The 102,917-nt window shown below is 41.5% G+C and overlaps 1 protein-coding gene across 5 annotated transcripts; it reads left to right on the top strand.

Moving 5' to 3' along the window:
- The first annotated feature begins 14,495 nt into the window (after window positions 1-14,495).
- FAM171A1 (family with sequence similarity 171 member A1) lies at window positions 14,496-102,379 on the top strand. 5 transcript variants are annotated; one of them, XM_084509969.1, is made up of 8 exons: window positions 14,496-15,029; window positions 65,710-65,937; window positions 71,553-71,645; window positions 76,669-76,827; window positions 81,762-81,938; window positions 95,830-95,946; window positions 98,421-98,535; window positions 99,168-102,379. In XM_084509969.1, exons 1-8 carry the CDS (start codon window positions 14,981-14,983, stop codon window positions 100,867-100,869), a joined length of 2,640 nt encoding a protein of 879 aa, XP_084366095.1. In that variant the 5' UTR covers window positions 14,496-14,980; the 3' UTR covers window positions 100,870-102,379. The 5 variants fall into 5 exon arrangements, with proteins under 5 accessions (XP_084366095.1, XP_084366094.1, XP_084366096.1 ...); XM_084509968.1 differs by lacking the exon at window positions 14,496-15,029 and adding an exon at window positions 15,633-15,886; XM_084509971.1 differs by lacking the exon at window positions 14,496-15,029 and adding an exon at window positions 57,580-57,677.
- The last annotated feature ends 538 nt before the right edge of the window (window positions 102,380-102,917 follow it).

A 102,917-nucleotide genomic window follows, 5' to 3' on the forward strand; every position in this document is an offset into this window, starting at 1 on the left:
AGAGCAATAAATTCTTAACAGCTTTCAAATCCAAAAGGGGCAGTGTGGGAATTACTCTTTATATTACATCTTTAAACAAGCATTTCCTGCATTTTCTAGGTGATAGGAAAATTATAGCGAAGTAGAGAGGGAATAAAGGGGAAAAAACAACAATCCGACTCAGTGGGAAAATTCTAAAAGGTCATTTCTTGTTTCTGGTCTGGTAGACTGGGGGCACATTTTTTTTCTGTTCCAGTGCCCAACTTTTACTTGTGCTTTTCAGATAAGGAAAAGACTTACCCACCTTCATAATGCCATTCTGAGTGAAGATAGCACCTAAACCAAAACCTTCTGAATAGGAGCAAAGACCATGAGAAGATGCTTTCAGCCACATTTTCCCCCTTCAGTTATCTTTTCTAACACCAGATTCATCTTCTGACACCAGATGCTTGACGAATGGGAACAGTTTGCATCAGTTCCCTCATCCTGTTCTTAGCTACTAGTTCAACTTTGACTCACACCTATTTTTACCTCCATAATAGGCTTTATACCTAGTCAAAATTAAATTACTATTTTAGCTTTGATCATTCACATGCACAGCCTGTCATGTAGTCAGCCTCTGCCTCTGTTCCTTTCCTTGTCGGTGTGACCTAAGTAACTGAGAAAGTATTGCTTTTGATGGCGTATGTGAACCCCACAGTTGAAGGCATTAGTATGGCCCTGTCACTGCCCAGTTCTGGAATCATTACATGTAAAATTTTAAACAGTCAAAAGCCTAGAAATATTCAAATATACTGTTAAACTATGCTTTCTACATCGTGGTTATCCTTCATATGTAAATACCCGTAACTAAATTACAAGCTGCAGATTCCCATTGCAACAACAGGCAAATCTGCAGTCTGGCCAGTGGGTGGCAAGCATGTTTAGTAACTGGAAATTTGATCTCCCTTGCTATTTGACCCCCACTCTACAGTATTTTAAGTATTGCTTTCAGCATATCGCTCCCATCAGAGGTCCTGCTATAAAGCTCCAGTGTCTGTACTGCTCAGAAAGGCAGCTCTAATCTACTCACTCATGGTCCTAGTCTTAAAACCCCATTTCTTCCATTCTCATTAGAGGCCCCCAGATTGATACAGTCCATCATGACGAAAGTACAGGCTTCAGATGAATAATGCCGTATATAACCCTAGGAGGTAGTGCCAAAATTTTGGCAGCAGTGAAAACAGATCAAGCTTCTGAGATAGAGGAACGACAGCATCCCATACATGAAAGAGCTACTATAAAATAGGTGAAGGATATCCCCTTTCCCCAGCTTCTCTGCAATTCAAAGGAGGCAGGTACATAGCATTTCTCACTTCTTCATGATCAGATATTTCGAAAACCCAATCGTTTCCAAGACTGTTACTGGTCTTTAAAGTAAAAATGAGTCAATAGCTAGGTGCAGTCCTTAGCCAACCGCACCAGGTGACAGTGCACCACCACCATCTACTGATCAACTGGCTGTACTACCACAGAGCACCCGCTCAGGCTGATGTGAATTCGCAGAGATTTTAATCCTCACACTATACTTCCTGGACTGAGCTAGTTTGTCACATGTTGTATATGTCTGAAAAGGATAGGAAGACAGATAAATGCAAGAATTTAAATTCTAGAAGAATCATGAAACTGAAGAATTTCAGTGAGACTATTTTTATTTTATTTTATTTTATTTTATTTTATTTTATTTTATTGATAATGTTGAACTACTTCTGAAACAACTGCAAATACAGGTCCTTCAAATGTCATTTTGCTTTGACTTGCAAGTCATGAAAACCTGGTGACACTAGTGCAGGCAACATTGACTAATGTTGTACTGAAAGAATTAAAAACTGCTTTCTCTTCCTGCATTTTTACTCATTCTAATGAAAATCAGCAGAAATATTGTGTAAATGATCTTAGATCATATTATTCCAAGTTATTTAGCTACCTACACCCATTGAAAGAGCTGAGTAATGTAATGCCTTTCATTGCATAAGAGACATGCACTGATTCTTCATGCTAAGATCCCCCTGGAATCTCTGCTAAGGCATGCAGAAAATAAGGAGGTGACTGGTGATGGCCAACACGGCTTCATTAAGGGCAGACCATGCCTAACAGATCTGGTGGCCTTCTGCAATGGGGTTGCAGCACTGGTGGATAGGGGAAGAGCACTGACATCTACCTGGACTTGTGCAAAGCATTTGACACTCTCCCCTGTGATATCTTTGTCTATAAATTGGAGATACATGGACTTGATGGATGGGCCACATGGTGGGAAAGGAATTGGCTGGGTGGTCACACTCAAAGAGGTGTGGTCAATGGCTCAATGTCTAAGTGGAGGTCAGTAATGAGTGGTGTTCCTCAGGGGATGGTATTGGGACTGGCACTTAGCATCTTTGTCAGTAACATGGACAGTGAGATCGAGTGCACTCTCAGAAAGTTTGCCAATGACACCAAGCTGTGTGGAGCAGTTGATATACAGGAGGGAAGGGATGGCATCCAGAGGACCTTGACAGGTCTGAGAGGTGGGCCTGTGAGAACCTCGTGAGGCTTAACAAGGCCAAGTACAAGGTCCTGCACCTGGGCCAGGGCAATCCCCAGCTCAAATACAGGCTGAGTTGAGAATGGATTGAGAGCTTCCCTGAAGAGAAGGATCTGGAGGTGTTGGTGAATGAGAAGCTCCACATGAGCTGGCAATGTGTGCTTGCAGCCCAGAAAGCCAACTGTAACCTGGGCTGCATCAAAAGCAGGGTGGCCAACAGGGTGAGAGCCCCTCTGCTCTGCTCTTGTGAGACCCCACATGGAGTGCTGCATCCAGCTCTGGGGCCACAGCACAAGGACATGGAACTGTTAGAGTGAGTCCAGAGGAAGCCACAAGGATGGTCAGGGGGCTGGAGCACCTCTCCTATGAAGACAGGCTGAGGGCGCTGGGGTTGTTCAGCCTGGAAGAGAGAAGGCTCTGGGAGACCTCACAGCAGACCTCACAGGGTGGTGAGGCCCTGGCACAGGCTGCCCAGAGAAGCTGTGGATGCCCCATCCCTGGAGGTGTTCAAGGCCAGGCTGGATGGGGCTTTGGGCAACCTGGTCAGGTGGGAGGTGTCCCTGCCCATGGCAGGGGGTTGGAACTGGGTGAGCTTTAAGGTCCCTTCCAACCCAACCCATTCTGTGATTCTATGAAATAGACTATGAAATATGAAATATGAAATAGGACCTTTCTTCAGGTCCACTGTCTTTTGTCCACTCCATCTGACTGCCTCTTCAACCCACTCTTCTTTTGTCAGTGTTGATGGAGTTGTGCCAATTTACACATATGGTGGGTGATATGGTGCTGTGTTCTGTGCAAGCGTTTTTTTTTTTACCCATGTTTTGCCTTATTGTGTGTGTGCACTTAGGTGCTAGGTGTTTTTTTGGCCAGTTATCTTGTATTTTACTCCTCAGAGTGCTAGGCACACCTCTGATACTACAGAAATATGATAACAACAACTTACTCCCATTGAACAAGAAACCAGACACATTACCCAGCAGACTGTCTTGTCTTTGCAACCAAGAGAATTTACAGGTGTTCAGCTGGCCACAGGAGGGCTCTCATATTATTCCCTAAATTCTATAAGGAATACAAAGAACAAAGACCACATGATTCACGTCAGACAAATTCTCTCTCTTCCGAGATGACACTCATAGCTTATGAAAACTGAAGTTTTTCATAGCTCTTAAACAAAGCCCTTCCATCAGAGTTAAGGCCAGCTGGGACCATAAGATCATCTTACAGAATATGAATCGGTTGTTCCCATCTTTCTGTAGCCAGAAGTTCCTGTAGCCACCTTCTCAACTTTCCCAGTCCCGAGACTTCATCTTTGTCTGTCTCACCCTTTCCACCCATCCTCTTCTCTTTTCCTCCTCATGCTCTCCCTTGGTTTAATATCTCTTATGAGCAATAGTGGGGAGGTCATGCTAATAACCCCAGCAGGGTTTGTCAGCTGGATTCCAATGACCAGTATTCTGTTTTTAACGGAGGGGAAACACAAGAAAAGCATACTTTGATTCTACAACTTCCACGTTGGCATTACAGGATTTCCATTTTCGATAATTTGTGTGTATCCACATGCGTGTGCATACATACATGGCTAAGCCTCACATTTAAAGAGTTTCAATTTCCTAGGGCTAACATTTCAGCAGTATTTACTCAGGTTACAAGCAACCCGAGCCCTTCATTTTCATGGGAATGGTGTGTCTAAATATTCCTGAGAACACCGTGCCTGACAGTCAGAGGTACTGTGGTCCTTTACTCTCTGAATGGATGCAATCAAGTTTGGGGCCTATTTTTCTTGGACCAAAACCTCTCATTTTTATCTTAAATTTCTCAAGCTAGATAAAATGACAGCATTGTACCATACATGTAATGAGCTCACATCTTGTACCAGGTTTCCCCAGAAGAGTTATATTCATTGTGCTCTGGAAGATAACATTGAAATAGATGTCTTTTAGTTTGTACAACACTTGCTGCTGAAAGCAGACATAACCTGCAGCTCAGTTTTCATGGGACACTGGCTCTATAGTCTGTTTGATGGCTGTACCACCTCTTTCAAGGAGTGAGTTTAATATATTTTCACAGTTCCTGTCCCCCGTATTATTCTTCTGCAGCGTATAAGCATTGTAAAAGTTACGAGGTGGTCCTTATGTCCTTGAGACATTACAGATATGACCTAGCTCTTATTTATGGAGATTATTCCATGCTCCCATGTTCTCATAAGTTGGTGTCACATAAGTTTCTTCCTTCTAAGGGAAAAAAATAAAAAATAAAAATTAAAAAAAAAAAAAATAGAAAGGTTTAAGATTTCTCCTTAGTCTTCCCAACATATGGCTACACACTGTCTTGCATTCAGTAGATTTCCTCTGTGTTGGATGCAGGGGCTATAAAGACATATTTTTTTCCTTCTTTGCAGAAAGTGTCCTTCAAGCTGGAGGGCATTCAGGGAGCACCCAGAGGTGCTGGAATGCTCAGTGAGAGGCTGCAAATATTCCTTGGGAAGCAGAACAGGGTTTGGTGTAAGATTAAAATGAGTAAGCCATAAGCCATCAGGTATGTGGTTGTTCAGATCAGGCAGAGGTTGTGAGCAGAGCTGAGGTGAAGGGTCTGGGAAGTTTGCTGTCTTTTCTAGCAGCAGCTGATCCCTGTGTCAGTGGCAGCAGCAGTTTGTTGCTCCCAGGACCCTGCTTCAATAGGCAGCGATGTGCTTTTCCTTTCTCAGAGCCAGTCTTGCCCACAGCAGTCTTCAAAGGGTTCAGAATCCCAGACACAAAAGCAATTTAATCGTGGGTCATCCCCCACCTCCTGACACTTACACCTCTTGAGAAACCTCAATGTCTTCCTGAGTAATTGTGAAACAAGTCCCTCCAGCCAGTGGTATTTAGGATGAATTATGATGCCTGGCCTTATTAACTCATGAGACAAATAATAGAGCTCTGCCCATCATTTCAGTATTTCTCATTTCACTATGTTTATTGTGCGTGCTGCTTAAGCTGTCTTTTCCAGATGAGTAATTCAGGCAAAACCACCTGCAGAAGCTCCCTCTCTCATTCACACTCTCCCCTTGGAAATCTGCGGTGGCATCTGTTTCAGACAGACAGCCTTCAAAAAGAAGAATGCGAAGGGCTGATTCTCAGATAGCAACTGAGACAATTACCATTCTCCTATTTTTTAATGTCATTTAATAAAATTTTTAGCAAATGTTCACCTCTCGTACGTTTGTAATCAAGGGCACAGATGTCAGGTTTAATTAGCAGTCGGTGATGGGTTCTGCATTTATGCTTCAGTCAGTATGATCTATGGTATATGGAGTATAATGCAAACTTACTGTGAAAAGTGTTGCAGTTCAAACGAACAAACTGTTCAGCCATATCTACATTCCCTGGGCAAATACAAGGAGAAAATGAAAAAGAGAATAGTGCAGAGTTCTGTGCATTTCTAATAGGCGTACAGGGAAATACAAGGTAAGATATGCAAAACCTAACCTGGAAAAGTCGTGGCACAAGTGTATAAATATTTGCCAGTATGGTAATTAACTTCTTGGCTGAAGCTAGCCTACTTAAAATGTTCAGTCTCAGTGCACTCAGAAAAGAAAAGCAGTGAACCACAAAATAAATAAATAAATAAAAATATTTAAATATAATAACCAATTACCTTAGAATTCTTTTTTTTATTATTCTCCAGGTAAAACCTGTTCATTTTCTTTTGTCATTTGCATTTTAAATACATAGGGAAATAGCTGTTTTCTTCTTTTCACTAAGGTGGGGACTAAATTCTTTCCTAAAGTCTGGCATAAAAACACTGCCATCTCTTCTCCCCCTCACTGGCAAGAACACTTACATTGCTCATCAGTCCTTCAGTCATTGCCTTCCCTACATGCTAGGTACACCGTTGACACCTCGCTTCATGTGTTTTCCCTCATTTCCACCATTTCTTCCCTCTGTGCTACGCATTGAGGACAGGTGTTCAGGGACCACCTGAGCTTAGCAGGACTGTTTCTACCTCCACTTTCACACTTCAAGTTTGCAGGGAGTGGCAAAAGGGTGATGGGTCTGGCTTCTGGTTACTTGTAAAATAATGGGAAAGAGCAGCATGAAGAAAAAGCACAAGCACACCAAGGTGCTTCCTAGGACAATAAGCTCTAGATCATCCGCAATTGTGCAAATTGGAAGCAATAAACAATCAGAATCATTTATAGGCATAAATACATGTGAAAGCCAAGCTGTTTCCACATATTAATATTGTAGAATTTAATACATATATATCACACAAGACCACTTGCTAGCAAATTGTATGTGAGCTCGAAGACATCTATAACAAGAACATGAGTACAGTGACAGAAGAAAAAAAAATAACCTTGCAATGTGCATCACATTAACCGTGGTAGGAGGGACACTACTTAGCACCAGCTAATTTAAAGCCGGGCCTTTGGGAGCTAAGAAACTAGTTGCATTTGCTAGCACAGCTGTAGCTGTCTGAGAGATTACTAAGCCTTGATGGGATGTGTGTGGCAATCAGATGTAGAAGAGCAATCATTTGTAAAAAAAAAGAATACCAATAATTGCCTCGATATTTTCACTAGGTAGATAAAAATGAAATTTTCCAAAAAATAATTCTAGTAAGGACTGATGGTAGTGGTGGTATAATATGGTGAAATGAATAGCTAAAATATTTTTTAAAGGTCAGATAAATATATATATATATATATATTTTTTTTTCTGGAGGTTCCATGATTATAATATAATTCTCCATCTTTGTAAATTACTGATAACAGTGAATTATTTCTAGCCACTGTAAAATAGCATTAAAAAAAAAAAAAAAAAAAAAAAAAAAAAAAAAAAAAAGCTGTAACTTTAAAAATCTCTGGTTTGTATGTAGAAAAAAAAAAACAAACTGATGGAGGATTGTCTGTTTGAATCAGCAGATATGTTGTCACCAAATGAACATAAGGGATGAATTCTCATCAGTCAAATAGAACCGTTCCTCAGTTTTGACTAAAGAAGGAAAGAGGCTGGAGTAGGAAGGTGGGAGTCAATGGGGAGGGAGTTGTAGGAATCAAGATTAGGTAAGACTGTTTGAACAAGGGTAGAGTAGTAGGTATGCTCAGTAAAGGGTGAAGCTTAGAAAGATAACCTGGGATAAATGCATGAGATAAAACAAATACAAAGAACGAAAAGGAAGTAAAATGGAAATGCTGTATTTGGAACTATGGGTGAGGGAACAGTAAGCAGGTTTCAAATATGATTAAAATAAGGGAAAGGACAAGGTTTTTGAGGGATTTATAATTTCTAACTGCAAAACTGATGTGCTTGAGAGCACACGGTTAAAGTAAGAAAAAAATTGGACAAGAAAAATAAATGAGATTTTGGCAACGTAGGCAATAGCTGAATCCATGAGAAAAAGCGAAGTGTCCTGAGCAAGAGGAGGTCTGAAAGCAGAGATGACAGGCAGATGGGAGGAAGGGGAGCCAAAGAAAGAAGATGACTGACACAATTGTCTGGAGAACTTTAGCAAAAATCAGTTTTTAAAATCTTGCTAAAATTATGGCTGTTGAGAACAATGCTTGCCAGGCTTTTTTATTGATTTATAAAGTGGTTTCGTTATTTTTCCAAAGTCTGAGGTCTGTACAAAGCCTCTTAATGACAGCTCAGGGCCATTAAGCAAGATCCTTGCATTTTATTTTTGCTGAATTGGAGGGAGAGAACAGAAGGAACTGCCGCTAGGAGGGACAGGGAAGCGCAGTCACTCCCAGGCTCCCAGAACAGAGCTGCACCTGGCTGGGTGCTTGGACGTACATTCCTCCATCACCTTCCAGAAGAGCTGTACCGCTGGGGTTTTCAGTGTTTATTTTGTTTGTTTGTTTGTTTGTTTTTAGTGATTTTATTTATTTATTTTTTTTACTGAGGTGTTTTTAGTAAGGCGTTGCACCAAAGCAGTACTTTAGAAAGCTTAAAATTTATCAGTATGCTTTTGTCATCCTTTACTGCAGCACAAAGATAGTTTGGTTTGTTTACATCTGACATCGATTTTGTTGTGTTTTTAACTGCTTTTGGCAGCTCAATCCCATAAGCGATGTCCAGCAGAGTTTAAATCAAGCTTTCTCCAGAGAAAGTTTTAAGTTCTTCTAGCCCATATCAGAAGGATAGAGTCATTCCTTCCGCTAAACAGAGCCATAAATAACTATAAAGAGGAAAAGAAGGATTTTTGAGCTGAAGAATATCTTTCTCTTAATTACAGTCCATGGTAACCTTATAACAGTCCTTAGTATGAATGTTGTCACTTTTTCTTATCAGAAAATTTATTATGTTGGTGGTCTTACTAAATTCTTAGCTCTCAAAGTCAGGGGCTCAAATGGGGTTTTCAAATATTTGTTGTTTGAGAGTAATGAAAGCAAGTGTGTGTCTATCCATTTGATGCATTATGCATAAATATTATTAAGTCTTCATTATTATTATTAATATTATTAATTCTTATTCAATATTATTAAGTCTTATGCATAAATATTATTAAGTCTTCAGGTTTGCAAGAACTGAGACTCGAGATCAGGACATGCTTAGCTACTCAGCCGTAAGCAAGACCAAAGTCTTGTATTTTGCATGAGAACTGGGGTGGGAGCTGGCAGATGCTGAAATGAATCATAGCTACAGTTCTGTTGTAGAGTATCTGCAGGCAGATACTGAGACCTTGGTTTGCTTGTCAGTGTTCTGATTTTGAATTATCTTCGTGTTTTGTCTTTTGGTTACGTGAAATCCCTTCAGCCTAGCAGTAGGGTTCTGGCTTGTTTGCTGTTAGTAAGCTATCCACAAAGCAACACATCCTCTCCAGCCTATTCCCTGCATAAACTTCTTAGTTAAATAAATAATAATTTGGACATATCCCCACATGCTGATTTAGCATATCCCCACGTTTTGGAGAGAGACTTCCAGCTGCTGCACACTTGAATACATTCTGCCCTAACACAAGAGCAGCAAACTGATGCATCGGTGCGTGGCTTGCCTAGGCACACGTTTCACTGGTAAATATCTAAGTACCAGGACTGGCATTTCTCCACGGGACTGGCAGACTAATGTCTGGATGCCTTTTTCATCGTATGCTTCCTCCAAATGTTTTTCTAGCAGAAGTATGAGTCACTTCAGAAAAGTGGTGGTTTATTGCGCAGTATTTCTGAACTTGCATTTTCCCCTCTATGAAATCTTGAGTAGCATTTTTTGAAAGCCCGTGCCCTAGACTCCTTACAGTGTTTGGGTCAATCCAGACTTTTTTTTCTTCTAAGGTAATTAAATATCATCAATTTTTTTGTTGTTTCAGTCCATTTATCTACAAGACAATCTACAGGAGCTGCCATTCGACTCCAGTAAGCGACAGATGTTTCCTCACAGCACACCAGCCAACGTGGTTATGCAGATCTCACGGAGCCAGACTTGCTGCTGTTCCTGCTAAGAGAACAGCCATGGTGGAAGGAAAATTTGCCACTTCAAAGAGCAGTCTGTGCAGTGGCAGTCACTGCCCTCTCACCTCTCACCCCAGCTCTGTTCTCCCTTTCCACTGCTCTCAACCCCGAGCCTGCTCTTCACCTTCACTTTTCATCCATTGCCAGCTGCTCTTCTGCTAGAAGAGGAAAAGCATCTAGGAAGGAGGACAGCTGTGATCTGCTCATCTTCTGAGCAGACCATGCTGCAGGATGGGTACAAGTTTACAGATGCTGGTGTCTCCTGTAGTTAACAAAAACTCCACAGACCTTTCTCACTTTCCTTCCCCACTGACTTCCCCTTCATCTTTCCCACAGCCCACTGACTCCTTGATCATCCTTTTGTCCCTGCTTCAGGTCCACCACTGCCTCACAGTCTCAGCTGCTGCAGCCCAGCCTCCTAAAACCCCCATTTCAAGTTCAAGATTCCCCCATAGCTTCTCCTCTGCAACCTTTGGGCGATGCTTACAGATCTTTTTTAATCCTACCCCAGTTCTATTCTGGTAGTTCCCACAAGACAATAATTAGTTTAATATATAAACTGGGCAGTAAAACCTAATTTTGGCTTTAATGTTTATTGAAGGCTTGAGCCGGTCCACATCCTTGATTATCAAGGGGGTTACTGTGCATTCAGGTATGGAGATGTATTTCACACGTAACTGTGCCACACTGACTTCCCTATGCAAACAAATACTTAGGTCTTGCTTAGGCAAACATTTCTTCACCTTAGTAGCAGGTACAGGTACTCGTTGACTTTCATATTACTAGCACAGCATGGGTATGGTCTGAGATCTGAAGGGTAAAAGATATTTATGCCAAAGATAGCATTATAATTTTATATCCACACTCAGCGTTGGCTACAGCTAAAACAACAGTTGTGCTCAAGCACTCCTAGATTTCTGGTAAGGATAGGAAGCTGTCATTGTCCTGGCCATAAAAATTTGCTCTCTCTCAAAGATCTAGGACTAGATATCTTCTATAGTTTTAATGTGAAAATGTTGAATACCACAAAATCAGTGGCTGGCTCTGCTTACCAGGAGCATTCCAAAGTAATCTTCAGGGCTTTGTACTCACACACTCACCTTTTATTTATTTATTTTTTAATATTTGGTTGTGTGATCTTGCATATGTCATGTAACTTGCACGCTGGTAAGCAAGGACTCTGCTAGAAATGATAAAAGTACTTCAAAGCCATTCTTAAATGCACACACTGGTATTACCACCCAGAAAGGCTGGATAACAGCTCACTACAGATATGTATTTACGACAAATGTTTGTGCCTCTTGGATCACTGAATTCACTTGCTATATAGAAAATATTTAACTGTTAATGCATTATAGATTTGTCGTTGGCTGTCTGAGCATTGCTTTCAGAAGTTACATTTGTACACATAGAAATAATACCACCTGAAAAGATGTGCTAGAAGATGTGAGAGAGAACAGAAAGGAACTAATTAGCCTGAATTTTTGTTTAAACATATTCAACACACCGTTCAAAAGCATCTGTGAAACTACTCACCATAGGAAACTGAAAATTTTAACTACAAGCCTAACCTCGAAGTAAAATATATAGTCTTCAAGGCACTCTTTGAATACCTGTTCACTAATGCCTGGTGCTAACAGCCTTAGTAATAGCTAATCATGTAGTAAGTATATTAGTATACATGACTTGAATGGTCAACTATTTAGAAATTTGTTCATACAGTGTGAATATATATAATGTGTAGCCTTGGCTTGGACTAGAGGAATAGTAAATGCTGTAGAAAGGAGACATTTTATTTCCCAGCTTGGGTTAAGAATACATCCTGCCCCTGCTGCACCTCCAGTACCAGGGCTCAAATCTCCCTCCTAAATAGAAATGAGCAGAGTTAGCTAAACTCTCACAGGAGCCTGTCTCAGGGCATTTTACTGTATTTCAGTGGGATTTACTGACATCTCTCATGTGTTGTTTACTCAAGCTGCAGGAAATTGGCTCCTTTTTTCCTATAAAGGTGTACAGCCAATAGGTACCAATAATTAAAAAAAAAAAAAAAAAAGGCATAAAAACATGACTGGGGTATTACTGATATTTGTTTAAGTCTGAAGAGGATTTGAACTGAGCTCTAAGACATGAACTATCCCACATGTCACAGTGAGTGTTCATTCAGAAATCAATGGCGTTACCAATACGTCAGTATTAGATACTTAAGTGCTCATTGAAGCAAGGGAGAAAGGATCATCTCAAGAGGAGCTATTTGGAAGAATAGCTTGGTTTCATGACATGAATGGGTGCATTTATGAGTGCTACCATATAATCATATATATAAATTTAGCTTACTTGGGAAAGAGACAAGCCCTGTGTGCTCAGTATAGTCTTTAAGTATATCTGGGCTCCAATAAAGAGAGCTAACACAGGAAGCCTGTGGTATTGTATATATAGCTTGTTTTTAAAATATGCATAGCCTGTTTAGGATCAGGTGTCTGCATCTCATTGCAGAAGGTCAAATTAGTTATGGAAATAGAGTGGAAAACACCGCTTTTCTTTTCATCATCTGAGAAGTTATCTTTAGATGGAATATTGTAATATCAATATAGAGATATTAACTGATACGTCATTTGGAAATAAGAGATCTCTGGATAACCACTTCCCACAAAGCTTTCGTCCTATCTTCACATCTAATTCTCTTCTGTGAAGTGGTAGCAGATAATGGCATCTCTTAGTCATGGATCCAGATTGGCAAGCTGTATTTCCCGGGCTAAATAAAACCTGAAAGCTATGAGACCACTAGCCTTACAAAGTTTAATTTCATAACTTTAAGGTGCCTTACTCAAGTTAGGTAGGGAAACATAACAGGGTAAGGCCAGAGCAGTGTATAATCCTGATGAGTTTTGATAGTTCTCAATGTACAGCCACAGGAGAGGGGCAGGTGCTATGCTGAGTGGCTACACATTGTCTTTCTTATTTGAGGGAAGAAGGCAATGAGGAAAAAACAAAGTTAACTTTCCATACGCCTGTAGCTTTTACTATGAATTACAAACCTTTCTCTTCTGAAACTGCAAATTCATTGAATAATGGGTCAGGTGAACAAATGCCGCCAAAACTGAATCTTGAAACAGAATATTTGTTTAGTAGTGATAAAGCAAAAGTTTATATTTTTTGTAAAACATGATCAAGCCCCATGTAAAGGGCTTTTCACTTTCATAAATGTAAATTCTGGACAAAACTCAGTGTAATATCCTATTTCTCAGTGCAATATCTCATTTCTTTTCCACCCCAACCATTCCAAGGAGATATATTCAACACCAACATTTGATGGCAAAATTGTTATCAAAATATTAATGCTAATAATAAATATCCAGGTACCTTGTTGCTTTAGAATAAACTTTTCCTCATTACATGGACTAATAGTGAAGTACTTTCCAGCCTGTTTCAGCTTGCTCTTGCAAAAACTTGACTCGTGCCAAGTTCTGGTCTACAGAAAATGAAGCATTTTTGATGTAATACAGAAACTTGAAATCTGTTTCCATTGCTACAGCTACCCAGACATACTAATCAGAAATGGAAAAGCACTTCTATGCTGTTTATTTTGCTTCAATGTTCTTAAAATGGCCAACAAAGAGACAAAGTATGGTAGCTCTTTGATGCTATACACAGACTAACGCCTTCTGTGAGGTGATGTAGGGTTTACTGATAATTTAAAACAGCATGCTTTTCAAACAGCAATAATAGTCAAAATTTTGTTTGGAGTCGTTATCTGCTGATGCTGCAAGGACCATGGTATCCGTTTTCTATGAAAGGAATAAAACTATATTCAGAAAAACGCATATCCTTTGTAAGAAATAGGTCTGGCTTTCTTTATGGACAGAGATCTCTCACACTTAACTTTCAAGCTATGACTTTCATCTTATTTGTACTAATTTAAATCCATGGACACCCAAAGAAAGAGAAGTAGGATCTTAAAAAAGGTGGTAGACTGTATGCATTTTTATTTTTTTTTTTTACCATATGGCTAACATTCTTTCTTTATGATTGAATGTGTCATAGTAATGATGGTTGGTGGTTGGACTGGATGGTCTTGGAGGTCTTTTCCAACCGTAATGATTCTGTGATTCTATGATAGTAACTAACAGCCTCCAAGCCTTCATCCAGTTTCTGTTTTAAATCCTCTGGGCTCTTCAGACCATTTTTGGTTCGTTGCAAATGTTCAGACAGGACACGAGACAGTATTCAAATCTTTGTTTTAAGATACAGGGATAAGATCAGATGATCTGTATGTGCTCACTTGGTCTTTTCTTTGAAATGAATAGTCTTTCTGTAACTACTTTTCTCATAGGAATGAGCTTTACAAATAAATCCTCCAAACTCTCAATAAAAATAACAACAATAATAAAAAATAGCAATGTCTACACCATTGTTGTCAAGTCTAAGAAAATGTATTTGAACCTCTTAACAATAAAATCAGGGTAAAATACATTATAATCAATTGGAGTGTCTCCAAAAAGAAAATGGAAAATATTCAAGGATTGCAAAATCAGTTTTATACTTCTGGGATATGAGTTGCATAAAATTCAGTAAGGAAACAACCTGTAGCTTGTGGTAGCTAGTCTGGTTACATACTGAAGTGGTAAACAACTGTATTGCTTCCTATAAATAAATATCCAACATTTTTATGGTAGATTTTATTTAAAAATAGAATTATGTTACAAGTAAAAGTTGAAGCTGTAAAATAAGATGCCTCTATGAGGGATTAAACTTCCAGGTATGCGAACTTCAGCCTTACAGGCAAACAGAAGCATAGACAGCGTTTGGGACCAGATCATGGGAAATCCGTGAGCTGGTGGGGCTGAGGCTTTGCTTTGCACAGCTGTGTAAAGACTTGCCATAATAGTTGGCCCTAGCAGCAGTCAGGAAACACGAGCAGCGCCTGGGAAGCACAACGCTCAGCAGAGCCAGGCAGCCGTGAGCGCTGCGGCATTGTGTCGTCTCCTGGAGAGAAAGCACGCCGAGAGATGTACACCGAGAGATGTACACCGAGAGATGCTCTTACGGATGGGGCAGGTTAAACCTGAGAGAAACCCTCCTGTGAGGCCTGTTAGGATGCGCTGACAGCCACCACCGCATCCCCACGGGCTCTGCAAGGCCACAGCGGGCGCAGAGCCGCCACCTCGGCCTCCAGCATCTGCCTTCAGCCGCTCGCCCTTGCTTTCTTGCCCCATTTCTGAAGGCCCTTTCCACGAAACGATTCCGTGTGCCCAAGCAGCGGAGCCCCGGCTGGCCCTTCGCCCTCCCTAGCCTTTATTTCCAACACCGCTTTCGCCCTGCAACAGGCGAGCAGGCCCCTGCGAGCCACCGCGCCCCTCGCCCGCCTCGTCCCCCCCCCCCCCCCCCCCCCCCCCCCCCGCCGGGCAGAGGCCATTTTGCGGCTGCCGAGGGGAGGCAGGGGGGCGGCGGGGATAGCGGGGACGAAGCCCGGGGGCAGGTAAGCACGGCCGGGCTCCGGGGCTCGGCGGAGGGACCCCCATCGTCCGGCCGCCCCCCTCGGCGGGGCAGGGCCGGCAGGGAGCGCTGTGCCCCCCCGCAGGCAGCCGGGGCCGCGGAGCCCTTCCCCCGTCTCCTCCCCGCCCGGCCCGGGGGGGACGGGGGCAGCGGCGGCCGGGCGGGGAAAGCAGGAGGGGCAGCGCCCGGCAACATGGAGGGAGGCGCGGAGCGGGCCGGCCCCTGATGCGGCTCTTCCTCCTCCTCCTCCTCCTCCTCCTTCTCCTCCTCCTCCTCCTGCTCGGGGCAGCGGCTCCGGCGGCGCTTCGCTTCCCTCCCGGCGGCGATGAGCAGGTCGGCGGCGCTTCTCCTCTGCCTGCTGGGCTGCAACGTCTGGAAGGCGGTGACCAAAACCTTAGGGGCGCCCGAGGCGGCTCAAGGTCGGTGCGGGGAGGAGGGCGGCGGGACCGGCCCGCTTTGTGCCGCGGCTCCCCGGAGCTGGAGGCTGCATCGTGCCAGCAGCCTTGGGCGGTGGGGGGGGACCGGGGAGAAATCGGGGGGAATTGGGGGGGGGGGGGCGATGGGAGACCCCCTCCCGGGGACAGCCCCGCGGTGCGACCCCCGCGGCTGGGGAGCTTTTGTTAGCGGCAGGGGCTGCCGCCGGCCTCATTGTGCGGCCCCCTCGCTCCTTCCCTCCCTCCCTCTCTCCCTCCCTCTCTCCTTCCTTCCCTCCCCGCTTCTCGAGCTGTTGCATTGCGTCCATCCCCCCCGGCAGCCCTCCTGCCGCAGGGCCCGGGGTTGGGGGGCGCCCGGCTCCTGGCCCCAGCTCCTCGCCCCCCTTCTGTGGGGCCGCCGTGCTGCGGGCTCGCCCCCTTCCCCCGGGGCTGGCCGGGCCCCGCAGGGACGTTTTGGGGCCTCATCCCGGCCTTTTGTTCGGTGCAGAGGGCTGGGGCAGCCGGGGAAGGCGATTTGATGGCCTGGCACCCACCAGCACCTCTGGGCTGGGAGCAGGAGCCCCGCTGGGGCGAGAGCCCAGCACCCCGGGGTGCTGTGGGGGTGCCCCTGTGGCAGTCGCTGTCCTCCTGGGCCCAGTTGTGCTGCCCTGCACCTTGCAGGTACCCGTGGGCAGGGTGTGGAGCAGCACCTGCCCCATAACCTGTACCCTGTGTGGATGCCAGGTGGGTAGGAGGCGATGCTCCGTGCCCTGCTGGCTCCCGGCGTGGTGTGACGGGAGAGCTGCTCCTCGCTGCGCCTGGAAAAGGGCCCTGCAGCAGCAGTGCGACCAGGACTGTGTCAGAAAGCAGAAAACCTGGCGACCTGGTGGTCCTGAACGTGCCAGGCCCTGGATGTGCCACGATTAAATGCATCTCCAGCATCGCCAGTTGCCTCGTAGCTTGCGCTGTCAAGTGGCCGCGCACCAGCAGGAATGGAAGAGGTCTTACTCCAGCTCAGCCCCCGTGGCTGTGCTCAGTGGCCTTCTTCCCTCTGCGGTAGGATGGAAGTGCATCTTGTAAAGAGGGTGCTTGTGTCCCGTTTCCTATAAGCTTTCCTGTCCTGCCCTTCATTAAGACTCAGTAAGCGATGCTTGCCACAAGAAATGAAGGAATACGTTCAAAGTAATTTTTTTTTGACTTTTTTATAGTTATGGTATACGCTGTAGGTAGACTCTTGTGCTAATATAGAGTATTCAAAAGGTGCTGGTATCTCGTAGCAAAACCTACCATGCTAGGCGATCTGATGTCAATGTCATATTCAGTCCTTCTTTTAAGGACAGAACATCAGCTGTTACAAAATAAGTACTAAACTATGACTCAAGGGCCATTAAACTCAGGACTGTATTGAGTTTACTGATAGGTGAGATGGGGAGAAAAAGACCTGTGTGCATCCCTTGATGCTAGCTAGGACGTGGTATCTGAAGTTCTATTGTAATTTCTGTATCATAGGAGAAATCTGTTGTATGCACGATGAGAATGGTGAGGTATCAGCAAAATTAATGCTTTTCAACTGTCCTGTTGATCTTACCTCCTACTGTAAGCTCAGCTCAGTGTATCTTGGAGAGACTTGTCTCCATAGCTGCTGCATTCCCATCAGAACTGCTAGCTGATGATTTAAGTAATAGCAGCTATGTCAGTGAGTTGAGAACATTTGGATGTAGATGGAACGGTCTAATTTTATCTTCAGTGTAAGAGCAGCTCAGCTTTCATAGGTAGCATTATTTCCCAAATTCTTATTGTGAGCTTTGGATGTCTGCATTGGTAAATGGCTATGTAGAGCTGATCTAGCACTGAAGCATGAGCTGTAATTATTAGTTACCAGCTATTTACTGTGAATCTCTTTTAAAAAAGCTTGTGATGCAAAATTGTTGTTTGTGTACCCATCAGGTGTGAACATCAGGGGGATGGGGATGGGGAAGCGTTTTAGCACCCCGCACATTCCTTGTTTGTGTGCTGAGCACAGCAAGCGCTAAGTGGTTGTACAGCTTAAACCAACTGTTTTTTTCCCTCCTGCCCTTTAGCACCGTGGTGATAGTTCTAGCTACAGGTGAAGAGAGAGCACCACTGCCAAAGTTTAGGGATGCATGCAGATGACATTCTTTCCTCTGAATGGATGTACCCCCTGTGGCTGGGAAGAGACTAGAGTACCAAGGGATCCGAATGAAGGTGGAGGTGAGAAAACCAGAGGATGCTATTGTGAAGTAATTGCTTCAACTGCAGTATTTATTACTGGACAGATTACAAGAGACTATGGCAGAATCCTCCCTGTGGTGGGATAGGTTAGATGAGACATATAGTTAAGATTTTCCATTCCTCTGTTAATGTGAATATGTCTTGGACTTGGAGCTATTTTAACATGGGATATGTAGCTGGTGTCCTGGTTCAGGAAGGGAAGATGAGCGAGTCTTTGCATCTAGCATTTCTTTTTCTCACTGCTCTCGGCCTTCTGTTCAGACGATTCCAGCCTGAAATTCTGCTCAGGCAGGCTGGTTACATAATCGGTGAATATGGAAAGTACTGGTAATTAAGCTCCGCATTTAGCACCCTATTTAGAAAATTGGATGACTTTGGCAGGCTGTTACCTTATTTGGCTCATTATGCAGATACAGTGTGGCCTCCGAAGGTCACAGAGGTAACCTGTAAGTGTCAGTAAGTGGAAGAATTTTTTTTTTTTTTTTTTGTACACCAGAGTCCATGCAGATGAGTTATTCATTTTTGTCATTACTGGGCCTTAGCACCCCAGCAATGAAGTTGTTAGAATTCCAGGAAAATACTTTAAGGATTGATATGATGTTCTCTTTAATTTCTCTCACATGCTTACAACCTGGCCAGTGTTTCAAACGGGACTAAATTATATTTGATTTTTTTAAAAAATGTTCTATTATTTATTTCGAAACTTAAATTGGTTTGAATGTATACTGAAATTAATGTATAGAAATTATAATTAAAAAAAATAATATTAAAAAAAAAAAACACAAGCAAACAAAAATACCCACAACCCCTTAGGCTGGATTTTGACTGTCAGTTGGTGATTTGGCTGAGTACAGCTGAAATACTCGATGAGCCTCTTCACGTGAGCAGCCCCTTTTAAACTTTGGGAGCCTTGGCAAGGTGGGAGTTTAAGAGTTATGTGAGGAGGCGACAGGAACCCGGGCAGAATGCAAGAGAAATCAGTGTAATTTGAGAGGGGTTCAATCTCTTTGTTGGCTTTTAACTTTGCTTTGCAGTGGAAAGCGATGATGATTCATTCGTGGATGCTAGGGAGGATCTCATAAAAGAACTGCTCCAGTATTACGTTGTCGTGCAGAAGCCCAGGATGGCTTTCAGCTGATGCAGTGGATATAGGTTTTAATTTATGTCTTCCATGGTCTTTATGCTTTGTTAGTTGTTCAAAACTAAGAAGTTTTGAATAATAAAATAACACATTTGAATAATAAATAACATCCAGTTCAAGAACTGTTCTGCTGGTAGACGCGTGTGCTCAGGCTGTCCCAACTTTGTAACCACGGGATAAGATCAGGCAGATTGTTTTTTCCTAGCGTGATGGTGAATAAAAGTTCAGCTGTCACAACTTAGTCAGAATCCACAATATCTTCACCCTCTGGGTGCATGGGCGATAGGGAAATTGATGCTTGAGTGCTGCTTGCCTGCGTGCAACCAGGCATTACATTACTTGGTGCTGTGAAAGCCAATTTCACAACCATTTCAGCTGGACATTTTGGAAAGGTTTCTTCTCTGGATGGTTCAGTAACTGCAGTGAAGAGACCCTCAAGTTCTTGGCTTCTTTTTAAGCCACTTATGCCAGGCTTGCAGTTCTAGCTGTGATGGTAGATAAAGTTAAGATGAAGTAAAACCAGTCATCTCTTTCATCTTGCACTGCTGCACCATCTCTTCTCAATCTGCCATAAATTACCGATGTCCTTCAAATGCAAACATTAGTTTCCACTCTGGTGAGTCCATTTGTGGTCTCAGTGAAATAAACTGCTCTAAAACAGCACAAAAGATGTTTTAGTTTAGGAGGAACAAGTTGTTTGCTTAGTGCTAAATGGTATTGTAAAATCTGAATGAGGGGGATGTATTTGTTGGTTTCATTGGTTATCAGATTAAGAAAAATGCTAAACTTTTTCGTGTTTACCTTAAACTCCTAATGCTTGCAGATGGCATGCTGAGAGCTGGGCCAAATGAACAATTGCCTTGGTGAGTGCATGGTGTAAAATTGCAGCCTTTCTGGCGAATGTTTGTGTTCACCTTTTTGGCTTGTATTACTTCGCAGTGAGTGGTTCAGCATCCAGTACGTGCGGTTAGGAGCACGCGTGTATGCGCTCGTCAGGGGGTGGCGAGTTCCCACGCTGGCTTCCCTGTGCCACTTGTCTGCTTGAGCCTTGAGATGGTGTTAATCACGTGTGTTCCCTAATACACAGGGAAAAACAACCTTTTCCCTTCCTCTCTTGTTTTTTTTTTTAATTGTTTTTGTTTTTAACCTTATACTGACACCTCTGACTGGATGAGACCTGGTTCGTGAAAGTTTTAGGGTTGCCTGCTTTCTGTGCCGACTGCTGGCCAAGTGAAGGGTTTCAGATAGCAGTCCCCTCTCTACAGGAGAGGTTTCTTGGAGCAATGAAATCCAATTTTACCATATGCCCGGTACCTAACAGAAGCCTCGGTGTATGTGTGTGGGGATGGAGGGCGGGTTGTGCCTTCAGGGTCATTGGAAAACTTGAGAAATCTTCAGTGATTTTGGTGCACTGAGTGGTAGGAATGTCACTGCCTGCTGTTAGAACAAACTTCAGATTAGTTCTGTACTCCTGTAAATAAGCAATGACTACCAGCAGTCTTGGTGTATGAAGAAAAATGAGAGCAAAACTCATGGAAGGGAGACTTAATGTATGATGTGGGGGTTAAGGACCATTCCCACAAGCTTCTCCTAGTGAATTCGTTTCACAGAATGGTTTGGGTTGGAAGGGACCTTAAAGACCATCCAGTTCCAGCCCCCTGCCATGGACAGGGTGGCATTCCCTATGAAGTTATATTTCCTAAGGCAGGAGCAAAAGAGAAGATGGAATACATTATAATGCAAATAACCAGCACACGTTTCTTAAAGGCAAAACTAAACTCCATGACAAGGAATGGGCATGCTGCCTTCTACACAGCAGCTGTGAACATCTCACATGGAGGAGATTCACTGCCTGTCCAGCAGCAGTTCATCTGTCACCACAAAGCAGCCTCCCCAGGGTGGATGCACAGGGCAGCTTGTGCTGCTGCGTGACAGTACGGGTGCGTGCCTTGGCTTCTGGGTAGCAGTGTGGTTGGAAGTGATGCTGCTTGCAGGTATTTGCAATTTTTCCAGTCCATTTGATCAATCCAATTGTCATCTACCTCGAACCAGTGATGTAGGGAGAGAGTTACTGTTTCCAGTCAGCCAAAGGCAAATCAAACAGCCTCCAAAATGTCTGCAACTTGAAGTCAAGGTGTGCGTTTTCAGTACTTCTTTTTTTGTGACACTGATGTTTACCTTGTATGGCCCTTTTTGTAGGATTAATTTCCCTTTGCACCGGCATGTATCAGTTCCGCCTTTGGATCCGAAGAAAGGCAGCTTCTGTGAGAGCTGTGGTGTTGGTGTCCTGCCTCTCCCGCAGGTCTCGGGGGTTTTGCTGTGTACCTGTCGGGCAGCACAAGTAAGGAAGACAAGAAACCTGTGTAAAGAGGCTTGTATTTACTAGAACAAACAAGTAATACAAAAATTTTTACGTTAATTTACCTGGGGGGGGAAAGGACATCTTAATTTCTTAGTCTATTCCAACAAGTTTTTGTGAGGGGAAGGAATCCAACCAACCTACCTGTAGCAGCGCTTTTTAGAACCTGCCATATACACTAAAACGTTTTGTTATAGGAAATACCAAAGAGAACTGAGTCCTTTTTTTTTTTTTTTTCCAGAAATTCCAGAAACATTTTCCTGTAAGCTGGTTTACATTAAGTTTTCAGCTAATGTAATATCTGGCTTGTTGTGCATGGGTAATAAGCATTATAGACATGCTTTTTCGGAGCACCATCTTTAGTTTTATTGGAAACTGGAAGGATGCATTTGTTACTACGGAGCCATAAGAATGTGAACATACTGTAATTTGTTCTTGCTTTTAATAAATGCATTGAATCTTTCACTTTAAAATATTAACACAGAATCCTATCTGACATATGGCAAGTCTGGGACCTTGAAAGCAGGATTCAGCACAAGGCTACATTTTTCATTCCTTGTGAAATGCCGGTGGGTCAAATAATGTGAAATGTTCTGTTTCGGATATACCCATTTTGCTTTTTTGCTTGTTTGAAGAGCAATGAATTTAGAGATGATCTGAAAGGAAAATTAATTTATGTACAGTATAATCTGTAAATTTGGCTCCCGTGCTGACTGCGTGGGGGGTTGGGTATATTTAAACAGAGCTGCTGTTAGTGCAAAGTATACAATGTAGAATAGAAGTGGTCTAAGTGCAGGCAGGGCACAAAAACACCTCTGGAAATCCAATATTGAAGTTATCTTTTAATTGTTCCTGCTGCTAGTTTTTGCAGTTCTACAAGCTGTCACCGTGGGTGAAATCCTGTCCTTATCCATTATCTGTGCACCTCGTACACCAGGCGGTGAAGCAGAAACCTGTCACTGTGAGCTGAAACCTGTACCTGCACCGGTGGGAAGCTCAGCTGTGCTGCTTGCTGGTTGCGTGGCAGATAGTGAGGCAAGTAAGGGATGGGGATGAGCCCGTATAAACCTTGCTGGACTTGGGGTGACTCCGCAGGGGCCACCCTCAGCCTCCCCACTTTATGGGAAGCAGACTTTGAGGAGCCGCAGTGGCAGCAGTGGTTAGCGGGGAGGAAGCAGGGACGTGGGGGAAGCCGAGGGAAGGAAGCAGCAGCATCCTTTTGGCACGGGGGCAGCAACAGAGCTAAATCCAATAAAGTGCAAAATGCTTCCATTTTTTTTCAAGAAATCCCAGCTGCAAAAGTGATGGAGAACTGTTGTACCGAGTGGTAGGTGTGGGTAATGTAATAGCGAAGTTTAACAGGGAAAGGGAGCTTAATTTAACAGTCAGTAAATGCCAAGGTAAATAAGAGGTAGAGTTATAAGGTAATCCTGCTTTGCTTAAAACAAAAAGGAAACAAACAAACAAACAGACAAAGAGGCCTTTCTTCTTCTTGGAGATGTTTCTAGAGGTGATAGCAATGTTGGGAGCACCCAGTTTCATCCTACATTGGTGATCAACATTACTGAAAATGCTGTCGTCTTCTATCCTTTAGAAGCAAAGCTGTATACTAACGTGGCAACAAGTGTTTCTCCAGTGATGTTATGAGACTTCCTTGATTTTAAAAAAAGAAAAACAAACAAACAAAAATGTAAATGCTTTATTTAGGCTGTTGCTGGGAGGAAATAAATGTATTGGCAGTTTTATCTATCCCTCTTGCTCTCCACCTTATGCCTTGGGCATTTGTGCAAAGTGAAAGGTTGAGATCCAGACATCTCATCTCTCACTTGGTGCATGAGCGTATGACTTCCCATGCAAAGGACATGCAATTGTCATCCTGGGTGGGATGCATCTCGCCTCATTCAGGCATCTGCATCTTAGTCAGTCGTCTGCAGTCCTCCCGCAGACACAACCATCTGATCTATCCAGCTAATGGAGCTGAGCGTCGTCGCTGCTACCCAGGGCAAGCACCCTGAGTCAGATGAATCATGCTGCAGCATCCGCTGGCTGTAGGGATCTCTGCTGATAGCCCAGCAGCCCGGGCACTCCCCAGAAATGCTTTTTGCACTCCCATTTAGTCAGATGAATCCTCCCCTAGATATCATAACTGGAAGTCTCATCAGGACGCTGTTGCCCTGAGCTTAAGAGCTACTGAGTACGTTGCACATAACCACTGCTGAAGGAATGAAAGCACACCCATGGCCTGCCTGGCTGGGTTACCATGCATTTCTCAAGGCTCAAACCAGTTGTTGTCTACGGCACTATTTTACATTTCTAAACCATTTGTCTTTGTAGTGTTACGTTTATGAGTCTTAAGTGTTTTCCTCCCAAGGGTAAATAAACAAAAAGAAAGGTTTAGAAGCAAGTAAGGAGGCTTGCTGAGTTGTTTGGGCTTGTCTCCATGTTGTTTTTTTCCCCACAGTTTTAATGAGTTTTGTGTTCCCAAGAGTTGATTTATTCTGGATTAAGCTGCATTGTTACTCTCACCTTTGTCTGTTTTCTCTCTTACTGGCATCTGTGTAGCTGGGTGATAAATCAGGTGGAGGAAGTTACCCCACTGAAAACACTTGTACACACAGGGTCAGTTTTCACCTGGATCACTTCCCAAGTCAGGTAGATTCCCTGGGAGTTACACAGATGCTGCTGCTGGTGCAGAGGAAGGGGCTGAGAGGAGCTGGTAAATGAAAACGAGGGCTTCATGGTAGCAGTGCCAGTTGTTGCAGGATTAAATCGATTGTAGTACTACAGTGTAAATAACAGGGGACAACTTCTAGCAAGTGAGCTGTTTTATAAGTGAGACAACTGTTGAAAGTTTTTTACCACCTCTTTGCTCAAAAAAATAAGGTATGAAGACTTTCTGGATAACTCATTTGCTCACAGGAGACTGAGAAAACTGCACTGGAGCTTGGGGCAGTGCATATGGCCTCGCGGATGTATTCATGGATGGTTTGAGATGCTTGCAGCTGTCTGTCTGCAGCAGGACAGGTTGTTCTCTCTGCTACTCCACTTCGTGCCTGGTCGTTTCGGCAGAGTTTTGTCCATGGTTTAAGCCGATGTGACTGCGGTACGTAGCGCTCACCAGTTTTTCCACCAGTTGTAGAGGAACGTGGGTTAGCACCCGAGTCATCTTGGCTCTGCTCTCAGCCCCTCCCTCAAGGCCTGGGAGGAAAGGATGCTTTTTGGCCAAATGAAAGGTGGAAGAAAGGCAGAGGGCAGGCCTGGGTGCTTAACATAGCATCCTGATAGAGCAATTTTTATCAGCTAACTACAAGTATGTGATTTGGTGCAATTACTGCCTGGCGCCTGATAGCGGCTGGGCACTCCTCTCACACCTCTCTGTCGGCCAGAGCAAATCCCGCTTTCCTCCAGGTAATTGCCTTGCTCTCCTTAGTTATTGCGTTTCTGCGTTGATGGCTCCTCCTTTGGGGTGTCTGCTGAGAGAGAAGACATGAAAACTTCTTATCCTACCCTTCTTCTTTCTGTTCCCGTCCTGGCCTTCTCCTACCTTGACAGGCTCGGAGGGCTTTTGCCTCACACCAGCAGGAAGCTCTGAAAGCTCAGGGAGCGTGTGTGGCGGCTTTTCATTTCTGCTGGGGTCGGGTGGGCAATGCTAGGGCATGAAACGTGTTCAGGAGCTCTGCAGACAGCACTGGGCTGTGGGGGTGAGGCAGACGAGGACGGGAAGGTGCTGCTGGGCAGCCCGGCGACAGCTCGCCCAGGCGCCGCGTTGTGTTTGCAGAAGGGGTGGCATCGGCCCGAGGTGGCAGCGAGAGCTGTTCCCTCTGCTCTGCCCTGAATCGTGCTCCTGGCAAGTTCGGAAACCTGCTGAGCAGCACGCTGACCTGGACAAATATTACAGTAGTTTAAAGAGCTACTTGTGGTAATAATGTTGACAGGCACTGCGGAGCACAGCAATATACTCGCTCTTTTAGCTTTCCTGTTAGCACCCAGAGCGTTCCTGCGACTCAGCTTATTTCAGCCCGTGGTGCTGCAGTCAAGGTCCTGGCAAATAACTTAACTTTGCAGCAGTCTCTGGGTTCATGATGTATGATTTACAGGAGCCAGGAACACAGATGGTTGAAACGAGAGCTGTATTTCTGTTGTTTTGCAGGGTGTCTGTGTGGGGGAAGTGTTACTTTTTGTGTTTTGTTTTTTTTTTTTTCTCTCCCCCCGCTATTAAAACTTTAATATGAAGAAGCTCATTTTCTTCAAAAGTTAAGATTTTCTTTGTTCTTACCGGGATGGTTATTTTCATTCTTTAGCATACTGCTTGTTAAAACTTTTTTCGAGGGAATTATGGCACTGGACTCAGTCGATGTAAATGTTGTTGTTAGCAGCCTGTGTGAAAATTACAAAATACACTTGCTCCAAGCAGTCTGAAGCAGTAGGAGCGAGAGCTTCTGATGGGATGAATTTCAAATTTTCTTATTGCTGCAAGCTATTGGGTTGTAACTGCAGCAGGCTTCAGAATATTAAGCTGGTAAAAGTACTTTTAAATATCGGTTGTTGAAGGAAGAGAACCTACATGTACTAAAATTCATGCTGAAAACCATTAGCTTTTCCAGACGTTTGATTAGATAAGAACTTCCTTCTTTACATCAGATCTGAATAGCTATCTGCTCTGTGAAGCTTTACCGCAGTGAAAACTGCTTGGCACTCCTTAGCTGGGTTAAAAATCTGACTGGAGATCTTGTTTTAATTAGTAATTTTACCTGTGAGCGTGTAGTTAATCTTTCATTAACATTCTTTTTTTCTTTTCTTCTTTTTTTTTAAAGCATGATTTACTGTCATTGCAGAAAGATAGCTACAGAAGTCAACTTAGCAGACATCCTTAGAGAAAGGATCAAAGCTGTGTCATGTCACACGTTAACCTTCAGCACAGACAAATCTTTGGGCTTTCAGAGGTGAGGGGCTAGGTAACAGAGCCAAGCCTTTTTTTTTTTTGATGCTGTTGTAGAAAGGTAATGCTTTTACCCTAGTGCAAGAAAATACTGTATATGTTCATTTAGTGCATAATTTAAGTGAGCGGCCCAAACTTTCAGAAATTATTCTGTGGTGAAGAAAAATTAAAAAAAAAAAAAAAAAAAAAAGTAATTGTAAGCTCTCAAGATCAAACTCTTATAAATAAATGATAGTCCTGTAGGTTCAGTCATAGCAGTGGAGGATCTGTTTACCATGGGTGATTGCACATAAACAAAGATGCTTTTTAATATCTGGTGCATTCGAGTATTAAAAGCCTTGCATCAGTTAGCCACTCAGAATGGTCAAGTGTCGTCTCCCCTTACCCCGAGCCTGGCTGCATGGTGGGAAAGCTGAAGCTCAAATCAGGCCAAACTCCTTCTCAGGTGACGTTTCTTCAGTTCATGCATGCCTGTGCTTTACAAAACCGTGGTGATTTTAGCTTTTACAAGAAGTTATGTGTTTAATTGGAGGAAGAGTGAATGCACAGCAGTGTTTCCTGACCATGATGTGGGCAAAACTTTCATTGCTTTTACATTCACTGTTACTTTATGCCACTCTGTCTACTGTTACTCAGATTAGCTGCTAATAAGGATGTGTTCTAAATAATCCATTGTGAAAGAGCTTTGTGGATCTGGGGGCTGACCATAAATAGTATATGACAAGATCAGGTTGCTGGCTGGTCATTGATTATGTGTCTTTTTGACCTTTGTTAGTCAAAATGTTGTTAAGTCAGAAGCACTTTGGACAGGTTTTGAAGGAGGTACCTGTGGTCACCAAGAGGAGTAGCACTTTCTCTTGCTCAGCTGCATCTCAAAGTTGTTCTTACAGCGTGTTGAGTGGTAAAATAAAAGTTTGTATTAATAAATGGGCATAACTTTGAAATAGAAGTAACACTTGTTGCTTCAAGAGCTTACTCTCTATCCACAGGATGGGGAAGATACTCAATTTGTGCAGAAGATGAGTTGAGGAGTACAGAGAAAGCACAGTGATGGAGATGGCACACTGTCCAGGTGAGGGCTGGGAAGTAAACCCAGGCCATACAAAAACTGAGGGTCTTAATTCCTGCTGCTTTTACTTCAGTGTTCAGGGACTGTTTAAGGAATTTACTGGTATTCAGCCAGCAGTTACTGCAGGACCCTCATGAAATTATTTTCAGGTTTTGTCACCTTTTTCTTGCCATTCCATGCTTTTCTTTGTCACGCTTGCGTGAGTGTAAGCAGAAATGCCAGGAGCTGCCTGGCCCTGGGCAATGAAGCTTCCCCAGCCTGGGCTGGTGTTCAGCAGGTGTGGAAGGCAGACAGCAGCCGCCTCGGTGACCATTGCTGCTATCCTGATGTTCGAATTTGAGGTTGTTTTTTGTAAGTAGACACAGAGTCACTTGTCCCCAAAATGGATGATGATCATCTTGGTTTCTGAATCTGTCTAATTAAAGTAAGAAAAAAATAGCATAATGATGATAAGGTGGGCACGTAAAACTTCAGTTTAGGAAGCGAAATTTGAATGAATTCCAGCTACAAGTACTAAAAACCTTCTTCCTTTTCCTCTTACTCTTTCCCTTACCCCCTCCCTATTGAATTGAGCTAAATTTTAAAACTAACTTCAGCCTACCAGAAGACAACCTACATTTCCAAAAGCAGTCATGTGAACAAATCTGTATTTCAAACGTAACTTGCAAGCTTGATGTTGTTAGTAACATCAGTCTCATTTCATCTTCCTAAGCACCAGGGGAACAAAACACCTTGAATCCAAGGTGCTGTTAGAAAGTCAGTGATTGTTTGTAGTTAACAGTAAAGAAAATATTGTAAGAAGCAATTATTTTATCTCAGAGTGAGGCAGTGCAAACAAACGTTGATTTCAGAGAAATATGCTGGTAACTAACTGATCTTGTAAGTAATGCTGTCTGTGGTCCTAGTATAATATTTGGTTTAGATTTCTTTGGTTTAAACCCAGACTGATGGCTTCAGATACGGTTTTATGAGGTAGCCATATATTGTGTTAACAGGGCCTTTTTGCCCAAGGGGCAAATAAACTGCTGTATGCTTTATACCACGTTAAACAGAATAGGGGAGAAGAAAAGAACTTAATGATAAGTCCATCGATCACTTTTCTTTATCATGAATTATTCAGGCACTGGTGTGATTGATTGTTGTTAGGTTTTACTGGTTTTTAAGCATTGTAGAGAAGTGGTGTAGTATGTAAACATAATTAGGTGTTATCTTCATGCTTTAAGTTATCTTGGTTTGTGTTAGTTACCTGATTTCTGAGACAAAAACAGTGAATCATGATGGACGGTTTTCCTGCATGGCCCTGAAAAAGTATAGATTTTGTGTTTGCCCAAATCCTCACATGTTCTCCTCACTTCTAGAAGAGTGGGATGGACACAGCTGTGGATTGGAGCCCTCGGCGTTTGTGCACACATGTGCCGACGCGCGCACATGCTAGCCGTGTAAGGCCATATGGTATGAATCAAGCCTTACCTCACGGTAGTAAAAATGTAATGCATTTTCCACCATTTTCAGCTCTGTGTTCGTGGTAGGGTATCCTGTGCTTTGAACGACTTAAGTGATTGTCTTCTGTCCATGGTCATTGTTCTGTGGAATTAATGTATTATCCAGGATACTTGGCTTAAATTTTGTCCTTGGATCGCTGTGGCTATTTTAATAACGCCAGGAGTTGTCGTCTTTTCTTTCCTGCTCCCTTGCTTTATTCAAAGCAGCTTTGGCTTGCAAATGTATACAGATGTGTTTGTGCTCTCTTGTTCATAGCAGTAGATTTGAAATAAATCCTTGCTAGCATATACAAGGCATGTGAATAATTGTGTGTATGAGTGTGTGCGCTTCCTTGTTTGAGCGTTTGAAACAATCAGCTGAGGCCTCTAATTAAGCACTACTGGCTTCTTGTCTTCTCGTCCTGCAGTTTTCATGGTATTTGCATACTGTTATCAGGTCTTACAAATTTTCAACTTTCACGGGAACAGTGGATTTTAATGTTAGACTTCCATGTTCTCAATAGTTTTTTTTTTTTAAAAAAAAGCTTTAATATTTATTTAAGTCTATATCACTTAGATTTTTTTTTCCATATCACTTATTTTTTTTCCATCTAGTAACTCTAGAGAATTCATCCTTTACTCTGCAATAGTGCCTTCATAAATAATCCCTTCTAAAAACACAAATATGCTTACTACTAAAAAGAGACCTGACCTACTTTGTATCTTTCTATCTGTATTAAGATAAGCAGGAGTCAAGAGGTAGTTATGATATATCTGATTCAAGATGTCAGTTTGTAGGGTATTTGCCCAGAACCGATGAATTTTGTGTATTTCTGTTTCTCGTTCCAGACTCAGCGGTGCTTTGTGCTAGATACCATGTGGTTTAGCATTGAGGTATTGTCACCAAAGAAAAAAAGAAATCCTATTTCCAAGATTATATGGCCCTGATGTAAGGCAAGATGCTCAATTAAAGGCATCATATATGAGAGATATGTCTAATGAGAGAATGGGAATTCCGTGGATACTTTTAATATCCATGGTGAGAGAGACAGATCTCTAGCGTTGATCTCTTCGTGCAGTTTGTAGATGCTCTGATCCATCCCATCTGACCATGCCTGCGATGGCTGAATCTTCTGCCACTGTCTTTTTGACTTTTGGTGCTGACAGCTGTGGTGCAGAAATTGGATTTTGGGGAAAAAGGTCCAGCTGGAAGTTGCCCACAGCTCAGAGGCGTGGGCTTTCTGCCAGCTCAGGATCCTAAGCTGCAGCTTCTCGCCCTGGGCTGGTGTGGCAGGGCACTGCTGCTCCTTCGCACTCAACATAACCCCGGTGCTTGCTTTTTTTTTTTTTTTCCCTGAATAACTCTGCATCCGGATCGTGCGGAGCTATGCGATAATTACAAGAACAGAGCGATTCTTCCGAGGATTCTTTGAACTCATTTGGGGAAATTTAAAAACAAAATCAAATAAAATCATCCCGTTGGCTTCTGTTCAGGAGAATGGTGGCTGCTGTGCAGTTGTTTTTGCCGTGCTGTGTGAGTTCAGAACAAATGTCTCCTTGTTCTGATCTCTGCTTGCGGGAGGCAGATGCTGGCCTTGCGCTACCTACCGCCACTCCAGCTTTTTGGGTCTTACGTTGTTAGTAAATAGCAGCAGTGCATCAGGACCTCAGCTTGTGACCAGGGGGCTACTGAGCTGTAACCTGTCAGGTTGCTGCATTTGTTCTCCTCTTCCCACTGCACAGGGAGCTGAACAGCACAAGTTGTGCTTTGTGATCCTTCATGCTGCGAGTGCGTGGTAGGGAAGAGCAAGCCAGGTGGAAACGCAGAAAAAAGTTCATATGAAAATGCAAGTAGTTGGAAGAGGTGAACAAAATAGCAGAGGATGCTTGAAAGATATCCATGTGGGTCTTGCTGGATTTGGGTGCTTGTTCTAAACCAGGAAGAGGTGAATTTTCCCATCCTTACTTACCTAAGAGACGTGCTCAGGAGTGAGTGCTGCAGAGGTACTGCCCTGCAGCACCAGGTAGGAGCCCGAGGGTTCCTGTCCATTTGTTCTTGCTGACAGCTTGGGTTTGATGGAAGTGTGTGCTTTTAGAGGTAGCAAAGGTAGTGCGAAGTTACGGAATGATGGGATAGCAATTTTTTAAGTGTCAGCTTCTCTTTGGCATAGGGACTCTCCACTCCAAGGTGTGTTGAATTGTCTAGGTCCAGGGGCTTGGTGTAGCATTAGGCAACATGTGTGTGATGAGATAGCCTTTCTACCTAGGTGTGGAAAGAGACTCTGATGGGAAAAGCAGATTTATTTCTTTTATTTTATTTACGAATTATAAACAAGTGTTTCTCTTTCTTAAGCTAGTTTGCAAAAGATTCTGTCATAGGTATTCTCTTCAAACACAGTCTGTTGTGTGCTGCATGCCCTTCAGTTGTTCTGATGCTGACACTGTCTGGTGAGTTTTCTTCTTGCTCTGATTTTACTGTGGCTGGATTTTAGTACCAAACATTGGTCTTTATTTTCTGAGCAACTTTAACAGAAAACTGGTGTGCCTTGTACTTGAATACCAGCTCTCAAAAAGCTTATTTGTTATAAGAGCACTGAAGGTTTTATACTCATCTGTCCCTTCCACTTCAGTGTGCTGGTAGGCTCTGTCCTTGTCCCTCCTCTCTGCATAATTTCTCCCTCTAGGAAATCATCCTGTTCTGCTCACCCACTTACATCACTTCAATATAGGTCATGTCCAATTCCACGCACTCTCTTAGTTTTGATTTCTCTGTCTGTTTGGCCTCAGTCAGCTCCTGGCTATACCATAATTTATTACAATTGACAGATTCAGAGGCAGAGGTCCCCTGCTATATTATATCTGTTGTACTCATGGCAGATGATAGGGCTGTGACATTCCTCTGCTTGGGTGCTTTAAAAAAAAAAAAAAAAGTTGCAGGATGGAGGAACTGACATGCTCTGCAAATTATAAAACCCAAAGGAGTTGAAAGTAACAGCTGCCAAACAGCTTTAACTCTTTACCTTCTGTCTTTTTTTTTTTTATATCGAGTGACAAATAAAGCTAATATAAGAAGAAGAAAAACTTTGGACTACATTGTGAACTGATGAGAATCAGATGCTAAGTTTTTATTGTGTGATTGTTTAAAAAGTTAACATGATAGCAAGGGTGTTAATCTAGCAAATGTCTTCTGTTCGTGTTTTAAACCCAGCATGAACAGACAGGGATGTTTTTAATAAAAAGACAGATATTTAATTCCAAGAAATATACAGGTCATATGCCAGAACAAATGCAATTTGTGATTTCTGGTTAATTTTTTTATTATTATTATTTTAGAATCATTTCCTTGGGGACCATTTGTAGTCTTTGGAGCACTTCATAACTTTCAGTAATAGTCTCAAGATTTTGTGTATTACATAAACTTCAGATTTTCTTGCTAGTAATCTGTGTTTATTTGATTTTCTGAAAGCTGTTAAAGGCATCAGCAATAGGCTGAACTTGATTTTTGGATTACTGTTGTGTTTTTCCTTCTTTTTTTTTTTTTCTCCTCCCGCTTCATTTTAATAGTGTAGACCACCTTGTCTCCTTTGCTTTCAGCCTGGAGCAGGGTGATTGTTACCTGCAGAATATGGAAAGCAAATATTTGCTGGCTGATTTCTCCTTTTTGGTGTGGGTGCTTGCACGCAGAACAGGATTTGGAACTAGGTGAAACTCCTCAGCGTTACCTTGTGGGTCACACCACACGTCCCTTCTGCCATCGGATCTGGGAACGTGTCCCTGCAGACGTTACCGGTGGCGTGCGTGATGTGACCACGGCTCCCTTTGTAGACAGGGAGAGGTCATGAAGTGCAGCCACGTGTTAAGCTGTGTGCTTGATGTAAGTATGTTTGGAGTGCAGTTGTGAATATGGATCCTAAGCCCAGTGGAAGTGTAGGAGTGTGGGACTGGAGCAGGCTGGATCGTCACCCTACAGCAGGTGCCATGTGAGCTCTTTGTCGGTCTTTAAGACCTCGTCTTAAAACTGAGTTCTGTTCGATTTCACAATTGGTGTATCGGAAGATGTTTCAGAGCATGCCACCATTTACAATTCTGTACCGTCCCGAAAAAATGCAGCAATACTTTTTGTCTGTAACAGCGACCAAAATAGTTAGGTCAGAGCTCCTAAGTGGCTTGAATTGTTTGGGTCAGTGAACCTAGCACTTGAACAAATGCCCTCACAGGGGGAAAAATCACAGGAATAATAAAATGGAAGTGCTTTATAAACCAAAGATTGGACACACAGAGTCACTGCCAAAAAAAGATGCAGAAAACACTTTACCAGTACAGAGCCACAAGTGCTTGGAAAAGGAAGTGTTTAATTCCAGTTGGTAATTCAGGAGAACTTAAGTCACTGAGCTGTAGCATTAACTAGCATGAACCTGATAATACCTCGTGCTTTCCTTCTCTGGTCTTATCCAAATGAATGCAGAAATCTTTTTTTTTCTCCATGTCTCAGACAAAGTTGGCTTTCCAACTTGCACATACCTCCGTGCAATTGCTCTGGCTTGGATTTAGTTAGTATCAAGGCAAATTGAAGGGTGGGACAAAGTTAGTCTATGACCATCAGCTTGAGGAAAGGAAAACATTCAAGTTGTGAGGGGCAAAGAAGACAACGAGACAATGGCTGAGGTTGGGGGAGACCTGTGAAGGTCATCTTGTCCAATGCTCCTCCTCAAGCAGGGACACCAGGACTATGTCCAGGCAGCTTTTGAATATCTCCAGCGATGGAGACTCCGCAGCCTCTCCGTGCAACTTATGTCAGTGCCCCATTACCATCACTATGTAGTTTGTAGCTCGGCAGGAACCTCCTCTGCTTCAGTTTGTGCCCATTGCCTCTCCTTCTGGCACTGGCACCACCGAGAATAGCCTGGCCCTGTCTTCTTTATGAGGAAGAAGAATGTGAGGAAAAACTGACACATAATAGCATAATTATGCCACATTCAAAACAGCTTTTTCCTGGTTGAGCTTAGCTGGAAGGTGCTGCTACTGATAAGACCAGAAAGGGTAGAAGGAGTATTGTATTTGAAAAATTATCAAGCTTTTACTAATTATTCATCCATTAAAAGATATCTTCCTTGGAAATCATGCCTCGCTTGTTTCCTCCAGGTTATTAATTCCATACTGGGGCTAAGATGTTGCCAGCAGTCTGCCAGGTTATTTTGAGTGGAGTTTTACTGCTTTGATAGCCCTTGTTAAAACATGGATGGTAAAGATACAAGGTGGGCTGCTAGAAATTTTGGGTGTTTAATGGTTAAAGTGTTTCATGAACAATGTTTTAACTCTGCCTCTGTCTATCCATAACTCTGGCTATGTAGAATTTAAAATACAGTGAACTGTGGTAGCACTGTGCTTCCACAGTGTAGTGGAAGTTTGTAGGGTCATATTTGTTAACATTTATACCTTACTTGATAAGCAGCTTTATAACATACTCCTTATACTGTTTCTTCCTCACAGTTAAGATGTGATCATACCCTCCTTCCAGATCCAGAAAAATCAGCCTAGGATCTTACAGCATTTCTTGGTTGCTGTTATACAGTTCAGATGACCTTTTTTTTCCCCCTTACCAACATCCTGTAAGCATCATTGGCAAAATTAGCCAGATGGAGACTCAGTCTACACTGACAGAGTTCACGTATGCTCAAGTAATGCACTGCAGTTCTTCTGGAAGAGCAATAATACTCAGGTGAGGGATGGAGCAAGGTGGCATGGGTATGAGCATGCTAAGCTGCTACTGATCTTTGTGATTTTACAGCTTCATACACCTGTGCTCCTGTATCCATGGTAAGTAGCTGTAACAACAGTGTTTTGTTCTGTTCAAAAGGCTGCCTTACTCTTCTGGATAATATGAAGTGGATGTTATTTGCCTGTACAGAGAAGGTTGCTGTTGCTTGCCTGAGCTCAGAGCTTCCCAAAGCCATGTGTGGCTGTGTTTATTCTCTTCAGGTCTGTTTGTGCCACCTGGCACAACTCCATCACATTCAATTTTTTTTTTTCTCTTTTCCCAGAAAGGAGGAAACAGGCACTTCAGGCCCTGAATAATGATCTAAACATCAACGTGTGATGACTGGAGATAATAAATGAATTATTAATCTTTATTTCTTGTTTCTGTTATGTTTGTTGATACCTAGTTTTTGAACTGCAGATGACCTTACTCGATCACACATCAATCATTTTATATGGTAGATTTTATCAGCATCTCAGTGTATGTCAGTGTGTGATTTTTGACTCTCATTTTTTTTTGTGACCTAATGAGGCATCCAGGTACTTACAAAAAATTAGTAATCTATCCTTTAACAAAATAAAAAAGAGCAGGGGGGCATTGGGGATAGAAGAAAAGTCTTAAATTTTCCTACATTGACTGGTTTTCTGTACCCTGCCTAACCACAGGTTACTCCCATTTGACCTGCAGCCCCTCTTCAAAGAGTTCTGGAAATGTTCTGGATAAGGGCAGGTGCTGGAGCACCTGGGCATGGTAGGTGTTGTTGTCACTGCCTCCAGGCAAAAGGAGGAGATAGAGGTGGAAATTCCCTGCCTTGTGTACACGTCAGGGAATTGGGCACTTCTGCAGCCCTCTGCTGGGCTCTGTCCAGCATGTCCACGTCTCTCTTGCACCTGGGGGCCCAGCACCAAACACAGTTCTCCAGATGCAGCCTCACCATTGCTGAGTTGAGCGGTTGGATCACCTTTCTGGCCCTGCTGGCGATACTTTGCCTAAAGCAGCCAAGAATACTGTTGGCCTTCTTAGTGGCCAGGGCACAATTCCATCCATTTAGAGCATTTGTGGCTCTAATACTGTAATTTAGTTTTCACAGATAGGAAGCTCACTCTCACAGGAACTTTCTTAAGCATTTTATCCAGAGATAACAAGGTATTATTTTGCTTACCTTACTGCCCTTCTGTGGGTTTGACTGTTTGTAGAAACAGCACTGCTTTTTTGGTGAGGTTGAAATTACCTTATCAAAGTTCATGGCCTGAAGAGTATGTGCTTGCTTTGTGTTGTTGCTTTGTTAATGACAAACATAAAATGAACCTAACACTATTAGTATTAAACAGCATAAATATATCCAGTCATGTTCCTATCATTCAGTTAATATATACGTTAATGGCCTTCAAATAAGTGGCTTCATGGTGCAGCAACCCACTAGTGTGAATAAGCATCCCACATGTATCTGTCAGGATTGCTAGCAGAGTCTGAATCTTAAATTTTTACTTGTGATCTTCTGACTCTTTCAACTTGATAAAGGCTTTAACATGGCTGCAGATTGCACTTGTCTTTAGGTTTCCAGAACCAGTGCCTTTTTTTTTTTTTTTTTTGTAGGGAAAAAGTCTATCCTTCTAGACTTCTTTTGCCATTTCATTTGTTAGAGTCAGAAAACGGCTGTGAAAATGAACATTTATGACTGTTTCCGTCTATTTTCTACAAAGCTGAAATCCTGACAGAGAGACTCTTGTAAATGCTATTTTAGATCTTTCTCTGTAACATGTTGCCATTGCACATAAACCTAATAGGACCAGCACTATTATCCCATTCAATATTAAGCTTGTAAAGACCAAACCTTACGGTACCTGTAGTAACAAAGCTGTTAGTAATGTTTCATAAGGATTTTGCTTCACATTTGGCATTGTAAAAGCATTCCTGTGTGACCTAACCCACCAGCCTTTTGAGTAGATATTGAATATTTTTACTAGTGGATTTTTATTCACATTTCTAATAATAACATTTATAAAGACTTAATTTTATAGCATTCTTTACAATGTGAGGCAACTATATTACAGTACGGATTTGTGTATTTTGGGACCAATAATAAGAATGTCTAACTTGGAGGCTCATCAGTTGTTCATTACAGAGGAAGTAAAAGATACAGGAATATTGGTCAGTCGCAGTGTTTTATGAGCCTCCGCAGTGATTCTGCTATGGAAAAAGCAGATGTGATTGCAGAATGTATCGGGTGAGTTGTTCTCAGCAGAAAGGGGGATATTAATGCTGCTGTAAAGACATTGGCAGCACCTTCCCTGAAAGTCTGGCTTCAGATCTTTTTTCCTATTTGGAAAAGATGAGTTCAAACATTTGGAAATACTTGCTAGGTTGATAAATCGAAGGAGAATGTGTCTTGATTAGCGGAGAACCGCATAAATAAATAGATAAATAAATAGGAGAGCTGTTTAAGGAAAGAATAACACCAAGGAATTTGGCCATAAGAAAAGTATGCAGGTAAAAGAAATAGCCACTGAAGAATGGTGTTCTGGCACAGCACCTTACTGTGTGGGGGCAGGAGATGTGTAATTACCTTTTAAGATGGAACTTGAAAAGCTTGAGCCTTTTTATGATGTGTGTTTCTTGTGGTGGTGAAGGCATTGATTTGACTTCCCACAGGATTCCTTTATGTCCCTTATTCTAATTTAAAACACTCCTTCTAAGAACAAATGGGGAAAAAATAGAAACATAGAAAAGATGCAGTAGTGTAATGAAGGTCCAGCTAAGATGTTTTTTCCTTTGCATTTTTGTTGCTTTTTATTGAAGTGGAACGCTGGAAAAATAAAATCCTTTTCTAAAAATGGCCTGAGGTTACCCAGTCTTTAAATAAAAAGCAAAAATCAAAACCATCACAAGAAGTTGGAAAAAGTAACTCTGATATCTTGAGGTTTATGCTCCCTCTTGTATTTATGTTCCAGTTTATTAAGGGTTGTATGTTAGTATACACTGATAATTTCTGTGCAGATTACTCTCTTAAGCAAGTCTCTTTTGTTTCTTTTTCCTGAATGAGAACTCTAATTCTGTTGAAAATAATTACATGTGCACTGAGAGTAAAATTACAAAGTTATTAACGTGTGGACAAGAGACTGAAAGGAAACATACTGTACCTGAGTTTCAGTGCTGATTTGAATGAGATTTAAATATGAGAGAATTTGCTTTTTTGTTTGTGGTGGTGGTTTCGGTGGGTGTTAATTGCTAATGCAGAGCCACCTTTGGACAGCAAAAGGACTATGTAAACTGTACCAAACTTGGAAATGCAGATCCCAATTTTGGGAAAATTTAAATGGCTGTGAGATACCTCTGTTATGATCAGTAGCCCTGCAAAGGTGAGACTACTGCAGATGTTGCCTTACTGCGTTGATGGAAGAAATGTCATGTAATGGTGGTTGTTCCTCAGCAAACCTGCTTGCCAAGTGCCAGGCTGACAGTTTGTGTTTGTTTGCGGTGTTAAAAGTCTTAGGTGATAAAGTGACAAAGGCTGAAGCTTTTAATGGGCCATCCAAGCATTTTCAACACTTGGATGAAAACAGAGTTATACTAGTGAGCTAATTGATGTTGTATTTAGCTATAGCATGATGCTCGATCAAGCGTCTGTGGTAGTAAGTCTAGAAAAAGTAGACATTTTGATGCAAAATGTAGAATGATTTAATAAAGATCAGGTCATTTAGTACACAAATCAAGTTGCTTTTGAGAGGAAGTGGTCCGACTTCTTCCAAGAAGCTTTCTGTAATCATTTTGCTTATTGCTATTCATGATGGCAAAGATGGGACCACTGGGCAGGTCCTGCACTTGGGAAGATTGTATTGCTGTGTCTCACAGCAGAAGCTTCTAGCTTCTATCTATAGAAAGCCATGATCTCAGAAATAGCTAATGTTAGTCTTTCTCCCTGAAATGCTGTACTTTGTTCTGGGAAACGCAGTCTACTCTGCATGCTCTTTTGCCTTTACTTCACATCCACGTTTTAAAATACATTTTAATATTTTTTTTTTTTTTTTAGCTCAGCTTTTTCTGTATGGTTCTTGATGGGAATTGTACATGTGGTATTTTGCAAGAATGCTCTGGGTTATGGAATATCCTTCTTCAGGAAGTACCCCCACGCAGCTAAGATTGTCCGAGTTTACTGCAAATAACTTTTTAACTATTTTCAATATTTTAATTATTATTCAGCCAAAGAATGTTCTGTTTCAACATTTGGCTTGGCAAAATTGGTTGTTAGTTGAAAACTGATCCCAAGTGAAATTGCAGTAGAAGGGGATCCCAGAAGCAAGTTCTTTTTCTGCTGTGTGGCCTGGTCTTGTGTCGTGCTTGCTACTCCAGTCCACTATGGTTTGCCTGTAAGTTGATCTTTTCCTATGTAGCTGTCTTGAAGTTTCCTATTTTTACCCTTTTTCTACCATTTTTTCCCCTTCTTTGCTTCAGGTATTGGTTGGACCTCAATATAGCGTATAATGCTATCCCACAGCTGCTGTGTCTATCTCCAAGGGTGGGGTTTTAACCTACATCAGGCTGGACTGAACACTCCTTTGCCTGGGAAAGACTTGTTTAGTCCTAATTAAAAGCACAGGGAATTATTTTCTGATTGTCAAAATAGCTCCCTCATGGGCAATTTTGTGTTAAGCCTGAAATGTCTTAAGCAAGGTATATGGTGGGCATCTCTTCTCATCTCCAAAAATGGGAAATCGAGTAAGAAAAATGGATGGAAAGATATTCCTGCAAATGTGAAGAAAATCAGGGTGCAACTCCAGTGTTGAAGACTCCAGTCACTCATCTGTCTTGCCTTTCAGCTGGACTGTCACCCACTACCCCAAGTCAGAGACTTGATCTGGGTGAAAACCAAATCCTCTCCTCCTTAGGTGTTGTTTTAGCTGGGCTCAGTTCAGCGGTCCATACAGGTGGGGGTGTGGAGGGAATCGGTGTCCTGTAGAGGACTCCCTGGTAAGTTCCTTCTGGAATCACTTCTGTAGAACATCCCTTCTGCCCACTGGAAACTTCCCCACCAGTTCTTTTAAAACTCCTTTATCTAGTAGAAACGCTTGACAGACAGGGCCCCATCTGTCAAGACACCATTATCTGTTTTATTTCCAAATGTGTTGTCACTTGTAGCGCTTGTGAGAATCTTTTGGCATTGTTCTTAGTTGTTCCTTAGACTGCCTGCGGAATTATAACCTCGAATAGTGCAGTAACTCTTGAGAAATGGCCTAACTTAGCACGCGTTTATGTAAGACCATGCTCTTTCCCTTATCCTTTGCTCTTTCAACTTGCATAATGCAGAGTTGCATAACGCAATTTTTTTTTTTTTTTAATTAGGCATTCTTTGTCACTTTCTTGTAAATCTGCAGTATTGAGTCAGTGCCAAAGGCAAATCCCATGTTAGATACACTAATGGTCTAATCTGGTGTGGAAAATCCTATTTCCATTTTTTTTCCAAATGTTTTATAAAAATGTATCTGTTGGCGCAAAGTCTGATTCATCTAAATCCAAACTACAGTGAAAGATCGCTAATTACTTCGTAATAATTGCGTATTTGGGAGCTGAATATAGACTAGGCTGTGTCTAAATGCATGAAGAAGTACGGCCGTTGGGAGTGCCAATGTAATGAGCTGATCGGGTGAGCAGGTTTAATTATTTTAGTAGTCACACTAGTAAATTGCAATAACTGAGAACCCAACAAAAGATAATACAATTTATAGAACCACTGGCTCGAATTCGGCCCATAGGCAGTAGGTATTTGCTGCTACTGTTTAAAAAACAAAAACAAAAGCAAAAAACATCCCCACCAACACACCTGCTAGAAGTCCCCTTGTAGTGGTTCAGCATCATTGCCTGACTTTGATGCGTGTTTTTAGTCAAAGCAGTGGCTGAATGCTGTCACTGAGGATCTGCCAGGTGGGCTGTACCTACCCTCTGGCTCTGGATAACCCAGGATTTGTCTGGCTAACACCCATCTCAAGCACACAAACAGAAAGCAATGTGGGACAGTCAATTCTCTGCCTTGCTTGCTGTTAGTGAGAGTACCCTGCATCGTATTAGGGGAATAATTGTCACACGTTTGTTTTGACAATGAAGTCCTATCTTTCGAAAAATGTTCATTCAATAATGGAATTTGTTTTTAGTATTTTCCATCATTCTTCTTATATATTTACAAGCATAAGATGAGTAGCCAGTTAAGAGGATATCTGTTTGTAGGTGATTAGTTGAGAAGGATGACGATAATTCATGCTTCATTATAGATGTTGCTTTTGCTGTCAAGATAAAAGGTACCACGCTTGACAGTGACTTATATTGAGCTCGACTTCATACGCTTCTGGAACTGCACGGCAGATAGCTTTTTGTTATCTGATAGGTATGTTTGGTTGTTGTTTTCTTTTTAATCTTGAGAAAAAGATCCTTTCATTTGCTTTATGACTCAAGAAGATAACAACCTCCCCCTGGTTCAGTGACCACATCTGGGATCTCCAGTTCTTTCCTACACCAGCAATTGTGTTCGCTTTGGTCTTGTTCTTACCTGATGAATTTAAATTCCCTGGCAAGAGGATTAGGATGTGGGATATGGAAAAGTTTATATTTAAAGGCACTAAAACAACTATCATGATTCATAACAGGGATGTGGACCTACACAGTAGATGTGAGGACTACTGATACGCTTTTGTAACTAAGCAAAGGTTCATTCCAGCAGACACATTTTCAGACACTTCTGTCTGATAACCAAGGATGTGAACTGGAAGTTACTGTGCTCTTAGGTAATTGCAATGATTGCTCATCTACCCAACTGTACAGAGCTCTCGTAGGTCTGGTGGAGGTACTGTAGACATTGCAGTAATGCTGTAGGTGTTGCAGTGATACTACATGTAAGCACCATCTTGTCCATTGGTAATGAAACATGCACCTAAAGTATAAAAATTTTTAGAGTCCAAGCCAGATTGATGGCAGTTTGAAAAAAAATTAAGGAGTAGCTCAACTGTTTGCTGCTTGCTGGGTAAATGACATTGCTAATGGTGGAAAAGGATCATTGACTTGTAGGTGGGCCTAAGACAAGAGGGAAGGAGTAGATCTTCTTATCTGGATAAAAATGAAGGATGTTTAGACTGATCCAGAATCTCATCTGGAGCCTCATGAAGGTCATCGTGTATCACTGTTTGTATCAAGTTTCTCTCCTCCTTCACATTTACATCTTTTCTCCTTACACACACGCTTTTTTTACACAAGCCAGGGCTTCGAAAATGCAATAATCAGCAGTGATCCTGAATCCAGGACATAAAGCTCTCTTTATAAAGGTACTTCCTGCATGGTTGGAGAATTGCTTCATAGGATCGTGAGGGTGCTACAAGGAGAGATTTCTGTGAAGTAGCCATGACTGTTAACATTCATTAACATTCCTCCGATCCGGACCACGTTGCCGTATTCAGGTAGCACGGATAAAGTGGCAAAGCAAGAGAGATGCTGAACTGATAGACCTGCAGACTCTTTAGCTCTAACCAAACTTCTTTTGGAGAAAAGGGTTGCCTTAATGCTTTCTTTGATGATAACCCTGTTTATGTTGTGTGTTGCAATGGTCTGGAGTCCCAGATTGGATGGCATCTGTGTACTGTTGCAGAAGGAACGTGAAGTAATTCTGATACATCTGAATACGGGGTTCTGTCCATTGCAAATTGTGGTTTAAAATACCAAAAATGTGAGCAGTTTAAAAAATAGAAAAGTAATGGAATTCTCCTCAAAATCCTGTGTGCTTTACTTGTATGGGATGAATTGCATCAAGGCTGTTTTTCAGTGATGCATGCCAAGTTTCTGTCCTCAGGAGAAGGAAACTGCACATCCGTTCCTCGTGTCCCTTTTGCCTATGCAATGCTCAAAAGCAGACAGGGTTGGGAGCCGCAGTACTTTTGTGTAGTGTATACCTGGGGGAAAACCAAAAACCGAAAACCCTATCTCTTCAGGCAAATATTGATGCAGGTCATTGGAAAAAAAAATAGTCTGAAGAAATAAATGGCACTTTCTTCACTGTCATAGGTGGTTTTGGTTTTCCTTCCACCCTTCCGAAAATAGGTTGCCTGAAGTCACACGAGCCCTGTGGCTTAGAAGTGCAGACTAATGTCATTAGGGAGCCTTTTCTAAGTTGAAATAGAAAGTCTAATTAAAGGCATACATCCAATAACTTTCCTAAATGTTTACCAAATTTGGGGAAGTTTCGGTCATTTACCATAATGACCTTAAATCAGTTAACAGCCTTAAAAACGAATAAATAAAGTGCTTAAAAAACAAGGGAGTAATCCAAGCCAATTCAAGTTGGCTACACGTGAAAGATTGTATGCGGTATTTGGGGAAAAAAAAAACGTATATGATTAAGCACTGTGGGTTTGGTTGTTCTGTTATTCTTGGCAGGTAACTGATGATCTTTTTGCATCCCCGTACAGCCAAAAGAAAAGGTGATACCACGTTGACTTGTGAGCAACCACGTTAACTTTACTTGAAAGTGAACATTTCACTGCTCTTTAAGGGCTGTTTGTGCGAAACATGCTTTTAATGAGCATGGGCATTTGACTGTAACAGATTGAAAACAGGAGGACTCTCACAGTAGAGGAATTTGGATTTTGAAAGCTTGCCCACTACTATCCTTTGTTTCCGACACCGTGGTAAACGAATTCACTGTTACAGCTCTGGCTTCTGCTTGTGGCGAGGCTTTTTTCGGGGAGAGCAGGGTGGCAGTGAGGGCAGATTAGCTGTAATTAAGGGGATGCATTATATTCACGTATAAGAACTGTTAAGTAATGTGCTTTACCCTCAGCTAACATTTATCCTGTAGGGGAACTCAAATGTCAACTGAAATCGAGGTGCAAATGCAGTCATTATTGGAAAGATCTCGAGGAGGCATTGGGATGAAAGCACTCCAAGGAGAAATGGAAACTGATTGATTTTAAAAAGTGGTTTGATGATGATAATGTTCTCTGTTAAGCATGGAAGAAAAAACAGATTGCTTTTTAAACTAGTTTCCAGCCTGCTTTAGTGTTATGCCTTTTCCATACTACTCTCTCATTGTATTTTCTCAAAGGACGTCTTTCGGCAAGATCACTCTTTCAAGATGGTTTAGAATAAGATAACTTATTGCTGCACAATTTGTGCGAGGAGTGTTTCTTGCTATATAAAATCATACAGCATCTACTTTGCTTTCTCTTCTAAACACAGTGGACAGCAGGCAAAAACCACGTGGTTGCAAGGTATGGGACTGTATACATCTTCAGTAAAATCTTAATGTTATTATTTAGGTGTAATTAAAAGGAGAAGAGAACATGTAAAATGCAGGAACCTTAATTTTATAGGTAGATTTGTTTGTATCAGTATGCTTGTGGATTGACTTAATGAAGATCCTAGGCAAGTTGGAATTCAACCATCTGAAAACAAGAGTTAGTTATCCCTTAAATTCATTGCCTCCGTGTGTTCTCTTAATTAGGAGATGATTTTCCTGGATGGTGATGTGGGTTTTATCCATTGCTTTCACCCTGACAGTGGTATCAGCATTGATAACAGGCTGAGCAACTACATCTTTAGCCACTTTGTAGTGGTCAGAAAGCAAAAGGAGATAATACCACTGGGGGTTAAAGACTGCTTTGTGAAATTGCTCTAAACTGACAAATAATGGTCTGCCATCTATGACATCTGTTAAATAAATGAACACAGCTGAATTCAAGTCAACTAAAGGGAATTCTGCTTTGTTAATCAGTTTCCCTTTTCGTACCAGGTACTTCTAAGACTATCTGACCGTAAACTTTTTTCTTAATTGCCATGCGATTTTTCTGCAAATATCTTCCTGTAGATGCATATGCATATTTCTGCACATATCTTCATGAACACGGAATGATTTTGCATATTAATTTGAAGGTAGCATGGGCATTTAACTGGCTTGCAAAGCAGAGTATCAAAATAAGGAGTGTATCCCGTGCATTGCCAGTGCAGAAAATGGTGATCTTCCCTGAAGATACTGGATTTAAATGCTTCTGGCAGCCTAAAATAGGTGGTGTAAAACCTCCTTATTATGTCTAAATTACAGGATTTTTATGCTTTTAGAGCTTTATCTGGTAATTGCAGCACTTTGGATCTGCAAAGAAAAGGAGTCTGAATAAGTCAGAAGATCTGAAAGGAAGTCAGATGGCAGGGAGCAGTAGTCCTGCATCGAACAGTCCTGTTGCTTTCTTCTGGAGACAAAACCTCCAGAGCCTGGAGGGGCTGTAGCCAAGGGGGAAAACCTCGGAGGGGCTGGAGGGCAGCCCAAGTAAGACAGCTGCAGCACCATTGTCATGCTCGTGGCACTCTGTCCACTGCACATGGTGTCTGGCTGACAATGGGAAAACCATGCCATGCATAGATGGGGGGTTCAAGCAGCCACACCACGTTGCTGGATCCATCTTGAGGTCTGACATTTTAATTCTCAAACATGTCGTGTTTATATGATACTGAATAAATATTCTGTGGTGTTTGTTTTTTTTTTGTTTGTTTGTTTGTTTTCTTTTTTTTTTTTTTTTGAGCTAGGACCTTCCAGTCCCCAAAAATGTTAGGTACAATGAGATTTTGCTTGCCGTTTATGATTAAGCAACCACCAGACGGAGTGGTACTGAACTAAAGTTTGTCTAAAATCATGGTATGATGAAGGCCTTTCTGGTCGGGTTTTTTAGCCCTATATTAATACCATATGATCAAGTGTTCTAGCCCTGAAACAAAGCCCACATGAAGTGGAAACTGTGGTTTCTTGATTTAACTGCAAGGAAGTTAGTCCTCGCTGTCCTTTAGGCATCTGAGCCAACACTTCTATTGAGGGTGGAATGCACAAAGGATGTAATGCATAAAACAAAGTTTTGTAGGAGCCACTGAAACTAAGGGATATTCTAATTTTTGGATGTTTCAACTCCACCTTGTCTAGAATCTTTCTTAAGTTGAAGACATTATAAACTTCACGTGTAATTTTTTTTTCCCTTTTAAATAAGTGACTCTTCTTAAACATTCTTTCCTTCTACTGCACAGGAAAATATAATTTTAAGATCTGCAGTGTGGTAGTTTCACTAATAGCTGTAAATGATACGAGGGTGTACATTAATAAAATGCAGTGAATTCCTGTGGTGTCTGTGTTTTACTCTGCCTCTGGCACGGAGCATGACAAAAGCACTTGGTGTGCAGAAGCGGGCTATTAGTGCGTGTCCTGCTGTGGTGAGCTATTTTGTTCTCCTCCCTATAACCAAGGGATGCAATAGGAACCTTCTCAGGAGGAAGACTGCTGCTTTAGAAACACCACCCACAGACTGAATTTTATACATTGCGAAGTCTCAGCAAGCTATTACCTGTTTTGCTAGCTGTCAGGGTATCGGCTGTGAAAGTTTGTGATGCAAAAGTTAAAACGCTGTATCCTTGTAGGCTTGTCAAAAAGCTGCAAATCTCTTGCAAGTTTAAAAGCAAAGCATAATTAGATGTCTGGGTGATCTGTGTAGCCTCTCTTTGCCCTTCACCATTCCTGTTACTCGTGAAGGAAAAATAAGGCAGCATCTTCTCTGTGCAAAGTTAGCCCAAACCCAAGCAGGAACCTTTCATTTCCACCAAGGTTCTCAGTAAGTTTATGGGGCTCCTGGTCAGTCTAAAGCCCTGCTGAGAAAGCAGGGATCTCTTGGGAGCAGGAAATTCGAGTTTTGTGGTGGTTTTTGTCACTTTTTTGATTAAAGAGAAGGGCCTCAGTCTGGCTTTGGGACTTGTGTGATGAACCCACCAGGTGTTAGAGGAGTGGTTCCCGGTCCTCACTCTGCTGCTGGGTCTCTGCGTTTTGGCCCCAGCAGGGCAAGAACTGCCTCCTGAAGCAGGCAGAGGAGGGGTTGTGCAGCAAAAATGAAGGCAGCGATTAGTGTTTCTCCAGCTTCCTCCTTGTTCTCGCAAGGAGGTTGTCATCCTCAGCCCACTCACCCGGCTGCCAGCCCGCTGTGAATAAAAGAGCTACTGTGAGCGTGCTTGCTGGGGAGGCAGCCTCCCCTGCAGCACAATGGAAAAATACTTGCATGTGGTCACCACGCAGTTCCCAAAACATCAAGTCCTTTATTAAAAGGAAGGGGGGTAGGGGGCAGAGGAGGTTAATAGGGCCATTCCTTTGCAGTCACCTGCAAATCCTTTGGTCCCACGTGTAACACCACAGCGCCTCTGCGATGCCTCCGTGGAAGAGTGATGTGGGAAGGAGCACACTGGCTGGGCGTGCAGTGCAGCACGAGGAGTGTCCAGAGCTAAGAAACTTTTCCACATCTGCTGGTGGTCTGTTCCCTCAAACCCCAGGAGTATTTTCAGCTTTTCTTCCTTTCCTTCCAACCTGCCTCTGTCTCCAAGTCTGGGCAGAGCCCAGGCTGGAAATGGGAGGGGTGCAGCGAGCTGGTGCACCCCACAGCTGTTTTTCCCTGGGTTAACGCTGCTATTAAACTGGTACTCCTGGAATTCAGTTTCATACACATCATGTGGTTTGGTTTTGGTTTCTTTTTGCTTGTTTGCTTTTTTGTTGTTGTTTTTAAGATAAGTTCTGTGGTGGAAGGAGTCTTTTTTTTCACTGGACCTGAATTGTAAATACCAATGTAGGGTTTTAGGATTCTATCCTCACTAATGGTACTTCTGAATCTTAAAAATCCCATTAAAACAGAAGCTGAAATACTGCCAGTCAAGTCTCCAAGTCTGCAGAACTTTGGTACAATAGGCAATTCTGCTCACACTTTGACTCAGTAGCCTTGATGCTGTTGTTTGTGTGCTTGTTCCTTAAAAACATCCTTTTCTGGGGCCTTCTTTATGGCAGCCTGGTAGCCGGACACAAATGCAGAACCAAACAACTGTCTGATAAACACTTTGTGTATTCCATATGGTCGCTGACCCTTTGAAGTAAAATTGGATTAGTGTGTTAAAATTTGTTCTTCATGTACTAACCATGTGAACAATTAAGAACTAGATTGCTACATGTACAGAGCATTTAAAAATAGGAGCCTAACCTTATACTTCAGATGTTGCTTGGCTTTTTCCCAAAAGTATGCTGGTGACATAGGAGCATGAATCCCTGCAGTCTCTGGTATTGTGGAGGTGTGTACAGACTACTCAGAAACTTCCTTTTCTGGACTTGTTAAAGCTTGCAGTTCTGGAAGTAGAGTCCAGAGAGAGAGTCCAACAGTTGTCTTCTGCAGCAACAGTGAGCACTTCAAATAAAACTTGTTAGGAGAAAATTTCTGTGTAAAAGCTAGCAAATATTTTACTGGCTATAAAGAACACAAACTAATAAAAAAAAAATCTGTGGTCATTTAAGACTATGAAAACATGAAAAGTTTTAGACTTATGGAGGGATAGAGAAAGCAGCTATGACTGGCCTATTGTGTGTAAGGGTATGCATTTTGTTAGTTTTCCCTTTTTGTTGTGCTTCATATCTGACTGATGACATGTCTTCCACCACTGCTCCATTTGATTATTTTTTTTTTATTTTTCCACCCGTAAAGCAATGTGCAGATTGTCTTCTACCACTTAGCAGCTTACTGTATGGTTTATGTCGCTCTTTGCAGAAGCCATGTTAATGTTAGATGCTTTTTGGAACTTGCTCTGGTCTTATCCTCCAAACTGCGGCGATGTCCCAGATGCTGGGTGCTGTCACACGAGCTGTGCCGAGGCTTCAAACGAGGATAAGCCTGTCTGAATTTAAGAAGCATTTGGACTGTGCACTTAGTCACATGGTCTAAAATTTTGGGTAGACCTGTGAGGTGCCTGGAGTTGGACTCGATGATCCTTATGGGTCCCTTCCAACTCGGGCTATTCTGTGATTCTACGTGTATGATGAGTCCCTCGTGTGCCTTGCAGTTCTGGCTGGGGCAGAGCCCAGATGGGTTACAGCTACTCCAAATTTCATCTTGTGGGAAGCCAGCTGCTGGAGCCAGAGGGGATGGCACACTCCTAGGCATCCTCCCAGCACAGGAGGGATCCATCAGAGCAGTGTGTCCAGGCCTGAGAGCTGAGCAATTCCCCTGGGTCACATTGCAGAAGACTGAAAGCAGCGTTTTTGCACAGCTCCGGGCCTGTTGTTCAATACACCTCCACCCCTGTACCCTGCTGCTGTTTTTGATGCCTGCACAATGTGGATGAATCAGCCAGCCCCTTAGGGGGTGGGAGGGGAGGCCTGGAGCATTCCCCCATCCCTGAGCAGCATCAGGTCACACCGTGTGGGTAGGGAAGTGCTTGCGTCTCTTCGAGCCTGTCTTGACTGGTGAGAAGGGAGAAGGCAAAGCGTTGGATTTTTTAATTATTATTTTCCCCTCTGCCTTCTGTTCTGGCTAGCTGACGTCCCTGAGATGGCAGGGTGAGGGTGGCAGCCCGTGGGGGTGAGGGACCCAGAGGAACGGGGGGCACCGCAGGAGAGCACGGCCCCGGCCCCGCTGTGTGGCCTGGCCCCGCGGCAGCACTGGCTGTGCACAGCCCTGGGACTCGGGCCTCTTGGACACAGCAGCGCCTTAGTCGTGTGCAAATCAAAGACAGCAGCCTGAAACACTCAGCTGTGTTTTTTCATCCTTCCCTGTCCAGGGGGAGATGATATTTTGCATATACAAACCCCACGTGCGTAGGAGGATCTGAAAAAGCCAGCTGCTGTAATAAATGAAAGGCAGCCAGTGATCCCAAAAAGAGCAGGGAAATGGGAGTCACAAGGCCAAGGTGTTCTGGCCCAAGACCCCAAAGCAAGAAGCAGCCCTGCTGTCACTGTAAGAGACTTCAGTTATCATCCAGCAATCATCTTCACCCTTCTTGCTTTTACAGATCGTATTAAACAATATGAAAAATGCCATTAATTGTAAAATTTCCATTATAACACTGGTAAGATTTACTAAGACTTGCTCTTCTTCAGGTGTCATTCATGAGTCTCTTAGACTGATTTGTAGTTTCTAGGGCCTAGTACGAAGCCTGAGAAACACTGCCACGAAATCAAAACAGGCTGATGGACGACGGATGATTGCTTTCCATGAAAGGAGTAGGTCAAGTTACCCATCTGTTAACTGTTGCAAATGAGTGATATATGAGGGTAATTAGGGCTGCCCACACTAAATGAGGAGATGCTGCTGCTTTTGTTGAGTCTGCTAGACCCGCTGCTTCCTCGCCTTGGGTGCAGGAGCTCCAGGACACTTGGGGGGAGGGGGCTGGCACTGTTCTGGGGTGTATCAAGTGGTCTTCCATGGCTCTTCATGGTCGCACCATTTTATATTAAAATAAATAAATAAATATATAAAAATTTCTGTGTTTTTGTACTACAAACTTCTGAAACTTCTAAACTTTTTTTCTTTGCTAATTGGTGCAACCTCATATGAAAGTTGAGATGGGTTGTTTCAAAGTATTGCAGAGACAAATGTAAAATGTATGTCTTGCTTTTTTTAACTGTAGCAGGACTGCTGTTTAAGCATATTTGTTGTAATTGGTTGTAATTACTATTTGAAAGAATGGGGCTTCAAATGTATTACTGTAGTGTAAATGCAGTTATTTCAGGTGTTTACATTTAACCACTTGATTGGATATATCTCTAGCAGAGCTTACTTTTATGTCTTTTCCCTTAAAAATAAAAACAAGAAAAATGTGTATCGGTATGCGATGGAGTTTGGGAGTGGGAGGACAGCAGGGCAAAGGTACCTAAATGCGAAGCAAGGTGTTTGACAAACAGCTCTGAAAGCTTAAAGCTGAGGTACTATACATCCAAGTTATACATCCATCAGCAGCCTCTCATCAGGTAAGAGGCAATAGTTTTAAGCCAAGTGAGACCTCAGCACAGGAGTGAAAAATAGCCCAGATCAGGATCCCTGGGTGAGACCTCAGCCTTGTGCACCTTAGGCTGTGCTGGGAGCCTGGGCTGGGGAGGATGCTCTGCAGCTGGTCCTGGCTCAGCCTCTTGCAGCCCCTCTCCCCATACTCTCCAACGCAGCCTGGACAGCAGAAATGATGGGAGCTCTCAAGGCCAAGGCCACACATCTTCAGTCTAGGCTTTGTTATGGGTGATACAACAGACAGTCCCCAAGGAATTTTGCCAGGAAAACCATCTAATTTGTGGAAAACAATAGGCATGGTACAAAACTAACTTACGGCCTGCAAAACTTTCTGTTCTGGCTGCAAGTTAAGCACTGCATCCCTAGGAAGTGAATCATGAAATCTCACCCAGTGTGCTTTACCTATTTGATTTTATAAAAGTCTTTTCTTCCAAGGGAATAGGAGCAGTGGCTCTAGAAAATATGTTCACTGAGTTGCCTGGTTCAAAAGAGATTTTAAGAAATTCCACCCACCTCACTGCAGTCTTTATGTGGCAGAAGCAAACACGAAGTTCAATAGCAGCCTCCAAAGTAGACTGCAGTGTTTTATATAAAGTGTATCCACTGAAAAAGTGCAAAATTTATTTTGCTTGGCTTTGAGTACCACAGGTAACATAAGAATCAGCACATGTTTTAAGTGAATGTAGCAAGAGTGTCTGTACTTAGCTGAGTGATTATCGTGCATATTACATGCTACTTAACATCCCAAGGAGTTTGCGGTCCACATGAACATAACCACAAAATATTATCAGCTAAATCTTATATTAATCACCAGAAATACTAACTTAAGGTTTTCTTCAGTAATATTAGCTATTAATGATTGTTACTTGCCTCCCTTTATGTAACTACTCACTCAGCTGGGAGCATCTCATTGAGTGGTTCAAAGTTGAAGTTGAAATCCTCTTTGCTCATATTTAGCATCTTAGGATCGGCATGTCTCAGCCCTTTCTGGGAGAAACTTGAGTCTACAGATACGTTGTTTTATGATACAATTTAAGGCAATTAGAAATTGATTTTGAATTATTTTGTCTCCCTGGTACTGCACCCACATGTGTGGGTAGGGAATGTTAATGTACCCGTACAGTTTGTTTGCAGCGTGGTAGCATTGGAGCTGTCACTGTTTCACTGTGCTGCATTGGCTGTTACCTTGCGAGAGGGATGGAGCCAAAATCCTTTTCTCTTTGTCAATATCCGAGGCACCTCAGCTGGTCGTCAGCATCCTGGGAGCAGACATCCCCTTCCCACTGGATAAATGCTGCTGGATTTCCTCACGTCTCTTTAAAATGATGCATGTTGTGCTCTACCAACTGGTGGCTGGACGTCTCTGCAGTGCTAGCACAGTAGGATGGGGCTGCCTGGGAATTCTGACTGCTTTTGAACAATAAGAGCAATCCCCTGGCATTTTACTGTTCCTTTAAGTAATTTGGTAACCTCAAGAGAACAACTGGCCATTTGGGTTATTAGACCAATTGTTGAAGTAAATACATCAGCTTTCCTGTAAAACCTCTTGCTCGGGGTTGAGTGTGTGTGTATACATGCAGACACGGGGCTGGCTGTATTTTTTTCCCAGGGCCTAATGTGAAGAGGGAAAAAAAAAAAGTGCAGAGTAATTTTGATTCAGAACATATGTTCAGCAAAGCAGAAAGAATTTTGGTGCGGCGGAATGTTAATTTCCCAAATCCCTGAACATGTAGAAATTATCTGAACTTTAAAATGAAATGTATGGCAGTTCAGGGAAGTGGGTGTCAAATAAAGTAATACGTAGCATGAAATGGTACTGAATTTATTGCTAAAAAAAAAGACAGTATTTATAGATTTCCTAAAGCTGATACATTTCAGAAAGAAAGATGATGAGTCTGCATCTATATTTTACATATTTAAAAAGTGGTTAGCACTCCCCTAGTACTTAGCACAATTGTTTTTATGCCTGAATGTGCTGGGACAGGTTTTTAATTTATTGGGATGGTTCACTTACAATATTGGTTAACTGTTGTATACGGTTGTTTTTCTTACCAGTTCTTTCATCACCGTGAGAACAGAATTAATTGCAAACAAGGACAACAACAAACCAACAAACACAGATCATATCCCTGTGTGAAATACATATTTTCTTAGCTTCAAGAAGGTCTCTGTAAACCCACATTAGAGCGGTTTTCAGGGCAGTGGTGTGGAGCAGTAGAGTCAAGGAAGCTTTTAAGTAAACGCTGTCATTTTTATTGTAATTAGCTGCACCAGGTCTTTTCAGTTTAGTATTCATGTGTGTGTGTATGCATAAAGTTAATGAACCCTTAACCTATAACCTTATATTCATCTTATTTAGAACATAATAGAGCATATTTTGCACTTTCAGTATCAATTATTGATCTTTGATTTGTACTTATTCATTTACTTATAACCCACCCAGTGCATCCTGTTCATACAACTTCTGGTTGCCCATTTAGTGTCCATATGACCTGGCTATTCAGGAATTCTTTCCTCCTGCTTCCCCTGTAAGTATTGCTGGTATGCAGTAGGACTCTTTCCAAACATACAGCTGGTTGTTTAAACCAGCCTAATACTTTAAAATGCGAGCTTAATGCATAGCCTAAATGGCCTACAAAATATTCCTGTTGACGCCTGCGCCAAGGGAGCGGAGAGCCAGGGGAATGTTTTCAGTTACACGTATCTCCTTGTCAATGGGAAAGTGGATGTATTTGTCAAAGCGAAAATGCCAGCAGCCCTTAGCGGTAGTGTTGCTGTTAAACAGATGTGTTTTGCAGCACCGCTATAGGAAACAGACGACACGAAATGAAAGAATGAGAGAATCTGTTTGTGGGAGGGAGGTTAAGCACAGCGATGTTTACAGCTATAAATAACTGGAGTGGGTTTGTGCCAAATATAAGGAGTAGCCCCTTTCTACTGTCAAATGGACAAACTACTAAATTATAAGAGCATTTCTCAGAGCCCAGAGCTCTGGGCAGTTTTTTTTTCAGATATTCCACACATGGAGGGCATAATGTTTAATACCAGGTTCATGTATTTGAAGATATTTGATGTTATATGGAATTACTGATTTAGCAGAGTCATTCAAAATATACTGAAATCACAATACAAACGTAAACTACGCTTAGCAAATAGCAAAATAGAGCAGTGGCAGTAAGGTCAATCACAACACCGATGTGATCGATCCCTGTTAATGCTGGGTGTCCCCACTTGCTACAAGGCAAACATGGGTTGAAAGTAGCTCAAGCCCATTGCTCACATCAATTTATTTTTGTTAGTTCTTCAGTTTTTATACTCTGCATTGGGCTGAGCTGTGTATGTATTTCCCTGTGCTAGCTCAGCAAACTCAAGTTGATGTTCATACTCCTCTAATGAACTCGGGGAAAAACATTTCATTTACTCATCTGCGATGCAGTCAGTTGATCCACTTAACTGACATAGCTGTTTATCTAAAACCAGGGCCACCCCCCAGTCCCATTTGGGTTGAGGTGAAGTCAGTTTTGTTTGCAGCAGCTGTGGTCAGTCACACCCTGCATTATTCCCTGGGTTTCATGAGCGCATTGCCCTTGCCAGGCTCCCCTGAGCCTTCTTCCTTTGTATGTGTTTCTTGGTCAGTCATAGCATTTTATGCTGAGATTATCACAGATTTGTTTGGTTAGTCATTAATGCTGTGTGGTTCACTGGTTTTCAACATTTTGATCTATGAACCCCAGGAACCTTTCAGTGGAGTGCCACCTCCTTCAGACCCCACCTACAGGGGACGGTTCCACAGCTGAGGGGACCTTGCTTCTCCCAGTCACTTCTGCAGATCCCCCAAGCCTGCACCATGGACTGGCAGGCTGAAAACCTTCATTTCCCATCTGCAGTTGTAGCCGTGGGACCATAACAAGCACCACAGAGAGTCAGAGGTGCAAGGCGACCCAGAACTACTGAGGTGTGCTCTGGTGGTCTTCCCAGTCACGGACAGCAATATAAGGTAGCATAACAAAACCCTGGCTGTTTTTGGTTTGTGTGTTTATAGAAAGCAAACTTGTAAGGAAAATGAGTGTGGCAAGTGTAATTATAACTGTACATCCCAGCTATGACTGTGAACTTCTGGAAGAGCCAATAACTGCCGATTTACGTAATTGACTTCAAGTGTAGAGGAATAGAAAGGGATTTTCAAAAGTTCACAATTTCAGTCTGATGAGTAATTTTTCTCTCATGAAATTTTAACAGCCATAAAATTAATCCCTCTGCCAAGAATTAAGATCACTGTGGCTGTTGGGATAATTTAAACCGAAGCAGGCTTTGGTTGCTGAGTCAGTTGTTGTGCTCTGCATATATATGCAGTCAGTGGAGCTAAAATACAGACAGTACAGCAGCCCAGTGCAAAATATTAATTAAAAAAAATAATTGACTTGGATAAGAAAGCTGCTTCTGCATGATTGAGATTGGGTGAAGGAGTAAACAAAGGGTAATGGCAAATGGCCGTGTGTCAGGTTGGGGATGCCTTCTGGTACCAGGAGGAAGGGAGCTGTAGTGGGTCCTTGTTAATTATCTGGAAGACTAGATCATGGGTTATTTTTTAATTATTCCAAGAGGATATATAAACGTTGTTTGGAACAGAAAAATCTTAAAAATTTGGATTTAGAATATATGTTTTTGAAGGACACCAAAGTTTCATTTTAGACAAGCTGGGGCCAATTAATCCTAGTGCCGTAGTGAGAAGAAAACCAAAAGAAGTCATGGCAACTGGCACGTAGTGAAGGCATGCTTTGTAGGGTTAGGAAGAATCAACAGCAGCCGTGTCCCCAGACAGCAGTGCCAGCTGTGGCTGTAGAGGCTTCTGAGAGCTCAGGAGAGGTTCTGAAAGCTGCACATTCCCCTTGAGAAAGTCTTCACAGCTCCATTCCTGACCTCTCTCTGTCGCTGTCACAAGCAGCCTGTGGTGCAGGTATGCAGTTTTTATTTGGGACTAACTCAGAATAAAGACCTGCAGCAACTGCTGGTGTCAAATACTGACCTACAGCGGGTCCAAACGAGTCCAGCGGCAGGCATCGCTCCAAAGCGGCCACGTAGGTGCAGTCCCTTGAGGAGGACTCTCAGGGTGGTATAGCTGCCCTGACCTAATTGCTGGGGAGCCAGGAGGGGTGGTCCTGCTTCGCCTTTCCTCCCTAGTGTTAGGCTTGGCCAGAAGACTCGGTGCCTCTCCGCCCCCACACCTGCCTGCTCTGTTGATCTTGGCACTCGCTTTGCTTCAGCAGTTCAGCGTGAACCTGGCAGCGAACAGTTCGTTTGGTTAGGCTGGTGCTTTGCTGGGTTAGTCCATGGGATCGGCGCGGTGAGGGGTTCAGCAGAGAGCAGAGCAACTCAAAAAAAAAAAAGAGCCAGAGCCTGGGCTGTGGAAGTGGGAGGGGAAGGGATGCTCCTGGGTTTGCCCAGGCTGTGTTGGAGCAGCTCGGATGCAGCCTGCAGAGCTCCAAGGAGCTAGGCTGGAGCATCAGGGTTTTTAACCATGTGCAGCTTCACCCCTGCTTAATTTGCCTGTCTGCCAGCTGGGGATAACCTCTTCAAGGAGTGAAGTGCATATAAATTGACTACTTAGTTACTTGAAAAAAGAGAGTGTGCAAGTGCCTAGATAAAATTTTAATGCAGGAATTTGCCTCTGTGTTTATGAGCTAACGTCGGTGGAGTGCTCAGGTGGAACTGGAAGGCGGCTCGCTCCGTCGGGGATGCAGAGAGGCACTTCAGCTGGGTTTGTTTGAATTGCTAGTGGCTTGTGAAAAACAAACAAACAAACAAACGTAAACCCTAAAAATACGCTTCCGAAATCACATCCAGCTCCGCTTTCACAACAGGTTTAGGAAATAAGTAGAGATTAAATCTGAAATTAATGTTACATGGAAATAAGCTAAAAGTGCTTGTCCCCTCCCTGACCTGTTACACGTACACAGGTTCAATTAAACATGAAATATATCTGCTATAAATTGCATTCATCAGATGCATACTGTTATTTATAGAATTAGGAAAAAGCTGTTCCAAGAAAACGGATCACAGCCATTCATGGATAAGCAAATACAAGCTTTCCCTTTCTGCCCTCCCCCAGGCTGGAGTGATGATGTAGTAGGTATAAAGCTGGCTTGAAATCCCTGTGAGCTGTGCAGCAGTTGAGCTCAGCGTGTTATCCTCGAAACGTCTCAGAGCTGATGTTGCAAAATCAGCTGTGGTCTTGTTTGAATCAGTGGAGAATCCTAATGCTGAGCAACTGAAAAATATCAGTGCATTAATGTTTCATTCCATGTTGATCTCCAAACAGAGTTTCAAAGGACTCTATTAGGAAAAAGAGAGGTTTTCATGCTGGGATTACTTTTTCATGTCTTGTAAAGAACACATTATGCGGGTGGCAGGCTAAAGCTTTGAAACCCAGCTTCCATCTGCACTGGCATGACAGTATCTTTATACAATCCCATGCCTAAAATCCAGGGTTTGGAAATGAAATTAGTTTGTGCCGTGCACGGTTCCTGTAGAGATCAAAGGCAGACCTGTTAATGCAACTATTGCTATTCATGAGTTTCATAGCTGTGTGAGTTTTGAGTTAATTATAAATGCTTGTTTAATCACTTAACAATAGGGTATCAGGATCTCATCTGGGCATTATGCATATAGCTCTCAATTTTTTTTTCTTTTTTTTTTCTTAAATTAAAGCATTTCCTATCTTTTTTTTTTTTTTTTTTTTTTTTTTTTATCCCAAGAAATGAATTTTAGTGGTAATACTCAAGGCTCTAGAAGGTGAGGATATGCAAATCCTCTTTCAAATGTTGGACACCTGTGTGATGAATGTCTTTATTTTATTACCCTTTAACTGCCCCTCCCTCCCCCCTGAGCACATGGTTGTGTAGGAGCCTGGTTGTCATTGGAGGTGGTATTGAAGTGCTTTAGTTCCTTTTGTGACACTTTTATTAAAATGTGTGCATTGCCAGTGGTAAGTAATGCATTTTGCGATAAACTAGTGTATTTATCGATTTTAATTTTTAAATGCTTTAGTAAACTTATTTTTTTAAAACCTGAAGAGACATTAGGGAACCTATCTGACCTTTCTATCACAGACTGCTGTGCTTTATTTGAATATTGAGTATTGAGTCCAGTTATTTTAATTAAACTCAACCATTTCAGTCCCCTGGAAATTAAATTCCTGTGCAGTAGAGGAACGAGCTGCGGTGCCAGCAATGCCTGAGGCACTTGTAGTGGCAAGGAATGTTAGATGAGAAATGCAGATGAATCAAACTGTGCTGCAGAGGACAAAAAAAGCCTCAGGTGGGACCTGAGAGAGCAGATTTCTTCACCACCTCAGATCCTGATTATCCAGTGCATCCACCAGACATCTCACAGAGGGGTCTGTCTGCACCAGCTACAAGATCGGCCTCTGCAGCTCCCATTGCATCAGATTTCTGCTGTTTCTGAAGAAGAACAAGGGGGGTTGGGGGTTGGGGACGGGATGACACACTCAGAAATCACAGTCAGTTGTGCATTTGGAGGAAAAAAAATGTCTTCCTGTCTTTTGAGGTGTGATAACTATAATTAAATCTCACACCACAAGAGCTCAGACCATGCAGAGGACTGTACTGATAGTCTTCCCCACAGCCTGTAAAGCAGAACAGGATTTAGCAAATTGATTGCAGTGCTAAAAAGAAGCCCCACAGACAATCATTTGGGCTAGCTTCATAAATGTTCTAGAATTAAACATTAATTTGATTAATTTCAAAATTATACAATAATTATAATCATGAAACATCTAGAAATAAAATTAGTGTTATTTTTTTTAAATAATAATAAAAAAATGATCTTCCCATTGGCTGTCAGCCGTAGTGAATCTGCCTTCTAGTAAGCAGTTCTCTTGTCAAATTATCTTCCAGCTAAGAAATTGCACCTAAATTTTGCTTAATTTTGGTGTGCAGCTGGTGGGTGATTCTGCATCTCTGTCAGCAAGAGTAAAAGCTCCTCAGCTGTCCTTCTCTATAGTCCCCTGTTGTGCAGTGACCCAGCCTTCTCTTGCAGTCTTTCTGAAGAGGTTGGGTTCTTAGATGGCCTTCAGACTGCTTTCTTCTCCCCTGGGTTGTTAGGTGGCTCTTCTCTGAACTCCTCTGTTTCCTAAATCCTTCCTGCAGTGGACAGAAGGAAGTAAGGATCTTTCTGCTGGATGCTGCTCTTCCGCAGAAGCAGGGACTGCAGCAGTCCTCCTAAGTTGTTCTAGGGCCCTTTTCCAGTGCACTGTTACTGAGGTGAGTTTAAAGCATATTTTGTCTAACCTGTCTTGTGTGCTACTGCTGCCTTCTCATACTTACCAAAGAGTCCTTCTGCTTAAAAACTTGCATGGTCTTCATTCCCTCATTTAGAGAAGGCGCCTCTCTGTATAAACACCTCCCACCCGTTTCAGAAGTGCACATCAAGATCTGTCAGCATCCCATGCTAATTCCATGCAGCAGCCCTTCAGCTTGTGAAGTTACCTATCGAGAGCCTCTGTCCAGGCAACAAACAGAAGCAGACCCTCTGCCTCCCATCCTCGGCATGGTCTGGCTCCACAGAAGTCAGTGGCAGACACTCACAATGGTGAAAGCTTGGGCACTCGTGCTAGAGGGGAAAGCTCTGCTGTGCTGCCATCTTCTCTCTGGTGACTCCTCTATGAGACTGCAGGGTTTGCTGTGCGAGGGGGTGCGTGTAGACTCACTTTCAGGTGACCACAATAATTAAGACCAGAGCCTGTGTGTTTCTGGAGGGATTTTACCCGCACATTTCCTTTTTCTCATATGGATGTGTTCTGGTACTATTTTGAAGTTTGTTTGTCAGTAGAGACTTCTTGATGCAATTCGTTAGAAAGATAAGATGTGAGTGCTTGGGTTGGCATCCATGGCTAGGGAATGTGGAACACTCCTTATTCTAGGAAAATGGTTTCCCTCAGATAAATTAAAATCCTATTGTTTGGCTGAGGGGGTGACCTTGCACACGGGCGAAAGGTTAAGAGGCAGAAAGGCTTATCCATTTGGCATGTAGGATTCAAAAACAGGCATGCTGCCAGTAAGCTCGAACTGCACAGAGAATGCAATTTTAAATAAAGTTCCTAGTGGCATTTTTTTAAATGAGCAGGAAGTTTTCTTTCTCTAATCAAAACCTAGATAATTTAAATATCTCTTTCTTTGGTAATATCCTGACATTGTCCACGGATAGGGGACCCCCAGAGGAAAAGATAAGTGGTAACGGCTGCCTGTGTCAGCCTGCTCCCAAAAGAGATCATCTGTCCAGCAGACGTCAGAGGGAGTCTGCCTGACAGAGGGGTGTGTGCACAGCAACCAAATTGCAAGATTGGGACCTAAATAAGATTGTAATCTTTGATTCCCAAATGCTGTCATCGCTTTTCTCTGTTTATTTCAGTATGTGACATCTGACAGTGTGCCATCACTAAAAGCACTCGGGATTTTTCTTCCTATATAGTGTTACTGGCTTATTTGAAAAACAACAGCAACAACAATGAAAAACAGTGTTTTTCACTTTTTTGGAGTTTGTTTATAGTATCAGTTCAGTTCTTTCCCAAACTGGGAGTTCACAGTGATCTAAAGAGGGTTTGGGGGTCCAAGAAGTGGGATTGCAACTGCAGAAACAGTTGCCTTAAGGTTGCTTGTATTTCAGAGGAGGCAGCGTGGTTCATAGAGCAGATGGCACAGGAAGGATTGCTCAGAGAAAGTTTAGACTTAGTAAAATCTAAAAAATCAGATTAAGTAGACAGATGGGCTTCTGGATTTGGAATGCTAGCATGTAAGGGGTTTTTAGGTCTTTTTTTATTTCACTTTCCCAAATGATAACCTTGGAGATGCTGGTTTTCTTTATATAGCTGACAATCGATTTGGAACTAGAAAACTGGGAGTTACTCTTAAGCAGCTGTTTTCACTGTAACTAGTACTTTTGGTTTGCTCTCATTTGAAAAACAAATAAGATGTGATTGCTGAAGGAAGACAAAGGAATATAAATATAAGAAAATAAATTTAGGTTAGAGTTTCTTGCTTGACCATACAGATACAGCAGCCTTGATCTCTTAATGGAATTTAACCCTGTATTTGCTGTATTCCCACTTAACTGCTATTCCAACTTTGCTTTGGGATTCTAGAAGGCAGGGTTGCAGGGTTTTCCAGGTGCCTTACATTTTTTTTAATGACTTTAAGTGGCCCATCCTGGCTGCACTGTTAGGCAGGGGCAGACATTCTTCTTGCCCACCCAGACAGGGTATCTTCACTAGCAGCCTACCTCCTGGAAATAAGCAGTTAACATGACTAGCTCTTGCCTTGGACATGAAACACTGCTGTAAGAACATGATGGTAGGACACGCGTGCGTTGCAGGTGCAGATTACTCTGGCTCTACCTGTGTGAGCCTGAGTGGCCCTGAGAGCCAACAGGGAACCATGTGCATGCTCAGGTCCAAAAGAGCTGGATTCACTGGTCAGGAGCCACGTATGTTGGGCAGAGCTATCAGCTCAGGCATAGCCCGTTGTGAATGTGGCTGGCCTGTCTCAGGGCATGAGCGCGGTCAGAATTCATCAGTATGATGAATTCTTACCTCTTACCTCAGCTGCCTCTACTTGGCTGCATGGAGAAGAACCACCAGTACCACTGCACTTGCTTCCTTCCTTCAAGACCTTGCTACTAGCAAAAAGCAAAGCTCTTTCAAAACCTGGGAGAAGAATAATCCAGCTTTAGTAAATAATAGAAAGCACAACACTATCACAATTCTTTCCCACTAGTCCACTCTTGTGAGACTCGTCTTGCAGCCCTGCACTCAGCTCTGGGGCCGGTAGCATAAGAAAGACCTGTTAAAGCAGGTCCAGAGGAGGGCCAAGAAGGTGATTAAAGGGCTGAAGCACCGCTCCTGTGAAGACAGGCTGAGGGAGCTGGGGTTGTCCAGCCTGGAAAAGAGAAGGCTCTGGGGAGATCTCATTGCGGCCTTCCAGTACCTTAAGGGGGCCTACAGGAAAGCTGGGGAGGGACTCTTTGTCAGGGATTGTAGTGATAGGAAAGGGGGAATGGCTTTAAAGTAAAAGTTGTTAGATTTAGATTAGATATTAGGAAGAAATTCTTCACTCATAGGGTGGTGAGGCCCTGGCACAGGCTGCCCAGAGAAGCTGTGGATGCCCCATCCCTGGAGATGTTCAAGGCCAGGCTGGATGGGGCTTTGGGCAACCTGGTCTGGTGGGAGGTGTCCGTGCCCATGGCAGGGGGTTGGAACTGGGTGATCTTTAATTTCTCTTCCAACCCAAACCATTCTGTGATTCTACAATGCTGTGGCAGAATGAAGCTCGCTCTTATAAGCAGTTCACGTTCTCTGAGTTCATCTTCCATGGTGATTTCAGATCCCTGCCTCCATTGTGTTTCTTGCTTCCTGTACGTGTCCTTCTCTGAGTCCATGTGTCTTTAATTCTGTCAGAGCTCCTTGCGGTGGTATTCTGTAAAACTCAAGAATAATGTATGCTTTATCCCCACTGTTTTGTTGAGAGCACCAGCTGAAAAGTTTGCCAGATATTTTGAAGGACTTTATTCCTTAGCTAATAATGAGTCCTCTAAGCAGCTTTTTAAAATTAAATACTTCTTTTAGTATAGCTAAAGTTTCAGTCTAAGACCTCCATACTAATTTGAGGTCAGACTGATCATAGATCATTTGCTGTCCTTATTCTGTTTGCTTCTTTCCCTTTTTCATGCCTCCTGTTCTTTAAGAAAAAGTGCCTGAATATCTCATCCCAGTTCTGAAGCTTACTGTATAGTTGTAAGTTTTCGTGGTAATCCTGCTTTATAGATTGTTCTTATCACTGCCTCTGTTTGAAAGAGGCTTTTCTTCAACAATTTATTTCCAGTTTAAAGCTTGTGGTCATGCTATTGCTGTGGAAATTAGTGTGATAATGCAGGTTCTGTGTTCATGACTTCACTGCTGCATTAGATAAGAAGAAAAAGTAGCTGCTGTGTGGGAGAAAGCCCTGATTTAAGCACGTTGTGTACATTTCACACGTATGTCAGTGAAGATAATACATGAAAAGAATGTAGAGTTGTTCAAGCTGCTAGGATTTTCTCTGTCTTCTTAGGGAAAAAAAATATTAAAAAAAAAAAAAGAGGAGGATAAATAGCCCCAGAGATCTAGTGGCAGTTCCAGTCATTTGCCTTTCAAGACGTCAGTCGTCCAGCTTGGGTTATGGCCTTCATCATTTCAGTTTGGAAAGAGCATTTTGGAGACCCTCATGAGATGGATGCAGGAGCTACAGGGTGAGGAATAAATGGATTTCTTCCTAGAGATACCCATGGCTAGCTCTCTTGTCTGAGAGAGTGAGGTGGATTTATGTGCACGGGTAAATTTGTGTATTAATCTGTCTTCATCACTTGATCAATTTTAGTATTATTCTCTGTCCCAGAATTTTGCGTGTCTATAAGGAATTAAATAGGCTTAATACTTACATTATTTTCTAGTTTTCCTTCCTGATTACTATTTAATATTCCAGAGCTCATTGGTTCTTTGTTAGTATGACTGGTTTAGAAAAGGCTAACTTACATGTTAGTGATACTGTTAACCACAGCATTCAGCTCGTCTTCTTTCCTTGCTTTTGTTTTAATGCATGACCCATTATTCTTAGCCACATCTGTTCTTCAACATTGTTTGCTAGGCAGTTCAAAGTGGGAAACATTAACAGCGTAGCTATCTGGCTTTAGATCTATGTTGTCCCTGCACATTCAGAAAATAAAAACTTATATTGCTCTTTGTCCTAACATTTGTAAATACATGCACAGTTTGTAAATGCGTAAATACATATTCATTTCTCCTTTGATGAACACGGCTTCCTTTCATATGCACAAGATTTCACAAGTTACTTGTTAGGCAAAGCAAGGTTTCAAAGGACGCGTTCTATACGTGTGCACCAGAGTGTATGTATGCTGTTTTTTCAATATATGTTGTTTTCTTTCACTACTAAATGCAAAACTGGGAACAAGTCCAGAATCTTTAATAGCTAGAATGTATTTCATGCTGATCCCCTCCAAATTGGCATTTTTCGTTGCCAAGTTCTAAAGCGAGGGCTGTGATGATGATGAATTTCTCTAATGGGATTTTTGTTCAGGGCTGCCTGATACTTATATTTTTGTGCTCTGGGATTCAGACAGAAGGTCTCTGCTTATAAAAGGGCCCAATATCTTTCTAGCTGAAATGCCCTTAGGAAATAGGTGCTGATATTTTGAGGGGTTGTATTAGATCATGATACCCTTTTGTAAATTTTATATTGTCATGATGTTTCTTAGCTTACTCAGTTGTGTCATTTCACTACTGAAATTCACAACAGATTTTGTTAAGCTCTTTGTTGTTCTTCTTGGTGTTACGTCCTGGTGGTTCAGTGCTTATATATATGAAAATAATTTCATTAATTTCCTAATAGGCTATATTAATATAATAGAACTGTATCCCCAGCTCTGTTCCATAGAAACTAATGTGTTGTTTTTAAATACATATGAAAATGAGGTCACGCTCTCTTTTCTGGGCAGCACATGAAGAAATGAGTTGCACATGGAGTATGAGCATCTTGCTTGTTAGTGGCTGCATTTCCCTGACATAAAAAGGGATTTTGCAAAACATTGTCTACCACCTTGTGGAAAGAACTAAGCCAAGGGAGGGGAGTTCATGCAAGAATAAGAGAATCTCCAAAGGTGAAGGCAAGAACAAGAGAAATATGAGAATGGGAGAGAAGAGAAAAAGGAGGTAGGTTCTCATTTAGGAGAATGAAGGGACCATGAAGGAAAAAATCCAAGGAGTGGTTTGGTTGAGGCATTGGACTGCTGCCGGGTCTTTTCAGCGCAGCATTGCATTTAAGTCATAGCTATTGAAGAAAGGCAACAGCTGCTACTTCAGAGCATGAGGCAGAGGAACTATTGTGGGGACAGAAAAATATCATCGATACAGAGGCATGCCTTTCCGAGGGACTGTCTTGCACAAGCCACTCTGCTTTATGTAACAAAAGGCTTGTGACACGATGCATGGTTTAGTCATAGGAGTGGACAAATATTGCACATCTGGAAACATTTAAACAAGTAATTAGTTTCTGGAAAAAGGGCACATTACTCAAGTAAGCTGTAGTCCATTGTGTTGGCTTCTGACTATGTGTCTGCAATATGTATGATTCTCCTACTGGCTTAACAATCGCTTTTCCACTGCTTACACTCAGCGGTTGTGTATGGGGAGGGGTAATTCACTTGTTTTGGGGAGGGGTAATTCACTTGTGTTGGGAGTGACAAGCAGATAGCACTAGGTGCTGTGACATTTTGGCCCCTTTGGAAAAAGGGCAAGTGAACAGGGAGCCGGGGAGGGGAAGGTGTTTCTCTCTTGTTCACCGCTAGCACTCAGCATCCTACCTGGTCATGCCCTGCTTTGAGGGCAAGGATCTGATCCTGTGAGGTTTCACTGACCTGGATAGATGTCGTCAGAGCAGTCTAGTGCCACCTGGGGCAGCCTTTCCTACCAGGATTCAAGATCTCTGGCTGTATCACAGCCCACTTTATTCCTAGGCTCCCCTAGGAATACAGAGGGGTGCCGCACCATCTGTGCCTAATCTATGATATTAGATAGCATGTGTGTACAGAATTATGAAGCTACAATGAGACTGATGTGTTGCCCATCAATTGAATGTTGCCTGCCACTGGTGATGTGCTGCCCAGCTGCATAGGAGGGATGTACATGCCTCCGCAGGTAGGGCTAGCCAGTTGGGCAGTAATTCGGGGCCAGAGCACGTGGTCTGCCTTGTGACAAGCTGCAGCATCCCGCACGAAAGAGCAGCCACCTGAAATGGTGAATGGCAGGCCAGGAAAGCAGGTCATACCTGGCACCAATGTGTCCGAGGTCTCTGAGCCCTGTGTCTTCATGGTCGTTGGTGTGCTGGTGCTTTCTGACTGCTGCCTCCTGCAGAAGCTTTTCCAGTGATAATCACTGTGGTTGTTTGTCATTGCAGAAGTAACGCTGAAGGTCCATGTAAGCGATGCCAGCACACATCAGCCAGTAACTGAAGCCTTCATTGAGATTTTTACCAACCAGATCTCCATTGCATCTGGAACCTCAGGAGCAGATGGCACTGCCTTCCTCAAGTTTCAGTATAAGTTGGGCAATCAGCTGATAGTGACTGCTAGTAAACATGCATATGTGCCAAATTCTGCACCATGGAAACCTGTAAGATTGCCTGGTAAGAGACCTTTATTTTTGTTCTGAGGTAAGATTTTGCGTCTAAAGGAAGTTACACAATATGATTTATATGATATATTTTAATGCTTGCAATCCTGGGTGGGAGGAAGAACATCTGTGCGTTTCAGAAGTGCAAGGTTCCTTCCTCAGCTAAGCTGTGGCATCAGGGCTGCGCAGAGATTCGCTCTGCTCCTGCCTGTCCTTGATACAGTGCTGTGTCAGTTTTCAAACAACTGTTGGTACTCTTACAGCTCCACAGAACAGACAGATCTACTCCAGATCTTTTTCTTAATAGGAACTCTGTTTTCAAATGCTCTCTTTCAGCATCTGTGATATACTAGTTCTTTTCTCTCCTGAGGTATAGCAACCAACTGTTGCATTATAGGCCAGCCCTGGCCTTCCAGTTCTTGGCCATGTCTCATAGGACAGTCTAAATCTGCAGTTGTTATCCAGTTGTAAAGACTTTCTAACATAATTAGCACGGTTAGTTTCTTCAAAAGGCAAACAATTACAGTAATAATACTTGCATGCTATTTCTTATCTGAATGCTTCAAAATTTTGTGGAAAATAGGAGCTGTTACATTAGTGGTACAGGAGGGGAAACTGAGTCCTGAAGTGTACTTCTGTACTGCTAAACCAAACAGGTCAAGGGTGCCTTTTTGACCTTGAAACATGACAACTAGATGAAGGTCACATCAGCTTTCATCTGCCTTTCCTCTAATCCCCAATCACAATTAGGGTCCAAGCAGTTTGGGAGTGGTCTCAGACCTGTGTTACATCCAAAGCATACCTGGGCATCACCTTGGATTTGGTAATTAGCCCAGGTCAATTCCATGCCAAGTGCTAAATGCAATAATATTTAAAATAGCATAAGGCACAGGGCAGTGTTCGGTCCCATGCTCTGACTCTGCTTTATTTATTAATATCAACACAGTGAGTGGGAACATGTGTCTTGCCTCAAGTTCAAGCAGCAAATCTGTGTTTGGACTGGGTAAACAGTTCGAATTTCTTCAAACCCAGAATTATGCTCTACGTATTTCAACATGCCGCTTACTTGTCTGCGTTTGCTTGCTTCAGAAAAGATAGACTGACTTCTTCCATGTTTCCACTACCGTGCTCTGCTATGTTCTCTGTCTGCTTAATGAACCTATAGGGAAGAGCAAGGCTGTTAGGAGTATAATGAACGAATAAGAAGCAACTGGAATGAGTTGCAGCACAGAAGGTTTCAAGTAAATAAAAGGAAGCAATTCTGTACAGCAACAGCAGCTGAAGTTTTGAACAGGTTGCCCAGAAAGGTTGTGTTATCTCCATCTTTTAAGATATTCTGAACTGAACTGGACAACCCCATGCATGGCTGAAGCAGGTGACCTCCAGAGCTCCCTCCTGACCTTAATTATGCTATGATTGTAGCTAGAAACTTCCTTGATTTTTTTTTTCTATTTAAATATGCTGAAGTGCAGCTTCCTCAGCATACTTAACATACTTCCTTAAGATACAATCATAAATGATTAGAGCATGCATTAACCTTTCCTTGCCCTGTGTCTCCTATATTTCCTACTCACACCCTAGATCTTTTGAATGCTGTGTATTCTTCCATGGGCCCGGAGTTTGTTCAGTTCGGGTTTTTTGTTTGTTGCTTTCTCTTAAATATTGATTTTGAGGGAAGGGAATTAAATATGGTAGTATTGTTTTGGTGAGTCATTGAAGTTTAAAGAGCAGTAATTCTATACGGTTTCCACAAAATCTTTCTATCTACAGCTGAAATCTGAGCTTTACTCAGAAAACAGATTCCTTTCACCTTTAATCTTCTCCATTGAAATTGGTAGATCATTTCCTATTGATTTAGTTGGGAGTAGAATCCTTTCTTTTGCTTTCCCTGCTGTGAACTTAATCCTTTCTTTGATTAAAGAAACAACAAGTTACAACTTGATCCATCTCATGTAGATTTAACAGGTTTGTTCTTTGAATTACTCCTTAAAAGGGCCCTGACACAATAATTCAGACCAAAATACTTAGGCTGTTATTTTTGTGTTCGGCTCCAATGCCTGTTGTTAAAATACTTACAAAGATCCATTTGTATTTAAATGCCCCCCTTGTGATGCTTGTAACCAGCACAATGTAGAAGTTTTGAAAACTATGAGAGTTTTCTTGTTGCCTTTGGTTTTAATCTGAGTTGAATGATGGGGAATAGGCAGCATATTTAGATCTTGTTTCTGCAGTGTACACCCTTACAGCAGGATCTTAATTTCCTCATGAAAATGAAAATCTTTCATTTCTTCATGAAAATGCCATTTAACAGTATTAGTATTTGTCATTCCACAGACCAGATATACCATTCTGAGCAGAGTTCCACCCATGCCAGTGGTTTAAACTCACATGCCATTCTGTATGCTGTGGTAAAGGAGATATGGACAGGTTATTTCCACCACCTCAATATGGAAATGACAACCACAAGCAGGAGTAGCTTTGAAAGCTGTAGGCTGATAATGTTGAAAGCACTGTAACAAGCCTTTGCTGAGGGGTCAGGATTCTTCCATCAGAGGCAATATGCATTAGTTGTAACGTTATGCTGAAAGGCTGTGCAGCCACTGATCTCGTGATATTATTGTAGTAGCTTTAAGAATCAAACATTGAGGATTTTCTGTTCTCATAATTCAGCAGAAATCAACTTTTCTCATATCAACCAAAATGATTACTAGCTCTTTACCACTTAAGCAGGAGGATTATTTATTTACATAGTGATAAATGGCAGGAGGAAAAGATTAAGATCTTTTTCCATTAAACTATTTATCAGCAGAGCCATGACTCCAATTATTAACAGTTCATTAATTTAACATCACTTGACTTGTTGAAGTGTTCATGATGCTTCCATGTGTACTCATCTATTTGTTCTTGGCTACACATAGATTTTGCTTTGAAAATAGTTTGAAAGCAAATAAAATTGCAACTGTTATTCCATATTCAGGACATTTAGGGGAGAGTGATGTTACTGAGAAGCCCAGTTCAGACTGGGTGGTAACATCAGCCAAAGGAAACCATGGGGAAGGATGGTTCTAGGAGCAGTTCTAGGAGCCTGCTGGGTTTCTGGTGGGGAAGATCTCACCTGGGAAGCAGTGGCTCTGCAGAAGACATGAGACATGGTAGGTCAGTGGTTGAGAACAAGCTCATGATGCAGCACTGCAACAACAGGGAATAATCTGTAAAATGAGGAAAAACAAAATCTGAGAAGACTGGGTGTACCATCTCAGCACTTCTTGGTATGGCCGCTCTGAGAAATGTGTGTCTACATGTAGTTCTGGATCTGCAATTCAAGAAGAAAGTTTAAAACTGCAGGGGTATATAGAATGATTAAGCCATATAAATATGGCTTACAGGGAAACACTTGCTTACAGGGAATAATGGAGTAATTTGATCATAGTCCATCAATGCCTGCATAGAAATGAGTAAGAAATCTTCTGTCTAGTGGACTTGTGTTGTAAAGATGATTAATAAATTTCAACAGGTAGAAAGACAGTTTAACAGCCATCGTAATTTGTTCCTAGAATGCTGATGTTGTGGTGTATCCTTCACCACTGGACACCTTTAAAGGAAAACTGGATTGCTTTTCTACAATGTATTTTCTAGTTTAAGCACAGCAATTGGATCTGAAGCAGTAATTAATTCAGAGAAGGCTGGAGTAAGACTAGATCTTGAAAACATTAATTTTATTTTTTTTTTAAGTACAATATGCAGCCTTCCTCTTACTTCAAACACCTGTATTAGAGTTAGAATAGTTCAGTTGGAAGGGAACTTCAAAGAACATCAAGTCCAACTTGCTGACCCCTTCAGGGCTGGCCACAAGATGAAGCATGTCACCGAGGACGTTGTCCAAACGTCCCTTGAGCACATACAGGCACGGGGCACCATCTGCCTCTCAAGGAAGCCCATCCTGGTGTGTGACCACCCTCATGGCACTGACATTTCTCCTCACACCCAGCCTGGCCTTCCTCTGGCACAGCTCTGTGCCCTTCCTGCACCCTGCCATCGCTCACCAGGGAGCAGAGGCCAGCATCTTTCTCTGTGCTTCCCCTCCTCTGCAGGCTGTCCAGAGCCATGAGGCCACCTCTTGGCATCCTCTTCTCCACACCAGACAGCCCAGGTGTCCCCAGCCTCTCCTCACAGCACAGGCCTTCCAGCCCTCTTACAGCCTTGGTGCCCTCCTCTGGATGCTATCAAGGCCCTGAACATCTTTTTATATTGTGAACTACACACAATATTCAAGGTGGGGCAGCACCAACACTCAAATGCAGCAGGAGGGAGGATCACCTCTTCTGGCCGGCTGGCTGTGCTATGCTCAGGGCACCCCAAAATGGGGTTTGCCCTCCTGGCTGCCAGGGCATGCTGCTGGCTCTCGCTGTGCCTGCTGTCACCGGCACCCCCAGGTCCCTTTCTGCTGAGTGGCTCCCAGCCACTCGTCACCCAGCCTGGGCCTGGCATTGCTCCATCAGCTGCAGCACCGGGCTTTTACCCTTGTTGTATTCCATGCCACTGATCTCTTGTATAAAGCAATGCATGTTAATTGAGAGGAAATTTAAAAACCGTCAGAAAATTTGAAGGCCTTGTGCTTCTATTAATCAGTTCTGGAAATGTTTTCATTAGCTGGTGCTCAATTCAAAGTGGACCAAGCACATTCCCGGTGCAGATGCAGGATAGTGCCCAGGTATCAAAAATGCCTACTCTGCATTAACTTCCTGCTCTCCTTCTGCCCTTGAAAGCCATGCATGAAGTGCGGGCAGATATAACTCCTGCTCTTTTCATGGGTGCATATTTTGATGGATGCAGGAATCAGGTGTTCTCAGTAGCTAATTCTGTGTGTATTTCTGGTCTGCTGGGTCTGAAAAGTTTGGCATGATATTATGTCATATTTTTACTTTCCAGATATGTATGCATATCCTCCCAACACCCACACCTACCCATCCCCTTTAAGGAATGTGTGTGCCCAGTGGCAGAGGAGGCCTTTCAACACAGACTTCTTGCAATAAAGCCATTTATTTGTCCTCTTCCATACCACATGATAGATTAACACTAGTTCTGCTATATGTAGAGGTTCTATAGTGTAGGTGGTGTCTCAGTAAGGACATGCTGTATTTTAAAGCAAATTATTCAGGCTTATTCACCATACTTTGCATTTCTGTATGACTTTTTATGTAAGCATCTCAAAAGTATAAGTTTCATTAAAATCTTTCTGAGGTAAGAAGTGTAACCATTTCACATCAGAAATAATTCAGCCAGACTTGAGTTAGTGTTTCACTCATCTTTATGTAATGACAAGTCTTTCTGTGGAGCTGGGAACTATAACCTGAAACCCTGCTTTCCACTGTACCCTTCTGTACTCGGACCTACTGTGCATGGCTTTATCGGGAATCAAAGTGTAGAACATACTGTTTAGTTCAATAATAATTACCCTGGCAATTTAATTATTTGGTTTAGAAAATGCATGTGATTTCTCTCCCATATATAATATGATTTTAATAGCGTTGGTTGCCTGTATTTGCAAAAATAAAGAAGTTCTGTTGTTGTTGGGTTATGTTTCTGAGCATTCGAGTATATCCCACTTAAACCAATTATCTTCTACAGTATTCTCTTCACTGAGTCTTGGCCTTCTTCCTGAACGCTCAGCTACTCTAATGGTCTATGATGATGTAGTCCAAATAGTCTCAGGATTTCAAGGTAAGCTGATTTTTGGAAATTGGAATTGAAACTTAAATGATATTTCAAACAAAAAAAAAAACCTGCCAGCCTCATACATTCTGAACTCTATAGTGTGGGTGAGACTAGTATTTCGTATGGGATTCTTGTGAGTTCCCTACAGAATGTTCCTCTCTGGAATGGTTTTACTGAATCGATTAATAGTGAAATTCATCCCTAACTGCTGTGACTAGGGAATCCAAGTTACTTGGTAATAAACAAGTTTGAACTTTAGTGTGCCATTTGAGAGCTAGAGATTAAATTTCTTTTGCTGTCTGTTAGATGTTAGATCATCTAACCTCCTCTGATCATCCTACAGTACATGTTTTCTGATGTTCTTACTATCTAAGAATTTTCTCTAATTTTTTCTTGCCTCCTACTGTGAATGCTAGAAGCATTGAAAAATTGAAAATGCCTCATATGATTGATAATATATAAACTTGCTTTTCTTAATTAATTCCTCTGGACCACTTAGCAGACTGCCTGCAAGCCCACATACTACAGTGAAACCCACTGTATTAGAAGAATAAAACCTAGATTCCCTTTTCATAAGGCAAAACACAAAAGTAAAAGAAGCTGTAATATCAGCCCAATGAATATGCTGTATTTTCTGAACTGCACAGCAGAAAATCAACATGTTCATCTAGCAGGGATCTGACCTAACTTAGCCCGGCTGATCTGATATGCTGAGGTAAGTCTGCTAACAAAAGAACAGAACTTCCTAAAGATACCTCAGTGAGACAAAACAAAGGGTCATCCTTCCTGTGAGCACTCTGTACATAAACTCTGTCCTATTCACATCCATTATGAATACCATCATTTTAAACTCTAGCAAATAATAATAAACAGGGGAATAGTACCTTCAATAATACTGCAAGATAACCTTGTTTTATCCGAGGGAATATAATTCAATTATGCCTTCCTAACATCTTTTTTTATGGTTAGAAACCATCCAGACACAATAGGCTTTTCATTAATGAGAGCACTAGATAGGACTGAAGCTGGAAAAGCACTAAACAAATTAGATAGCTGATGGAACGCTCAGAAGGAGCTAGAGAACAACACAGCTGTGGTACATAAATTCTGCAGCTTGAGAGCTGACATTAGATAATGGGGTAAATTAGATGGACAGTGGACTGTGTTAAATCACAAGGGATTCCATAGGACAAAACACAAAACACTGTTTACCAACAGTATTCTTCTAACATTATAGAGTAAATACTCGTATTCTTATGCAAATGGCTACTATTACACAATTCGCTTAAAATAAAAATATTCTTTTTTTTTTTTTTTTTTTACAGCTTCCTTTCTTAAAAAAAAATAAAAATAAACAGGGACACTTAAGGGCCAGGGAGACATTTAACTATCAGTGAGACTCTTAAATATTTTCTGTGTAATCTTGCTCCCTGGGTGAGTTGATCAAGGCTGTTCCAATATATTAGAATAAAGTAACTGATTCTGCTGGTATAGCAGAGAAAGAAAATAAAGAAAGAAAATGTTACCCAGAGTATTCTAAGAGTTTGAATTTGAACTCTTATTCTTGCACAGTAAAAACTATTTTATGGGACCAACCCACGCTCCTTTTCTTGGGAATTGTCCTGTGATGAAACCTAAATGAAAGACAGCCTAGACATTGTACCAGTGTTTGAATGGAACCTCTCTAATCATGATCCAAAATCCTTGTGACCTAGTTTTTCTCTGTTACTTCTCCAATTTATTTCCTAGTTACTTCAAGCTGCTGCAGAATAGTTGATCAGGAGTTACCTTAATGCAAAAACGAGAGCAAAACAGAACTTATTATACTAGGCACAGACTGGGAACACTGGTGTTTGAGGCGCCAAAGGAAAAGAAAGGCATGTCTAGTACAGTAAGTTACCAGTTGCTTTTGAATAATTAAGCAAGCAAGCAACTTCTTATGCAATTGAGAAGTTTGTCTGAGTAGATGCAGCCAACTTCATGTTCATGATAGTGTTACATCCATTGCTGCATCCTGTCAGTAACTGTGAGAGATAGAGCTTGCCAGCTCAGCCCCTAGGTCATTTAAGTTATTTAATAGCAGCACAGTGACGAGCTGAACTTCTGCATTCAGTGCACGGGAACTGTATCAGTACCCTTTGTCTTTCTTTGCCATACAGGCAATCAGAGCATGAACTGATTATATTTCAGATGTTACTTCACATAGATTGAAGCTAAACTGTTGGTGTGGTGCCACGTGTCACACATTCCTTGTGGCAGGAGGTGCCTTACAGGAACTCCTTGAGAAGTTCACTGGCAAATGGAAAATGACAGCATGTAAATCACAGTTGGTATGTTGACAAGAGGATGCCTAAAGAAGATAAGATTGGTGCTAAAAGCCCTTTCCCTTATGGCACTCACCAAAATGGAGAGAGCTCACGTGCCAATTTTATAGTAAAGTGTATTGGTTTTAATTTTGTTTTTATAAGTTAATTCCCATGAGCATCCCCAATGGGGAGAAAGGGACATTCCTGGACAGAGAGGGAGGACAGCTTGTGGCAGCACAGCTTGAGGGGAAAGCAGCATTACTGACGTAAAGAAAACCCTACCTGGACACCCAGTCTTCACTGGGTGTGCATTCACTTTAATGCCCAAATTTCCAAGCATATCCTATTGAATTAAGCATCTGAGAGGTGAATGATTCTCTTCCTGTTTTAAGAGAGAGGAAGAGCAAGATGCAAAGGATGAGTAGCTTGCCTGAGGTCCTGGACTTGACCTCTTAAAAGGAAACCGGATTCCTTGGGGCATTTCAATATCAAGGATTTTGTTAATCTAGGATGTGAATTAAGTGGTTATTCTGTACCAATTATTTGTATTTATATGCACAGGCTAGCTACAAAGGAAGCTGTTCCTCAGTAGCTTCCGCCTTAAAATTTGCATCCAAATTTATTCCTGTGCAGGTTTCCTGTCAGTTTTGGGACTTAGCCATGGGAACATTTTGCGTTGTCTGTAGGGTTCAAGAAATTGAGGTTTCGTTTTTGAGTTTTTCTCCCTTTTTAGTTATGATTTGGCAGCTCATGGCTCTCTCAGTGCTACTAAATAATCCTTTTTTAATAGAAAACTCCAGAACCTACCCATAAATTGTTGTGGTAATGGATTCAACAACAGTTATTTTGTTGTTAATTCTTAATTACTTGGATCTTCAGAAATACAATGCCAATTCTTGGCAACTTGAATAATTCATCTTAATCAGATATTTAGTCAGCAGAAAATCCTACATTTTTACATTGAACTGATAGTGATAATCTTAATACTATTTTTATGGTTGTGGTTTTTGCTGTTTTGTTACTGTGGATGCTTATCCATATGGGACACATGAACCCACAGCAGTGCAGTCAGAGATTTGTGAGTGTTTGAACAGATGTGCCCCTGAGGAGCAGCAAATGATTACAATATTGTAAAGCACTAGGGAGGTAAGTCTTTCCCAAGTTCATTTCAGTCAATTTATTTAGTCTTTTATATTGTTTTCCATTTACACCTAGAAATTGGCTGAGAGAGATTTCTTCCCGTTTCACAGGTGTGTTGTTTAATGACTATCTTAAACATTTAAGAATACTGCTAGTCTTGAGATCCTGCTGTAAATACCTTAAAGTTTAAGGAATTTAAGGGGGAAAAAACAAACAAACAAACAGCTTATTCTTGCAGAATTACTAAAGAAATGACAGCTAAACAATGATCAGCTTTTTGAATACACTTGCCTGCCTATTTGACAATTTTTGTTGGCCAACACAAAGCTTGTTCTGTTTTCTCATAGCTAGAACTCCTGCTAGAAGGTAATTCAAGAAAAGATGCCAGCCTCCTGGTTAATGACATTGGCAGTTGTAACATTTAAGAGTTGAGTCAAGCTCTTTAATCTTTATCTCAGTGAAATGACACACAACCTGAAGCTGCTGCTTTTTTTAGGAAAAGAAGCAAAACTGTTTTGAGTTGTCATCCTTGAACCACATAGTCAAATACAAATGAAGGAAAGAACTGCTTGCCTCTTGATTTTAAGCTGTGGGGGGAGTGTGCAATGAGTATTCAACAAGAGCTCTGGGGAACACAATAGATTCTGATTTTAAAATTAATTTGCATGTAGCACACAAACTTGCAGATGGAGTCTTGCTGTGTGTTGCTAAACAGTATTAATGGTGAGCATCCATTGAAAAAGACTATTGACTCTGTAATCCAGGATTTAAATGAGAGATGAAATAGCACATGATACAGTCTTAAATCATGTTACAGTAAGACCCTTCAATTAACAGCTAGTGATCCTGAAAAAAATGCTAAAACTATACAAGACAGAGGAAAAAAGAAAAATTACATGCCAAATAATCTGGTTCTGTTTAGATGTGTACTTTGCATGGGAAAGTATGGAAACTGTTTTCACCTGAGCTTTGTCAAGTGAATCTTTTTATCCAGTGGTTTAAATAAGAAGTGACTATTAATGTCAGTGGTAGAGACAGTTATCATGGCACAAGCTATATAAAAATACAGTGTGGAAAGTGCCCGAGTTAACTGAGACTAGAATTGTAGTTTCTTAGAAAAACACTTTAGAGTGCAAACAATTTAAATTTCTATATCAAAAGAAACAAAGCGTAAACAAAAAAATGATGAACAGGATACTTCCCTGAGCTTTCAGATGCGCTACCTCTGAATTTGATTTTAATTTCAGTGACATTCATTGAAAGAAGCATGTAATTAAATTTGAAGTGATCCTGGCAAATAATGTAGTCAGAAAAGATTCTGACATTAGATGCTTGAACAATTTTCCTCAGTAATCCTTCTAGAAAAACAATAACAATTGCAAAACAAATGTAGAAGTACTGTTTTTCCTCCATGTGCTCAACAGCCTTCTGATGTCTCTGTCCTTCTCAAGCTATTTTAATTTGTAATGAAAACAATGTATATGAAACGTAATGAAAACAAATGTATATATGCTTCCATAAATGTGAACTCCTAAATATTCTGCCCACTTTGGATATAAAGACACTTTTAATTTTTTTTTTAGGTGCACGGACTCAGCCACAAGTTCACTTTCAGAGAAGATCTGTGAAATTACCAGAGAACACTAGCTACAGTGATTTGACAGCATATCTAACTGCAGCCAGCTCACCCTGGGAAGTGGACAGTTTCCCTTATTTGCAGGGATTAGATGGAAATGGAACAGGTAACCCACCACTTCGGTTTTGCTCTATTTTCAAATCGGTCAAGGTACCAACTCTTGACTGTATCAACGTCAAGATTCTGTTCCAACAGAATTTAGATAACATTATATATTCAACTGTCCTATCAAAATTCTGTTCTAATGAGCAGTTTTCACTTGGCAGAATTCTTATGGTATTGACATCAGCTGGTTCTCCTGCTGATAATCATAGTTAAAGGAATCAGTCCTCAAATCAATGCAGAGAGCAAGGTCCCTCCTAAACGGGACCACTGAATAGCAAAGATGAAGACTTGGCCTTGGAAGAACAGAAAAGTTTCTTATACCTGTAGTGTTAAACTAAGTCTCCAAATAATGTCATTTTGCATGTGCACATACAAAAACAGATCAATGTGAAGGGGCAAAAGAGAATTTAAATTGAGAATGCAATAAAGTTTCTTGTTGCTTTTTTGTCTAAAAATATGTATATCAAGGATTTAATACTCTGTTGTATTAAATCTAGCTTCAGCAGAAGCAAAATTCAGCAAAATTCTTCTTGCACCAAAGAGAAAACACAGGCAGTGTTAAATTCAAAGCCATAATGCATTTTATGACTACAACTGCCTGTTATTCTTTTTCCACTTCTCATTGAGTCTGAAATAATTGCTGTTATGTAGGCTAGAGAAAAATAGATGAATTGGACACAGAAAGCTTCAAATGCTTAAAATGTTGCAAAAAGAACAACATGTTCTCTGTGTCTGTATTGGGTTAGAAAGAAAGCAGTGGACTTGCAGTGCAGCAAAAGAGAGTGAGATTAGTGATTAGGAAAACCTGCTGTGGTGTAGGTCATTCAAGCTATAGAATCAGTTGCTTGAGGGTGTTGGACCGAATTAGAAAATCACCTGTCAGGATGGCAGAGGCAGAGCTGCTTTGAAGCAGGCTAAATAACCCCTTGAGGTCCTTCCTTGCTGTTTCTCAGGATACATTTACTTGTGATGTTTTGATCTAGGTGACTTTGAATGCTAGGTCATGCGAGTAAAGGGTATGTGACTGAGCTTCCTAGTTCTTCCGTGGGGTGGGGGGAACAGGAACTAGCAAAATAAACTTCCCTTTCCCTTTGTACATATCTGAATATCTCTTTTTTTTATTACAATTAGAAATGTGTCATCTACCGTACTCCAACCCTTCTGTCTGCTTCAGTGAATACATCTCATCCTATCCCTTCATCTGTCGTTTCCCCACTCTCATCTTCAACCTTCAGTTTCCTCTGTCTGTTTATACTCAAACACAGTCTAATATCTTTTATCTCCTTCTAAAATGAAGGGACATACCTATCACATTCGTCCCTCTGTATACTTCCTAATCTCCTTTATTTTTATCTCTAAACCCACTAAACAAATTGTTGACAATGTGTGGGGAATTCCTCTCTCCCAGTGCTTTTCTCAGTGCTCTGCAAACCAGCTTCCCACACTTGCATTTATTTAGTGGCATTTTGGCAAGGCCTGTTTTCACATGATCACCACTCACAGGAACTACACAAGTAGGACATCGTCTTCCTCCTGTTTTACCTCCTAGCCTCCTACGAAACAGATGAATGCACCCTTAGTTTTCTAGTCTTCTGTATGCTAGCATGCACAGACTATGAAAGGATCTTTTCTGTTTGAGCATGTTGTCCTGGATCTGACCTTTGTTAACCTTCAATTAAAAGTGTGTGCCAAAAGATCAAAATGATCTGTAAAGAAATGAGTTCTAAGAGACTGAGAAGAGTCTTGTCTTCTGAATATTGTAGTATCTAGTACGGTAGAATATAAACTATGAATACATTATATTCATATATGCATAATGGAATAGGGGAAATGCATTCTATTTTTAGAAGAAGTTTCTCCTGCTGTGGAAACATTAAACTTCAAAATCTTAACCTTGGATTGACTTAATTTTCTTCAGCTCTGAGTGACTTGATGAAGATTTCACCTGAAAAACTTCTGAAGGAATAAAAAATGAGACCAGCACCTGGGAATTAAAAAGAAAAGAATAAAAATATGTATAAATTTTAGAATTCTTAAGCAACTTTGCTGCCTCTCCACCCACCTACTACTCTACTGGTCTTTCACAGAGTATTAGTAGGTCTGTGGACTTCAAGAGAGGTCCTCCTGTTTGTTTAAATCATCTCAGTTCTCTGGCTCACTTTTATGCAGTGACTTTGCAGTTACTTTAACTAAAACATATTCTCTATGAATTCAACAGTTTTTGTTTAGTTTTATAAGATCATAAGTGGATGTTGAAGTAGTAATGTGGGCCAGTGGAGATTCATTGCGTGAATCAGCATGTTCCAAACATAAAAGTTCAAACAATTTTGCTGCAAGTCGTGATAAGCCTGTATGGTGTTAGCTTATTGTTTGTATTAGTCACCACTTGGAAAGCAGTAGGATGGTTTCACAAAATATCCTTTTAACCAACCTAAACAAAACTTTCCATTGTTTGCAGGGATGGACCAAGCTGTCCAATAATCATTAGTCCTGCTGTTTTTGTAGGCTGTTTCCTTTTCATAAAGAGTCAAGTCTAAGTCACAGTGGATTTTCCTCTGATTTTTTTTTTAGAGCTCTTTACAGGTCACCAGATGTCAAAAATGGAAATAAATAAATGAAAGCTGACATTTATTGAAGTCCATTCCCATTTAATCTGTGCGTGTGCTTATCAGTTGTATAGCATGTGAGGGTTTCATAAGCATTGATTTTAATTTACCTTCACAACTGAAAGGAGACAAACATATCTTTTTAATGAGCATTTACATACTGTACAAGATGGCAAACTGAAGGACTTTTTATTCTTCTTGCCAGAGATCAGTAGATTTCAGAAAGTTCTTTGTCTTCTAATCTAACTTCAGCCCAGTACTGAGCAAAGTGTCAGCGCTCCTAAAGTAAAAAAATGTGAGCAGTGTTTCATCCTTAAGATGCTTCTTTATGGGCTAGATAATGCATTTTTTGCAGACATTGAAAGCAGATAAGATTTATCAAGACAGGAATGAAAGCAAAATTCAAAAACTTCAATATGTAAAAATAACTAAAATATAATTTAATTGTAGATATTGATCTAAATGCTTCTAAAATCTGAAGTTGCACTTTTTGTCATTAGGAATTTGGATGTGCCAGAAAGGGATCAGGTCGTGGTGCTTTGCAAGAGGAACTGATTTCTCTGATACCAGCGGGAGAAGCTTAGTGGCCCAAGTCCAGTGACTTGGGGCCGGGCATCAATCAGACAGAAGTTACAGGGACCAAGTGATCATGAATAAAACAACTTTCCCCACCAGTTCCCTCCTCTCTTTCTGCTTCATATCCTAAAGCTGTAGGGATGTGATACCATGCACCATTGGAGCCTGTAATATAAAGGCTTGGGTAGGTTGGCACCTCTCCTCGGGTCCCTATTTGAATTCTTAAACCTTATTTTCTGTTTGTTTTTTGTTTGTTTGTTTGTTTTTCTCTCTGTTACCTGTGTGGCTCTCTTACATGGCCATCTTCAGTGCTCCTGTTTTCTTAAAACTTTAATCCCTCTGCAGGACATGCCCCTGCCCCTTGGTTTGTGGCAGATCAAAGCTGAGTGTGTGCCCTTGTGTGTGCTTTCATCCGTCCTTGGCCTGTCAGCTGGGAAACAGCAACACTCCCCTTGAAATGGGGAAAAATGTGCGTCAGATGCTGTTGTAAACAAGCCACACGCAGAGTTCCTTGTGGTTATTTTGCATGTCTTCAGCTTGGCACCTCTTGCAAAATTCAAAGAATTTAAAGTTCTTGGGAGTTTTGAGGAGCTCTGTCTATTTTTCCCCTGTGCCACCCCCGCTCCTCCAGCCTTTTCCTGGTGGTGTCTTTACTTTGGTGAGCTGACTGCCCCTGAGAGGCACTGAGCTTCACAGAGGCCATTCCTTGACACTTACTCACTGCTAGGAGACATCATAAAGGTCTTAATGCTGTTGTCCAGCACTCCCTCTGCTGTCTTAAATGGATTTGCCCTAACGAAGACTGGCACCAAGATACTACATATTCCTCAGGATCACTTGTTGTGACTTGGTGTAGCTGATGGGCACACCACCTGCGTGAAAATGTGCTTGCACAGGCAGTTAGTGCAGATAGCAGACAACAGGATTACAGGAAGGGTGTAATCTCTCTCTGCCAACCAGGCACCCCAGCCAGGCTCCTGTTCTTGTGTGCTAAGATCAGCCCCGCAGCAAAATTAGCAGCTGCACAACCACCAAGGCCAGCACAAAGGAGAAGGCAGGGCAGCTGCTTGTAGCAGCAGTGCGGACCCAGGTGGGCTCAAGCCCCTCGCAAAACTTCCAGGTCCATGCCTTTGGTTTAGACTTCTGCAGGTATTGCTTTGAGCTCCAGATCTTCTTGGTTTTAAGCAGTACCTGAAGCTTTTTTCCTGAATACCTGAATACATCTTCCTTATTTTTCTGTCATTGATTCATTTGGTTGACCTAGCTGAAGGGTTATAACATTTTTTTAAACCGCATTGTTGTGAAGTAAAGCCCATTCTCATATAGTTTAAATATAAAGAATACTAGTAATCTTGCACAGATAAGATAATACTATACATCAATTTAGCTTGGTTGATTTCAGTTTTTTTTTTTTTTTTTTTTTTGTAGTTGTTGTTTTTTGTTTGTTTGTTTTTGTTTTTTTAACCCGGATTTTGTCTGTGATACCCATGTGTATTAGTTTAAAATGAATGAAGGTGCAAAAATATATACAAGAGAATTCACATTGTATTTTTCTTGTCTTTGCTATTTTTAACTTACTTAATTTTGGAAAATTCCAAAATATATACATCTTGGTGAATTTTGTAATGTAGGGCAGATTAATACTACCTTCCCTTGAGAAATGTCAGTCCAATGCTGTGGTGTTGAACCACCTGAGTGTCTCTTAAACTTCAGGAAAGTCTGTAGTCATAATATTCATTCATTCTCTTGGTAGGAAACAGCACTAGGTATGACCTCACCCCTGTCACTGCGGTCAGCGTTCACCTTCTCAACAGCGATGGGACTCCAATCCCAGTGAATGGCCCCATCTATGTAACAGTGCCTCTGCCAACAAACAGCAACTTGAAGCACAATGCACACGTTCCAGCATGGAGGTTTGACCAAAAATTTGGTAGGTAACATTTAACTGTGCTTCCTTCGATGGCTTCGTTTATCTGAAAATGATGTCTCATTGCATTTATTATGTTATATATTGAAGTTTTCACTGGAGTGTACAGAAATAGGTTTTCTGTCTAAAAGGAGAGAAGACAGAGTTTTATTATTCAAATAATATGTACTGTATATGTAAATATACTTGAGCAGTATGAGGTGCCACTTCCAGGCAAAAATCTTTTGTAAATGTAATATTTTACAATTATTAAATATTTTACATAAAACAATTTTGAGAGGACTTGATTTCAGCCAGAGACTGAGAAACAGACATAACGGCTGCCGCACTGAAGTGGAAGTCTGGAGAAATGGAAACTAGCCTTATCTCTGCCACCAGTCAGCTATTTGACCTTTGGTCCATCTCTTTTCTCTGTGGCTCAGTTTCCTGTCTGACAGATAGGAAACATAATACTGACTCCTTTTGTAAATCACTTTGAGGTTGACTAATACCATCAAGAAAGTACGTGTAGATGTTTAAAAAAAAAAGTCATGAAATATTTTCAAAGGACAAAAAGCCTAATTAACATGATCTGTAAAATGTTCTCGTTTTTTTACATTGCAGAATAACTTTTGCTGTAGTGAGCGGGATTTCTCCAGAAATCTGTGTTATAGGATCTCTGTTTTTTTTGATATAGGGGTTATTTTTGTTTAGGGTTTTATGGGTTTTGGTTTGGTTGTGTTGTTTGTTTTTTTTTTTTTATTGATTTGTTTTGTTTTCATTGCTAGCTGGTATACCATGCTGGCCTTCTTTATACCTTCAAAGTGTAAAGAATTAAGGGTATAAGTCTTGTCCTGGTGATTCTACTTCAGTTACTCCATTGTACTTTCTGAAGTATGTACCAGATGGTTGCTAAAAAGAAGTCAAGGAAGAAGAATGGAAGGTGAGAAAAGCGGAGGCTGTGAGATAGAGAGAATGAAAAAGAAGCCAGAGATGCAGATCATTATAGACAATCAGTGGAGCTTTGTCCCTGCAAGGCAAAAGTTTGAGCCAGTTTATGATCACATCCAGAAGTAGCACTAGCCTGAATCCACTCTGTTGGGGGAAGGGGTAAGAGAGAGGTGAGGGGGGAAATAGTGTTTTTGCTTCCTTCCTGCCTCTGTTTGCTGAAAAAGGCTTTTTTTTTTTTTTTTTTTTTTCTTTTTTAAATAGCATTCCTGCTAAATACTTTGTCAGGAATTAGATGTATTAGAGAGTACAGCAATAGGATTTAATAAAGAGTAGTTTTGAACACAGTACAAAATTGAACAGTAGAAGAGTGTGATGATGGGTTCAGGGTTCCCCTTAACTGGGGAAATGTTGGTTTTCTTGTGGTGCCCCTAACAGTAAGTTTTACTTACTTTCTGCCTGACACTGATTTTGATTTGTGATTCTAGAAAGTGTTTTCTTTTCCCTTGTTCAAGAAAAGGCTGGTAAGACTGGCTCATGTTTGCCTTCTCCACAAGAAGCAGTCCATCCCTAATCCTTCCTGTCAGCTGCGTTACAACCGTAGCATGCCTCACTGCTAGTTACTCACTGCTAGTAAAATGGCTCTGATTTTGATTACGGAGCTTTCTCATTTATGGCCAAATTTCCATGCCCCTTTGGTGAGGCCTCCAAAGCTCTCTTACAATGGAAGATGTGTTTTTACTGTTGCATATAAAAAGCTAGTTACACTGTTACGTGGAGTATATGTTAGTATAGATAAATATGGGCTCATTAATTAGTGGTGCAGCTTGAGGCTCCCAGTCTTGAGACAAGTTCAACCTTGTTTGCTTCATGACAAACTGCTGGAGCACTTGGGGTGTTGTGAGGAGAAGGCATGAGGACTGCTAAACAAAAAGCATTTTTTGTCAGGGCTCTTGACTTCACAAAGCCACGGAGAGGAAGGTATTGAAGACATTACGCTTAGGCTCCAGCTCACACTTCAGCTGAAGTAAGCATCTTTCCATGCAGCCGAAGACATTGAACAAAGGCTCATTTAAGCCCTGATTGCAGCATGCCAGTTCTAGCAGAATTTTGGCCACATCCCAACCAATTTAAATTAGAGCAGCCTAATTTAATAAGTAGAGCAGCTACTCTATCTTTTGCGGGCTACATTAGCACCCTAAGGGCTGTCAACCTAGCCATATGTAGCGCGAACGCGGTGGTACCCTGTCATTCCCCGTGCCTGTTGTGCTTGGAGTCTGAAGGGAGGAGGATGGCCAATAACTGGGATGGCTCCATGCTGGAGAAATGTTTACCAGGCAAGTAAGTTGGTGTAACGTTTGCATTGCCGGATCTGTGCCTGCTCAGGATAGGCCCTCTAACCTCATTATTCTGATTTTGGCTTTCATTTCAGGAGCTGTATTTTCAGTGTTAATTATGTTGTGGTCTCTCCTTAATAGATTTTCAGTGGCTTAAATTTTCACACTTGTATCTGAAAATTGAGTAAATGCCAGAGATGGAAAACTGTGAATGTATTACGAGGCAATAATGCAGTGCTTCTCTCTAGCGTATTTGCAGTACAGTGGGTGCTTGTTCATTCAAGCCATTGTTTTTGTTCAGAATACATGTGGTTGTCATCATTACTGTAGGAAGTGTAATTTCTGCTCTAAAAAGCAGAAAAACTTTTTCACTTTTAGGGGAGGGAGTGGAGAAGGGACAGAAACACTAGAAATGTATTTCAATTCTTACAATCGCATACGTTCTGCTGAGCTCATGATGCACTGCTATAAACCCAGTGGCATCTGACTGGAAGTGCAGAGATTTTCATAGTTTCTACAGAAATTATGCGTATTTGCATATTACTGCAGCCAAAAATAATTAATGGCTTCTTAGGATGTTTACCATAAACAGTCTGTATTTTCATTGCCACAGTTTCTGTCTTTTCTCCAGGAAGAACTGGAGAGAGAAGGGGGAGAAGCAGCATAGTTTGCTTAAGGCTGAGGGTAGCTCCACTGACACTGATGAAACAGCCAGCCAGAAAAAGCAGGCTGACACCAAGATAAGACAATCTGCTGCATCTAGTTTATATCGTTACAAACGAGATGTTTCATTACAAAACAAACTTATTGCCTTGCCTGCATGGTGAACAAATTAAAGCACTAATACCTTTGTGAATAATTAATGAAATGAAGAGCATCTAACTATGCTCTGGAGAAGTTTTAGGACAAATGAATGCATCCAACCTTGTTCTTGTGCTGCTCAGCCACCTTTCTCTGCAGCAATTCTTGGTGTTGGTAATAGGCACAGGTGCAGTGATGTTGTGGAGACATACAGTAAAATGCAATTTCATCATTCTGCACTGTTGATATACCTGTATCTCTCTTGCATTTCATGCACCACTGGAAGAGTGCTTATATTCCAGTTTTGAACATAGGAGATACGGATTTTCATTTTTATAATCAGGATTGTTTAGTGATTTTTGTTTTGTTTTGTTTTTCCATTTTCTAAGTCCTGTCTTATTTCCCTCCAAACTCTGAAGTGGTTGAAAACTTTTCATTTTTTTCTTTATCCATAAGCAGATGTTTGGGATCATGACTTCCTCCTTGTGTATTTGCCTTGATGTCAGTAGGATTTACAGCAATATACACCAAATTTCTGTCCCGGACTTCTTTCTAACCTTGTCCGTTTCTGTCAGAAATGAATACTACAGATCCCAGTTGAAATTAAACTTTTTACCTCCTGCATGTTCTCCAGCTCCCAACAGCTTGGCTGAATAACACAGTGGTTGTTCAGCTGTGTTCTCCTTAGCCACCATTGGAATGGTTTTTTGCTTTATGCTAAGGTGTCCATTTTTCATTTGAATCAGTGAGCAAAACTGTAAGACCAGAACTCTTCAAGTTCTCACTTTCATCCCATGTGGTATGGAAGCATTACATTGCCTGTAGACTACTAGATCTATATCTAGATCTGTATGAATGACTTAAAAGTATTACTAAATACTACAGATTCACATAATATGGAAGTGAAGTTTATTCTTTAGTGACAGTACCAATGCATCTGCTTATTTCTGAATCCAACCAAGTAACAAGAAAATATTTTCAACACTTTTCAACAGTGTATGGCAAAAGACTCTTGGAGTGAAGGAGATAAACCTCCTCCCTTTGTCTCCTCACTCCTTCAAATGTGTTCCCTTTTGTGCAGTAACATACATGAAGTTCAGAGTACTATTTCTCTGTTCCTGCTCCTCCCCAAACACTTGGTGTACATCACGGACATGACCTTGTGGGGTTTAAATTGCTAGCTTCTTCACAGGGGAGGAGATTTTCCCCAGTGCCTGAAAGCTCAACCATGTATTAATGTAAAGTGATAGCAGAATATGGAGACAAGTATCTTGGGGAACTCTTTTTATAGCTTTATAAAGAGCAATATTTTATGTACTCTCACTGTGCTGTGTCAGTGCTTTCTGGCTGCATTTGATGCCATAATAGATATCTAAATACATTGGGATGTCTGATACTTTTTACTGGGTGACGTGCTGCCTCCACTGAAAAAATATCCATTGATTTTAGTGGAGTCAGAATGTCCTACGTGTTCCTTCTTCAGCAAAATGAAGATAATGTTTTCTGTGCTCGTAAGAAGTTGTGAGAATATACTTGCATATAAAGACTGTGGGTACCTATTTAAACTTGACTGCAATATGGTTTTGTTGTATTTCATGTAGGTCAAGTGCATTTTGTGTTCCTAGCGCTTACAGGGAGAGAGGAGCAGCTCCTGTCAGGATGTGTAGCAGGTTACGTCTGCCTGTCTAATAATTGTAGATAAGGTGACGTGTAAAAGTCTCCAATTTGAACTTCCCATGTGGTAGCAATAATAATTCTCCCAAAGGAAACAACAACTTTTTCATAGTTTAAAAATAAAATGCATTCCTCTTTGTTGTGGATTTGGTTAACTTCTGATTGCCACCATATTCATGCACTGCATGATAGACATGAAATAAATTAACAAAAAAATAATGCAGTCCATGCTCTGAACTTAGGTCAGACAGACTGTGTTTGGACTACATACAGCTGCTTACGTGACCTGGGACTTCATGTGCTTCTCAGTGGGTTTTTCTGGGTTTGCTACGTGTAAGAGATGTGCATAACGCTGTTACTGTAATTGGCTTTTGCATTGCCCCGAGTCCCAGCAAAAAATGCATTACTGTAATCAGCGCAGTGAACATGTTCTCTGCCCCCAAAGCCTGGTTTTAATACAAGCAGCATAACCAGCTTTGCAGACTGCAGGGAGATGAAGCCTCCACAATGCTGATACAAGTTCCTTGACGATTTGAATTTCATTTCCATTCTGTGATTCTGTAATATGCGAGGGCACTGCTTTACTGCGACGATGACAGAGCACTGGAACAGGTTGCCCAGAGAGGTTGTGGAGTTTCCTTCTCTGGAGATATTCAAAACCTGCCTGGATGCCATCGTGTGCAACGTGCTCTGAGTGATCCTGTTCGGCAGGGGGGTTGGACCTGATGATCTTCAGAGGTCCCTTCAAACCTCGCCATTCTGTGACTCTGTGACTTCCTTCCTATGTTAACTGTCAAGGTTAGATTATTCTTAAAAACTAAATACACCGAGGAATACAGATTTTTAACTAACTGCTTTTAAAGAATTTCGTATTTTGTGTGTTGCCATAGAAATGGCAGCTCCCAAACCCAGCTTTTTACCATATACGATGTCTACATAATAGGTGCAGATATAATTGCAGAGTAGTAGACAGACCTCAGCAGTGAAAGGAAAAGAAAGAAGCTCTTCCCCTGATGCTTCACAGCGTTGCTCGCTGAGGTATGTTTCTCTATCTTGAGTCCTTTGGAGAGGTGCAGTGGATCACAGGAGGCAGCCGGGTTTGTTTGTGGATATGTACATTGTTTTAAAAATGTCTGTTGTGGTCTTCACACGTGTAAGTGATGTGAATGGATTCCTTGATCCTGTCCCCACCTCTTGTGCTGTCTGAGCTGAGTGAGTGGTGGCAAGAGGAATCTGTGGCAAAGCAGAGCTGGTAGGGCATTTTGGGGAGATTAAGAGGACGTTGAAGGAATCAGGTCGGTGCCAAAATTTGCTATGTGAAAATAATCTACCATTATGTTGTCAAGGAAATCAAACTTGAAACAAATAGCATTGCTTCTGGGAACAGGTTTTATTAATAGACTATACATTGTATTGTGTAGATGGCCCTGTAGCTCCACCTACAGAAGCCACGCAGTAGAAGGTGGGACAAGATAGACATCAAAACTCAGGAAGTGGAGAAAAGCAGCCGCACAAGCAAGCGCTCTTGAGTTGGAGAGGAATTGAAGGGTGGAAATAGAGGTAGGAATGCATAGAGCAGGAGGGCACATCGAGTGTGAAGCGTCTGGCTGGGGTTGGAAGAAGCCGGGGAAGCCCTGGGACAGCCTTGCTCTGCAGCCTTGGGATGGTAGATAAATCACAACAGGCTTCTGCTTCCACTGCCAGCCTGAGACCGTGAGTGTGACGTGAGGCAGAGTGAAGGAAAAGGCATGCAGTGTGTTGAATTGCCTCATCCTTTTACTTATTACTTATTCTAATAATTTTGTCAATAGCTGACTGTGATTAATAATACGATAAAGTGAGGATTAAAGGCAGTATCTTTCATGTACACGAGTGACCAGGGATGGTGGCTCAGCAAGCATAACTAAGCTTTCCTTTTTGAAATATAATTATTAAGCAAGAATTATGCATGGAAGTCATTTTATTTAATAAGTCACTTCTGTTCTGGCATTCTGGAAGGAAATGCTGAGGGGACCGAAACAATGCTTGCAGTTCCTGTATGATGTGCTCTGCCTTCTGCCCAGACACAATTAAAATTATTAAATAAAAACTGGCATGCTCTTTTGTTATATATTTGACAGGTGATTTGAGGGAAAGATGAATAGAGTTTGCAAAAGCTACAGAGCTTCTCAGACATTAGTCAGGAATTGAACTGGTAGATTTTGCAGAAATCTTGCAGGTAGGTTAGAAGAGTGTGTTTCCCTTAGAGCACACCAAATAATGATGGTGCTGCTAAACAGTAGCAGGACTTAGCCACGGAAGGCTTGTGTAACCAATTCTGTAACACTGGAAGAATAATGAAGCTATGAGCTCAGAGCAGGGACGTTTATTTTTTAATGTTGCCTAGCAACTCAAAAAAAAACAAAATTGTAATATTAACTTAAATACTGAAAATTTTCAAACCTGTGTGCATTGGGGGAAGGAAAAGGAGGAGAGTAATCTCTACCGATAGTCACAAGGAAGAATTTTTCAACCTCCTATTTCCTTGTTTTTTAGCTGCTTATAAAATGAACAAAAGTAAAACTAAAAAAAAACATCCTTCTGTAGGAAAACTTCCTATGCACATTAGAGGTGATTTTCTGCTGGAAAAAGAAATCTGATAAGCAGCTTTCAGCTGGTAGAATGAAAAGCTACAATTTGTGTATGTCAGAACGTACTTCAAGAAGTTATTTTCAAAACTCGCCCTTGATTAACTCTCCATAATAACATTGCCATTGGAAGTGTCTAAATCAATTACTTCTAGAAACACTGGCAGGGGTGTTCTGAATATCCTTTGCAGTCCCGCAGTCTGTCTGATAATAAGCTGGCTCTTGCCTTTTGACACACACACCTCCATTTAAATGGGAATCTCTGCTTAAACAGGATGTTCCTACAAGACATTGTAGACATCACAGAAGAGAGCTGTGCTGTTAGAAAACCACTTCTCATTAAAAAATATTTATTTAAAACATCTACGCTATTAAATAGTACTGTTAAAAGCCTCTGTCTTTTCTTTCAAAAAATCTTTTGTCCGGGGAAGTTAATGTTGTGAATAAAAATAAATTCATCTAATGGGATTAGGGTTAATTTGCTCTCTGGCTAATTAAATCCTCTTATTTGCCAAACCAATTGGAAGGAAATCATTTGTGCTGTATAAGTAGCACAACTTTGGTTCCCTGCTTGATACCTTTCAGTGTGATTGGATGATCCTATCACCAAGTTGTTTAAAAGAACCAAAATAAAAAGCAAACTGTGCTTAGTCAGTGGACGACCCTCTTAACAAAAGCTCATGTGTAAAAGTAAATTACGGAAAAGAAAACCACAGCTGCCATAAATTTAAACACTGGTGTTATTTAGACATTATGACTGTCCTTAGGAGAAGCTGCTGGCTACAGGACACTCCTCTGACTGTCACTGACCAGAATTGTTTTGATCAGCAATAGGAAGGATGCACAGTCAAAGAAAGCAGAAGTCAGTGCAGTGGTAATGATCTGGAAGGCTCTGAATTGGTCAGCTTAGAAAGTTTGATATGAACTAAGCGCTATTACACATTCCCCAGAGGGCTGAGTTCGGTGCTCGAATGCCAATGTGCAAACTCCTATTGAAGTCAGCACACCCAGCTAAAAGGGGCATTTGTCTCCTTTATTCTTGACTTTAATAGGAGTCACATGCATCTATCCAGAGCAGATGGCCTCGCGTGGCAGCGCTGCCTGAATTCAGCCCAGTCCTGCATCCCGTAAGCCAACAGGAGGTTTGCCATTTACTTTGGTTGGAGCAGTGTGTGATTGTCAGCGTGCACGGTCACACACATGGAAGCCAGAGGGGCGTATGTTTCCACTGATTTTACTAGAGATTAATCTAAAATAGTAAAGTCTAGCTTTAAATATATGCAAGTAGTGACTTGATCAGAGGCGCCATGCCTCTAGACTGCAAAAGCAGACCCATTTGTGCTGTCTGGATCCAGCAAGCTGTCACATTGAATAGCATCTTCAAAGACAATAGGATGTGTCTTTTCTGGGCAGGCTGGCCATACGTGCAGTGACCTGATTTTGCAGAGAAATAGTCTAGAACATGTTTTACATAATGGATTTTCTGCAATAGCTGCCCATCTGGATACTCTCCTTGCTGAAAGTGCTTTTTTTTCAAGCTGATTGAGAAGTAAGTTAGATAACAGAAAGGTGTTTTTAGTGCAGAATGTGTGCTAAAATGGAGGTCTAATATGAAAACCTTTTGCTGCTAAAATTACTTAGGGTAGTAACCTCTTCCCCCTTATTGGAAAGTCCTAAAAGCTGTCTGAGATAAATAAGCATGCTCATCACAATCAAAGTTGCAGCAGAGTAATAACTCTAGCAGAACTTCTCCTGCTCTGCTGAAATCTTCAGACTGTCTCTGGTATTTGGGTATTTCTGCAGTCAGATGGAGCTCAGCTTTATCTGATTTTTTTTATTAGAAGTTTTCTTAAAGTACTCTCATTTTTTATATCCTTTGCAGTGTTATTGATGGTAGTTTTCGTACTTCACTTAAGTGTAGAAAGGCATGCTGGGCAGCAGTTTTAAAAGGTTTTTTAGAAGAATTTTGTTAAATGGCAACATTTATTCCAAGATATCAGTAACACTAAATGCAATTTTTGTGAGGAAAGAGTTAAGAAACTCCTAGGTTTTCCCCCTGCCATTAGCTTGAGCCAGGAGACAGCTCCCCTGACTTGAGTCCTGGATCAGCGTGTTGGCTTCACTGAGCAGTAATAGAGGAAAAAGTGGAAGAGAAATGTAAAAATGATCTATAAGCAAGATTGTCTCTATATATAGAAGTTTTCCGTGAAGCACCAGACACTCTTTAAGAATTGATGACAAATTGGCTCAAATGGTGCCGCACTGACAAACTCTACTGAACTTGCTGTTTCTGCTCCAAGGAGATATTGGCGTGTTTTCTTTGGAACTACACAGCCAGTCTTGAACAAAAATGATCAGTTCCATTACATCCAGTCATTCGTATTGCTGCTTGTTTATAATCGTGTGTTCCTTGCTACTTAGCAGTTGTTACACATTGTGTATAACTTAGCAAGCAGTGGAGCTACTCAGTTGTGCTGACTTGGGAGGAAAAAGGAAGTAGATGATATAGGATGTTTGGAGAATAATGAATTAAATTATCATAACACTTAGCCGTGCAGGGAGATAAAACCTCTGTTCCCTCCTAAATCCTTCTGTTTAGTTCTCCTGCAATTGTAATCCTGCCTGCACAGAAGAAGTGAATACTGCTTGCCTTTATTCCGTTTGCAAGCTAGTGAATAGGAGAGGACAGAAAATGGAAGAAGTTCTTTATTCACTGCCCCTCGGTCTTCCCTCTTGCTTACAAGAGCACGTACACGAGGACACAGCGGGTAGTTAGCTGCACTTTTGGAGAGCATCTTGCTTCCAACTGCAAGGAAGGACCTGGAACAGGATAAGGAATTCATTCTTGATACTGCACAGCAGCAAACTGCTGCTTCCTCGAGGCAGCTTGAAATGCTAAGAGCATAGCCTGTAAGTACAACGTGATTGACTTTTGCTCGGTAGAAGGTCCAACATTAGTCATTACAGTGAGGTGTTGCACATGGAGAGTTATAAAAACACTGCTTGGTGTTTACTGGGAGTTGAAAAGTGACCAGGGTGTTAGTCCCTATGAAGGATGAAGTATGAGAGAGACCTGGGAACGCCCTAATGGACTTACAGAATACCGCAGGCACATCACTTCCCTCCAGTAACACTGTGTTGGCTTTCAGTTACTTGATCACAAAAGAAACAAGACAGCATTTTGTGTTTCAGCTGTTTCCCCTCAAACCTGTTTTTCTGCTGCTGTTGTGAAGGATGGAGTTCTTCATTCTCCTCGTCCCTCCATATGGGAGGATACTCTTATATTAGGGAACTATCGGTAAGAGACGGCAGAAGTGTGAGGCAAGTTTATCAGCAAACTAGTGAACCAGGAAAATATTAAAAAGGGCAGCCAACGAGATTGTTTTACCATGGGAACCCACACTTGGCATTGCCCTGATGAAGGAACTTACATCAGTGCCATTTTAAAAGTAATTATTTTACATCCGTCCTCACATGCTAACATGTAGGGTATGGTCAACAGAAGCGTCTAACTCCTGTCTGAGGGTAAGTGATATCAGATATATGTCTCTTAGGTTTTTAAAACTCCTAGCTGTGCATAACAGAGCAAATAAATTCCATTTTTCCCAAGTGTTACACCAACCATTGCATTTCCTCGTGTGTATCCAGTGGTTAGCAAAAACAGGTGATCTAAATGAGCAGAAGACAAACGTGAAACCCAACCGACCTTGTGCAGGTGACACCATTGTTTGCATCCCTTGCAAATGCAGGGATTCCTTTCGTTGCTAAAATATGAGCAATCCGAGCTGCTGCTTGGTTGGCAGGATGGCAGCTGAGCTCTGCTCACTGTGATAAGAGTGCAGCCTCTGTTAGCTCCTTGATCGCCACATTATGCAAGCTGGGTATTACCGAGCAAAAGGCTTTTAAAGAGGCATTACAGGGATTGTGTTCGCTGGAAGGCAGCGTAATGCCAGTAAGGCAAGCTGGACACAAGGTCCCCCTAGTGAAGAAATCAATAATAGCTTCTGCTCAAAGAGGTAATTAACTATAAAAATAGATGACAAAGATGGCAGTGAAATTCGCTGTGTTACCTATGTATGTATTTTGTCTGTGCGAAAATTTAGGGGGGTTAGAGACTGTAAAAATAGTAAGTTCATCACCCAGGCCCTCCCATTCTTCCTTTTTTTTTTTTTTTAAACAGAACTTTTGTGTGCTGATCTTAATGTTTTCTTTCACGTAGTTGTGTATTTGAATAGTTGGTGCATATTCCTTTTTTTTGAGATAGCAGTTTTCTCATTATCTCCACATGGATTTTTACTCCACAGATCTTGCAGGGAAAAAATAAAAAATAAAAGTGCAATTTAAGCTTACAGTCTTCTTATCAAGTGGCATTTTTCGGCACAAGGTAGAAGTGACCCAGTGGGCTTTTTTTCAGCTTGTGGTTCAGGCCTGTTACCATAATGCATTCTGAAAAAAAGTGCATTGGTAGAAAATCTGAAGGGAAAACGGCCATCCTGGGGAAGCAAATGAATCTGCTTTTCCTAGTTTTTCCGGAAACTTTTACACACAACTGGACAATTCAGTTCTGTTCTTCTTGATAATAATTCCCCAAAATTGGTAAAGTAATGACCACACCAAGGTGTTCGGATACAATATTTATTGATGCAAGTCTACACATCCAGATTTTGATCTGTCTGGTACTGTGAATCAAAAAGCCTCATCTTGCCTGACTTTCTGTCTGAAATAACAGGTTATTGCTACTGTGTACAGACTGAAAATGATACTTGGAGAAGAGAAAATTTGTCAGTAATTTCTTTCTCCTGTTGGCCACAAAGTCAGGTTGGTTTCAAATGCAGAGCCACTAGTCAGATGGTGGGCTTCATGGGTGTACTTACTCTGGAAAAATCAATAGCAGAGAGGAAATAAATACTCAGAAAAGCCGTTCTCATATAGAGAGGGTCTGCACAGGTGGATAATCCCAGAAACATGGAGGAAATCATCAGGATCTCATTTTTTTTTTTAATAAAAAATAAAGTATCTCCTCCGTGTGTTCTGCATTGACTGCTAAACGTGCAGCTGACTTGCATCCACAAATGATCGTGCTTAGTGCTGAGTGACACCTGATGAAAAGCACCTTTCCAGGAGTGCCATGTAGGAGACTACTGAAAGAGAAGGGATTCACAAGTGCAAGGTGCAACTTGCTTTTCAAGTGGGTGTTTGAAGCCGAGTAAGGTAAACACAGCGTTTTGCCTGCCTTTTAGGTAGAAATTCAGAGTTACTCTATGGAAATTCAAAGGGATTTATTCCTTCTGTGTATGCAGCTAAGCTGTACTGGTAGTGGCTGCAAAGAACCTTGTCTAGGCTGCATTATTTTAATCAGTGCGGTCCCCACTGGTGATGCCAAGCCAGGGCTGCAGCTTCAGGAAATGCCTCCTGGACCTGCCTTCCCTCTGCTCACTCCTGTTTTCTTGCAGCTGGGGAATCTTTTTGCACAGACCCATGCAGGTAACCCATCTCTTACCTGCAGTCTGATTATTTAACTCTCAGCAGTGCACGGTGTAGCAATCCTGTGCTGCTTTCAAAGAGGAAAAGATGGGAGCCATCTACAAAGCAAAATGGACATTTAATATATTAGAAATCAAGGTGATTTTTTTTTTTTTCTCTAACAGCTCCAGAATTAGAGGTCTTAATAAATGACAAAAAAAAAAAAAAAAAAAAAAAAAAAAAAAAAAAAAAAAAAAAGATGAACTGTTTTGGTCATAAAGGTGTTCTGTAGCCCAATTCTTGCAAGATAGCTTATCTTAGAAAGGCTCTCAACTAATACAGATCACCACTCTGGACTATTAACGAGTTTTGTTAACTTAAACACACGGTTTTAATATTGTCTGCTCTACTTATTTTGAAATGATCACTTCCTAAGTCTAAAAAAATTATTGTATTTCCTTTGAGAAACATGTTTTAGAAAACTCATCATCCGTTACCAGGCAAACAGCATTCCCCAATGCATACACACTGTGAATGACTAACATTGCTGAATCAAAGTGATGGGACAACTTACTTTTACACTTACTGGAAATAACATTTTTAAGCCTTTTTTCTGTATGGGAAAAACGACATTTCTGGGAACACCACTCGCACTGCCAAGAGATAGAAGGGTGGTGTGGAGAACTCGTGTGGTCTGAGAGATCTGCTGTCTCTTGAAATAGAGTTTTTAAGGGGGCTGTCTACATATAATCAGCTCCAGGAATATCATTCTTTGAAAAAGTGGAATCTAACATGACAATAATTATACTCTATAACCCCTTTTTGAACCTTTGAGTTATACTAAATTTTAAGGACTTTTCCGTACAGAGCTTCTGAAAAGGCCTCAGGGATGATTGCCTGGGGGAGCCCTCAGGTATTATTGACAGAAAGGCACCATCTCCCACTTCACAGCAAGGCGTACAACACCTAAAGCACATTGATAGGTTACTGTTTGCTTTTCCACTCGTTTGCAGAGGAAGGTGTGGATATATTTGTAACGCCTTTCTACAACCTTTATATTTACAGGGACATGGCTGAAGAGTAGTTTGGGCCTTGTACAACAAGAAGGAAATCAGTTGACTTGGACTTATATTGCACCTCAGCTGGGCTACTGGGTTGCAGCCATGTCACCTACTATCCCAGGTAAGATGGAATTGAATTTTATTGATACATCCACCACTGAGTAATTATTTATTCATATATGATGTTTATATTTTTCAGAATGACCTCATCTGAGATGCCACAGCTTGATCAATAATGGATTATTAGAAAACAGAAATCTGAAAGTAAAGGGCTAAAATCTTTTGGGGACTGTGGGGGGCAAAAATTGTGCTCAAAAGTTGTTTTGAGTTTGCTAATCTCTGAACCATTTCAATGGGAAACTTTTTAAAGTGTTCCTGCTTTGATGCATTTGTCACCACTGCCTGGCAGAGCCATTGCTAGAAAATGAAGGGAGTTGTAACATCAATGTATTGGTATCCAGTAGGTAGAAAAATGTTTTATGAAGTTTCTATACAGAAACTCCCAAATTAATTGATACATCTAAGACCAGCATCATGCCAGATCAGACGTTTACTAATGAACTGATTGACAGTAACATTTTTTGGACTTTTTTTTTCCTCTGAAGATCCCCATTTTGCTGTGGCTTAGGCTTTGCGTCATCTTGGTGATTGATTAATTTTCACCACGATTAACTTAGGGTAAAAGCTGCAGGAGGTGTATCAGTAGAGCGGCCTTGGTAGATGGAAATACTGGTTGCCATCTGCAAGCTTCTGTACAACTTCAGGTAGTCACTCTGGACTAGTGTTAGGTTTGCATCTGTGCCCATGGAGATTATAACGTTGCAGCCTCCTCCTCCTTTTTCCTATCTGAGGCTGCCTCAGGTTTCTTAGTATTAGTTCTTCAGCCAACAAAAATCAGAGATACTTCTCTATAAATGAGCCAATCAAGCAAACAAAAATCTCGTATTCTTAGAGAGGATGAAAACCAAATACAGTAGAAATGAGAACATTCTTGCCTTGGATGTACAAGCCAAATAAACTATATTGAACCAAAAAAACAAACTCTGACATGAGGACTTTGTTTTTAAAGTCTACTTGTATAGTCCATGAAGTCATTTCATGCTATGTAGAGTGTTTTTTTTTCTGTATTATACATTATGTAAGCTTTTTATTTAAGGTATATTACCTTAAACTGCTAGAATATTCACTTGATTCATTGCTGACTGGAGTTTAGGTAAAGGTGCAGATCAAAATAAACTATCATATGGAATTTAATGGAATTTTATAAAATAATTGTACTTTAAGAAAAAACAACTGCTCTGAGCCAAATGCCATAGACTGTAGGGAAGTTCCAGTAGCCATGAAATTGGGACTGTAATTCTTAAGTTAGGAGGCAGCCTGTAGCTCTTAATAGGAGAAGGCCTACATTTGTCTTTGCAATTTAACTTGTACGGCGGAATTTCTGCTTTTATTCTACATTTCCTTCTTTCTGAGGGCTAGGTCAGAGTTCCTAAAACTTTATTGTAATGGGAGCAACATTTTCATGAAAAAAATCAAATAATTTTTCTCGTCTTTTTGCTTAATGTATCAACAACAGTATCAATCAGTTATGTAAAGGTAATTGTGAGATAGAATGTATAAATACTTAGATTTCCCAAATGTAATCTACCTCATGTTATTTTTAATCAGGCTAATGTCTTTTTGCTTATTTTGTCTCCTCAATGAATCTATTCAATTTCTTATCCTAATAAATAGACAGAAGTGAGCTTTGCTTTCCTAGCAGTGGCTCTACAGACCACTCAAGATCCGCAAATGAGGATTTACAAACCTCATGACATAGAACCTTAATGTTGCTCAAGTTTGCTGTCCTTCACGGTACATGCATGTTACTCTGTCAGCTGGCGCCGTACCTCCTTGCCTGCAGAGGGAAATTTGGGCCTTTATTTCAAAATCATGATAAGGATTTTACAAACCAGCAGGGTTACACATGCAAAATTGTGCACAGATGCTGTCCACATGTGTGCATTCTCTGTATGTTAGACCATTTCCTAAGCATTATTGGACCCTGGAGTTACAACACGGTTTCACTAGTGGTTTGCTTTTTAAAGCTACTGAAGATCCACTTGGCTTGGCTTGATCTAGGCTTAAGAGCACCAACACATCTTCCAACGAATCCTGTATTGCAATGTATGTACTGTTCAGTGCAAAGCAACACAAATGTCCTTAGAGAGTTGTTAGCCACAGAGCTGCTACATGCATTACAGTGCTGGAAGATGCTGTGATGACTTTTCTGCAGTGATGACAGCTTTAGTGCACTGTGTCAGCATCAGGACCTGGAAGGCAGCAATCACTGATGCATGCTCCCGTTGAAACTAACTGCTTTTCCACAGAATGATCTATTTGGACTTGCAGACATGAAAACCAGCACATGCTTTCTCCACAACTTGCTCCCTTCTTTAGAGGCGGTCTGCCCAGTAGGCACCAGGGCTTTGAGTGGCAGTGTTGCTCACTTAGCATCCTGATAACCGGGGAAGATGCCCCTCTCTGTTTAAAGTACTGTTCCTCTTCTTCTTTGCAGGTTGTTACAGGTCTAAATTCTCTTTTCTGGCCTTCCAGGTCCCGTTGTAACACACGACATTACCAGCTATCACACAATGTTTCTTTTGGCAATTTTAGGAGGGATGGCTCTCATACTTCTAGTCTTGCTGTGTCTCCTTTTGTATTATTGCAGGTAAGATTCACCATCATTACTTAGGCCATGTTGGAAGTGTAAACTTTTTTGTGCTCATGAAATTGAAAGCTGTTGTATTTAAACTTTTGTACTTGAAATGAAAGAAGAAGAAAGCAAGCACTTGAAAGTAAAAGAAATAGATCAATTTAATGTGTTCCTGGTTGCATATGCAGCACATATAGTCCCTGCCTTTGGTAGGATGGTAGCTGAATGGAGCACACACACCTGTGTTTTCTAAAACCTTCTATCAAACATAGGCATTGGTCCAAGATCTATGTAATTCTATCTGTTTTGCACTTGCCGGTGACCTTTTTAATCATTTCTATATTAAAATGAATGTTAAGCTTATATCAGCAAGTGTATATTAATGTGTGATTTTGTATATGCCTCCTCCAGGCATTTGCTCCAATTTATAATTGGTGCTTGCGACATTTCCCAGTTGACATAAGTTACTCTTTAATTTTATCTTTGCTGCTAAGATAAGCTTTTAATTGTTGGGTTATGTAATAAAAGCTCGATTCCCCTAACATTAATCACTGCTTAAAAATCTCCCATTGAGACGCACTTGCTGTTCTTGTTTCTGTGTACAACAGTCATAAATACGTAACTTCTTTTGTTACCGGCTTTTATAGAAGAAAATGTTTAAGACCACGTCAGCATCACAAGAAACTGCAGCTTTCCACAGCATTGGACACTTCTAAGAAGGATCAAGCAACCTCTATGTCCCATATAAATTTGATATTTTCACGCCGTGAGTCAGAATTCCCTGGCGGGCTGTCTGTTGCTAGCAATGGGCACACCGAAAACTCAGGTGCAAAGGAATTAATGAGTGCCGTCCACATGGAGATGGTATCACCTAGTGGAGAAGCAGATATGCATACACCTATGCTCAAACACTCATTCAGTACTTCCCAGGAGTTCAGCTCCCGAGAGGAACTGCTCTCTGACAAGGAGAAAGACAAGAGCAGGATTTCCTTGGATAACCTGACTCCCAGCGGGTCTCTAAGAAAAGACTACCACAAATCAGCAGATGGCTTTCCTTTAAAGACAAGAAAATCTACAGAAACGGCCGAAGGCTACGAGTCCCCTGTCAAAGAGGAATACAGGAGAAGTTATAATGCTATGCTATCTCAGCCTTTATTTGATAAGCAAGAGAGAGAAATTCAAGTATCTATGAACCATATTGCTACTGGAAGTAAATACAATGTTCAGGAACAAATATACCCCACACCTTCAGCCCCTGAAAAAGAGCTGCTGGACTGCAGACCTACTGAATGTATGATGTCTCGTTCAGTCGATCACCTGGAAAGACCTACATCTTTCCCTCGACCAGGTCAGTTAATCTGCTGCAATTCTGTTGACCAAGTTAATGACAGTGTTTACAGAAAAGTTTTGCCTGCGTTGGTGATCCCAGGTCACTACATGAAATTACCGGGAGAACACTCTTATGTTAGCCAGCCGCTGGTTGTCCCAGCCGACCAGCCAATTGATATAGAAAGACTTCAAGCTGAGCTTCCTAACCCCCACGCACGGCTTTTTCCACACCCCCCACAGCAGCTACAGCCCCAACAGTTGACAGCCCAAGCAATATCCCAGCAACATTTGCAAGATGCAGGTGCGACTGAGTGGAGCCAACAAAACGCTTCCATGTCTGAATCCATTTCCATTCCAGCCTCCCTTAATGATGCGTCCCTGGCTCAAATGAATAGCGAAGTGCAGCTTCTTACAGAAAAGGCTTTGATGGAATTAGGAGGTGGAAAGCCATTGCCTCATCCTCGAGCTTGGTTTGTTTCTCTAGATGGACGTTCAAATGCTCACGTTAGACATTCATACATCGATCTCCAAAGAGCTGGTAGGAACGGGAGTAACGACGCCAGTTTGGACTCCGGCGTTGACATGAATGAACCAAAATCTGCACGGAAGGGAAGAGGAGATCACCTGTCTGCACCACAGAGTCACCCACCAGTGCAAGAGCACCAGCAGAGAGAGCGGAAGGCTTCAGATAGCACAGCTTACACACAGCTTGTGTATTTGGATGATATGGACCAAAGCGGCAGCGAGTGTGGAACAGCAGTCTGTAGCCCTGAGGACAATGCTCTACGATGCCTCCTAGAAGGCACTAGTAAGAGGAGTGGTGTGCAGCTGCCCAGCCTGCAGGAGGAGACGAGAACTGTGGATACCAAACCAGAGCCATTAACTAGTCCGGAACATGGAACATCAGTTCAAGATGAGGAGGAGGATGAGGAGGACGAGGAAGACGACCAAGGGGAAGATAAGAAGAGTCCTTGGCAGAAACGAGAGGAAAGACCACTAATGACTTTCAATCTAAAGTGAGCTATTGTGAAAATCCACAATTCAGTGGAGTATAAAATTGCCAAATATTCTTTCTGTGGAAGTGCTTGATTTTTTTTTTCTTTTTCTTTTTCTTTTTTTGTTTTGGTGGAGAGAAAAGAGAAAAACAAACTGTGGTGAGCAACATTTGAAAGAACTTAAATGCATTACTGTGTAAATGTTAGAAAAATAATTAAAATCATTCCTCTGATTAAACGGCTGCCTCCAATGAGATAGCTGAACAAAGAGTGTGATTGTTATTCCATATACTTGATATTGGTCATCCAGGATGTTGAAAATACTGACAAATTGTTTTGGTTGGTTTATGACCTCAATCTCCTTATGAATGGGAGCTGGTAAAGCTTTTGTTTTGTAGGCCATTTTTATGTTGATAATGCTACTGAAAGTATCTTAAAAACAAGAGTTTGACACATGGTGTCCAAAATTGTGCATTATCTCAATGAAAGGCTATGCATTGCTGCTTTTAGTAATATTTTGCTTATACTATGCTTTTCTTAATTTTACAAGTTGGTTGTAAACATTTTATGTCCTTTATTATAAACTACTCAGCAATTTATTTTAATGTAAAACTGCAGGAAACTTGAGTAGCATCCCTTAGCATTGAAGCCTTTTTATGAAACCAAACTGAACTTTGTGTCGACTACGATTCCTCCAATTCTGGTCCCATTTACTCAAAGTGCCTTTTTTACAGTAACAATGAACAGTCCCTTCTTTTGCTAACTCCTTTTAATTGACCCCATTTGGGATTTTATAAACTTCTGAACTTCTACCTTTTATTTTAAGCTGCATGCCAAGAGTCCCATTTTGTGCTGAGCATTCCTCATTTCAATACAGTGTATTCTGTAGCTATCATGTATATTGTGGATTCTGTTTAGCCAGGGTAGACTTAGAAGACATTTTAAAGGGCCCAGAGTAGGCAAGAAGATAGTTTCATTGACTGTATATATTGTTAGTTTCCTCTGGAATAATATGAGCTAATCATGCTCATAAAATGAATTATAGACCGAGCAAATGGACTGAATGTGTCTAGAAAAATTTTTGAAAAAAAAAATGTACTATCCAAAAGTGCCAGAATTATTCTTCTGTGCTTTCTCCATACAGAGCTGCTTGGTTATCCAAAAATTATAATTGAAAATAAACTGCAAAAAAAATCTTTGTGGATTTTTTTCCTCTATTAGTGGTCATCACATTATTTTATATTATTTAATGAGCAAAATACTTTGGTTTTCTCTTCTGCTGTGCAAACTCACATGTATATCACTTACTAGCAATCAGACTTTCATCAACATCAGCCAATACGGAAATGTAGACCCCTTTTCAGAAAAGCATCCTCTCTGTCTTGGTAACTACTTAACTGTTTGCTTACGTATCACTGAAGACTTTCAAAATGAAATCCTAGTATCACCGTACCCCTCTATGTCTGCTTTGTGCGGGACTAGTTCTCGTTCTGAGACTTCTGACTTCAGCATGAATTGGGTTCAAAGAAGAAAAAGTATGTGACTTCTGCTCATGTGAGGTCCTTCATATATATTGTTTATCACGTTTCATTATTTCTGTGCAGCATTAGCAGCAGCCACACTTAATAAAGTTAATTATTATATAGTCTCTAAGGTGATTAGAGAAAGTGTTATATAGTCCCTATTTAATATTAAATAATAAGCCCCAACTCACATTCATTGGTTTTGTTGGTTTATTTTTTTATTTTTATTTTTTTTTCAGTAGATGTCAAGGTTTTTGTAGAAGGCCAGTGTTGTAATTTCCATTTTACTGAATGTCTTACCTGGGAGTCTGGGCTCAACCCAGGAACGGAATCCAAATTCCCCAAATCCCAATCCTCTCCATCCACAAAGCTACACCACCTCTGTTTTGCTTTGATTCATGTTTGGCAGTGGTATATGTCTTGAAATAAATAGTATTTGTGGAGTGCATTAAATATTGAAATCACCATTTTAGCTGTATGTTGCCTTCTAGTGGTTACGTGCATTCCAGGTCTTCCTGTTCTGTTTAGGAATTTTGCTACTGACCACATG

The sequence above is a fragment of the Aythya ferina genome, assembly GCF_964211825.1.
Source record: "Aythya ferina genome assembly, chromosome: 2".
NCBI lineage: Eukaryota > Metazoa > Chordata > Aves > Anseriformes > Anatidae > Aythya > Aythya ferina.

Bases quoted from the DNA above. Each gene is read 5' to 3' on its own strand.
- FAM171A1 (XM_084509968.1), top strand. From the start codon at position 15,793: ATGAGCAGGTCGGCGGCGCTTCTCCTCTGCCTGCTGGGCTGCAACGTC. The intron at 15,887-65,709 runs GTCGGTGCGGGG...TTGTCATTGCAG, and splicing joins GGCGCCCGAGGCGGCTCAAG to AAGTAACGCTGAAGGTCCAT. The intron at 65,938-71,552 runs GTAAGAGACCTT...TATCTTCTACAG, and splicing joins GAAACCTGTAAGATTGCCTG to TATTCTCTTCACTGAGTCTT.